This window comes from Scyliorhinus torazame, chromosome 2 (genome assembly GCF_047496885.1).
Source record: "Scyliorhinus torazame isolate Kashiwa2021f chromosome 2, sScyTor2.1, whole genome shotgun sequence".
In the NCBI taxonomy this organism is placed as follows: domain Eukaryota; kingdom Metazoa; phylum Chordata; class Chondrichthyes; order Carcharhiniformes; family Scyliorhinidae; genus Scyliorhinus; species Scyliorhinus torazame.
In genome coordinates, this window is record NC_092708.1 from 81,047,539 (window position 1) to 81,182,474 (window position 134,936).

Genomic DNA, 134,936 nt, shown 5'->3' on the forward strand with positions numbered 1-134,936 from the left:
CCATGGCTGCCTAATCCCCCCTCTGATAACCTTTCTTTTCTTTGGGATGAACCTCTGTACTGTGTCCTCAATTACTCCCAGAAACTCCTGCCATTGCTGTTCTACTGTCTTTCCCACTAGGCTCTGCTCCCAGTCGATTTTCGTCAGTTCCTCCCTCATGCCCCTGTAGTTACCTTTATTTAACTGTAACACCTTTACATCTGATTCTACCTTCTTTCATTCAAATTGGAGATTGAATTCTACCATATTATGATCACTGCCTCCTAAGTGTTCCCTTACTTTAAGATCTTTAATCAAGTCTGGCTCATTACATAACACTAGGTCCAGAATGGCCTGTCCCCTCGTGGGCTCCATCACAAGCTGTTCCAAAATGCCCTCCTGTAAACATTCAATGAATTCCCTTTCCTTGGGTCCATGGCAGCATTATTTACCCAGTCCACCTGCATATTGAAGTCCCCCATAACCACTGTGACCTTGCCTTTCTGACATGCACTTTCTATTTCGTGGTGCATTTTGTGCCCCTGGTCCTGACCACTGTTAGGAGGCCTGTACATAACTCCCATTATGTTTTTTTTGCCTTTGTGGTTCCTCAACTCTACCCACACAGACTCCACATCATCTGACCCTATGTCATTTAGTGCTATTGATTTAATTTCATTCCTAATTAACAAGGCAACCCCGCCCCCTCTGCCCACCTCTCTGTCTTTTCGATAGGTTGTGAATCCCTGAATGTTTAAATGCCAGTCCTGAACCCCCTGCAACCATGCCTCTGTGATGCCTACCACATCATACCTGCCAGTCACAATCTGGGCCACAAGCTCATCTACCTTGTTCCGTACACTGCGCGCATTTTAATATAGCACCTTTAATTCTCTATTGACCGTCCCTTTTTGTTTTCTTAGTGTGGTGGACCTTGGTTGACTGAGCCTTTCCATACACTGTGTCATATTTTGTGGGATGGGGACTATCGTAACCTCTCCTGAGTTTTGTCTTTTCGGCTTTTTTGTATTCCTAAGCAGCTACGCTTCCCACTGATTACTTCACCTCTTGGTTCCCTGACTTTCCCTTCCCCCCCAATCTCTAGTTTAAAGTCCTATTGACCACCCTATTTACTCTTTTCGCCAGAACACTGGTCCCAGCTCGGTTCAGGTGGAGACCATCCCAACGGTATAGGTCCCCCCTGTCCCAAAACTGATGCCAGTGTCCCATGAAAAGGAACCCCTCTTTCCCACACCACTCTTTCAGCCACGTGTTAACTTCCCTTATTCTTGCCTCCCTCTGCCAATTTGCATGTGGCTCGGGCAGTAATCCGGAGATTATGACCCTTGAGGACCTGTTTTTTAATTTGAATCCGAGCTCTTTATAATCTCTAAACAGGTCCTCTTTTCTAGACTTGCCTGTGTTGTTGGTACCGACATGGACCACAACAACTGGATCCACACCCTCCCTCTCCAGTATCCTTTCAAGCCGGTCAGAGATGTCCCGCATCCTAGCACCGGGCAGGCAACATACCATGCGGGACTCTTTATCCTGTTCACAAAGGATACTATCTCTCCCCCTGATAATAGAATCCCCTACAACTACAACTTGCCTATTTACTCCCTCCCCTTGAATGGCCTGCTGAACCATGGTGCCTTGGTCAGCTGACTCATCCTTCCTGCAGCCCTGTTCGCCATCCACACAGGGAGCAAGTGCCTCATACCTGTTGGACAGGGTCAAGGGCTGAGTCTCCGGAGTTCCTGACTGCTGGTTCCCTTTACCTGCCTGACATGCAGTCACACCCTGCTGTCCCTGGCCACTGGCAGGATTTAAACTACTTACTCTGACAGGTGTGACTGCCTCCTGAAACACAGTGTCCAGGTAAGTCTCCCCCTCCCAGATGTGCCTCAGTGTTTGAAGTTCAGACTCCAGCTTATCAACTCTGAGCCGGAGCTCTTCGAGCAGCCAACACTTACTGCAGATATGGTCGCTGCAGCTCCCAATGGGATCTGCCAGCTCCCACATCAAGCAGCTCAAGCACATCACCTGACCAGCCATCACTAATTAATTTGTTTAATTTAAGTTTACGAGTTTAGCTGTGTTGTTTTTTTAAATTTGGGGCAGATTTGCTATCAACCAATCAGATCACAGCTTCCCTCTGACGTCACTTTTGGGGAAAAAACCCTGTAAAACAGGAAGTTACCGTTAGGTTTTTATACTCACAGAGACTGCTTCTCCTCCTCCGAACGGCTCCCAAAATTAGGCCCGAAGAAAGAGAGAGAACAAAACAGTCGGGAAAAAGCACCTTCTCCCACTCTTCACCGAATTACCTCACTGCACCAAATTACCAAATTCTCACTCTGTCTGTGTCTCACTCACTCAGGCTGTGTCTCCTTGACCAGCGCAATGCTTACTAAGTACGCTTTCTGTCTGTCTTTTATACAGACTTTAGGATGACTCACACTAAAACTTCAAAGAGAAGAATACCTTTGTGGCCCTTAACAAGCCTCAGGTGACCGGACGGGATCCCTGGTCGTGCACTCAGAGCCTGCGCGGACCAGCTGGCAGAGGTATTCGCGGACATCTTTAACCTGTCCCTACTCCACTCCGAGGTCCCCACCTGCTTCAAGAAGACCACCATCATACCGGTACCAAAGAAGAATCAGGCAACGTGCCTCAATGACTACCGACCAGTGGCCCCGACTCCAGTCGTAATGAAGTGCTTCGAGAGGTTGATCATGAAGCGCATCACCTCCATACTCCCAGAACGCCTTGATCCACTGCAATTCGCATACCGCTGCAACCGGTCCACATCAGATACCATTTCCCTGGCCCTACACTCATCCCTAGAGCATCTCGAAAACAAGGACTCCTACATCAGACTCCTATTTATTGACTACAGCTCTGCCTTCAACACCATAATCCCAGCCAAGCTCATATCAAAGCTCCAAAACCTAGGACTTGGCTCCCCACTCTGCAACTGGATCCTCAATTTCTGACCAGCAGACCACAATCAGTAAGAATGAACAACAACACCTCCTCCACAATAGTCCTCAACACCGGCGCCCCGCAAGGCTGCGTACTTAGTCCCCTACTCTACTCCCTGTACACACACGACTGCGTGGCAAAACCTGGTTCCAACTCCATCTACAAGTTTGCTGACGATACGACCATAGTGGGCCGGATCTCGAATAACGACGAGTCCGAATACAGGAGAGAGATAGAGAATCTAGTGGAGTGGTGTAGTGACAACAATCTCTCCCTCAATGCCAGCAAAACTAAACAGCTGGTAATTGACTTCAGGAAGCAAAGTACTGTACACACCCCTGTCAGCATCAACGGGGCAGAGGTGGAGATGGTTAGCAGTTTCAAATTCCTAGGGGTGCACATCTCCAAAAATCTGTCCTGGTCCACCCACGTCGACGCTACCACCAAGAAAGCACAACAGCGCCTATACTTCCTCAGGAAACTAAGGAAATTTGGCATGTCCACATTAACCCTTACCAACTTTTACAGATGCACCATAGAAAGCATCCTATCGGGCTGCATCACAGCCTGGTATGGCAACTGCTCGGCCCAGGACCGCAAGAAACTTCAGAGAGTCGTGAACACCGCCCAGTCCATCACACGAACCTGCCTCCCATCCATTGACTCCATCTACACCTCCCGCTGCCTGGGGAAAGTGGGCAGCATAATCAAAGATCCCTCCCACCCGGCTTACTCACTCTTCCAACTTCTTCCATCGGGCAGGAGATACAGAAGTCTGAGAACACGCACGAACCGACTCAAAAACAGCTTCTTCCCCACTGTCACCAGACTCCTAAATGACCCTCTTATGGACTGACTTCATTAGCACTACACCCTGTATGCTTCATCCGATGCCAGTGCTTATGTAGTTACATTGTATATGTTGTGTTGCCCTATTATGTATTTTCTTTTATTCCCTTTTCTTCTCATGTACTTAATGATCTGTTGAGCTGCTTGCAGAAAAATACTTTTCACTGCACCTCGGTACACGTGACAATAAACAAATCCTTTGTGCCCCTTATCAGGCCTCAGGTGACTGCCAGATAACTGCCTCTCAGCAATTAGGGTGGGGCAGCTTCAGCCAATCAGACACTAATCTACATTGCACTTCTACCTGAAAAACAGCACAATTAGATTAACCACTTACCTTTCCTGGTTACCTCACTGCACCAAATTACCAAATTCTCACTCTGTCTGTGTCTCACTCACTCAGGCTGTGTCTCCTTGACCAGCGCAATGCTGAATTCCATCTGCACAATTTTGCTCATTCATCTCGTCTGTCAATATCGCCTTGCAATTTTATGTTTACTGAGGCACCATTTATAAAATAGAATGGGAGTCAGAGAATGGGATATTAGGAGTTACAACCAAACATTTTGTGAAAGAGCTGAGGTATAAAGGTTTTTTTTAATATCATAAAACCACAGAAGAGTTCAGTGCCATGGGAAGCTGCCCCACCCTTGCGGCTGTGCTAAGTCTTTGAAAAGCAATCCCAAACAATCCCATTGTTCCAGTCACTCTCCTCTATCCTTTCATTGCTCCTAAGAACACTTACATTATAGTAAGAGATGAACATATTAAACAATTCCACATGCAATCACTAGATGGAGTCAGGGTACTTCTTAATAAGTATAATTTTACAAGGTCACATTCTCGCAGCATATGTTATTGAAGAATTTTTACACTTCACAAACAACCCATACACTGAGCTTGCGGTCCTCTAACTCACTTGGATAGGATTTTCAACCTTGCTGCAAAATGGACTCAAAGTTGGCAATACGATTCCGGCATTTGCCAAGCTGTTAAGCAGGTGACCCAAACCATGAGCAGGATTTTCCTGCCCTGCAGCCATTTAACATTCCATGATGTATTAATTGCCTGGAGGCAGGATATAGAAACATAGAAAATAGGTGCAGGAATAGGCCATTCAGCCCTTCAAGCCTGCACACCACCATTCAATATGATCATGGCTGATAATGCAAACTCAGTATCCCACTCCTGCTTTCTCTCCATACCCCTTGATTTTTTTTTAGCCGTAAGGGCCACATCCAGCTCCCTCATGAATATATCCAACGAACTGGCCCCAACAAGTTTCTGTGGTCGTGAATTCCACAAGTTCTTCCTCATCTCAGTCCTGAATGGCTTACCCCTTATTCTTCGGCTGTAACCCCTAGTTCTGGACGTCCCCAACATCGGGAACATTCTTCTCGCCGCTCTAGTCCCATCAGGATTTAATATGTTTCTATGAAATCTCCTCTCAAGCCAAGTCAATCAAAACTTTCTTAATATTTCAGTCCTGCCACCCTGGGAATTAGTCTGGTGAACCTTAGCTGGACACCCTCAATAGCAAGAATGTCCATCCTCAAACTAGGAGACCAAAGCTGCGCACAATACTCAAGGTGTGGCCTCAACAAGGCCCTCTATAACTGCAGCAAGCCACCCCTGCTCCTATACCCAAATCCTCTTGTTATGAAGGCCAGTATGCCATTAGCTTTCCTCACTGCTTGCATGCCAACCTTCAGCGACTGTTCCACCATGACACCCAGGCCTCTTGCACTTCCACTTTTCCTCAACTGCAGCCATTCAGATAATAATCTGCCTTCCTGATTTTGCCATCAAAGTGGATAACCACATATTTACCCACATTTTATCGCATTTGCCAAGTATTTGCCCACTCAGCCAGCCTATCCAAGTCACCCTACATATCCCTGATTTGCCTTGTTAGCCATGGTTAAGCCACCTTCCCCGTCTTACTCTTGCCCCAGACAGGAATGTACAATTTTTGAAGTTCATCCATGTGTTCTTTAAATGTTTGTCATTGCCTATACACCATCAACCCTGTGACATTATACAAATGTACATACAGCATGTGAAGAGTTAATATTATGTTAAGCCTAGCCACTAGAGGGAGATAAGGAACAGTACTATAAATTGCACTGGCACTTAAGCTAAGGGGAGATTAGAATGGAGCTGACGAAGATAAGATTCATAGTGTATTGCAGAGTTAGTTAAGATATAATAGTTATAATTAATAGATAGAGATAGCGTAAGTGAGTATAGTTTAATTATTATATGTATGTTTGCTATTCAGAATAAGTGTAGAAATCAAATTTAGTAGTGTTAATAAAATTAGTTTAGTTCTTTAAGAGAGCTTCGTGTACCTTTGTGATCATTACACCTTCCATCCTGGAAATCCCTCACAAAGCTCACCACAAACCCCTTAAGTATCCTTTGCCAGCTTCTCCCCCTCACAGCACACATTGCCACCCAGCATAGTGTTGTCTATTTGGAGATACTACATGCAATTCCTTCGTCCAAATCAATAATGTATATTGTGAACAGCTGGGCTATCCTGCCATTCCTTTTTTAAAAAAATGTATTTTATTTCAAACCGATTCAAATGGTTACAAACATACACAATCTGGGGAACATACTCCCCAACACACAATTATACAGTTTGCACAAATTTTTCCCATTTTCACTCCCCTCCCCCCCGTGATGAACAACTCCTCAAACATGGTCACGAACATCCCCCACCTTGCCTCAAAGCCCTCCGCTGAACCCCTCAATTTGTATTTGATCTTTTGCAGATGGACAAAGCCGTATAAGTCTCCCAGCCACGCCGCCACCCCCAGTGGCGTTGCTGACAGCCATTCCAATAAGATCCTTCACCGGGCAACCAGAGTGGCGCAGGCCATGACTTCCTTCCATCAGCTCCGGCTTCTCCGATATCCCAAATATCGCCACAAAAGGGTCCGGCTCAACCTCATCCCTCACAATCCTCATTAGTGCCGCAATCACTTCCACCCAGAATCTCTCCAACTTCTTGCAACTCCAGAACATACCTGTATGGTTTACCCACAGTTCTCGCACTCGTCTGCCACTTCCTGGAAGAACCCACTCATTCTTGCCTGAGTCATATGTACCCAATGCACCACCTTGAATTGTATTAGGTTCATCCTTGCACACGGGAAGTCACATTTACTCTGCGTAGTGCCTCACTCCACACTCACCAGTTTATCTCCCCTCCCAGCTGCCACCGCCCCCCCCCCCCCCCCCCCCGCCATTTCTCCTTATTCTTCATCACCTGCTCACCTCCCTGCTCTCCCAGCCACCTGTATATGTCTCCGATCCTGCCCTCCCCTTCCACATCTGGAAGCAGCAGTCCCTCCAACAGGGCATACTTCAGCAACCTTGGGAACTGTAGCGCACAAAGACTCCATGAGACGAATATAGTGAAGTCGATGAGGCTTTATTAAGCGTGTCTGTTCCCCAGCAGCTCGATAGTAAACTGGCCTGCGGGGGAAGACACCGGCTTCTTATACTCCGCCTTCAGGGCGGAGCTTGAGGTCAACGGTCAACCAGGACCCGGGATCTGTCAGCCAATGACATTAGGGCTTCCAGTCCCACATGACCCCCAATACATACTACCACATTCACCCCTTGTCAAAAATGAACCCGGCGGGGTGATGCTTCGTATGGTGGTAAGGGTTTACAGGGCTGGTCCTGGGAGGATAGAACATTCACATGGTAGTACAGTATTGGACAGTTTCGTCCTGTTGCAACTATTTACAGAGGGTATAGGAAAAAAAACAAAATGTTCTTTGAACAGTCCATCTTTGTTTTACATCGACGCCACGAGTCGGTCGGGCGGTCTGGTCGTCCGTGTCGATCGCCTCGGCCCCGGCGGTGGTGGTGGTGCTTGTACCAGTGTTGTCGCCTCCAGGAGCCGTACGGTTTCAGCTGTCGGTGCAAAGGGGAGGGGGACTGATCCTCCTGGGAAGGGGGCGGTCGCGGGGTGCGGCGGTGGCAGGAAGGGGGGCGGTTGGGTTGATGGTGTCGGGGGGGTGTGCGTGGTGCCGGCGGGCGCCAGATCCCGCAGGGAGACCGTGTCCTGTCGGCCGTCGGGGTACTCCACGTAGGCGTACTGGGGGTTTGCGTGGAGGAGGTGAACCCTTTCGACCAACGGGTCCGCCTTATGTGCCCGCACATGCTTTCGGAGCAGGATGGGTCCTGGGGCCGCCAGCCAGGTCGGCAGCGACGTTCCAGAGGAGGACCTCCTAGGGAAGACAAGGAGACGCTCGTGAGGCGTTTGATTAGTGCTTGTACATAATAACGACCGGATGGAATGGAGAGCGTCCGGGAGGACCTCCTGCCACCGTGAAACTGGGAGATCCCTGGACCGTAGGGCCAGTAGGACGGCCTTCCAGACCGTGCCGTTCTCCCTTTCTACTTGCCCATTCCCCCGGGGGTTTTAGCTGGTCGTCCTGCTTGAGGCTATGCCCTTGCTGAGCAGGAACTGGCGCAGCTCGTCACTCATGAAGGAGGACCCCCTGTCGCTGTGGACGTATGCGGGGTAACCGAACAGTGTGAAGATGCTGTTCAGGGCTTTAATGACTGTGGCCGCGGTCATGTCGGAGCAGGGAATGGCAAAAGGGAAGCGGGAGTATTCGTCCACTACATTAAAAAAATATGCGTTGCGGTCGGTGGAGGGGAGGGGCCCTTTGAAATCGAGACTGAGGCGTTCAAAGGGGCGGGAAGCCTTAATCAGGTGCGCTCCATCTGGCCTGAAAAAATGCGGCTTGCATTCCGCGCAGATGTGGCAGTCCCTTGTGACTGTACGGACCTCTTCTAAAGAGTATGGGAGATTGCGGGACTTGATGAAGTGGTAAAACCGAGTGACCCCCAGGTGGCAGAGGTCCTCATGGAGGGTTTGGAGGCGGTCAATTTCTGCGTTGGCACATGTGCCGCGGGATAGGGCATCGGACGGCTCGTTCAGCTTTCCGGGCCGGTACAAGATCTCATAGTTGAAGGTGGAGAGCTCGATCCTCCACCTTAAGATCTTGTCATTTTTAATTTTGCCCCGCTGTGCATTATCGAACATGAAAGCTACCGACCGTTGGTCAGTGAGGAGAGTGAATCTCCTGCCGGCCAGGTAATGCCTCCAATGTCGCACAGCTTCCACTATGGCTTGGGCTTCCTTTTCCACTGAGGAGTGGTGGATTTCTGAGGCGTGGAGGGTTCGGGAGAAAAAGGCCACGGGTCTGCCCGCTTGGTTAAGGGTGGCCGCTAGAGCTACGTCGGAGGCGTCGCTCTCGACCTGGAAGGGGAGGGACTCGTCGATGGCGCGCATCGTGGCCTTTGCGATGTCCGCTTTGATGCGGCTGAAGGCCTGGCAAGCCTCTGTCGACAGAGGGAAAGTCGTGGTCTGTATTAGGGGGCGGGCCTTGTCTGCGTACTGGGGGACCCACTGGGCGTAGTACGAAAAGAACCCCAGGCAGCGTTTCAGGGCTTTTGGGCAGTGCGGGAGGGGAAATTCCATGAGTGCGCGCATACGTTCGGGGTCGGGGCCTATTATCCCATTGCGTACTATGTAGCCCAGAATGGCTAGCCGGTCGGTGCTAAAAACGCACTTGTCCTCGTTCAAGGCTTTGGCGGTCTGGAGGAATTTTTGGAGGTTGGCGTCGTGGTCCTGCTGATCGTGGCCGCAGATGGTTACATTGTCGAGATACGGGAACGTGGCCCGTAACCCATGTTGATCAACCATCCGGTCCATCTCCCGTTGGAAGACCGAGACCCCGTTTGTGACGCCAAAAGGGACCCGTAGGAAACGGTATAATCGCCCGTCTGCCTCGAAGGCTGTGTACTTGCGGTCACTTGGGCGGATGGGGAGCTGATGGTAGGCGGACTTGAGGTCCACGGTGGAGAAGACTTTATACTGGGCAATCCGATTGACCATGTCGGATATGCGGGGGAGAGGGTACGCGTCTAGTTGTGTGTACCTGTTGATGGTCTGGCTATAGTCAATGACCATCCTTTGTTTCTCCCCTGTCTTCACTGCTACCACCTGCGCTCTCCAGGGACTATTGCTGGCCTGGATTATGCCCTCCTTTAGTAGCCGCTGGACTTCGGACCGAATGAAGGTCCGGTCCTGGGCGCTGTACCGTCTACTCCTAGTGGCGACGGGTTTGCAATCTGGGGTGAGGTTCGCAAACAAGGACGGGGGTTGCACCTTGAGGGTAGCGAGGCCGCAGATAGTGAGTGGGGGTATGGGGCCGCCGAATTTAAACGTAAGGCTCTATAGATTACATTGGAAATCTAATCCCAGCAAGGTGGGGGCACAGAGTTGGGGAAAGACGTTAAGTTTGTAGTTTTTGAACTCCCTCCCCTGCACCGTTAGGGTAACTATGCAGAATCCCTGGATCTGTACGGAGTGGGATCCTGCAGCTAGGCAAATCTTTTGTGCGCTGGGATAGGTGGTCAAGGAACAGCGTCTTACCGTGTCGGGGTGTATAAAGCTTTCCGTGCTCCCGGAGTCGACTAGGCATGGCGTCTCGTGGCCGTTAATTAGGACCGTTGTCGTCGTCGTCTGGAGTGTCCGGGGCCGAGCCTGATCGAACGTAACCGAAGCGAGCCGTGGTTGTAGTAGTGGGGTGGGGTCCGTTGTTGCCGTCCATGATGGCGTCGAGGATGGACAAAATGGCCGCCCCCATACATCGCACGTGGCTGGGGGGTCACAAGATGGCGGCGGGGGTGGACAAAATGGCCGCCCCCATGCGTCGTACAGGTCGGGGGCGGTCCAAGATGGCTGCGCCCCTCCTCCCCTCGTGGTGGTCGGGACCCAAAATGGCGGTGTCTGCGGGTCGCACAACGGCGCCCCTCCTCCCCTCGTGGTGGTCGGGACCCAAAATGGCGGCGTCTGCGGGTCGCACATGGTGTGCTGGGGGGTCTGGGGAGCGCTTGGACTGCGAGCGCTAGGACCGCGCGGAGCACCCTCACCGGGGACAGCGGTGGTCGGGGCCCAAGTCGGCGGCGCCGGCGGGTCAGGCGTGGGGCCGCAAGCGCAAGGAGCGCGAGGAGCTCCCTCACCGGGGACAGCGGTGGTCGGGGTCCAAGTAGGTGGCGCCGGCGGGTCAGGCGTGGGGCGCGGGACGGGGGTGAGGGTGGCGTTAGGGACGTGAAAAACCCCCTCCTCTCCGTGGAGAGTGTTGGCCGGGACCCAAAGCGGTAGCGCCGGCGGCGGGTCGTACATGGGCTGCGGGGAGGGGGGTTGGGAAGCGTAGGCAGCGTGCAGGGCTCCCAGTTCTCCCGGGACCGCGGTGGTCGGGAACCAGAGCGGCTGCGCCTGCGGGTCGCACATGGCGTGCTGGGGGGGTTGGGACGCATAGACTGCTTGTAGGGCTCCCTGTGGCCCCGGGGCGGCGGCGACCTCGCGGGATCGGCACATCACCGCATAAAGGCCCTTTTTCCCGCAGCTTTTGCAGATGGCTGTGCGGGCCGGACAGCGCTGTCGGGGGTGTTTCGCCTGGCCGCAGAAATAACAGCGGGCGCCCCCGGTGCGACTCGGCGTTTGGACTGCGCAAGCCTGTGGGGTGTCCGGGGGGGGGGGGGGGTAGGGGGTTTGCCGCGACGGGTACGTACAGGGCCCAATGGCCTGCCGCGCGGTCGGGGCCGTAGGCGCGGGTCTTACGCGCGGCCACGTCTAGGGAGGCTGCTAGGGCCCGTGCCTCTGAGAGTCCTAGCGACTCTTTTTCTAGAAGTCTTTGGCGGATTTGGGAGGATTGCATACCTGCCACAAAAGCGTCGCGCATTAACATGTCCGTGTGTTCGTTTGCATTCACCGACGGGCAGCTGCAGGCTCGTCCCAAAATCAGCAGCGCGGCGTAGAACTCGTCCATCGATTCTCCGGGAGCTTGCCGTCTTGTCGCGAGCTGGTAGCGAGCGTAGATTTGGTTAACTGGGCGAACGTAGAGACTTCTGAGTGCTGCGAACGCCGTCTGGAAATCGTCGGTGTCTTCAATGAGGGTGAAAATCTCCGTGCTCACCCTCGAGTGCAGGACCTGCAGTTTTTTGTTCGTCTGAGACTCGGCCGGTGGTCGTTCTGATGTAGGCCTCGAAGCAAGTCTGCCAGTGTTTGAAGGCTGCTGCCGCATTCACTGCGTGGGGGCTGATCCTCAGGCATTCTGGAATGATCCTGAGCTCCATAGTCCTTTTTAGGCACGCTTAATAAATTGTAGCGCACAAAGACTCCATGAGACGAATATAGTGAAGTCGATGAGGCTTTATTAAGCGTGTCTGTTCCCCAGCAGCTCGATAGTAAACTGGCCTGCGGGGGAAGACACCGGCTTCTTATACTCCGCCTTCAGGGTGGAGCTTGAGGTCAACGGCCAACCAGGACCCGGGATCTGTCAGCCAATGACATTAGGGCTTCCAGTCCCACATGACCCCCAATACATACTACCACAGGAACTCTTTCCGAACCTTCCACGCGCAGTCGCTTACCTGCAAGTACACTTCCTCTTGGGAGCTCTACCCTCTCCTTCAGTTCCTCTGTACTGGCAGGTTCAGATCCCTCACCTTAACCAGCCCCACTTCTCTCGACTTCCTGTACATACCGTCTATCCCCCCCGGCTCGAATCTGCGGTTAACACCAACATCCCCTCTATCCTTTTTTTTTAATAAACATTTTATTGAGGTATTTCTTTGGCATTGTAACAGCAACAAAATCAACAATGTACATAACAAGGAAAATATAAACATAGTGCAAATTCCGCCTCCCTCTCCCACAGGTCCTATCATTGCTTACCCCCCCTAACCTACGCTAACCTAACCCCCCCTGCTGCTGACGTCTGCTGACGATTAATTCTCTGCGAAGAAGTCGATGAATGCTTGCCACCTCCGGGCGAACGCTAACAGAGACCCTCTCATGGCAAACCTAATTTTCTCCAGGCAGAGGAAGCCAGCCATGTCCGAAAGCCAGGTCTCCGATTTCGGGGGCTTTGAGTCCCTCCATGCTAGTGATATGCACCTCTGGGCTACCAGGGAAGCAAAGGCCAGAACATCCGCCTCTTTCTCCTCCCTGATTCCCGGACACCCCAAAATTCACCACCTCTGGACTCATTGCCACCCTCGTGTTTAATACCGTGGACATGGCGTTGGCAAACCCCGACCCCCTCAGTCTTGGACATGCCCAAAACATATGGACATGGTTCGCTGCAGCCCCCCCCCCCCCCCCCCCCCCCCCCGCACACTTCGCACACCCATCCTCCACCCCAAAGAATCTGTTCATCCGGGCCAGTATCAAGTGAATCCGGTGAACGACCTTAAATTGGATCAGGCTGAGCCTGGCACATGTCGCGGTCGCATTGACCCTTCCTAACGCGTCCGCCCAAAGGACCTCCTCTATCACTCCCCCCAGCTCCTCCTCCCACTTTTGCTTCAGCTCCTCGGTCTGAGTCTCCTCCGAACCCATAACCTCTTTATATATGTCTGAGACGCTCCCCTCTCCTATCCTGAGACCACCCTATCCTGATTCCCCCTTTGTGGCAGGAGTGGGAAGGTTGGTACCTGCTTCCGCAGAAAGTCCCGTACCTGTAAATATCGAAATTAATTTCCCTCCTGCCAATGCAAACTTCTCCTCCAGCGCCCTCATTACTCGGGAAGCTTCCTTCTATAAACAAGTCCCCCATCCTCTCAACCCCCGCTCTCTGCCAAATTCGGTACCCCCGTCCATCCTCCCTGGGACAAACCGGTGATTATCGCAGATTGGGGACCACACCGATGCCCCCTCTGCTCCCACATGTCTCCTCCACTGCCCCCAGACTCTCAGGGCTACCACCATCTGGTGGAGTACCGTGCCAGTGGGAACGGCAGAGGCACCATTACCAATGCCCCCAGACTTGTGCCCTTACAAGAAGCCGCCTCCAGCCTATCCAGAAACTGCCCCATGTCCCCTTCGTCACCCCCGCGCCTGCCCTGTACCCTAAACATCTCATTTATCCTCCCCAGCTCTGTCGCCACCTCCCCTGTCTCTGTCCTTATCCTCAATATTTCCCTGGACGCGGCCTGCCTCTGTAGTTGATGTGCTAACATTTTACTCCCCTTCTTCCCATACTTGTACTGGACCCCCCTTCCCCTACGCAGCTGTCCCACTGCCCTTCCCGGCATCAACCTATCACATTGCCCCTGCAACGTTTTCCTTCTCGCCAATCCCTCCGTGATGGGTGCCCTCGAATTCTCCCTATCTACTTCCACTATCTCGTTCATTAAGCGCTAATACTCCTCCCTCTTTTCCCTATCCTCATATGCCTTGAACAAGATAATCTCCCCTCGGACCATCGCCTGCAGTGCCTCCCCGTTCTATTTCAACTCTAGATAGTATTTAATCACTGACCACACCTTATCACAAAACCCACTACCTGCCAACAACCCCGAATTGAGCCTCCATCCCGGCCTCTGCTCCCGTCCCGATCTAAGCCGAATCTCCAGCCAATGGGGCGCATGGTCCGAAATTACTATCCCCGCGTACTCTGTGCCCTCCACCCATACCGACACCTCTTGGCTCATCACAAAAAAGTTGATTCTGGAGTATACCCTGTAAACATGTGAGAAAAAGGAATACTCCTTTCCCCCTGGGTTCTTAAAGAGCCACGGGTCCACCATACCCATACTTTCCATGAATCGTCCCAGCTCCTTTGCCATTCGTATCCTTCCCATTGACCTGGGGCCCGACCTATCCACCCTCGACTCTAGAACACAATTAAAATCTCCTCCCATGATCAACTGGTGTGTGGCCAAGTATGGGATCACTGCCAAACCCCACAAATTGTCCCAATTCAATGCATATACGTTCACCAACACCAGCGGCATCCCCTCTAATACCCTGCTGACCATCACATACCTCCCACCTGGATCCCTCGCTTCCTTTGCACTCACAAACCCCGTTTTCTTGCTCATCAGGATGGCCACCCTCCGCGACTTCAAGTCAAACCCCGGGTGGAATACCTGACCCACCCATCCCTTTCTCAACCGGACTGAGTCCTTCATGTGACGGTGCGTTTCCTGCAGAAAGACCACCTCTGCCTTTAAACTCTTGAGGTGCGCAAAGATCTGAGATCATTTCACTGGTCCATTGAATCCTCGCACATTCCATGTTATAAGCCTTACCGGGGGCTTACGCCTTCACTCTCTGCCATCCTCCCCTTTTGCCTCTACCCCTTCTGTTTTCACCCTGTACCGGGTCCATCCAAGATGGCCCCTTCTCTGCCCCTGACCACGCTTCTTCTCCAACCCTACAATGTCGCATCTCCCTCCCTTCCCTCCCACCCCCCTCGCCCTGACACCCCCCCCCCCACCACCTCAACCATCTCTCGAGGCCATCTCCCCCACCTCACTGTGCGTTCACCAACATTTCCTGCCAGCGTGGCAACTCCTGCCCAAAGGCTCATCCTACTGACCCACCCCCAGGCTCACCTCTTTGTTTTGTGTGGAAGGCTCCCTGCAGACCTACCCCTCCCCCACCCAAACACATCTCAGAGCACAGGTCGCCTCCCCTAAAGACAAACAAAAAAAAACACAGCCACAGGCAGCAGCAGGAGGGGGCGGGGGGGGGGGGGGGCAGCCATCCCCTTACAAACGTTTCACCCATGCTACCCATTGTCAACCCAACGGAAAAAATAAAAAAGAAATACCCTCCACCTAGGAAGAAAAGAAAAAAAACTCCCTCCTTCCAACCCCCACTCTACCCGTATCTTCCATTGTTCTAGAGTGCCGGCACCTCCGTCACCCAAACATGTGAATTTTCTCCCCAGTTTGTACTCCTTGATAAAGTCATTGGCCACTTCTGGGGTCTCCAAATAATATTCCCAGCTGTGGTAGTATGCATTAGGGGTCATGTGGGACTGTGGAGCCGTGATGTCATTGGCTGACAGATCCCGGGTCCTGGTTGGCCGTTGACCTCTAGCTCCGCCCTGAAGGCGGAGTATAAGCACCAGGAGTCCTCCCCCGCAGGCAGTCTACTACTGAACTGCGGGGGAACAGTCACGCTTAATGAAGCCTCATCGACTTCACTCTATTCGTCTCTCGGAGTCTTTGTGTGCTACAATTTATTAAGCGTGACTAAAGGACTATGGAGCTCAGGATCATCCGGAATGCCTGAGGATCAGCCCCCACGCAGTGAACGCAGCAGCAGCTTTCAAGCACTGGCAGACTTGTTTCGAGGCCTACCTCAGAACGGCCCCCGGCCGGGTCACAGAAGACCAAAAACTACAGGTCCTGCACTCGAGGTTAAGCATGGAGATTTTCTCCCTCATCGAAGACGCAGAGGATTTCCAGACGGCGTTCGCAGCACTAAAAAGTCTCTATGTTCGCCCAGTAAACCAGATCTACGCTCGCTATCAACTCGCAACGAGACGGCAAAGTCCCGGAGAATCGATAGATGAATTCTACGCCGCGCTACTAATTTTGGGACGGGCCTGCAGCTGCCCGCCGGTGAACGCAAATGAACACACGGACATGTTAATGCGCGATGCTTTTGTGGCAGGTATGAACTCCTCCCAAATCCGCCAAAGACTTTTAGAAAAAGAGTCGCTAGGACTCTCAGAGGCACGGGCCCTAGCAGCCTCCCTAGACGTGGCCGCGCGAAACACCCGCGCCTACGGCCCCGACCGCGCGGCAGCCCATTGGGCTCCGTCGCGACAAACCCACCACCCCCCCGGACACCCCACAGGCTTGCGCGGTTCAAACGCCAAGTCGCACCGGGGGAGCCCGCTGCTATTTCTGCGGCCAGGCGAAACACCCCCGGCAGCGCTGCCCGGCCCGCGCAGCGATCTGTAAGAGCTGCGGGAAAAAGGGCCATTTCGCGGCTGTGTGCCGGTCCCGGGAGATCGCCGCTGTCCCAGGAGAACAGGGAGCCCTGCACGCCGTTTACGCTCCCCAACCCCCCCAGCGCCCCATGTACGACCCGCAGGCGCAACCACTTTGGGTCCCGACCACCGCTCTCCCCGGAGAACAGGGAGCCCTGCACGCCTTTTACGCTCCCCAACCACCCCCACCCCGCCCCCCCCCCCCCCGCGCCCCATGTATGACCCGCCGGCGCGACCACTTTGGGTCCCGGCCACCGCTGTCCCCAGAGAAGAGGGAGTCCTGCGTGTTCCTAACGCTCCCCAACCCCCTCAGCGCCCCATGTGCGACCCGCAGGCGCCGCCATTTTGGGTCCCGGCCACCACGAGGGGAGGAGGGGCGCCGCCATCTTGGACCACCCCAGCCCTGTGCGATGCATGGGGGCGGCCATTTTGTCCACCCCGCCGCCATCTTGTGACCCCCCAGCCATGTGCGATGCATGGGGGCAGCCATCTTGTTCACCCCCGACGCCATCTTGGACGGCAACAACGGACCCCAGTGTCGACGGCTCCACGGGGTTCGAAGAAGACGCTCAACCATTACAACCACGTCTGGCTTCAATGACGCTGGACCAAGCACGGCCCCGGACGCTCCAGACGACGATGACAACGGTGCTGATAAACGGGCACGAGACACCATGCCTGGTCGACTCCGGGAGCACGGAGAGCTTTATCCACCCCGACACGGTAAGACGCTGTTCTTTGACCATCCGTCCCAGCGCACAAAAGATTTCCCTAGCTGCAGGATCCCACTCCGTACAGATCAAAGGCTTCTGCATAGTTACCCTAACGGTGCAAGGGAGGGAGTTCAAAAACTACAGGCTCTACGTCCTTCCCCAACTCTGCGCCCCCACATTACTGGGATTAGACTTCCAGTGCAATCTACAGAGCCTAACCTTCAAATTCGGCGGCCCAATACCCCCACTCACTATCTGCGGCCTCGCAACCCTCAAGGTTCAACCCCCATCCTTGTTTGCAAACCTCACCCCGGATTGCAAACCCGTCGCCACTAGGAGCAGACGGTACAGCGCCCAGGACCGGACCTTCATTCGGTCCGAAGTCCAGCGGCTACTGAAGGAAGGCATAATCCAGGCCAGCAATAGTCCCTGGAGAGCACAGGTGGTAGTAGTAAAGACAGGGGAGAAGCAAAGGATGGTCATAGACTATAGTCAGACCATCAACAGGTACACACAACTAGACGCGTACCCTCTCCCCCGCATATTCGACATGGTCAATCGGATTGCCCAATATAAGGTCTTCTCCACCGTGGACCTCAAGTCCGCCTACCATCAGCTCCCCATCCGCCCAAGTGACCGCAAGTACACAGCCTTCGAGGCAGACGGGCGATTATACCATTTCCTAAGGGTCCCATTTGGCGTCACAAACGGGGTCTCGGTCTTCCAACGAGAGATGGACCGAATGGTTGATCAACACGGGTTACGGGCCACGTTCCCGTATCTCGACAATGTAACCATCTGCGGCCACGATCAGCAGGACCACGACGCCAACCTCCAAAAATTCCTCCAGACCGCTAAAGCCTTGAACCTCACGTACAACGAGGACAAGTGCGTTTTTAGCACAAACCGGCTAGCCATCCTGGGCTACGTAGTGCGCAATGGGATAATAGGCCCCGACCCCGAACGTATGCGCGCTCTCATGGAATTTCCCTTCCCGCACTGCTCAAAAGCCCTAAAACGCTGCCTGGGGTTCTTTTCATACTACGCCCAGTGGGTCCCCCAGTATGCAGACAAGGCCCACCCCCTAATACAGACCACGACCTTCCCTCTGTCGACAGAGGCTTGCCAGGCCTTCAGCCGCATCAAAGCGGATATCGCAAAGGCTACGATGCGGGCCATCGACGAGTCCCTCCCCTTCCAGGTCGAGAGCGACGCCTCCGACGTAGCTCTAGCGGCCACCCTTAACCAAGCGGGCAGACCCGTGGCCTTTTTCTCCTGAACCCTCCACGCTTCAGAAATCCGCCACTCCTCAGTGGAAAAGGAAGCCCAAGCCATAGTGGAAGCGGTGCAACATTGGAGGCATTACCTGGCCGGCAGGAGATTCACTCTCCTCACGGACCAACGGTCGGTAGCCTTCATGTTCGATAATGCACAGCGGGGCAAAATCAAAAACGACAAGATCTTAAGGTGGAGGATCGAGCTCTCCACCTTCAACTACGAGATCTTGTATCGTCCCGGAAAGCTGAACGAGCCGTCCGATCCCGCGGCACATGTGCCAACGCACAAATTAACCGCCTCCAAACCCTCCACGAGGACCTCTGCCACCCGGGGGTCACTCGGTTCTACCACTTTATTAAGTCCCGCAACCTCCCATACTCTTTGGAGGAGGTCCGTACAGTCACAAGGAACTGCCACATCTGCGCAGAGTGCAGACCGCATTTTTTCAGGCCGGATGGTGCGCACCTGATTAAGGCTTCCCGCTCCTTTGAACGCCTTAGTCTGGATTTCAAAGGACCCCTTCCCTCCACCGACCGCAACACATACTTCCTTAATGTGGTGGACGAGTACTCCCGCTTCCCATTCGCCATCCCCTGCCCTGACATGACCGCGGCCACAGTCATTAAAGCCCTGAACACCATATTCACACTGTTCGGTTGCCCCGCATACGTCCACAGCGACAGGGGGTCCTCCTTCATGAGTGACAAGCTGCACCAGTTCCTGCTCAGCAACGGTATAGCCTCGAGCAGGACGACCAGCTACAACCCCCGGGGGAACGGGCAAGTAGAGAGGGAGAACGGCACGGTCTGGAAGACCGTCCTACTGGCCCTACGGTCCAGGGACCTCCCAGTTTCACGGTGGCAGGAGGTCCTCCCGGACGCCCTCCACTCCATCCGGTCACTACTGTGTACTAGCACTAACCAAACGCCTCATGAGCGCCTCCTTGTCTTCCCCAGGAAGTCCTCCTCTGGAACGTCGCTGCCGACCTGGCTGGCGGCCCCAGGACCCATCTTGCTCCGAAAACATGCGCGGGCGTACAAGTCGGACCCGTTGGTCGAAAGGGTTCACCTCCTTCACGCGAACCCGCAATACGCTTACGTGGAGTACCCCGACGGCCGACAGGACACGGTCTCCCTGCGAGATCTGGCGCCCGCCGGCAACACACACACCCCCCCGACACCAATCACCCCCTTCCTGCCACCGCCGCACCCCGCGACCGCCCCCTTCCCAGGAGGATCGGTCCTCCTCCCAGGCCCGACCAGGAGTGAAGCCCAAGCTGAAACCGTAAGGCTCCCGGAGACAACAACACCGGAACAAGCACCACCACCACCACCGGGGCCGAGGCGATAGACACGGACAACCAGACCGCCCGACTGACTCGTGGCGTCGATCTAACACTACAATATGTGGACTTTTAACGAGAACATTTTGTCTTTTTCTTCTGACGATTACTGTAAATAGTTCGAAACAAAAATAAAACCTTGTACATACTGTAATAACATGCGAAAGTTTTCCTCCCAGGACCAGCCTTGTAAACCCTTACCACCATGCGAAGCATCACCCCGCCGGGTTCATTTTTAACAAGGGGTGAATGTGGCAGTATGCATTAGGGGTCATGTGGGACTGTGAAGCCGTGATGTCATTGGCTGACAGATCCCGGGTCCTGGTTGGCCGTTGACCTCTAGCTCCGCCCTGAAGGCGGAGTATAAGAACCAGGAGTCCTCCCCCGCAGGCAGTCTACTACTGAACTGCGGGGGAACAGTCACGCTTAATAAAGCCTCATCGACTTCACTCTATTCGTCTCTCGGAGTCTTTGTGCGCTACACCGGCCCTCATAAGTCATCCATAGTTTTGCCCAAACCGTCGATACAGCACCGCGTTGGCCCTGTTTTTAAACCCGCACGCTGTTTTGCCAATTCAGTTCCAATGTCGTGGTATATTCGGACCTTGTTCCCCTCCCATTGTTCCACTTCTCCCTGGCCCACTGCAGGATCCTCTTTTTTTCCACAAACTTGTGGACTCTTACGATCGCCTCCCGTGGATGCTCCCCAGCTCTTGGTTTCTGCCTCAGCGATCTGTGCGCTTTGTCCACCTCAGGAACCTTGTCCAGCCTTTGCCACCAGCCCCACCAGCATCCTCGAGATGTAGCCCTTGACACTCGCACCTTCCATCCTTCAGGCAGGCCGACGATCCACAGGGTTCTGCCTTCTCGACCTGTTATCTTGTTCTTCCACCTTTGCTTTCAGCATCTTGCAAAGATCTCCTAAGAGCCCCACCTCTGCCTCCAATGCCACCAGACGATCACTGTGGTCCTACAGCACCCTCTCCATTTCTCGGATCTGCGACCCCTCTGCCTCCAAACACGTTTCAACCCTTTCCATTGAGCCCTTCAGGGGTGCCTTAGCCCCTTCGATGGCCTTCGAGCGATCCTCCTGCATCTCCTGCCTCTGCTGGCGGAACTCATCCTTGATGAAGGCCATCAACTGTTCCAGCTGGAGCCTTCCAACCTGTACTGACCCTTCTCTCTCCGCCATCTTTCCAATAGCTGCTGCGCCACAGGTCTCTCCCAACTTCTTGGCCAGGTCTTTCACCTTCTTCTGCCGGGTTTGGTAACCAGCAGACATGCCACACTTCTCCTCCAACATTCAGCTACACTTTTTGGTCAAAGTTACAACTGTTTTCAGGTAAAAAGAGCTCTTTTGTACACCTTCAAGCAGGAGCTGCCCTGTGTGCGACCACTCACACCATGGCCGCCATCGGAAGTCTCTTTTCTGCCATTCCTACTCTGACTAGGACGTGCCACTGGTAGCAATCCTGAGATTACTACCTTTGAGATCCTGCTTTTTAGTTTAATTCCTAACTCTCTAAATTCAGCTTGTAAGACCTCATCCCATTTTTTACCTATATTGTTGGTGCCTATATGCACCACAACAGCTAGCTGTTCACCCTCCCCCTCCATGACTTAACCTTAAGTTAACTTTACAACAATGTCAAGAAAGAATAAGAGAAAAGAAAATAGAAAACAAAAATAATCTGTCCCTCACTCGGGTGGAAGTACTACCTCAAAGAGTTGCCGGTCGACAGCACTCTCAGCAATGCCAGTGGCAGCAGTGATCAGGCCTGGGACTACAAGTCATCCCCAGATTCTAAATCCCAGAGTCCAAGTCGAGGTAAGTGCAGGAGATCTCACAGTGGGAAGGGGAGTTGAGGCCCGAGGGGGGTGGGGAGACAGTGGTGGAGTCCAGATGGAAATGCCAGTGGTGTTGAGGAAGGGAGTACCTGTGGGGACAAATATTGGACGGTGGGGGGGCGGGGGGGGGGGGGGGGGGGGGGCATCCAGTGTGAAAAGGGGACCCTTGTGGAAGTACACACCCCTTCATGCCCGAGCCTAGAGCAGAGTGACCTACCACCTTACACCAGTCCCTGAACTTCTCATGCTGGTCTCAAAATAAAGGGGCCTGCTGGGAAGCAGCCCAATCTGCCCACCGAAAGGCCTTAATTGGGGAGAGGGCGAGCAAGATTCTGTGTCAATTCCCAATTCAAGCCTCGTATAATTTTTTGCTGGTGAAATGCAGGCACCCAAAGGACACTCTGGAAAGAATTTTACCACCTTCGATGCTTCTTGGGAGAGAGCCATAAGTGTGACACATCAGTGGAGTCCATGTCCCACGTGCTTATGTGATCATCCAAGAGGTAGCCAATTTGGAGGCTTCCTAGAGAAGCCTGCTCCAATTAGGGATGGCTGCAAGTGGAGAGCTAAACAGACCACCCAAAGCTGTTGTTTTTTTTTATTAAAAAAAAATACTTTATCATAAAATTTATCATAAGCATTACAGAAACATTTCAAATTGTCTTGACTGTACATTTCCGGCAGAGTTACACATTGCCTTGACTTTCTTCCATTCAATTTTGATATTATTATACACATATCACTCTTTACATTACAATTCCTTCTTAAATATTTACATTGTCATGTTTGTTTTTGTACATTGGAGTGTTGGTGGCCCAGACCGAGGGGGGTTTACACTGTTACCCGCCCCTCGGTGTACATTTGCTGGAAAGACCTTACACAGTGGTCTTTCCCCATTGCGCCTTGGCGGCAGCTGCCCCAAGCTTGAGTGTGTCCCTCAGCACGTAGTCCTGGACCTTGGAATGTGCCAGTCTGCAACACTCGGTCGAGGACAATTCTTTGCACTGGAAGATCAGCAAGTTTCGGGCAGACCAAAGAGCGTCTTTCACCGAGTTGATGACCTTCCAGCAGCAGTTGATATTTGTCTCGGTGTGTGTCCCTGGAAACAGTCCATAGAGCACAGAGTCCTGTGTCACAGATCTGTTCGGGATAAACATTGACAAATACCACTGCATCTCTCTCCAGACCTTCTTTGCAAAGGCACATTCCACAAGGAGGTGTGTGACCGTCTCATTTCCCCCACAGCCACTCCGAGGGCAGCGTGCATTGGCACAGAGCCTTCGGGTGTGCATGAAGAATCTGACAGGGAGGGCCCTTCTCACCACCAGCCAAGCTAGGTCTTGGTGCTTGTTTGAAAGTTCTGGTGATGAGGCGTTCTGCCAGATGACTCTGGCAGTCTGCTCAGGGAACCATCCAACGTCCTCCACGGTCTCCTTTTCCCTGAGGGCCTCGAGGACATTACGTGCTGACCACTGCTTCATTGCCTTGTGGTCAAAGGTGTTTTTCTTCAAAAACTTTTCCACGAAGGACAGGTGGTACGGTACGGTCCAACTACTTGGAGCGTTCCGCGGCAATGAGGCCAGGCCCATCCTGCGTAACACCGGGGACAGGTAGAACCTCAGTATGTAGTGACACTTGGTGTTTGCATACTGGGGGTCCACACACAGCTTGATGCAGCTGGACACAAAGGTGGCCAACAGGATGAGGGAGGCGTTGGGTACGTTCCGCCCTCCCTTCTCCAGAGGTTTGTACATGGTGTCCCTTTGGACACGGTCCATTTTGGATCTCCAGATGAATTTGAAGATGGCTCGGGTGACTGCTGCAGCGTAGGGTCGGGTTATGGGCCAGACCTTCGCCACGTGCAGTAGCACCGAGAGTACCTCACACCTGATGACCACCCAAAGCTGTGGTTGGCCAGCATTCCCACCAGGGCAGGTGGGTGCTGCTGACGTAGGATGTGACTGCCAGGGCACTATGAGATAAGCCACATTTTAATTAGTTTTTAGAACTATGTAGTGACAGGAAGTGCATTAATTCTACATCTAGCTCCATATTAAAATCTTCTGGTATGTTGCTGCCAAACTTGTGACCCTAGAATCTTCAACTTTCCCTTTGTGGTGAATGTAAGCACCAGAATAAGTTGTCTGCAGAGTATTGTAATGTGATCCCTTTTCCATGTAGTGTACTGGAATCCTGGTGGGCTCTGCCTCTGGCTCCGCCCCCCCCGGACCAGACGGCCGCCTGGGGGCAGTGCTCAGTTGTTACAGCGATCTCAGGCAGGCAAGTTATTGTGTAATAAAGCCTATGTTCTCTCACTTTCATCGTCTAGCAGTGGATTAATGGTACATCAATTTATTACACAAAGACATCACTATGGAAGCCATTCTGAAGCCTGACAAATTGGAACTCGACGCACGAGCAGCAGAAGCTAAGGAAGTCTTCTCCCACTGGCTCCACTGTTTTGAGGCCTACCTCGACTCCACTGCAATGCCTCCCTCCGACGCCCTTAAGCTGCATCTCCTCCATGCCCGGGTGAGCCATCGAATCTCAGGTACGATTCAGGACGCAGCCACGTACGACGTGGCATTTGCGATTCTAAAGAGACAATTCGTGAAGCCCGTGAACGAAGTGTTCGTGCGGCACCTTCTCACGACCCACCGACAACGCGCCAGGGAATCGCTGGACGAGTACCTGGAGAACCTGACGCTACTCGCCAGAAACTGCAACGACAAGGATGTGAAAGCTGACGAGCACATGAAACTGATGATCCGGGACACCTATGTGGCTGGGGTCCGGTCTAACTACATCCGGCAGCGACTGCTGGAAAACGGGGCCACTGACCTACAGGACACGGTAAAGCTAGCCTCCTCGTTAGAGGTGGCTTACCAGAGCCTCAGCGCGTTCCCGGCAGACCCAGCGAACCCCTCGTGGGCACCGCAGTCGCGGCCTCCACCAGACCCGACTGCGTCCCAGGCTTGTGCCGCGCAGCTGCCCGTTCCGCCCGGGGGATCGCCTTGCTACTTCTGCAGTCAGGGCCAACACCCTCGGCAGCGTTGCCCAGCCCGCACTGCGACATGCAGCGATGGTGGCAAAAAGGGACATTTCGCCAGAATCTGTCTGGCCCGATCCAAAGCCCCGAAGTCGAAAGCGTACCAGGCCTGATCCACGGACTCACAGGCCCGCAGACCCCACAATGCGGCTGCGTGCCTGCTGGTACCGCCCCCTTCAGACGCGTCATCCGCTTCGTGCGGTTCGTGGGGGCCACCATCTTCAGCACCAACCGACACGTGCGACCGATGGGGTGGCCATCTTGGTCGCCGTCTCCGACCCAGCCCGACACGTTCGACTTGTGGGGGCCGCCATCTTACGACCCCAATATCTCCGACCACGCAGACTACCCGCAGCTCGGTGCAGTCACCCTCGACCAGTCGCAGCCAAAACACCTGAAGAACTCGATGATAGCCGTCCGGGTCAATAGGCGTGAGACCCCCTGTCTTTTCGACTCCGGGAGCACAGAGAGCTTCATCCACCCCAACACGGTAAGGCGCTGCTCCCTCCACATCTACCCCGCGTCCCAGACAATCTCCCTCGCCTCCGGATCCCATTCGGTACAGATCCGGGGGTTCTGTGTCGCAAACCTCGCGATACAGGGCGCTGAGTACGCCCATTTTAAACTGTATGTCCTCCCTCACCTCTGCGCACCCCTACTGCTTGGACTCGACTTCCAATGCAGTCACCGAAGCCTGACCCTAAAGTTCGGCAACACCTACCCCCCCTCACTGTATGTAGCCTCGCGACCCTTAAGGTCGCCCCCCCCCGCCCCCCCTTCACTTTTTGCGAACCTCACCCCCGTCTGTAAGCCCGTCGCCACCAGGAGCAGGCAGTACAGTTCGCAAGACATGGCTTTCATCAAGTCGGAGGTCCAGCGACTCTTGAGGGAGGGGGTCATCGAGGCCAGCAACATCCCCTTTGGAGCACAAGTGGTGGTTGTGAGGACTGGGGAAAAGAATCAGGTGGTTAAGGTCCACAGCCAGACCATTAACCGGTTCACCCCACAACTTGATGCGTACCCCCTCCCCCGCATAGCGGAGATGGTCAACCAGATCGCACAGTACCGGGTGTTCTCCATGGTCGATCTGAAGTCTGCCTACTGTCATGCGAGAGTGCCTTTAAGAAATTGATGTTTAAGCAATGTACCTTTAAGAAATGCAGTGATGTCAGATTGTGGGTGGAGGAAGGAAAAGAGCTGGTCTGGTGATTTCTGCAAATCCAAAGACTATAAATATATTGAATGTAACCTGTTGTGCTCCTATTTTTGAAGGGTTGAAGTCTTTTGGAGGTTTAAAAGAACAGTTTGCAGGATTGGGTAGTGCTGTATTATTTTTGGGGTTATCTTTGAAGTAAGGGGCCCGCAACGTGCCCTACTCCACCGAGGAGGTCAGGGCCATGACCAGGGATTGCCAAGTCTGTGCGGAGTGCAAGCCGCACTTCTACCGGCCAGACAAGGCCCACCTGGTAAAGGCCTCCCGGCCCTTTGAGCGCCTCAGCATCGACATCAAAGGGCCCCTCCCGTCCACCAACCGTAATATATACTTCCTGACGTCATCGACGAATACTCACGCTTCCCCTTCGCTATCCCATGTCCCGACATGACCTCAGCCACCATTATAAAGGCACTGTTCGGTTTCCCTGCATACGTCCACAGTGACCAGGGCACCGTCGTTCATGAGCGATGAGCTGGGTCAGTACCTGCTCAGTAAGGGCATCGCCTCGAGCAGGACTACAAGCTACAACCCGCAGGGAAACGGGCAGGTGGAGAGGGAGAACACGACGGTGTGGAAGGCCGTTCTTCTTGCCCTTCGGTCTAGAAGTCTCCCGATTCCCCGCTGGCAGGAGGTCCTCCCCGATGTGCTCCACTCCATTAGATCGCTCCTCTGCACAGCCACGAACGAGACCCCTCATGACCGTTTGTTTGTCTTCCCTAGGAAGTCCATCTCCGGGGTCTCGCTTCCATAGTGGCTGACAACTCCGGGACCTGTCCTTCTCCGGAAGCATGCGAGGAGCCATATGACTGACCCCTTGGTCGAGTGGGTCCAGCTGCTGCACGCCAACTCCCAATACGCCTACGTCACGCACCAAGACGGACGGCAAGATATGGTCTGCCTCCGGGACCTGGCCCCTGCTGGATCCCATGTATATTTAAATATGGCTGAAGGGTTTCGGCCAAGAACCAGGGCACTTAACCTCACAGACACTAAAATGATTGATTATTATTATACGGTATTGTGGCATTCGGAAGTGCATTTGAGGAATCAAATTCTTTAATTTTATCATCTATTCTCTTAAAATAGTAAATAATTGACCTTATTATCAATCGCTCCCTCACATAACTAAAAATTTGCTTCAAGTTAGTTGAAAATTCAAGATTCACAGCAAGATCACGGGCATATTAGATGTAGATACTTGGACGTTGGCACGTGTTTGATAATCGCTCCTGTTAAGCACCTTGGGGTGTTTTACTATGCTACATGCCCTATACAAATGCATGTTATAGTTGGCACTAACGGGCAATGAGGAGAATATTGTGGGATTTAGCAACAGTTTTGGAAAGTGTTAGGCATTTGTAGTATTGGAGTTTGTTCTGGGGTGTGGCAATACCGCAGAGGGAAAAGCTGATGTTTAGTGCGCTTTGTCTTACTGATTAATTGTAGTGCGTAACATGGAAGAATTTGGGTCCCCATTACGGGGGAACCACCAGTTCGCCCCAGGAAGAACAGGTGGAGGATTTTCAGGGTGGCACAGGGCAGGGATACGAAAGTTGGGGGACCTGTTTGTGGATGAGAAGTTTGCGGGCTTGGGTGAGCTGGAGGAGAAGTACGGGCTCCCCACGGGGAACACCTTCAGGTACTTACAGGTAAGGGCATTTGCCAGACGGCAGGTGGTGGAATTCCCGCGACTACTGCTACACACAGTACAGGACAGGGTGCTCTCGGAGGGGTGGGTGGGAGTGGGGAAGATCTCGGAAACTTACCAGGTGATGCAGGAGGAGGAGGAGGCCTTGGTGGTGGAGTTGAAAGGTAAGTGGGAGGAGGAGTTGGGAGAGGAGATCGAAGAGGAGACGTGGCAGATGCCCTAGGGAGGGTGAATTCTTCCTTTTTGTGCGCGAGGCTCAGCCTCATACAGTTTAAGGTGCTGCACAGGGCACACATGACCGGGACAAGGATGAGCCGGTTCTTTGGGGGTGAGGACAGGTGTGTTAGGTGCTCAGGGAGCCCAGCAAATCACACCTATATGTTCTGGGCATGACCAGCGCTGGAGGAATTTTGGAAGGGCGTAGCGAGGACGGTGTTGAGGGTGGTAGGATCTAGGGTCAGACCGGGCTGGGGGCTCGCAATATTTGGGGTGGCAGAGGAGCCGGGAGTGCAGGAGGCGAAAGAGGCCGGAATTCTGGCCTTTGCGTCCCTGGTAGCCCTGCGAAGGATTCTCCTTCAGTGGAAAGATGCGAGGCCCCCAAGCGTGGAATCCTGGATCAGCGATATGACAGGGTTCATTAAATTGGAGAGGGTGAAATTTGCCTTGAGAGGGTCGGTACAAGGGTTCTTTAGGCGGTGGCAACCGTTCTTAGACTTTCTGGCAGAACGATAGACATTGGTCAATGGCAGCAGCAGCTCGGGGGGGGTGGTTTACTTTATTTTTGTTTATGTTATTTACACTGGAAGGGTCTGAGGGGGTGTATACACCTGTTGTGTTAAGTCGGGGTGTTAATGTTAATTTATTATTTATGTACGGGGGGAAGGGGTTTGGGGGGGTTGCTTTTTTAGATTGTGTTTTGTACTTAACCCTGTTGGGTTCTTTTTTCTTTCTCATTTTGTTATTGATATTTTATGAAAACCTTTAATGAAAATTATTTTTTTTTTAAATGGAAGAATTTGGGTTTAGATTTGTTTGGGGTTGGTTTAGCACAGTGGGCTAAACAGCTGGCTTGTAATATAGAACAATGCCAGCTGCGCGGGTTCAATTCCCGTACCAGCCTATGTAAGACTGCTGTTCATCGACTACAGGAGGGAGCTAAATCACTTGGTTGCATGGTGTACCGAAAACAACCTCTCTAAATGTTGGAAAGACCAAGGAACTGATTATCGACTGTAGCATGACACGCACTCCCGTCTGCATCAATGGCTCCGAAGTGGAGATGGTCAATAGCTTTAAGTTCCTGGGGGGTCACCATCACCAACAGTCTGTCCTGGTCCACACATTTTGATGCAACAGTCAAGAAAGCCAACACGTCTCTACTTCCTGTGGAAGCTAAAGAAATTTGGCATGTCTGCATCGACTCTCACAAACTTCCACAGATGTGTGATAGAGAGTATCCTATCCGGCTGCATCACAACCTGGTATGGCAACTGCTCAGTCCAAGATCGCAAGAAACTGCAGACGGTGGTGAACTCAGCCCAACGCATCACAAAAACTTGCCACCCCCACCTTGATTCTGTATACACTTCTCGCTGCCTCAGGAAGGCAGACAGCATTATCAGAGACCCCTCCCACCCAGGCATTGCCTTCTTCCAGACCCTTCCATCAGGCAGAAAGTACAGAAGTCTGAAGACTCGCACATCCAGACATGGGAACGGCTTCTTCCCCACAGCTACAAGACTCCTCAACGACTCCCCCTCGGACTGATCTGTTCCCTGTGAGAACACTATTCACGACGCCCTATGCTGCTCTTGCTCATGTATTTGCTTTGTTTGGCCCCTAGTTCCGCACTGTAACCAATCACTGTTTTGTCGGTGTATCATTTGTCAATGTTCCCTGTTGATTATTCTTGTGTCTACTGTGTACGTACTGTGTACATTCCTCGGCCGCAGAAAAATACTTTTCACTGTACTTCGGTACATGTGACAATCAAATCAAACCAATCAAATCAAAGAATGTGGGGAGAAAGCAGGAGTATGGCATTGAGATAGGGGATTGGCCCTGATCATATCGAAAGGCGGAGAGAGCTCGTGGGGCTGAATCGCCTACTCCTGCTCTGATTTTCTCCATTCATTCACGCCGATTCTCCGGTTCCGCTGAGGTGAACGGAGTTTTGGATGAGTGCCAAATTCTCCGTTCCAGCTGGCAGTGGTGGCGGGGGAACTTGGATCAGAGAATCCTGGCCTATCACGTTTCTATCAAGTAAAAATGTCTGGTTCGAGATAAAGTTCATTTTTTATTTTATAAATCTCACTGTAGAAATCCTTGGAAAAGTTATAATTTGGTGATTGAAGAGTAACAGTGGTTTTAGCTGTTATAATTATTCTGTCAGACCCTGAAAAACTAATGTAATCTTTGTGGAATGTTAAATATCTGCATTCCACACTAAAAGAGTCCACAGCTTTATAAATTAATATAATTTTATTTGGTTTATGATATTTCAGCTTCTTTCCCAATCAAGTTATAAAATGTAAACCATTAAAGCCGGGTGGCATGGTAGCATGTGCCCCTTCAGAGGGTCGGTGCAGACTCAAGGGGCTGAATGGCCTCCTTCTGCACTGTGGCGATTCTGATTCTTGATTTGCTCTCTGTGAGAATTATTCAATGTGATTGGCTGCATGATTTGCATAATTGGTCGATTCACCCGATGAAGGAGCTGTGCTCCAAAAGCTAGTGATTCGAAACAAACCTGTTGGACTTTAACCTGGTGTTGTAAGACTTCTTACTGCACATAATTGTTGCTCCAGATCCTCTGTAGGTGGCACTAAGACTATAAAATTAGCATTGGCAAAGAAAAAGTCCACACCAGAAAGCGCTCACGGGGTCTTTGTAGATAGAGGCCTTCGAGATCAATTGGAAGAGCTTTGCCCCTGACCACAAAGTCTCCCATGATAACTGGGTGTAGGAGCTGTGACTATTTCATACACGCAGTCACTGCACAACCACCAGTTTCGTATCTTACAGCCCAGTTAGTCTCCCAAATGTAGTACACAACTTCTTAGTTTCAATTCACAACGTGCAGGACTTTGAAAGTGCTTCTCGGTGTGGCTCACAGTATTTACATATATTAGGGGATTTTCTAAAAACAGGAGTTTGGAACCACCACCCGTAATCTAATGCTATTTCAATCTGGTGACTGGTGATTAAATCATCGTCTCATAAACATCAGCTGTGCGTGAAGCACGTAGTTTTTTTATAAAGCATCAGCAAATGTTTCTGCAGCATCGAAATCGAAACAGGCACAAGCCGTGTGTGAAGTGACCGCTTTTCCTGTCAGCGCCACCGAACCCGCCCTGAAGCCACTGGCATTGTGTTTACCAGGAAGCCTCACAGCGACCCACTGCCCAGCCAAGACCACAAGTTTCGCAACCTCGCATTTTCCCAGGGCGTCCGTCTGCTTCGTACCGCATTCGTTAATCTTAGCCCTCACCACTCCAATGCAATGTTGAACTTTTGACCGTAGAAATGATCGCGAAATCTGCAGCGTCTGCAAAAAACCCAGCATCGCCTTTCTTAACCACTGCTGCCGTTCGTGCTCCAAACACCATGAAGCCTGCTGCTCTCTTAAAGGTACATTGACTTCACAGAATTTGTCTTTAGGACAAGGGGAAGGACAAGGGAAACCTTACAGCTGTTTACTCGAAAAAAGACGTTTCAAACCTTCTATGTCAATTTGAATTTAGTATTTTGTGTAAAGATTAGCAATCCACTGGTTCCAATTCAGAGATAGGTCTGTAAGGAAGGGAGACGAGGAAGTCTGAAGAATGGGTTAGAGTGATCGCTCTTAAACCATTTCAGTAATCTTTTAAAAAGTTTTGACTTTCCTTTTAATAGTCTCACTAAAATCTGACCTACTCTCTAGCCCCCCTCCCCCCAATGATAATGAGAAGAGCGAATTGTGAACAGCACTTTAAATGGGATTTGCTGATATTAGACAAAAAGACCGGTTGGTCAATGTTTGAAAAGAAATGTAAAGGATCCCAGCCTGATAGTTATTTGTTGATCTGCTGGTAACTCCGGTTCTTATGTTGTCGCTTTGATTTGAAACATTCCTTCTCTGATGAGTAAGGAATACATTGTTTAAGCAAATCATAATGTAACAGAAAAGGTGCTGCAGGTGAATTAAAGTTACACATTTATAAACAAAGCAGTTTCCTCTCCGATGTATTCCTTCGTAATCCATGTCATAGGGTTCTGAGTCATCCAGTAATCCTCATAACATGACTATCTGCTGCAACTTGAATATTATGCATAAATCTTGGTTATAAATTTGAATTTGCATGGTGGCACAGTGGTTAGCACTGTTGTCTCACAACACCAAGGACCCAGGTTCGATTCTGACCTTGAGTAACCGTCTGTGTGAAGTTTGCACATTCTCCCTGTGTCTGTGTGGGTTCCCTCCAGGTGCCCGGTTTACTCCCACAGTTCAAAGATGTGCAGGTTAGGTGGATTAGGTGAGGTTATGAGGATAAGGTGGGGCAGGCACCCTAGGTCGATGCAGACTCGGTGTGCCGAATGGCTGCTTTCTACACTAGGGATTCTATGAATTACCCACCCCGCCCGAGGTACACGTCTGAAAGCATTTGGTGAATGGTTTACATATTAACAGTGTGTGAAAACGGCAGAGAAACTTTAAAAGGAACCCCCCCCCCCCCCCCCCCCATTTTTTTTTGAGTGGGAAATGCAGAAAGGTAATTGTTTACAGACCTTATTAGAATTTGTCAGAGGAGGACTAACTGGAATAAAAACAGAAAAATGCCAGAAAATAAAAACAGAAAAATGCCAGAAAAAAACTCAGCAGGTTCGGCAAGATTCATGGAGAGATGAACTGGACACTTTGATGAATCCTAATGACTGGCGGAAAACAAAATACAAACCTTCAAAGGTCAAATAGCCAGAGTCACTGACTACTTATTGGAGTTCTTTTCACATAACTACATTTGTGCCACTTATAGAATTAAATCTGAAACCTCAAGCGAAAATAAATTATAATTCAATGATAGTTTAAAATGCTCTGTTTTAAAACACCAATGATATTTTTAGAACTCTGTTCTGCACATGCTTTCAATAAGGTGAGGATGTAAGGTTATGGTGTTCCATTTCAGTTTCAGATTTGTCATGCACTAATTGGATTGCAGAAACATGGAAAATAATCCCAATATATAGGTTTGAGAATTTAAAAAGACCCTTGTACTTATTTGTAAGATGAGTGTTCTCAGAGCCTTGTGTAGTCTTAAAGTGGCAACAAGGAAGTGTTTGTTTTCTGTAATCGGATCCCTTTTCCAGGAGATATACAGTAGTTATTGCTGTTGAAATGCCTGTTATTTGAAATTCTGAATTTGTACAGTATTATCTTGCATGAAAAGCTAAAATAAATAGGCAAATCCTTCCACGTACAACCCCTGTTTGTAGTTACCTGTTCTACCTGATCTTCCTTGGGGGCTGGTTTAGCACAGTGGGCTAAACAACTGGCTTGTAAAACAGAACATAAGCCAGCAGTGCGGGTTCAATTCCCGAATTGCCACAGGGTGGCACGGTAGCACAGTGGTTAACACAGTTGCTTCACAGCGCCAGGGTCCCAGGCTCGATTCCCTGCTGGGTCACTGTCTGTGCGGAGTCTGCACGTTCTCCCCGTGTCTGCGTGGATTTCCTCCCGGGTGCTCCGGTTTCCTCCCACAGTCCAAAGACATGCAGGTTAGGTGGATTGGCCATGATAAATTGCCGTTAGTGACTAAAAAGGTTTCATAGATTCGTAGAATTTACAGTGCAGAAGGAGGCCATTCGGCCCATCAAGTCTGCACCGGCTCTTGGAATGAGCACCCTACCCGAGGTCCACACCTCCACCCTATCTCTATACCCCAGTAACCCCACCCAACACCTTAGGTCGATGCAGACGGAGGGGTTATTAGGGGTAGGGTGGAAGTGAGGGCTTAAGTGGGTCGGTGCAGACTCGATGGGCCAAATGGCCTCCTTCTGCACTGTATGTTCTAACCGCTGCGCCACCATCTCTCCCTCCTCCCCCACACTCTAAACCTCCTCACCCTTCTCTTGAATCTAAGCCCCCTGGTCATTGACCTCTCCACTAAGGGGAAATGTTTCTTGTGTTTCTCCTTATGTGGCTTGGTGTCAGATTTTATTTACTAATGCTCCTGTGATCAACTTGGGAAATTTTTCTTAAGAGGTGGGATACACTGCACTTAACCCTGGCAGGGAGGATCCAAGTGGAGAAAATGAATATTCTGTTCTTGTTTATCTTTCAAGCTCCCCTGACCTTTATACCGAAGGCCTTTTTTCGGAAAGTGAACACTATCATTTCTGACTTTGTATGGGCGGGGAAGGTGCCTAGGGTGGGGAGGATCCTGCTGCAGAGGGGGGCTGACGTTGCCGGACTTGCTTCATTATTATTGGACAGCGAATGTGGACAAGGTGTGACGGTGTTGGTAAGGAGAAGAGGTAGAGTGGGTTAGGATGGAGGAGCAATTTTGTAAGTGGTCTAGTTTGAGGGCTATGGCAGTGTCCTTCAGACCCCGGGGCGTGACCAGCAGGTGGGTCACGGGAGGGTCGTGGAGCCGTCCTTCGCGGCGCTCTCGATCGTGAAAATCCCCGCGCAGCAGCCGGCTTTTAATAGCGGTGGCTGCAAACGGCCTTTAAAATGGCCGCGAACATGTAAAAGAAATTCGGCCGCAGCACGATCATCGGCACACATGCGCAAAACTATGCACATGCGCACTGATGATCGGGCGCGCATGTGCAGTGCGGCCGCTGTTTTTTTTAAACGCTGCAGCTTTTTGTTTTACAGGTTTGGGGTTTTTTAATTCATTTTATTTATTCATTTATTTTATTCATTTTATTTTAATTTTTTTTTTTTTACAAATTTGGGGGGGTTTTATTTAATAAAATTTTATGGAAAAAAATTCAGAACTTTGGACAGATGGAGACTCCATACTTTCCGACACCAGAAGGCTTCACCTTCATCCAACAGGTTCCATTGGAGGAGCGTGTACGAGGGCCAAAGGGACCCAAAACCATTTCCTCCATTTTTATCAGCAGCAAACCAGGTAAGAGAAAATGGTGGGTCGCGAAGGTCAGCCGGCGTGGGTTGCGAAGGTCGGCCATGTTGGGTCCAGAAGGTTGGCCGGTTGGTAAAAATGGGTCCCCGGAAAAAAGTTTGAAGAACGCTGGGCTATGGTGACGGCAGCGCTGCCAATGGCTCTGAGTAGGTATTCAAGGAGCCCAGTGGTGCAGTCAACAGTGAAGATATGGAATCAGTTGAGGAGGCATTTTAGGGTGGAAGGGATGTCAGTGCTCATGCCGCTGTGAGAGAATCATGGGTTTGAGCTGGGGGGATGGATAGTGTATACAGGATGTGGAGGGAAGTGGGACTGGTTAAGGTGAGGAATCTGTATTTGGAGGAAGGGTTCGCCAGTCTGGTAGAGCTGCCTAGAGGGAGCGAGTTCAGGTATCTGCAGGTTAGGGACTTTGCGCGAGAGATCTGGAGGGGGTTCCCTAGGTTGCTGGGATACACCCTGCTGGTGCAACTGCTGCTCCGGGATGTGGAAGGGGAGGGAAGAATTGGGGATATATACAAGTGGCTGGGGGAGCAGGGAGGCGAGCGGGTGGTGAAGATAAAGGAGAAATGGGAAGCGGAGTTGGGAGGGGAGATCAATTGAGGAGCATGGAGTGAGGCACTGCGTAGGGTAAATGGGACCTCCTCATGTGCAAGGATGAGCCTGATGCAGTTTAATGTGGTGCACAGGGTGTATGTGACTCGGGCGAGAATGAGTGAGTTCTTTCAGGGGGTAGCAGATGGGTGTGGGCAGGGGCCAGCGAATCATGCGCACATGTTTTGGGGTTGCGATAAATTGGGAAGATTCTGGGCGGGAGTGATCACGGTCTTAGCCAGGATACTGGAGGAGGTGGACCAGGACCCTTTGATGGCGATATTTGGGGTTTCAGAGAAGCCGGTGCTCATGGAGAGGAGGGAGGCCGATGTCTTGGCCTTTGCCTCTCTAATTGCACGGCGGCAAATTTTGCTGGAGTGGCGGTTAGCATCGCCACCGGGGGTAGCTGCTTGGTTGGGTGACCTGTACGACTTCCTACGATTAGAGAAGCAGATAAAGTATGAGTTAAGGGGCTCTTCAGGGGGGTTTGAGGAAAGATGGGGGACCTTTGTGACCGTGTTTGAGGGGCTGTTTGTCACTGGGGAGGTGAAAAAGAGGATAAATCTGTACAGACTGTATAGTTGATTGTAGGGAAGCATGTTGTTTGCTGTAACCTGTTTTGATAAATGTTTGTATCAAAATTTAAACTTGGGACATTTTGCCATGTTAAAGGTGCTATTTAAAAGCAAATTGTTGTTTTTGGTATTTCTGATTCTCTAATTTGCCTCACTTTCTGAGTGTGAAATTTCAATTTCAACAATGTTGGTACAGGCAGGATCCAAAACCTGACAGTTTATCAGTTTGTGTTCCACCTAGAGGTGTTCAAATTGGAAAAACACAGAATCACTGGAAAAACATCTGTTCAATGACATTTAAATAGAGCAGAACAGTGACTAGACACTTATGGCCTCTGATCATCTTTATTAGTGTCACAAGTAGGCTTACATTAATACTGCAATAAAGTTACTGTGAAAATCCCCAGTTGCCACATTCCGGCACCTGTTCAGGTACACATGGGGGAGAATTCAGAATGTCCAATTTACCTAACAGCAAGTCTTTTGGGACTTGCGGGAGGAAAGCGGAACACCCGGAGGGAACACACGCAGACACGGGGAGAACATGCAAACTCCACACCGCACAGACAGTGAGACAGTGACCCAAGCTGGGAATTGAACCTGTGATCCTGATGCTGTGAAGCAACAGTGCTGACCACTGTGCTACGGTGCCGCCCAGACTCTGGGGGCGGGATGGTAGCTGATCGGAGGTTCTGTAAAATTGTGTGGCATAGCAACGATGCTATTCCCAATGCCTACTCATCCCACTGCTATTTGGCAAGCAGCAGGGGAGGTGTAGATGGCCCGCTCACCTGCGAGCCAATTGAGGACCTTGAGTGACCAAATAATTGCCACTCAAAGGCCTCCTGCTGGCATTCGATTTTTGCCTGTGGCGGGGGTTGTAGGCACCAAGGACCAAATTCAATGGCCCCAGTGCGAGGCCCATCCAATGGCTGGAGCGATGTTGACAACGCTGCATGACCATTGCAGGAATCTCCCCACCCTGACCGGATTTAATGCCAATAAGGCATTTACCTCCGGTCGGATATCTGCCATTTGACTGGCTGTCAGATCTCTGAGAAGAGACTTCCCGATGGGGGCAGACGTCTCACCTCAAGCCAGTGGCTGAGGGCAGAGCTGGTCAAGTGAGGGCAGGCTCAACCCTGACATTTACACAGGGTGAGGATGTGGGCGACCCTGCCCCAAGGTAAAACCTGGCCTGGTATTGCTGAATTGGATTGTTAGATGACATTGTCTTTTCTTCGTGCACTTTTAAAGACTCCAAGATTTCCTGCTGCATTATTCATGGTGAATGTAAGAAGGAAAGCTGATTTATAACAAAAGGGTTGTTATGCCATGCAATGTATGCTATGTTATCAGTACCACTAATTTTACAATACATCAAATCCTCTTTTTTTAAATTCTATGGTATTTTGATATTCTTGCTTTGATGACCTGGGAATTGAATTTTGCATTTGTTCACTTTTCTGTGAAAATTATAAATCGGTGGTCTTGACTGTTCCTATTTTCACCAGTGAGTGGCCATTATTATTTTTTTACTATTTTCTTATAAATTTGGAGTACCCAATACATTTTTCCAATTAAGGGGCAATTTAGCATGGCCAATCCACCTACCCTGCACATATTTGGGTTGTGGGGGCGAAACACCTGAAAACAATGGGAGAATGTGCAAACTCCACACGGCCAGTGACCCCAGGGTTGGGATTGAACCTGGCGCTGTGAGGCATTGTGCTAACCACTACGCCACCGTGCTGCCCAATGAGTGGCCATTATTTTATAAATATATTATTTACCCATGCATTCAAATCATTTGCCAGTTTTGAAGCTGAGGATTATGCAGGATGTACCAAGTCAGAGGTTAGTACCTTGCAGAACTGAATAGAGGATGGAACTCATTGGGTTAGTAACTCTGACATGAATAGCACTAGGATTGGGCAGCAATAAGGTGGTGTCTCCTGGATTTTCACAGCAACATGTGGTAGAATATAGGTTTTGGTTCGCTCGTGAACTGTAAATTCTGAGAGGAGAAAAAACATAATGGTCAGATTTCAATTACGAGTGCTCTATCTCTTTTTCCTTTGATACTCTGAGAAAATACCAACCATTTCTAAAAATCTTAAAAACATACTGTGCATTCACAGTAATCAAATTCTATATAAATAAGCAGTGATAGTTATTTGGGTATACATTTTTCAATATTATAAAAATACTTTTGATCCTGAGCTACCTTTTTGGATTACGTATTCTCTCTGATATCTCCTCAAAACTCTTAGTCGAGCAAGATTTTCCCTCTTGAAATCTATGCTTTCGATTCATCATTATATTTTTTATTTCTAGATGTTCTTCCATTCTTTTCTTCCATAAAGATTCCATTTTCTTTTGACTACCACCAATGTTAAGCTGATGGTCTATATTTCTCTGGACATGTTCTGTCCTCCTTCTTAAATATACAGATTACATTAGTTATCTCTTAGTTCTCTCGCACTTCACTTTTTTCCAATGAATTATTAAATGAGTAATAATGCATCAGTTATCTTTTCCCTATTTTTTAAATATGTGGATGCATTCCATCGGTATCAGGGAGTTTGTCCGCTTTGAATTTATTTTGTTTGTTCAATACATCGCTTTTTAAAATTTTAAATAAACCTATCCATAGAACCCCTACAGTCCAGAAGGAGAATATTTGGCCAATCGAGTTTGCACTCTAGTTTCGAAAGAACACCCTATCTAGGCCTGCTCTCCCACCCTATTCCTGTAACCCCACATGTTGGTCATGGCCAATCCACCTAACCTGCACATCTTTGGACTGTGGGAGGAAACCGGAGCACCCGGAGGAAACCCACGCAGACACAGGGAGAACTTGCAAACTCTACACAGTCACCCAAGGCTGGAATTGAACCTGAGCCCCTGGTGCTGTGAGGCAACAGTGCTAACCAATGTACCACCATGCTGCCTATCATCACTCCGTATCAAATTTACTTGTTCTATCTCCCTGGTAAACACTGAAGTGAAACAATTATTTAATATTTCTGCCACCTCTCTATTGTTGTGGTATCATCCTTCCTATCCCTTAATGGTCGTATTCTCACCACCGTCGTCCTTTTTGGATTGATCTGTCTGTATAATATTTTACTTTTTTATGTGCAAGGCGCACACTCCCTTTCTGAACCTCTTTCCCTGGAGTGTAGCTTTATTCTGGATCAAATTGTCGAGAAACATCTCCACCCCCGCCCCCCCCCCCCCCCCTCCTCTTTCGTGTGTCGGAATCTGTCCAACTTGAACTCCAGCTCAATGACTCAGAGCTGCGGTGATTTAAGATGGAAATGACTCCTGCAGATATGTTTGCTTGAGACAGTCTCACTGCCCATTAACTCCTACATACTGCAGTCCAGGCACACAACCTCATAGAATCAGACAGTGCAGAAGGAGGCCATTCGTCCCATTGAATCTACTCTGACCCTCTGAAAGAACACGCTACCTAAGCCCATTCCCCCACTCTATCCATGTAACCCCATCTAACCTTTGGGCAATTTAGATAGCCTTTGGATACTAAGGGAAAATTTAGCATGGCCAATCCACCTAACCTGCACATCTTTGGACTGTGGGAGGAAACCGGAGCACCCGGAGGAAACCCACACCACCACTGAGAGAATGTGAAATCCCAGCACAGTCACCCAAGGTTGGAATGGAACCAGGGTCACTGGCGCTGTGAGACAGCAGTGCTAACCACTGTGCCACTCTACCACCAGATCTGCTTTGCCTTATCTTCGATTTATCTTATTTATTTAATTAATTAATTAATGTCTTTGTTCAACCATTATTTGTCATTATATGAAGTTATATAGTTAAACTATATATTCGATAACTTTCCTGGTGCTGGTTGAAACGACTTATAATTTAGAGAAGAAAAAGAAAATTACCAACTAGTCAGCCAGCTGCTTACCTAATGAATGTCTCTGGGCTACCGCTCCAAGGTCTCTCTGTTTTTTTGCTCCCTCTTTCAGACCATCCCTTGTTCCATAAAAAAACAGAACTCTTCCCTCATTGTGCCAAATTCCCCAAGATTTGCAAGTACTCTGGCATCGCAGTACTCCTTCAAGTACTCCTTCAAGTTGGGCTTTATGCTACTTAATTTATGCATAAGTCTGTATTTTTATTATCTGAAATTCCAAAAACCTGAGTCCGACCCTGCTGACGAGGGAACCAGTTCGAGCAAGCCACGTGTGCAACTGTCACCAGCAGGCAACTTGTTTACCACTGACTAAGACTGAAAGAAACTATTGGGTGGATTATCCAGCCCTGCCTGCTACCAGGATCATCCAGTCCTGCCAAAAGTCAATGGAACAGGTCCCACTGTGACAGGGTCAGGAAATCCTGGCCTACATGTTAGTGCTAAAGCTAAATTAAATGCTAAATGTAAACGTAACCAGATTTAAAAAATCCCCTTATTCATGCTGGAAGACTGATATATGTGCGGCTAGATTTTTATTATTATTTGTTACGTTTTGTACTGCAGAGAACAGAAGCCAACAGTCTAACCTTTATCTTAACAAATCATGTAGACTTGATGGTTCATGTTTGTTACTGCTGTGCTAATCCTTCATAATTTCCTGATTTGTGAATAATCTTTTAATCTTTATTCGTGTCACAAGTAGGCTTACATTAACACTGCAATGAAGTTACTGTGAAAATCCCCTAGTCGCCACATTCGGGCACCTGTTCTGTTACACTGAGGGAGAATTCAGAATGTCCAATTCATCTAACAAGCACGCCTTTTGTGACTTGTGGGAGGAAACTGGAGCACCCGGAGGAAATCCACGCAGACACCGAGAATGTACAGACTCCGCACAGACAGTGACCCAAACCGGGAATCAAACCCGGGTCCCTGACACTGTGAAGCGACAGTGCTAACTGTCGGTGCTACCATGCCACCCTAAACTCTGTTGCCTCTGTAAAATCTCAGACACTTTGACCAGTTTATAATTCAAACTTTTTACCTAGGTGCCCTTATGTGCGAGACATAGGACAAAACAGTTTGGTTTAACACAATTTTATTCACAATTCTCTCACTCTCACAAATATGACTCAGATTCACAGCTGAGCTCTAGGTTATCACTGAAGATCTGTTCTGATGTTCCTTCTTTTATACCGGTCTACGAGCACTGAGGCATAGATATATGTTCACACCTGGTCTGAGTTCTATTGTTCCAGCCAGACTTAAACTCATTAATGGGAATAAACATGTTACTCATGCTCAGCCAGGGTGATTCAATCAAGATCCATTGTCCTTTGAAACACTCATGTCTGATCAGCTGTTAGCCAGTGGGACTAGCTTAGAAAAAGAAACTGGGCGGCATGGATAAGCTGGGCCAAAGGGCCTGTTTCCATGCTGTAAACATCTATGACCCTATTATGGAGCCTTTTGTTTGTCCTGCTACAAAGTTGATCACCTGTGTTTGGAAGTTCATTGCATAGTTATAGCGCGTCTTGCTCTTTTCTGCAAACGTGAGTGGGAATGATAGATCCATATAGCAATAACGATAATGTGTTGATTTGAGTGCTCTTGCAGACTGCCAGTGTCAATTCAGCCAGGACCTCCCTCATGTGGCAGTTTCTGTTCCTGGCCTATGTGTCTTGCCAGCCTGTTTCCAGTACCACAACTCATGAACACAGATATGGCCTGAAGTAGAATATTTGCTTTTCCATTTGATCCTGAGGAAGAATTCCGGAGTTAACTGTGTGTTCATACCACTTGTCACCTTCTCCGTCCTCTTCACTGACCCTGTTTAACCTGCAGTGTGTGTCCAGCATATTCTGTTTGTGTTTTGGGTTTCCACCTCATGCAAAATTTTGCTTTTATTCTCAAAAAATTACCTTAACTGATGACATTTGTTCTTTTCACTCACATTTAACGTGATAATTTCCAAGGATTAAAATTAATGATAGAAGGAAGAAATGAGCCAGTTTTCAGAAAAATACTTCCTGAAATTTACACTTTGGACTGTTACAGTACGAATCTTCTGAACAATTAATGTGCCAAGTTGAACAAGGTTCAAGGATGTGATCCTGTTACGAAAACCTTGGGCTCTTTTCAACTGCCAGAATATTTAGTGCTTTTATGTGATTGATCTTTAAAGCAGAGAACCATGTTTCCGAACATTAAATCTTATGTTTATAAAACTGAAGGCTGTTAAAAATAATTTGGCAACAGTTTGTAGTGAGACGTCTCTTTATAGGCATAACATTCAAAGGTCTCGGACCCATATGATGTACAAGCTGATATGATTCAAAGAGGCATAAGTGTCTTTTGAGCCAGTTCAAAACTGAATCATACAGAATCATTACAATATAGAGGAAGCCCATTGTACAAGGTCTGTGAAAGAGCTGTGCACTTAATCCTTTCCCTGCCCCTTTCTTGTACCTTTCTAAACCTCCCCTTTTCAAATATTTATCCACATCCCTTTGAAAAGGCAGTACAGACTCTGCTTTTCAAAACCGAGATTGTAAAGGACAACTAGGGAATGTCTACAGGTGGGCTTTTGGACTAAAATTACAGACCTTGAGGAATAGTTAGAGACACTCCTCATTATATAGCAGAGGAGGGTTTCTATAGTACATAGTGCATGAGGAGCACCCAACTGCTAAAGAGAATTTTAGCAGAATTCGGAACGAAAGGAGTGACTGACTATCTGGGGGAATTGTGGTGTGAGAGGTTTTGCAAGATTCTGGGAGTCTAAAGCTGTCTGAAAGGTAGAGGCTATCTTAGCCACATACATGAATGTGACTCAGAAGAGTGAAGTCACAGATGCCATGAAGCGAGTGGTTACTCAAAGGGAGCTGAAGAGAAAATAAATATAGTAGTTATTATATATTCTATCATTATAGGGAATAAAAAGCTTTTTCTGCAGTTACAATGAGCAAAAAGATCTGGGGTGAAATTCTCCCCCAACGGCGCGATGTCCGCCGACTGGCGCCAAAGACAGCACCAATCAGACGGGCATCGCGCCGGCCCAAAGGTGCGGAATGCTCCGCATCTTTGGGGGCCGAGCCCCAACATTGAGGGGCTAGGCCGGCGCCGGAGGGATTTCCGCTCCGCCAGCTGGCGGAAATGCCGTTTGTTGCCCCGCCAGCTGGCGCGGAAATGCGGCGCATGCGTGGGAGCGTCAGCGGCCGCCGATAGTTTCCCGCGCATGCGCAGTGGGGAGAGTCTCTTCCGCCTCCGCCATGGTGGAGGCCGTGGCGGAGGCAGAAGGGAAAGAGTGCCCCCACGGCACAGGCCCGCCCGCGGATCGGTGGGCCCCGATCGCGGGCCAGGCCACCGTGGGGGCACCCCCCGGGGTCAGATCGCCCCGCGCCCCCCCCAGGACCCCGGAGCCCGCCCACGCCGCCTGGTCCCGCCGGTAAATACCAGCTTTGATTTACGCCGGCGGGACTTCGGCCCATCCGGGCCGGAGAATTGAGCGGGGGGTCCCGCCAACCGGCGCGGCCCGATTCCCGCCCAATCTCCCGTACCGGAGACTTCGGCGGGGGCGGGATTCACGGTGGCCAACGTCCATTCTCCGACCCGGCGGGGGGTCAGAGAATGACGCCCCTGTTCTTTCCTGGGTATAGGTGTAGGAGACATAATGGAGTGGTAGATTATTATGGGCAAGGAGAATGATCAGCTTCAAGTCTCCATATATTCAAATAATCTAATTAGACAAGAGGAAAGTGGACGCATTTCAACGGAATTTTGAAAAGTTTGATGTTTGGAAAAAAAACTTTCCCCCCACCCACCCACCCTCTGTCTGTGGATATGTCCCCGGAGCTGTGTCCCATCCCCTGGCTGTTCGGATGTTGGCTGCTGTGTGTGTCGTGTTGCCTCCTGCAGTGTTCAGGCACAGTGCCGATGCATAAAAGCATAATTGGGATTTTAGGCAATGTCTCCCACATGCTACATGGCCCGCCCACTTATGGGAATCCACTTGGGATGTGTGAACTACTCACTTAACCATGATTGCCAATTCCCTATTAGCAATAGCCTTCACCGTGCAGCCAGAGGCCTCGGCAGTCGGTGGGGGTTATAGGTGGTCATTTGGCCGACGGCAGGGACAATGATTGCCCCTGGAGCAGGTAAACAATCCAGAGTTTGGCAAGGTGGAGCTGCACGTGGTTGCCCTCCAAGCGTCCCATCACCCTCCTATGGCGGCCTACCCCTGCAGAGGGTCCCCCACCCCAGCTGAGGGTCCCTCGCCTCCCACCAAGCAGTGGGGTGACAATGCCAGAGCCTCCGTCCCTTTGCCTGTGAGCAAAGGTGGCTACTCACCTCCTCGACTCCCCAAAGAGGCCCACCTGCCAGCTTAACGTTTTTCAACCAGGACAGGTGTTCGATTTGGAGGTGGTTGAGCACTTTGGTGATAGTGACCACAATGCGATTACGTTTACTTTAGTGATGGAAAGGGATAGTTATATGCCGCAGGGCAAGAGTTATATCTGGGGGAAAGGCAATTATGATGCGATGAGGCAAGACTTAGGATGCATCGGATGGAGAGGAAAACTGCAGGGGATGGGCACAATGGAAATGTGGAGCTTGTTCAAGGAACAGCTATTGCGTGTCCTTGATAAGTATGTACCTGTCAGGCAGGGAGGAAGTGGTCGAGCAAGGGAACCGTGGTTTACTGAAGAAGGCGGCTTATGTAAAGATGAGACATGAAGGTTCAGTTAGGGCGCTCGAGAGTTACAAGTTAGCTAGGAAGGACCTAAGAAGAGCCAGGAAGGGACGTGAGAAGTCTTTGGCACGTAGGATCAAGGATAACACTAAAGCTCTATAGATATGTCAGGAATAAACAAATGACTAGGGTAAGAGTAGGGCCAGTCAAGGACAGTAGCGGGAAGTTGTGCGTGGAGTCCGAGGAGATAGGAGAGGTGCTAAATGACTATTTTTCGTCAGTGTTCACACAGGAAAAAGATAATGTTGTCAAGGAGAATACTGAGATTCCGGCTACTAGACTAGACGGGCTTGAGGTTCATAAGGAGGAGGTGTTAGCAATTCTGGAAAGTGTGAATATAGATAACTCCCCTGGGCCGGATGGGATTTATCCTAGGATTCTCTGGGAAGCTAGGGAGGAGATTGCTGAGCCTTTGGCTTTGATCTTTAAGTCATCTTTGTCAACAGGAATAGTGCCAGAAGACTGGAGGATAGCAAATGTTGTCCCCTTGTTCAAGAAGGGGAGTAGAGACAACCCGGTAACTATAGACCAGTGAGCCTTACTTCTGTTGTGGGCAAACTCTTGGAAAGGTTTATACGAGATAGGATGTATAATCATCTGGAAAGGAATAATTTGATTAGAGATAGTCAACACGGTTTTGTGAAGGGTAGGTCGTGCCTCACAAACCTTATTGAGTTCTTTGAGAAGGAGACCAAACAGGTGGATGAGGGTAAAGCAGTTGATGTGGTGTATATGGATTTCAGTAAAGCGTTTGATAAGGTTTCCCACGGTAGGCTACTGCAGAAAATACAGAGGCATGGGATTTGGGGTGATTTAGCAGTTTGGATCAGAAATTGGCTAGCTGGAAGAAGACAAAGGGTGGTGGTTGATGGGAAATGTTCAGATTGGAGCCCAGTTACTAGTGGTGTACCACAAGGATCTGTTTTGGGGCCACTGCTGTTTGTCACTTTTATAAATGACCTGGAGGAGGGCGTAGAAGGATGGGTGAGTAAATTTGCAGATGACACTAAAGTCGGTGGAGTTGTGGACGGATGTTACAAGTTACAGAGGGACATGGATAAGCTGCAGCGCTGGGCTGAGAGGTGGCAAATGGAGTTTAATGCAGAAAAGTGTGAGGTGATTCATTTTGGAAGGAATAACAGGAAGACAGGGTACTGGGCTAATGGTAAGATTCTTGGCAGTGTGAATGAGCAGAGAGATCTCGGTGTCCATGTACATAGATCCCTGAAAGTTGCTACCCAGGTTGAGAGGGTTGTTAAGAAGGCGTACGGTGTGTGAGCTTTTATTGGTAGAGGGATTACGTTTCGGAGCCATGAGGTCATGTTGCAGCTGTACAAAACTCTGGTGCGGCCGCATTTGGAGTATTGCGTGCAATTCTGGTCACCGCATTGTAGGAAGGATGTGAAGCATTGGAAAGGGTGCAGAGGAGATTTACCAGAATGTTGCCTGGTATGGAGGGAAGATCTTATGAGGAAAGGCTGATGGACTTGAGGCTGTTTTCGTTAGAGAGAAGAAGGTTAAGAGGTGACTTAATTGAGGCATACAAGATGATCAGAGGATTGGATAGGGTGGACAGTGAGAGCCTTTTCCTCGGATGGTGATGTCTAGCACGAGGAAACATCGCGTTAAATTGAGGGGAGATAGATATAAGACAGATGTCAGAGGTAGGTTCTTTACTCCGAGTAGCAAGGGCGTGGAACGCCCTGCCTGCAACAGTAGTGGACTCACCAACACTAAGGGCATTCAAATGGTCATTGGATAGACATATGGACGATAAGGGAATAGTGTAGATGGGCTTTAGAGTGGTTTCACAGGTCGGCGCAACATCGAGGGCCGAAGGGCCTGTACTGCGCTGTAATGTTCTAGTACTAATCAGCTGCAGCGCGAACCCCTCACTGGGGAGGCCGCTGAATGACAGGAGGCTGTTGGATAAAGGGTGGCTCTCGTTAATTGTATGGAAATAATGCTTAAGTGGTGATAATCCGTTTCTTGCCTCGCTATGGCGAGATCCCGATTCCGCTAACTGGAGCGGGGCGGTTGCATCGTAAAATGTTTGTTTGGCGCCTGGCACGGTTCTCATTTTTGGCCTCGCCCGCTATTCACCATCCTCGTTTCGCTTGAGTGAAGCCGGAGAATTGCGCCCTTAAGTCACTTTTTTGGTCCCTGGGGAGTTCCTCACCAATTTAGTCCACACTTGGGGCACGGTTCTCCGGCCTCATTGCACTCTCGCTCGAATGAAACGAGGCCAGTGAATAGCAGAAGAGGTGGAAAAAAAGGGGGAGTGGATGTGCACAGGTCCACCATGCCAACCCCTGGATCGTGTGTTCCAGTTCCTGGGGCAACCCTTGCCACTGACTGTCTGCCGCACCGACCGCCCATAGTCCCATTGACCAGAGGGCACTGGCCTTGCCGTTGAAGGCTATTACTAATATGGAATTGGCAATCATTGTTAAGCGCACACTTCACACATCCCAAGTGGATCCCCGTGGGTGGGCGTGCCATGTAGCATGTGGGGCTCATTGCCTCGTATCCCAATCACACCTTGATGCTGGAGATTTATAAATCTCCGACCTGGCGCGGGCTCTGAGAATCACAGCCAGAGTCTTTGGATTACTCATCTTCATACCCTTGTCTTCCAGTTGCTCAGTCTTTCGGCCAGCATTTATTGCCCAACCCTAGTTGTCCTTCAGAATGTGGTGATGTGCCGCCTTCTTGAACCGCTGCAATCCCTTAGGTGTAGGTACATCAACTGTGCAGTTAGGGAGGGAGTTCCAGAATATTGCCCAGCGATAGTGAAGGAGCAGCGATATATTTCCAAGTCAGTATGGTGAGTGACTTGGAGGGGAACCTCCAGGTGGTGAGGTACTCGGGTATCTGCTGCTGTTGTCCTTCTAGATGGTAGAGGGCGTGGGTTTGGAAGGTGCTGTCTCAGGAATCTTGGCGGATTACTGCAGTGCATCCTGTAGATGGTACACATGGCCACTGTTCATCTGTGGAGGGTTTGAATGCTTGCACAGCAGCTTAGGAAGAGGGAGGCAGCTAGGGTGATAGGGAAAGTCAAGGACGGAGATGGGAACCTGGTTGGTGATTCAGTAGGGGTGAGAAGGCGTTTAGGGATTTATACAGCAGGCTGTACAGGTCGGAACCCCCTACGGGGCCGGAGGGGATGAGGCACTTCTTGGAGGGGCTGAATTTCCCAAAGGTGGACGGGGAGCGGGTAGAAGGGCTGGGGCCCCCATTCGGGCTGGAAGAGATAGTGGAGGGCTTGAAGGCCATGCAGGCCGGTAAGGCCCCAGGCCTGGGTGGCACTGCCAAGATGTCAGGAGCGCTGCTTGGGTGCCAGGGTGGCACTACCAAGAATCCGGTCCAAGGGGGGCCATGCCCATTAAAGGAAGGTGGAAGGGAGTTGGGTGTGTGCAGGGCAGGTAAGTAGGTGCCTCTGGGAGGTTTGGGGAGGTGACAGGTGGGAGTCCTGGAGAGGGGTGGGTACTGTGAGGTGGCTTGGGGGGGCCTGAAGAGGAGGGCTCCCAGGGACCCCATAACCGAATGTCCTCATTTGGAGGTGGGGGGTGACATACCCCATACCCATGGGCAATGTGGGACCCACTAGCTCACTTAGAGATTGGGGCAACCTTACAAAATGGTGGCCCAATCTCTGAGTTCAGCTCCTCTGTGCTGAACAAAATTGGTTTGATGAGATGGGGCCTATAAAACCATGCCAGGGGATAACTTTCAGAATTTGTTGATGGTGCTGGAGACTTAATGTTCTCATATAATTTTCTCTAAATTGTTAGGTTACTTTCCTAATAATGGTTTTCAGTAATACCAAAGGCATTCCAAATGGAACATATACAGGTTTCTGAAAACAACAGGCAGAATTAACCATAGAGTATCCCTATGTCAGTAAGTATGGGAGCTTTAAGTTTAATACTTTACAAATGAAAATCATTTGGATATAAAGAATGGGAGAAAGGAACTTGGGAGACACATGTGATGGATCAGTCCCCTCTGCTAGTTTCAGAAATGGGCGATTAGACCATTAAACATAGGAGCAGAAGTAGGCCATTTGGCCCGTCAAGTTTGCTCTGCTATTCAATGAGGTCATGACTGATCTGATAATCCCCAACTCCACTTTCCTGCCTTAATCCCATAACCCTTGATTGTCTTTCTCAGCCTTGAAAATACTTTAGAGCCCTGTCTGTACAGCCCTTTGGTAAGAGTTCCACTGATCCACTACCCTCTCCAAGAGAAGAGATTTCTTCTCATCTTTGTTTTAAACGGGCGATCCCTTACTCTGATTATTCCCTCTGGTTCTAGACTCTCCCACACGTGAAAAAATCTCAGCATCTCGCCTGTCATGCCCCCTGAGAATCCTATATGTCTCATTAAGCTCACCTTTAAATCTTCTAAACTCCAATGAGTACAGGCCTAACGTACTCAAGCTCTACTCCATAAGCCAATCTCTCCAGACCTGGGATCAACCGAGTGAACCTTCTCTGGACTGCCAGTATATCTCTCCTCAGATAGGGGGACCAGAATTATCATAGAATTTACAGTGCAGAAGGAGGCCATTCGGCCCATCGAGTCTGCACCAGCTCTTGGAAAGAGCACCTACCCAAGGTCAACACCTCCACCCTATCCCCATAACCCAGTAACCCCACCCAACACTAAGGGCAATTTATCATGGTCAATCCACCTAACCTGCACATCTTTGGACTATAGGAGGAAACGGAGCACCCGGAGGAAACCCGCGCACACACGGGGAGGATGTGCAGACTCCGCACAGACAGTGACCCAAGCCGGAATCGAACCTGGGACCCTGGTGCTGTGAAGCAATTGTGCTATCCACAATGCTACCGTGCTGTCCACAAAATTGCTCAATGTATTCCAGGTGTGATCTAACTAGTGCCTTGTATTGTTTTAGCAAGACTTCCCCATTATACTCCATTCCCTTTGAAATAAAGGCCAACATTCCATTTGCCTTCCCTATTACTTGCTGAACTTGCACGCTAGCTTTTTGTGATTTATGCACAAGGACTCCCAAATCCCCTGGTGCTGCAGCTTTTTGCAGCCTTTCTCCATTTAAATAATAAAAATATTCAGCTCCTTTATTCTTTCCACCAAAGTGCATAATTTCACATTTTCTTATTATTTTCCATCTGCCGAATATTTGCCCACTCACTGAAGACAATTAATCCTATGTTTATTTTAAAAAGTGTTAAGTATTTATTCTTCACCAGCATGCCTTGCTGCAATTATACAGGGCTTTGGTGAGGCCAAACCTGGACTATTGTGTGCAGTTTTGATTTCCTTATCTGGGAAGGATGTTCTTGCTTTGAAGGGAGTACAGCGAATGTTTGCCAGACTGATTCCTGGGAAGGCAGGACTGACATATGAGGAGAGATTTAGAACAAAGAACAGGAACAGGCCCTTCAGCCCTCCAACCCTGAACCCTCAGCACTTCCTTGTGCCGTATCAATCCATACCCATCCTATGCATGTTTTTGACCAGATGCCTTTTGAACACCGTTAATGTATCTGCTTCCACAACCTCTCCTGGCAGCATGTTCCAGGCACTCGCCACCCTCTGTGTAAAAAGGCCTGTCTCGCACATCTCCTAAACTTTGCCCCACCGACCTTAAACCTATGCCCCCTGGTGACTGACCCCTTCACCTTGAGAAAGAGTACCTGCCCATCCACTCTATCCATGCCCCTTATAATCTTTTTAAAAAAATATATATATTTATTAAAGTTTTTTTAACACAATTTTTCACCCTTACAAACAATAACAAACCCCACCGTAACAAAATAACAAGAAATCGCACAGAGCAAGATATCTACATGGTAAAAACGATATGTTACATAGCTTTGTACACTGGCCCTCTCCCAGACGTGCCAGTTTCCCAAATCCCTCATGTTTTCTCTTGCTCATCCACCCTCCCAGGCAAGCCCTCATTTTACCCCCCCCCCAGGTTGCTGCTGCTGCTGACCGACCTTCCTCTAACGCTCCGCGAGATAGTCTAGGAACAGTTGCCACCGCCTGTAGAACCCCTGTGCAGACCCTCTCAAGGCAAACTTAATCAGCTTTATGAACCCAGCCATGTTGTTTATCCAGGCCTCCACGCTGGGGGGCTTCGCCTCCTTCCACATTAGCAAGATCCTTCGCCGGGCTACAAGGGACGCAAAGGCCAGAATGCCGGCCTCTTTCGCCTCCTGCACTCCCGGCTCGTCTACTACTCCAAATATTGCTAGCCCCCAGCTTGGCTTGACCCGGACTTTCACCACCTGAGCTATTGCTCCCGCCACTCCTCTCCAGAATCCCTCCAGTGCCGGGCATGACCAAAACATATGGACATGGTTCGCCGGGCTCCCTGAGCACCTTCCACATCTGTCCTCTACCCCAAAGAACCTACTCAATCTCGCCCCCGTCAAGTGCGCTCTGTGAACCACCTTAAATTGTATCAGGCTAAGCCTGGCACACGAGGAGGAATTAACCCTCCCGAGGGCATCAGCCCATAGCCCCTCCTCAATCTCCTCCCCCAGCTCCTCCTCCCATTTACCGTTCAGCTCCTCTACCAGCGCTTCCCCCTCTTCTTTCATCTCCTGGTATATTGCCGACACCTTGCCCTCCCCGACCCATACACCCGAGATCACCCTGTCTTGAATTTCTTGTGCCGGGAGCAACGGGAATTCACTTGTAGACTTCTATCAGGTCACCCCTCAACCTCCATCGTTCTATTGAAAACAGTGCGAGTCTATTCAGCCTCTCCGCATAGCTAACACCCTCCAGACCAGGCAACATCCTGGTAAACCTCCTTTGCACCCTCTCCAAAGCCTCCACATCCTCCTGGTAGAGTGACAGCCAGAATTGTGCGCAATAGTTGGTTAGAATTCTATTCGCTGGAGTTCAGAAGAATGAGGGGAGATCTCATAACCTATAAAATTCTAACAGGGCTAGACAGAATCAGGGGACACAGTCTGAGGATACGGGTAGACCATTTAGGATTGAGATGAGGAGAAATCTCTTCACCTAGAGCGTAGTCAGCCTGTGGAATTCACTACCACAGTTAATAGTTGAGGCTAAAACATTGTGTGTTTTTAAGGAGTTAGATAAAGCTCTTTCGGATTAAGGGATCAAAGGCTATGTGGGGGGGGGGGGGGGAGGCAGGATCAGGCTATTGAGTTGGATGATCAGCCAATCAATGATCATAATGAGTGGAAGAGCAGGCTCAAAAGGCCGAATGGCCTCCTTTCCACAATAACTGCAGTGCAGAAGGAGGCCATTCAGCCCATAGTCTGTAGCGACCCTCTGAAAGAGCACCCTACCTAGGATCACTCCCCTGCCCTATCCCCATAACCTCACCTAACCTGCACATCTTTGGACACCAAGGGGCAATTTTAGCATGGCCAATCCACTTGACCTGCACATCTTTGGACTGAGAGGAAACCGGAGCACCCGGAGGAACATTGTGCAGTCACAGGAAGATTGTGCAAACACCACAGTCAGCCAAGGCCAGAATCAAACCAGGGTCCCTGGCACTGAGGCAGAAGTGCTAGCCACTGTGTCAACCACCTGCTCCTATTTTCTATGTTTCTATTCCTTGTGCCCTTATTTATCAGCAGAACATTCCTGTGAAATAGAAACGAAAACTGGTAAAAGATTGGGCCCAAATTTTAACATTGTACCGTGAGTCCCAATGTCAGGTCCGAAAGCAGATCTCAAACACGTGAGTGAACTGCAGCAAGGTGCTGGAGGGACCACTATCCGATTAAGGATGATGAATGGTTCCTTCGAGCTGCTAGCCCAGAGGATCGGCAACTCTGCCAGCCTTGTCAGTGGCATCCATAGAGGTGGGCACTGTTGAGGATGCAAGGAGAAGGCGACATGTCTCCATAATGAGGAGCCCCAAAGGGCTGGTAAGAAAGTAATAGATGTACCTGGCTTGGCAGGCACGTCCTAGCAATCGGTCAGGGATCTCTGAGGCAGGGGCAGCTATTGCCAATAGGAGTCCCCTGTTCAGGCTATGGAGCCTCCAGAAAAGAAGCCTGTAAAATGCCAGTATCCTGGAAAATGGCTGGCAGTGAGCCAATCGGTTACCTTAATTGGCTGCCCACCTCCAGCCAACAGACAACAGAACCGCTGCCGTTCCTGCCGCTGCGAATATCCCCCGGTGGTGGGACCATGTTAGCATTCCCTCCGCACATCTTTTGCTGCCATTTTACCATCTATTGCCCCCCCCGCCATCCCCAAAATGTTAGTATTTGGCTGTGACTCATGATGGAGCACATAAGTAGTAGCAGCTCATCTCTGGGTCCTATTGAATGTCATGTTTGCTTCCGGCAGTAACGATGAAGAAAGATGGAATTGTGACAGCCACATGAGGACGATATCCAGAACTGTTCATCCAGAACTGGATGTTGAACTAACAGTCTGCCAGCTTAGATATAGTGGAGGGGTCTCGACTCTAATGAGGTGCCTGTGAGGTATATGTGGAAACCAATGCTATATTTTCTGATGTTGCTCAGGGACAATAATTCAATAAAAATTCTCAGAGGGCCACATTGACTTAAGATTGAAACATTAAAGTTTGACTAGTTAAATTGATAATTGATTCAGATGAATATTTAACAGAAAGTATGCTTGACCAATCTAACAGTTGTCAGCTATTTGCATTGCAGCGAGCAACATAGATTAGTAATCCAGAGATTAGCTTTTATCAAAGAACAAATTAAACAGACCAATTTTAAGTTAGCTTGCCTTGACCTCTTTAACACTGTTTGATCATCAAAACAAGAATTCTATTTTTGTCACACCAACATTTGCATTAATTTTAGAGCTTCAATTGATTGAATAAATATCACTCTACCTTACGACAAGGTCTTAAGGGAAGTATAACTTCTGTTTATCTTTTTCATGTTTAATATTTGCTCTTATGTTTGTGAGAAGCGTAGAATTTATATATAAATTTGCCAAGCACAGCTTGATCCTCTTGCCATGCAAGTGAGATTTAAATATTGGTGCCAACCATGATGGGTATCTTCACTAGAGCTGCTGCACTAATGATTGCACTGGTACTCCAGTGTATTCTAGTAGAAATGTTACTGACAGAACTTGGCTGGAAAATGTTTATTTAGTAAGTCTTGATGTTTCTTGCCACTGAAATATTTGGAAGATCTTATGATCTCTGATGGGAGCTGGAGGAGGACCCAAAGGTCTGCTTCCCAGCTCATAAGCTAGTGCACAATAATTAATCAGCACATCTTTGTAGATTTTGCTTGCCAATCATTTATATTTAAAGCTGCTTCTTAAATTGAGATGCACTGAAACATTTGTAATCAGCCTGACTTTCCACTTAATGGAAAACTCACAAGATAAACTTCTGGTGAACTTTGCACATGCTTCACAGGGCTTGGAAATCATGTGAAATCTACAGATGAAGAAAGGTAGCTTGGGTGCCAACAGCTGGCATGGATCTATAATCTTTAGTACGAACCTTGAAGTTCAATGGTGAGCAGAAATTATCTCTGCAAAGTGTACGTGTACAGACTAGTGGTGGAACGCATGACAAGTGCAGACTAACAGTGGCAAAGAGGTTCATACCAAAACAGATTTGATACTTTGCTGTATGTCGAAACATGCTTCAAGATTTTTTTTAAAAGCAGATTATCAAGTTACAAATTACATTGAGCATACAGCTCACAAATGAGGCCTTGCATATTGTAATAAGGAAATTTATTGCTTGCAAACATTTCAGAGTTCCTACAGAACATGTTTACTGAATATGCCCCTCAGTTTCAATTTTTTGTTTGTAGTTTGATGAGGAATTACCAAAAGAGGTTTGCGAAAAATACACTCTTGCCTCAAGTTCACTTGTAACCTGCAGACACACATTATTTTTCATAGTTTTACCATATTTAATGAAATCACACATCACACACAAATAGAAGTGCAAAATGAATTGTCAAGATGTCAAGAATTGCAAGCCTTCACTTTGTCACCTTCTCATACAAATTACACTGGTTATTTCTTGCGGAATGACTGAAAAATACTGTAGCAACACACTGGTTTGCCACAACATTTTATTTTCCGGCAGCAAATTGTGCCACCTACTGGAAACAACATGTTAAGGGAAAAACATGACTGAATCAAAGTTCACAATAATTGTTCACTATCTTAAATATTATAGAATTTACAGTGTGGAAGGAGGCCATTTGGCCCATTGAGTCTGCACCGGCCCTTACAAAGAGCACCCTACTGAAGCCCACGTACTACCCTATTCCCGTAACCCAGTAACCCCCACTTAACATTTTTCCGACACTTAAGGGCAATTTAGCATGGCCAATCCACCTAACCCGCACATCTTTGGACTGTGGGAGGAAACCGGAGCACCCGGAGGAAACCCATGCAGACACTGGGAGAACGTACAAACTCCGCACAGACAGTGACCCAAGCTAGGAATCGAACCTGGGATTCTGGAGCTGTGAAGCAACTGTGCTGACCATTAGACTACCGTGCTGCCCATAATATGAACTGAAAACCCAACTTATGTTTTAAATGGATACTCAATAGGCGGGATTCTTCGTTTGTAAGACTAAGTGTTGACGCCAGGGCAGGATTCGTGAACTTCTACAACAGGAAAACTGGTGCCACACCTGGACCCATTCAGCGACTGTTTTGAGGGGCTGGCACTAACATAACGTGGAACATGGTCATTCCCATGGAAAATAGTGTCGGATTCGCTGGGGTCAGGATTGACACCCGAGAGACTGACTAGCTGCAGCTGCATATCAGCACTCCACTCCCCGTACACACATCCCAGCCACAAGATGACACTGATTGCACTGGATCGTACCCATCCCGTTGATAGGTCAGCTGGGGCCAGAGGGCGCCGAGGAGGGTGGCGTGGGGGCATATGACCCATGGCCCTAAGTTCACAGTGGGCAGTCAGCAGTGTGCGCAGCTGCCTGGCAGGTTGCAGCAATGGTGTTCCATGCCCCTCCACCCAGACCCCTCAGTCCACCTGCTGGCCACCCAACGCGACTCCCCCCCCCCCCCCCCCTGTCCCTGGCAGGAGCTCCCTGGCCACTGGTACAACTGTCATTAAACTGTAGCGATCTTGGACACTTTCCGTACCTCCTGTCTTTCCCTCATCAGCCATGGCACCTGTTTCATGATTTTTAAAAGCACAAGTGAACCTCGGCACCGGAAATTCTCCCCCAGTGGAGGTGGCGAATCATAGAGGCCCCGGAGAATACCGGGTCAGGCCTGCTAATATGCCAAGGGTGTTTTCTGTGTGTGTGGAGTGGAACACATTGACACCGCTGTCGAGGCACTGGAGAATTGCAATTTCCCGTGAAACCGAAGCCAGTCACGTTCTCTGCATCAAAACCAATCACGGGCGAGATTCTCTGACCCCCCGCCGGGTCGAAGAATCGCTGGGAGCTGGCGTGAATCCTGCCCCCGCCAGTTGGCGAATTCTCCGGCACCGGATATTCTGTATTCGGCGGGGGCGGGAATCGCGCAGCGCCGGCTGGCAGCCCCCCCCCCCCCCCCCCCCCCCCCCCCCCCCCGCGCGATTCTCCAGCCCGGATGGGCGGAAGTCCCGCTGCTAGAATGCCTGTCCCGCCGGCGTGGATTAAACCACCTACCTTACCGGCGGGACAAGGCGGCGCGGGCGGGCTCCGGGGTCCTGGGGGGGGGGTGGCGCGGGACGATCTGGCCCCGGGGGGTGCCCCCACGGTGGCCTGGCCCGCGATCGGGGCCCATCGATCCGTGGGCGGACCTGTGCCGTGGGGGCACTCTTTTCCTTCCGCCTTCACCACAGTCTCCACCATGGCGGAGGCGGAAGAGACTCCCTCCACAGCGCATGCGCGGGGATGTCATTTCCGCGCCAGCTGGCGGGGCACCAAAGGCATTTTCCGCCAGCTGGCGGGGCGGAAATTAGTCCGGCGTGGGCCTAGCCCCTTAAGGTTGGGTGCTCGGCCCCCCCCAAATGCGGAGGATTCCGCACCTTTGGGGCGGCGCGATGCCTGACTGATTTGCGCCGTTTTGGGCGCCGGTCGGCGGACATTGCGCCGATACCGGAGAATTTCGCCCGCACGTTTCCCAATTTCAGCATCGGCTGACTGAGAATCCCGCCCCATGTTTTTTCTCCAATCCTTTATTCATTCATTACTCAATGATAGAAACGGTTACTTTGCACAAATTAGCTTGTCATTCAGATGGTTCAAACAAGCTACTCTTTTTTTTTCCACCCACCTATACAATGTTGAAAAGCATTTTTCCTCTGTCTTTTTTTCTGCTCCCTAACTCCTCCCCACCACATTCCTCATTAGAAAATTCATTAACTACATTAGAAGGAGCAATAATGGAGCAGGAGATAAAGGATGCAGTCGGGGAAGGTGGCAGGGCCGGATGGGTTTCCGGTGGAATATTATAAAAAATTTAAGGATAGGTTGGCACCCCTGATGGTGGGGATGTTTGAGGAGGCGAAAGGGAAGGGGTTGTTGCCGCAAACCTTGGGGCAGGCATCGATTTCCCTGTTACTAAAAAAAGATAAGGATCCGACGGAGTGTGGGTCGTATCGGCCCATATCACTTCTGAATGTGGACGTAAAAGTGTTGGCGAAGGTACTGGCGGGTAGGCTGGAGGAGTGCCTTCCGAAGGTAATAGGGGAGGATCAGACGGGGTTCGTGAGAGGGAAGCAGCTGTTTTCGAACATTAGGAGGGTTTTGAACGTTGTTATGGCACCGGCGGAAAGAAAGGAAACCGAGGTAGTTGTGGCATTGGACGCCGAGAAGGCGTTTGATCAGGTAGAATGGGGGTACCTGATGGCAGTGCTGGAGCGGTTTGGGATTGGACCAAGGTTGGTGAACTGGGTAAAGCTATTATATAAGGAACCGAAGGCGCGTGTCCGCACAAATAATATCAGTTCGAGATATTTCTCTCTCCACCGTGGGACGAGACAGGGATGTCCTATGTCCCCCTGCTGTTTGCACTTGCGATTGAGCCGCTGGCCATTGCATTGAGAAGTTCGGGAGCATGGAAAGGAATAGTGCGGGAGGGGGGGGGGGGGGTGGAGGGAGAGAGCACAGGGTGTCCTTGTATGCCGACCACTTGCTGCTATATGTGTCGGAGCCGAGTGTGTCGATAGGAGGAATATTGGAGCTACTGCGGGTATTTGGGTCTTTCTCTGGGTACAAGTTGAACCTGGACAAGAGTGAGTACTTTGTGGTGTCTCGGCCAGGGGTGGGGGGGGGGCTGCCATTCCGTAGAGCAGGGACTCATTTTAGGTATCTGGGGGTACAGGTTTCCCGGGAGTGGGGGAGGCTTTGCAGGTACAACATCACTAGTTTGGTGGGGAGAGTGAAAGCCGATCTGGCAAGGTGGGACGGCCTTCCTCTGTCACTGGCAGGTCGGGTACAGGCGGTCAAAATGAATGTGTTGCCGTGATTCCTATTTATTTTTCAATGCCAACCGATTTTCCTGCCAAAGTCTTTTTTCAGGGAGATTGAGGGAAGGATTACCTCATTCATATGGGGAGGGAAGGTGGCCAGAGTGAGAAAGGTGCTGCTACAGAGGGGAAGGCAGGCAGGGGGGTTGGGTCTCCCAAACTTGTTGTACTACTACTGGGCGGCAAATGTGGAGAAAGTGCGGAGCTGGGTCAGAGGGGTGGATTCTCAGTGGGTCAGAATGGAGGAGAGTTTGTGCAGGAGGTCGGGGCTGAAGGCACTTGCAACAGCGCCGCTCCCGATAGCTCCGGGGAAATATTCAGGAAGTCCGGTAATAATAGCTTCGTTGAAAATCTGGAGGCAGTTTCGACAACACTTCGGGTTGGGTTTAGGGTCAAGGGAAATGCCGATTCGGGGGAACCACAGATTTGAGCCAGGGAGGTGGGATGGAAGTTTTCGGAAATGGGAAGAGAAGGGGATTGATACGCTAAAAGATTTGTTTCTTCGGGGTCGGTTTGTAGGATTGAGGTAGCTGGAAGCGAAGTATGGGCTAGAGCAGGGAGAAGTGTTTAGGTACATGCAGGTTCGGGATTTTGCCAGGAAGGAGATAGAGCTTCCCAGAGGAACTGGCCTCCACATTGCTGGAGGAGGTGTTGACGACAAGGGGACTGGAGAAGGGGGCAGTGTCAGAGGTGTACGGAGCTATTCTGGAAGAGGATAAGGCACTACTGGAAGGGATCAAAGCAAAGTGGGAGGAAGAGCTGGGAGAGGTTATAGAGGAGGGGGTCTGGTGTGAGGTGCTCCGGAGAGTGAATGCCTCCACCTCATGTGTGAGGTTGGGGCTGATACAGCTGAAGGTGGTATATAGAGCGCACCTCACGAGGGCGAGGATGAGCCGATCTATGTTTTTGAAGGGGTAGAGGATGTGTGTGAGCGTTGCGGGGGGGGGGGCCCGCGAATCACGTTCATATGTTTTGGTCCTGTCCAAAGCTAGGGGAGTACTGGAAGGAGGTGTTTAGGGTAATTTCCAAGGTGGTGCATGTGAAACTGGACCCGGGTCCACAGGAGGCCATATTTGGGTGTCGGACCAGCCAGGATTGGAAACTGGAGCGGAGGCAGATAACATAGCCTTCGCCTCGTTGATCGCCCGAAGGTGGATCCTGCTGGGATGGAGAGCAGCCTCTCCACCCAGTGCCTGGCGTGGCGGGGGGACCTGTTGGAATACTTGACCCTTGAAGGTTAAGTTCGAACTGAGGGGAAGCTCGGAGGGGTTCTACAAGTCATGGGCACTATTTATTATGCACTTTCAAGAACTGGATAACATCGAACATTAGTTGGGGGGGTGGGTGGGGGGGAGGGGGGCTGTGTAGATTAAGGGTGACTATGGGTAATCCCTGATTCCTTTTTGTCATTTGTTTATGTAAACATGTGGGCTGAGGTTTGGGGGTTGGTGGGCGGATGGGATCGTTATTATTATGGGGATTGACATATCTTGCTGATTATTGTTTATTGTTGATGGATGTAAATGTGGGAGAAAATGTGAAAAAGGAGAATAAAAAATTAAAAAAAAAAAAAAGAAAATTCATTAATGTACGGAAGAAATATGAGCAAATCAGCCTTGTAGATTTTCGCATAATTTTCTGGGTCACCTGAATTCAACTTGTATAATGCATGCTTATTGGTATTTTGTTTCAACATGCATTCATATTAAATGTTCAAGTACAGGTACACTGTAGGATCTCTTATTTTATCTTCTAAAGAGAGTCAATAGTCCGGTTGATTGGAGGTGTCAAAAATACAACGTTATTGCTAATTATTCACTTGAATACACCTGAATAAGAACTGAATCAAAACTTAGAAACAAATATCAAACAATACATACAAGGGTCAAACACATGGCAAAAAAACATTAAACATAAAGAAATCACATTAAACACAAACAAACAGATAGATGATTCAAGAATTCAGGAAGGCATCAACTCGGGAACAAAACCTTGTCCACGAGATCTTGCTTTTAAGGCAATCCTTATTGATGGTCTAATCCTTCATTTACTCATTGGTTTCTATTTCTCAGCTGAGACCTCCTGATTTGTTCAAATAGATGTCTGTTACTTAGAGCAGTGTTTTTCAAACTTTTATTCTGGGGGCCCATTTTTGCCAACCTTCGGGATCCACGCCGGCCATCCTTTGCACCCCATGCTGACCGTCCTTCGCACACCACGCCGGCCGACCTTTGCGACCCTCGCTGGCCGACCTACGCGAACCATCATTTTCTTTTACCTTGTTTGCTGATGTAGCCATCTCAGATGGCCACCTGCAAAGGACCATGGGAATTATGGCCAACCCAGGATCCGATCGACTCAGAGCTTGTGTTATGTGTTTACAACACAGATAGCTAGACCCGACCGAAACCCCCGCTTGTTTGCATTCTAATTGCTCATTTCGCCAGAACAAAAGAAATGTACTCCAGTAACCAATACAGATACAGACTAATCGGCGCCACTCCCTTTACTCAGGGAGCCCAAACAGTCAAGGTCAATGACCGCTAAGGACACGTCCAGCCACCAAGGCACCTACCCTTTATTGGCCAAAATCGAAGGCAGTGATTGGAGCCTGTCGAATTATTGGGTCCAAGTTAAGGACCGCCCCAAAGAACGTGATTTCCGAGAGGGATAAGAAGAGACACAGCCATATGCTCCATCTCTCTTGGATCGGCCTATGCCAACCCAAGTGCAGCATAACGACCAGACAGACTAGTTCAAGACCAACGATCGCTACCAGACGGATGAGCCCAGCAGAAACAGACTTTCACCCAGCCATGCAAGATCCGGACAAAGGCCTTGGCCATCCGCATAGAGCCAGTTGCCCTGAAGTTAAGTATAGGTTATTGTAGTTGTTAGGTGTAGTTTAACTTGTCGTGGTTTGTGTTGCATGTCGAAGTAATCCTTGTGTGTAAATAACCCACCTTTGAACTTGAACTGACTAACTGGTTGTGTGGTCCATTGATCGATATCCGGCAAAGCCTTGTGGTGGTATCATTTGATACCTGGTGACTCTAAAGAGCATCATTATTAATTGGCAACATTATCGCTGACTCTGGTGGCGATTGGCAACACTGCTGACAAAATGGAGGAATCTCAATCGCGCCCAAAGCATGTGATGTTGACGTTCGGGCGGGGGGGGGGGGGGGGGCGGGCGTGACCTGCTCTCTGCCTCCCTTCAGGCAGGAAGAATACATAGAATTAAAAAAAAAATCTTCTGCGCCTCCAATTGCGCAAATTTACGGGCAACAGCCACAGCAGCCGGCTTTTGACCTTTTGTTGTATTACCAATTCTGGCCTCTTGTGCATTATTTCCTCTGCTCCACAATTGGCGGCTGTGCTGTCGGCTGCTATTGCCCTAAACTTTGGAAAACCTTCCTTAATCCACTCTGCCTCTTTAACTCTCACTCTCTCACTCTCTCACTCTCTCACACTCTCACACTCTCACACTCTCTCACTCTCACTTCCTTTAAGCCTCTCCTTATGTCGCGGCGCTCCCGATGAGCGGGCACACATGAGCAGTGCGGCTGCATTTTTTTATATGGTTGCGGCCTTTTTCAAGGCCGCTCGCAGCTGACGTTGTTAAAAGCCGGCTGTTGTTGCGTGCGAATTTGCGCAATCGGGAACACCACGACGGACGGCTCCACGACCCTCCTGTCACCCGGCCGTGACCCGCGGCAACGACTTTCAAAATGCCTGACCGAGAGGATGATTTATGAATTCAACATTGGCCATTACTTAAGATTGACTGGTATCCATCAGGAACAATTCAGTGTCTTCATGCACATCCTCATGAAAATAGGTTTCTCACGCCACTGCTGACCATACACCCTGCTGTAAACTAATTAGTTGATACATTCGTATTGCTAAATGCACTGAAATACAATAGCCTATTCATTATATGAAACATTCTTTGAAACAATGTCTGAATTTCTACAGACAAGACTTTAAAGTTTAATAGTTAATTCTTCATCTGAAACAATGACTATCTTTTCACAGTCATGGCATTTTGCAATATTCCACTTTTTAGCTATGCTATGCTAGCCCCCCCCCCCCCCCCCCCTCCCTGATTGTGGCAGCGCTGGACACAGTCTGCAGCTGCCACGCAAGGTCCCGGAAAACTGAGGACACGCGACCGACATCGTCGGGAAGTCGGCCCATTGGGGAAGGAGCATCGAGGGAAGGCCTCGGGTGACATCCTGAAGCCGCCCCAATGGCATGCGGCGTACTCAGCGATTATGTGTTTTTTTTTTTTGAGGGGGTGGAGCATCCGAAAAATGGCATCGCCTCTGATTTTGCCATAAAAACGGATTCTCTGGCCAATCGCCGAATGCAATTTCGCGGCAATCGGAGAATCCCACCCATGGTCTCCCAACTGGAGAATCTGGACCACATTTGGAGAACTGTGTACAGTATTGGTTACCTTATTTAAGGAAGGATGTAAATGCATTGGAAGCAATGCCTGGAATGAGTGGGTTTTCTTATATTAGTCAGGCTAGGCTTGTGTCTGCTAGAGTTTAGAAGGATAAGTGCCAATTTGATCCAAACTTAGAAGATCCTGAGGGGTCTTGAGCAGGGTTGATATGGTGAGGATGGGCAGCACGGTGGCACATTGATGCCTCACTGATGCATGATGAGGGAAGTCAAGGACAGCATAAAAGCTAAAGAAAAAGCATACAAAGTGGCGAGTATTAGTGGGAAGCCAGAGGATTGGGAAGCCTTTAAAAACCAGCAGAGGGCAATTAAAAAAGCAATTAAGCAGGGAGAAGATGAAGTATGAGTGCAAGCTAGCTAGTAATATAAAGGAAGATCGGAAGAGGTTTTTTTTTCAATATATAAAAGGTAAGAGAGGGGCAAAAATAGACATTAGACCACTGGAAAATGTGGCTGGAGACGTAATAATAAGAAACAAAGAAATGGCAGATCAGCTGAATAGTTACTTTGCATCAGACTTCACGGTGGAAGACACCAGTGGGATGCCAGAGCTCCAGGAGAACCAGGGGGCAGAGGTGAATGCAGTGACCATTACGAAGGAGAAGGTTCTGGGGAAACTGAAAGGTCTGAAGGTGGATAAAGCACCTGGACTGGATGGACTACACCCCAGGGTGTAAAAGAGATAGCTCAGGAGATTGTGGAGGCATTGGTGATGAGCTTTCAGGAATCACTGAAGGCAGGAAGGGCCCCAAAGAACTGGAAAGTGGCTAATGTAACACCCCTGTTTCAGAAGGGAGGGGAGCAGAAGATGGGAAATTGTAGGCCGGTTAGCCTGACTTCGACCATTGGTAAGAATTTAGAGTCCATTATTAAAGATGAGATTGCGGAGTACTTGGAAGTGCATGATAAAATAGGACTGAATCAGCATGGCTTCGTCAAGGGGAGGTCATGTCTGACAAATCTGACACGAGTTCTTTGAGGAAGTAACAAGAAAGTTAGACAAAGGAGAACCAGTTGGCGTGATTCATTTAGCTTTCCAGAAGGCCGTTGACAAGGTGCCACATAGGAGACTGTTAAATAAGTTAAGAGCCCATGGTGTTAAGGGTACGATCCTGGCATGGATAGAGGATTGGCTGACTGGCAGAAGGCAGAGAGTGGGGATAAAGGGGTCTTTTTCAGAATGGCATCCGGTGACTAGTGGTGTACCTCAGGGGTCGGTGCTGGGACCACAACCTTTCACAATATACATTAATGATCTGGAAGAAGGAACTGAAGGCACTGTTGCTAAGTTTGAAGATGATAGAAAGATTTGTAGAGGGGCAGGTAGTATTGAAGAAGCAGGTGGCTGCTGAAGGATTTGGACAGGCTAGGAGAATGCGCAAAGAAGTGGCAGATGGAATACAATGTGAAAAAGTGAGTTTATGCACTTTGGAAGCAGGAATAGAGTTACAAATTATTTTCTAAATGGGGAAATGCTTAGGAAATCAGAAGCATAAAGGGACTTGGAAGTCCGTGTTCACCATTCTCTTAAGGTTAACGTGCAGGTTAGTCAGCAGTTAGGAAGGCAAATGCAATGTTAGCATTCATGTCGAGAGGGCTAGAATACAAGACCAGTACTTCTTCTGAGGCTATATAAGGCTCTGGTCAGACCCTATTTGGAGTATTGTGAGCAGTTTTGGGCCCCTTATCTAAGGAGGGATTTGCTGGCCTTGGAAAGGTCCAGAGGAGGTTCACAAGAATGAACTCTGGATTGAAGGGCTTGTCGTATGAGGAACGGTTGAGGACTTTGGGTCTGTACTCGTTGGAGTTTAGAAGGATGAGGGGGATTTTATTGAAACTTACAGGATACTGCGAGGCCTGGATAGAGTGGACGTGGAGAGGATGTTTCCACTTGTAGGAAAAACTAGAAGCAGAGGACACCATCTCAGACAAACTCCTTTAGTACAGAAATGAGGAGGAATTTCTTCAGCCAGAGGGTGGTGAATCTGTGGAACTCTTTGCCGCAGAAGGCTGTGGAGGCCAAATCACAGTGTCTTTAAGATAGAGATAGATAGGTTTTTGATCAATAAGGGGATCGGGGTTATGGGGAGAAGGTAGGAGAATGGGGATGAGAAAAATATCAGCCATGATTGAATGGCAGAGCAGACTCGATGGGCCGAGTGGCCTAATTCTGCTCCTATGCCTTATGGTCTTATGGTCCCACAGCACCAGGGGCCCAAATTCAATTCCAGCCTTGGGTGACTGAGTGGAGTTTGCATGTTCTCCTCATGTTTTGTATTGGTTTTCTCCGTGTGCTCCAGTTCCCTCCCACAGTCTAAAGATGTGCAGATTAGGTGGATTGACCATGATAAATTTCCCTTAATGTCCAAAGATATGCAGGTCAGGTGAGGTTACGGGGACAGGATGGGGGAGGGGGCAGGGGGTAGCTAGGGTGCTTGTTCAGAGGATTTTATTATGGGCCAGGGTTTAATAACTCCAAAGTATATTATGGAGTCCACCTGACCTACAACCTTTATGTTGAATTTGGCTAAGATGAGCAGAAAAGCCTGCCTTTCAAGTGTTATTCAACGGACCGCTTAGGTGCTTTTAATCAAAAAAAAACAAGCTTTATTCTAAGAATTTAGTTAACATTTGTATAAACACACACAGCAAGACTTTTTATCAACTACAAACATAAAGACCCCCACATGTGCTCACTCAGAGGGTCGTGACTCTTTGAAATTCTCTTCCTGAAAAGGTTGTGGATGCAGAGTCTTTGGATATTATTAATGCAGAGATGGATAGCTTCCTGGTAAGCAAAGAGGTGATAGATTATTGGCAGTAGGCAGAGTGCAGATTTGAGATTTCTATCATATTAGCTATGATTAATGAATGGTGGAGCATGCTCGAGAGGCTGAATGGCCTACTCCTCCTCCTTGTCCATTTAGGACTTTATAAAAATGTCCAGTTTTCAGACAACTCTTTAGACAGCCTGTTTTGAGAGAGTGTACCGCTACTTGTAATTTTTTAATACACCCCATTCAGATGGTAAGTAACGACTATTTTTAATTCAGCACTATTTTACCAGCATGAAACCATGCAAAGTTGTTTTGCCTCGTGATAACCTTTGACCAGGCATGTTGCTTGGAATGAATATAGACATTTAATTCCCCGTGTACATTCTCCTTGAGTCTGCATGGGTCTCACCCCCACAACCCAAAGATGTGAAGGGCAGGTGGATTGGCCACGTTAAATTGCTCCTTAATTGGGGAAAAATGTATTAGGTGCTCTAAATATATGAAAAAAAAAAGATGAAGCCAGAGGCTGGATATTCTGTGGTGAGTTCCTGACTTCCTGATACCCAGAAGCCTCTCCTACCTATAAGGGTGGCACGGCAGCATACTGTCACTTCACAGCACCAGGGCCCCAGACTCCATTCCCGGCTTGGGTCACTATCTGTGCAGTCTGCACGTTCTCCCCGTGTCTGTGTGGGATTCCTCTTTCCTCTGGGCGCTCCTGTTCCCTCCCACAAGTTCTGAAAGATGTGCTGTTCGGTAATTTGGACATTCTGAATTCTCCTCCGTACACCCGAACAGGCGCCATAGTGTAGCGACTTGGGGATTTTCACAGTAACTTCACTGCAGTGTTAATGTAAGCCTACTTGTGAAACTAATAAAGATTGTTATAAGGCAGAAGTCAAGAATGTGATGGAATACCTTCCACTTGTCTGGATAGATAGAACTGCAATAACGCTCAAGAAACTTGACACCATCTAGGACAAAGCAGTCCCCATTCTCCACCTTAACTTTTCACTCCCTCCACCTGCCGCTTATCATGACTGCAGTATATATTGTCTATTGCAGGGTTTTTCAAAATCAAGGTCACGACCTGTGGGTGGTTGGTGAGTGAGGGCCAGGAGGGGTGGTGAGAGAAATATAAATTCCATGATTCAGGCTTCACCTCCGTTTGTGTGGAGATGCTCCAAATACTGCATTAATATCACCCATTCCCCATGCCCGGATCGTAAACATTTTACTTCAAAATCTAAGCACTACTCTCTCATTACTTTGTCCAAAAGAAGTAGTGGATTCATAGCCCCCTATTAGTACCCAAAAATAAAAAGCATAGCCTGTCTTTGCACTGAATGAATCTTCAGTTAGCTGTTAAAATCTGCATGTTTAACAATTATCTTTTGTCGAGTGTTGTGAGATGGCCATAACGAAAACATAAAAAAATGGAATATCGTGAATAAGTAATTAACTTGTACCAATAATGCAACTATTTGAAATTGAACTCATTGCTTATTCCAAGAGAATCTGCAGTTTTCTCTTTTTATCAGTCAATGATGATCGGTTGTGGAAAATCAGGTTTTGCTGTAAAATTGTTTCTTTGTATTTTGTAATTTCTTCATCATTAAAAATAAAAGCAATATTGTTTCCAAGCTATAAGATATTAGGTTAATTGCAAAGCCACGTGAAAGAATCCTAAGGGTAATATTGGCTGCTAATGAGCTCTTTATATGATTAAGTTTAAATAACACTGTCAAGAGAAAGCCATCATTAAATTAGCCTTTAAACAATTTATTTAGTTCAATTTTCATGGCTAAATTACAAATTATTAGTGTAGCCATCTATTATGGAAAAGGCCACTAAGTATTATTACTGTTTTTTTAAAATTGCAAATATGGCAAAATTGAATGGGTAACAACTGCTAAAAGTTCAGTGAATGAGTCAATACATGGAAGAGAAAGATTAGCGAACATTTCGCATATTATTCATTTATTAGGACCTGAAGTGTTATTCTGTCTTCCTTCAGGTACTAAAAAATCTAATACGTTGTCAACATTTTCTATTTTTTAAATTATGATTTATGTCATTGAAGGGTCTGTGAGATTGTTCTGCTCTTTTTCACCGACATTATAATTCCAATGATTTATTTCAAAAGACCTTTACTGTTTATATAAAAAAAAAAATTTTTTTTAAAAATCTTTTCCATTATTCTTTTGGGGAATGTGGACATCAGCATTTGTTGCCCATCCCTAGCTGCCCTTGAATTGAGTGGCTTTGAGAGGGCTGTTAAGAATCAACCACATTGCTGTGGATCTGGAACCACATGTAGGCCAGACCAGGTAAGGATGGCAGATTTCCTTCCCCAAAGGACATTCGTGAACCAGATGTTTTTAAAAAATAATAATTGACGATAGTTGTCATTGTCAGCATTGCTGAGACTAGTTTTATGTTCCAGGTTTATTAGTTGAATTAAAATTCTACCATCTGCCATAGTGGGATTATTAATCCAGTGACTCCACCAGCACATGTGTGGCCTATCATATTTTACTGGCTAAAACTGAGCTATACAGCCTAATCCCTTTTCCAGTTCTTGGTCCACTATTTTGTAAGTTACGACATTTTGAGGGCATATCTGTGTATTCCAAAAAATAATACAATCATAGTTTCTGCCTCTACCATTCTTTCAGGCAGAGACCCCCACCCCATCATTGTCCGAGTGAAAATATTCCTCCCAATACCCCTCTAATCCTTTTGCCAATTACATTAAATATATACCCCATGCTTATTTTATTCACCACGAAGGAAAATTGATCTTTCCTGTCCTCTCTATCAAGTGAACTCATAATTTTGTTGACCTCAAGAAAATCTCAACTCGGCCTCCTCTCCATAGAATCCCTACAGTGCAGAAGGGGGTTCATTCGGCCCCATCGAGTCTGCACCGACCCTCCAAAAGAGCACTCTACTTAGACCCACTGTCCGTCCCATCCCCGCAACGCTGTGCATTAATCATGGCCAATCCACCAAACCTGTACATTTTTGGAAGGTTCTAAAGAAAACAACTCCAGCCTAATCAATCTTTCCTCATAGCTAACAATCTACATTTCTGGCAGCATCCTCAGAAATATCTTCCATACTCTCACAAGTGCAATCATATTGTTACTGTCGTGCAAGGACCAGAAATAGATCAAAGTACTCTAGCTTCTGTCTAACTATAGTGCTCAAAGGAGTTGCTTTTGACTTTAGGGTGACTGACCAGTGGAGTGAGCCAGCCAGCCACATGTCTTGGTGGTGAAGACTCACCATGGTTTTGGGGGACTGACCTCAGTTATATCGATCCAATGAACTCCAGGGCATGGGCAGCACGGTGACACACTGGTTAATACTGCTGCCTCACAGCTCCAGGGACCCGGGTTCAATTCTGGCCTCGGGTGACTGTCTGTATGGAGTTTGCACAGTGTCTGCGTGGGTTTCCTCCGGGTGTTCCGATTTCTTCCCACAGTTCAAAGATGTATAGGTTAGGTGGATTGGCCATGCTAAATTGCTCTTTACTGTCCAAAAGGTTAGGTGGAGTTGTTTGGTTTCGGGGATAGGGTGGGGCGTGGGCTTAGGTGGGGTGCTCTTTCCAAGGGCCGGTGTAGTCTCGGATGGCCTCCTTCTGAACTGTAAATTCTATGAAACCAACATCCCGAATCACCTCACTGGATTAAAGTTATCTCACATCAGGTCACTTCAACTGGCAGCAAGGTATATGTAGGGCTCATTCCTACATAGGGGCATCCCAAAATAGCAACAAACAAAATCAATTTGGTGAGACCCGGAAGGGAACTCCTGCTTCCGCAAACCTGATAAAAATAATTTTGAATTTATCTTTGCTGTGCCTCTAATGGCTCCATAAAATGGAAATGATGTTCTCTGTATGACATGGTGACAAAAACTCTGTGACCGCGATCAAGAATCCCGCAGGTTGTGTTGCAGGGTTCGGGATATCTCCTCTGGGCAGTAGAGTGTGAGAGGGTAAAGATCCAGTTGTCATGGCCTACATGGGTACCAACGATATAGGTGGAACAAGGATGGAGGTTCTACTGAAGGAATAGGAACAGCTAGGAGCTAACTTAAAAAGCAGAACCAAAAAGATGATAATCTCTGGATTGCTACCTGGGCAGCATGGTAGCACAGTGGTTAGCACCGTTGCTTCACAGCTCCAGGGTCCCAGGTTCGATTCCCGGATTGGGTCATTGTCTGTGCAGAGTCTGCACATTCTCCCCGTGTGTGCGTGGGTTTCCTCCGGGTGCTCCGGTTTTGTCCCACAGTCCAAAGATGTGCAGGTTAGGTGGATTGGCCATGCTAAATTGCCCTTGGTGTCCAAAAATTGCCCTTAGTGTTGGGTGGGGTTACTGGGTTATGGTGGAGGTGTGGACTTTGGGTGGGGTGCTCTTTCCAAGAGCCAGTGCAGACTCGGTGGGCCGAATGGCCTCCTTCTGCACTGTAAATTCTATAATCTCTATGATCTATGAGCCATGAGCTAATTGGCATAGAGTCAATATGATTAAAGAGGTAAACGCCTGGCTCAAAGATTGATGTGGGAGAAATTTGTTTGAATTCATGGGACATTGGCACAAGTACTAGGGAAGGAGGGAGCTGTTCTGATTGAATCATGCTGGGACCAGAGTCCTGGCAAATCGCAAAACTATAGCTGTAGATAAGGCTTTAAAAAATAGGGTTGCCTTGTTAGTAAGAAATGAAATTTAACCGATAGCAAGAAGCGATATAGTGTCGGAAGGAACAGAATTGGTGTGGGTAGAGTTGAGGAATCGCAAAGGCAAAAAGACCTGATGGAAATTATGTACAGGCCCCCTAGCAGTAATCAGGATTTGGGATCACAGTATGGTACAATTCACCCTGCAGTTTGAGAGGGAGAAGCTGGAATCAGATGTCGTGGTAGTACAACTGAGTAAGAGTAACTACAAAAGCATGAGGGAGGAGGTGGTCAGAGTTGATTGGAAGGGGAGCCGAGCAGGGAATGGTGAACAGCAATGACTGGAGGCTTTGGGAGTTATTTGAAAAGCATAACAGAAATTCATCCCAACGAAGAGGAAACCTGCTAAGGAGAAGTCAAGGCAACGATGGCTCACAAGGAAAGTCAGGGACAGCATTAAAACAAAAGAAAAAGTATACAATGTGGTGAGGATTAGTGGGAAGCCAGAGGATTGCAAAGTCTTTAAAAACAAGCAGAGGACAACTAAAAAAGAAATAAGGCCGGGGGGGTTGGGGGGGGAAATGAAATGTGAGTGTAGGCTAGCTAGTAATATAAAAGAAGCTTGCAAGAGTTGTTATTTTGATTATATAAAAGGTAAGAGAGAAGCAAGAATGCATATTGGACCATTGGAAAATAGAGAACAAGGAAAGGGCAGAGGAACTGAGGAGATACTTTGCATCAGTCTTCATGGTGGATGACACCAGTGGCATACCAGAACGTCAAGAGAGCCAGGGGACAGAGGGCATCACTAAGGAGAAGGTTCTGGGGAAGCTGAAAGGTCTGAAGATGGATAAATCACCTGGACCAGATGGACTACACCCCAGGGTTCTGAAGGAGGTAACTAAGGAGATTGTGGAGTCAATGGCGCTGATCTTTCAGGAATCACTGGAGTCATGGAGGGTCCCAGAGGACTGGAAAGTGGCTAATTTAACACTACTGTTTAAGAAGGGACGGAGGCAGCAGATGGGAAATTTATAGACTGGTTAGCCTGACTTCGGTCATTGGTAAGATTTTGGAGTCCATTATTAAGGGTGAGATTGTGGAATACTTGGAAGTGCATGATATAATAGGACTGAGTCAGCACGGCTTCATCAACAGGAGGTCATGAATGACAAATGTGCCGTACAGGAGGCTGATAAATAAGATAAGATCCCATGGTGTTAGAGGCAAGGTACTGACATGGATAGAGGATTGGCTGACTGGCAGAAGGCAGACAGTGGGGATAAAAGGGTCTTTATCAAGATAGTAGCCGGTGACTATTGGTGTTCCGCAGGGGTCAGTGTTGGGACCACAACTGTTTACAATATACATTAACGATCTGGAAGAAGGAACTGAGGCCATTGTTGCTAAGTTTGCAGGTGATTTGTTTTCCTTTTTTAAATAAATTTTGAGTACCCAATTCTTTTTTTCCCCCAGTTAATGGGCAATTTAGCATGGCCAATTCACCTACCCTGCACATCTTTTTGGGTTGTGGGGGTGAGACCCACGCAGACACAGGAGAATGTCCAAACTCCACACAGACGGTTGTTGCCATTTATGATAATATTGCTCTATTTATGATATGATGTTATGTCCCAACAGCATCTCCAATACTGTGGGTGTTTCTATTTCTCTTACTGAACCACAAGGCTTTCCCGTATTTCGGTCAAATGACCACACAACCAATTAGTCAGTTCAAAAGATGGTTTATTTACACACAAGGGTTACTTCGACATGCAAGCACAATATACTACAAGGTGAACTATACCTATCAGCTACAATAACCTATTCTTAACTTCAGGGCGACCAGCAGATTGATAAGGCCTTTATCTTGATCACGTAGCTGGTTTGAAGAAGTGGCTATGTCTCTGCTGGGCTCATCCGCCAGGTAGCGATCGTTGGTCTTGACTTGGCTGTCTGGTCGTTATGCTGCAGTTGGGCTGGCACAGGCCGGATCCAAAAGAGGCAGAACACATGGCTGTGTCCGTTTTAATCCCTCTGGGATTTTGTGCTCTTTGGGGCGGTCCTTGATCTTGGACCCAATAGTTCGACAGGGCTCTGATCACTGCCTTCGAATCCGGCCAATAAAGGGGTGGGTGCCTTGGTGGCTGGGCGGGTCCTTAACAGTCATTGGCCTTGGCCGTTGGGCTCTCTCAGTAAAGGGGAGTGGCGCCGATCAGTCTGTCTCTGTATCGGTTTCTTGAGTGCAGTCCTATTGTTCTAGGGAAATGGGTCATTAGAAAGCAAACGAGCCGGGGTTTCGATCAGGTCGAGCTATCTGGTTTGCAAATTCACACAAGCTCTATCTGTTTGAGTCCTGGGTTGGCCACAATTCCCATTGTATGGAAAGTATGAGGTTATGCACTTTGGTGGGAAGAAGCAGTTTTGCGACCCGTTTCTAAGGAAGGATGTGCTGGCCTTGGAGGGGGTCCAGAGGAGGTTCACAAGAATGATCGCGAGAATGAATGAAGGACTTGTCAAATTAGGAGCGGTTGAGGACTCTGGGTTTGTACTCTATGGAGTTTAGAAGGATGAGGGGATCTCATTGAAACTTACAGAATACTGAGAGGCCCAGATCAAGTAAACATGGAGAAGATATTTACACTGGTAGGAGAGACTAGAACCCGAGGGTACAGCCTCAGATTGAAGGGACGATGCTTTAAAACTGAGATGTGGAGGAATTTGTTCAGCCAGAGGGAGGTGAATCTGTGGAACTCATTGACGCAGAAGGCTGTGAATGTCTTTAAGACAGAGATAGATAGGTTCTTGTTTAATAAGGGTTATGGTGAGAAGGCAGGAGAATGGGGATGAGAACCTTATCAGCCATGATTAAATGGTGGAGCAGACCTGATGGGCCTAATGGCCTAATTTTTCTCATATCTTGTGGTCTAAGGTACTTAACCTGACTTTCTTCATTATTCAGCCATCTATCATGTACTGTAGATGCCACCCCACAGTAACTGCAATGAAAACGAAAGAGGCTTCAGTCAGAAGGCCAACCACATTCTGCTGCCAAAACATCTGGGCGCGATTCTCCGACCCCCCGCCGGGTCGGAGAATCGGCAGGGGCTGGTGTGAATCTCGCCCCGCCGTGTCCCGAATTCTCCACCACCAGAGAATCGGCGGGGGTGGGAATCGCGCTGCGCCAGTCGGCGGGCTCCCCCCCCCCCCCCCCCCGGCGATTCTCCGGCCCGCGATGGGCCGAAGTCCCGCCAGCCAGCATGGATTGAACCACCTACCTTACTGGCGGGGGCAGATGGCGCGGGCGGGCTCTGGGGTCCTGAGGGGGGGGGGCGCGGGGTGATCTGGCCCCGGGGGGTGCCCCCACGGTGGCCTGGCCCGCGATCAGGGTCCACCGATCCGCGGGCGGGCCTGTGCCGTGGGGGGCACTCTTTTTCTTCCGCCTTCGCCATGGTCTCCACTATGGCGGAGGCGGAAGAGACCCCCTCCCCTGCGCATGTGCGGGGATGCCGCGAGTGCCCGCTGACGCTCCCATGCATGCGTCGCCGGTGAAGTCCTTTCGGCGCCGGCTGGCATGGCGCCAAAGGCCTTTCCAGCCGGCGGGGCGGTGAGGTGTTTGGTTGGTTGTGGTACAAAGCAGTGACCGGATGGAGTGGAGGACATCCGGGAGGACTTCCTGTCAGCGGGAGACTGGGAGATTCCTGGACCGTAGGGCCAGTAGGACGGTCTTCCCGACCGTTCCGTTCTCCCTCTCTACCTGTCCGTTACCCCGGGGGTTGTAACTGTTCGTCCTGCTCGAGGCGATGCGCTTGGTGAGCAAGAATTGACACAGTTCGTCGCTCATAAAGGAGGACCCCCTATCACTGTGTATGTAAGCGGGGAACCCGAACAGTGCAAAGATGCTATGGAGGGCTTTGATGATGGTGGTCGCGGTCATGTCGGGGCAGGGGATGGCGAATGGGAACCGGGAGTACTCGTCAATCACGTTCAGGAAGTACATGTTGCAGTTGGTGGAGGGGAGGGGGTCTTTGAAGTCCATGCTGAGGCGTTCAAAGGGACGGGAAGCCTTTATCAGGTGCGCTTTCTCTGGTCAGTAGAAGTGCGGTTTGCACTCCGCGCAGATTGGCAGTCCCTGGTGGCAGTCCTGACCTCCTCGATGGAGTAGGGCAGGTTGCAGGTCTTGACAAAATGGAAAAAGCGAGTGACCCCCGGGTGGCAGAGGTCCTCGTGGAGGGCTCGGAGGTGGTCCACTTTTGTGCGGTGGCACATGTGCCGCGGGACACGGCGTCAGGAGGCTCGTTTAGCTTCCCGGGACGCTACAAGATATCGTAGTTGTAGGTGGAGAGTTTGATCCTCCATCGCAAGATCTTGTCGTTTTTTATCTTGCCCCGCCGTGCATTATTAAACATGAAAGCAACCGACCGTTGGTCAGTGAGGAAAGTGAATCTCCTGCCGGCCAGGTAATGCCTCCAATGTTGCACAGCTTCTACTATGGCCCGGGCCTCCTTTTCGACTGAGGAGTGGCGGATTTCGGAAGCATGGAGGGTACGAGAGAAGAAGGCAACGGGTCTGCCCGCTTGGTTGAGGATGGCTCAGCGGCCGGTGCTAAACATGCATTTATCCTTGTTGTATGTAAGGTTAAGGATTTTAGCGGTCTGGAGAAATTTTCGGAGTTTGGTGTCGTGGTCCTGCTGGTCATGGCCGCAGATGGTGACTTTATCGAGATACGGGAATGTTGCCCGTAAACCGCACCGGTCAACCATTCGGTCCATCTCTCGCTGGAAGACCGAGACCCCGTTGGTGACACCAAAGTGAACCCTTAAGAAGTGATAGAGCCGTCGGTCAGTAGCAACCTGGGGTGGAAAGGGGGGACTGCCTGGGATGGTGGATGAGCAAGAGATAACCTCAAGGGTTGGGGAAACTGGCACGTACGGGAGAGGGCCAGTGTACAAAGCTGTGTAAATATATCATTTTGCCATGTATATATCTTGCTCTGCACAATTTCTCGTTATTTTGTTACGGGGGGGGTTATTGTTTGTAAGGGAGAAACATTGTGTTAAAAAACTTTCATAAATATATTTTTTTTGAAAAGAAGCGATAGAGCCGCCTATCTGCCTCGAAGGCAGTGTATTTGCGGTCACTAGTACGGATGGGGAGCTGGTGGTAGGCGGACTTGAGATCCACCGTGGAGAAGACCTTATAATCCGCAATCCTGTTTACCAGGTCAGATATACGGGGGAGAGGGTACGCGTCCAGCTGCATAAACCTGCTGATGGTCTGACTGTAGTCGATGACCATCCTATGCTTCTCCCCGGTCTTTACCACCACTACTTGAGCTCTCCAGCGGCTGTTGCTGGCTTCAATGACCCCTTCCCTCAATAGCCTTTGGACCTCTGACCTAAAAGATCTGGTCCTGGGCACTGTAGCGTCTGCTCCTGGTGGCAACAGGTTTGCAATCCGGGGTGAGGTTCGCAAACCGGGAAGGCGGGTCGCAAGGCCGCAGACAGTAAGGGGGGTGCGGTTATAGGGCAGCAGAATTTGAAGGTCAGACTTTGAAGGTTACACTGGAAGTCTAAACCCAGGAGTGTAGCCGCGCAGAGGTGGGGAAGGACGTAGAAACGGAAATTTTTGAACTCCCTTCCCTGGACTGTAAGGTTTGCTACACAAAACCCCTTTATCTCCACTGAGTGGGAACCGGAAGCCAGGGAGATTTTTTGATTGACGGGGTGGATGAGGAGAGAACAGTGCCTTACCATGTCAGGGTGTATGAAGCTCTGCGTGCTCCCAGAGTCGATTAGGCAGGACGCCTCGTGCCCGTTGATGAATACGGTCGTCGTAGCAGTTGCGAGTGTTCGAGGCCGAGACTGATCCAGAGTCGCTGAGGTTAATCGCAGCAGTTGAGAGTTCTCTTCGGGCAGTGCGTGGTCAGCCGAACTGGGGTCCTGGGGTTCATCGAAGGTGGCGGCTCCCATTGGTCGCTCATGGCTGGGGGTGCACAAAATGGCGGCGCCCATCCCTCCAACGTGGCGTCCGCAGAACAAGATGGCGGCGCCCGGGGTCCGCACGTGGCCCTGGAATATGAAGATGGCGGCAACCGCTGGCCGCACGGGGCCCGTGGAGAAGTTTGTGGTTGTGGTCCGCATTCGCCGCCAGAGACCGCGGCAACTGCACGGGCCTGGCATACTCTCTCGAAATGGCCCTTTTTGCTGCATCCCTTGCAGGTGGATGCGCGGGCCAGGCAGCGCTGGCGGGGGTGCTTGGCCTGCCCGCAAAAGTAGCAGCGGGGCCCCTCGGGGTTGCCAGGCTGCCTTGCAGCGCAGGCCTGTGGGTGTATGGGGGAAGTCTCTGGGTCGGCCGCTGCGGGGATCCACGCTGCCCAAGGGGCTGCTGCACTGTCGGGAACGTAAGCGCGGGCGTTCCTGGAGGCCACGCCCAGGGAGCCTGCAAGGGCCCGTGCCTCCCTGAGACCCAGGGTGTCCTCTTCTAACAGACGCTGGCGGATTTGTGAAGGTAGCATATCTGCCACGAAAGCGTCCCGGACTAAGAGTTCCGTGTGTTTGCTTGCCGAAACCTGCGGGCAGCTGCAGCTTCTTCCCAACACCAGGAGTGCACGGTAGAATTCCTCCAGAGATTCCCCAGGGGTTTGTCGCCTTGTTGCAAACAGGTTCCGGGCGGAGACCTGGTTTACCGGGTGAATATAGTGTGCTTTTAGCAGCTCTATTGCTGCATCGAAGTCTTTTGCTTCCTCGATGAGGGTGTAAATCTCTGGGCTCATCCGAGTGCAGGACGTGCAGTTTCTGCTCTCCCGTGGGTGCGTTTTCGGCCATCCCGAGATACCCTTTAAAGCACGCCAGCCAGTGCTTAAAGATTGCCGCTGAGTTCGCCGCTTGGGGGCTAAGTTGCAGACATTCCGTCTTGATTCGGAGCTCCACCCTTTCTTCTTAAAAATCTAGCTTATTAAATTGATGCACGGTCAATGACCACTAAAGCGAGGTTGTAGTCCAACTGAAGGCTTTAATAAGCTAGATGTTTCCCCAGCAACTCAGGTACAGAATGAAGGTTGCTGGGGCGGCACGGGTTCTTGTACCCCGCCTAGCAGGGCAGAGCTATCATACATTCTAACCAATAGAAAGCATACAGTTTCCACCAATTTAGCCTATCAGGTACCGTAATACCTACAATACTACATTGACTATATTGTTCTGATCTGCTTTGTGTTGAAGCTGTCTGTATCCTTTTTATAGTAAATAACTGCTACCTGTATCCTTTTTATAATAAATAACTGCTGGGACTTCATAAACCTCAGTTAACAGAAACACAAAGTGCTTCACGCACATTGACACAGTGAACCTTTAATTAATGGGAGGTGATTAAAAAAAGCTCCAACAGTTAAGCCAAATAAAACTAAGATTACTTTGGGAGACACGCTGGATGAAGGCCAAAATGCCATCCTTCTATTTCAACCTTCCACTAATCTACAGTTAAAGCCAACAGCTGACTTACTCTTCAGGCTGAAACTATTGTTTCCAATGATGCTGTCAACTAGGTAAGAATTGCATGTTGAAAAAGTTGAGTGGTGGGGCCCATAGGTTATTTGGGATTCATTCGAGGTATTACTTAGGAATTCAGATAGGTCAATTTGTATGTCCGCTGTTGTTCCGATTGTTGCTCTTTTGCCCCTAAGCCAGAAGGTTGTGGATTACAGTTCCACTCCAACACATCTGGCTGACATGACAGTGCTAAGCTGTTGGGAGTCTGCCTTTTGGATGAAATGTTAACCCAAGGTCCTGCCTTCCCCTTCAACTCCCCAATGGCACTACTTCAAAGAAAAATAGGGGAGTTATCCATGCTATGTTATCCCTCAATTAACATCACAGAAAATACTGATTATCTGATCATGATAGGACGGTAGACAGCTGCTTCACAGCTCCAGGGTCCCAGGTTCGGTTCCCGGCTTGGGTCACTGTCTGTGCAGAGTCTGCACATTCTCCCCGTGGCTTCGTGGATTTCCTCCGGGTGCTCCGGTTTCCTTCCACAGTCCAAAGATGTGCAGGGTAGGTGGATTGGCCATGCTAAATTGCCCTTAGTGTCCAAAAAGGTGGGGTGGGATCACTGGATCACGATATAGGGTGGAGGTGTGGGTTTGGGTAGGGTGCTCTTTCCAAGGGCCGGTGCAGACGCGATGGGCCGAATGGCCTCCTTCTGCACTGTACATTCTATGATCATATTGCTGTTTGTGGGAGCTTGTTTCATACCCTCCAACAGAGACAGCGCTTCAAAAAGTACTTCACTGGCTTGGAAAGCATGCCGGGATGTTTGGGGGTCATGAAAGGTGCTATATCAATTATTTTGATAAAACATATAGGTTATGCAAATTGAATCAAAGAATTAAAAAGCTACAGGATCTGATAGTGATGCTTTCAAAAAGGTTGTAATGATATTGAGATCCCATCAAGGTTTGGAATTGCAGTTCAGGCAATGCTGTTTGTCATCGACTGCAGTCAGAGGCAGGAAGGGAGGGAGGTGGATGCCTCCAGGGGCCGATGGAGGGCATCCAACTCGTGACTTCAACCCTCCATTCTCATGCGTGAATGGTCAAGTGATCATGCAGTTCGTCTGCTATGCTGCCACGACGATGATCACTCTATAAAATGTTACGGGTGGTGGAGATGAGCAGAAACATGTCCGCATGTGAATTCTTGCACATGACTCTCATCAACCTGATCAAAGAACAATGTCTCCATACAGATTTGTGTATGAATGAATGGAATTCACATCCATCTCTGGTCATCCAGGATATCTTTCTTCCTGTAAAAGGTGCGGTGGGGAGTCCAGGAAAAAGGCTTGGCACTGGCAGGCTGGCTTTGAGATGGAGGGAAACCTATAACAGACATGCTCACTTAAAGTATCACTTTGATTCGTTCACGATGTAGGCTGCAGGAAACCCTGCCTTGGTAGTGGTTCTCATCCTGAGGAGGAGAAGGGGGGTCCACTGCCATTTTGCACAGCCATGAGGAGCAACTGCCTGAGCAGCTAGAGGCAGCAGTGTTTCTATAAAGTCCGGAGGCTGCTGAACATGGACCAGTGCAACAGTGATCAATGGCCCGACCATGGGTGCATCGTTGGCAATGTCTTATCTAGAAATGAGTGAAAGGTAATGCTGGATATACCCTCAAAAGTCTCGAGATGTGGTTGCTCACATCTGCAAACTCCTCCAGTCCAATCTGCAACTGCAAAGACTCTGGAGAAGTCATCCAGAGCTCCATGGCCTTCATTAAGTGAATGTCTGTCCATGTGCCATTTAAATGTGGCACCAAAATTATGTCCACATGTTTTGGGCATGTCTGAAGCTAAAGGGGTTCTGGCAGGGGTGTGCAGATGTAATGTCCGAGGTGTTGGGTGTAAAGGTGCCCCCGTGACCAGAGATAGCGATATTTGGGGTGTCGCAAGATCCTGGAGTCCAGGGACAAGAGAGGCCGATGTTTTGACCTTTGCCACCCTGATAGCCTGGAGACGGATGTTACTTGGATGCAGGGACTCGGAGCCGCCAAAAGCGGGCGTGTGGGTTGTCATGATATTCAAACACACACATCATGATGGACACACTAACAGGCAAATCAGAGTACACAACACCACAACCAATCACAGACAAGAACACCAACCACATAAAAAGCACGAGCACGACACCTGGAGGTCAGTAGGTCTGGGGAGAAGGAAGCATGAAAGAGCTGTTGAAACACCACAAGCAGGGAGCCCCCCACGTGCAGAGTGCAAAGACCAAGTTGTAAATAGTGAGTTTAAATAAACAAGCGTTGTACCATATGCAACTGTGTTGGCTCTTCTGTGTGTTAGAACACCCAACACCACATGGTACAGGAGTGGATCGATACCTGCCTACCAACCTGCCATTCTGGACATGGACCACACCGGCAAACCGCAGCCGATGCAAGTCACGGGGAACCTAGGCACCAACTGGAAGCTCTACAGGCAGCGATTTGACCTGTACATCCGTGCCACCGAAAAACAGAATGTCTCGGATGATTCGAAGATTGCAATGCTCCTCTTCTACGCAGGCCCCCACCCAAATGATGTCTTTAATTCACTGGTGTTCGAGGAAGGCGAAAACCAGGCCAAATATGACACGGTCATCCTCAAAATGGACCAGCACTTTCAAACTGAAGTAAACGAAACTTTCGAAAGATACATCTTTCAGCAACGCCTGCAAGGTAAGGAGGAGCTTTTTCAACCCTTTTTGACGCACCTCCGGATTCTGGCGCAGTCCTGCGGTTACGGCACCACCACAGAGTCCATGATCAGGGACCAGATTGTTTTTGGCGTTGCCTCCAGTGGCCTACGCCAGCAGCTTCTTAAAATAAAGAGCCTCACCTTAGCGTCTGCTGTGGAAGCCTGTGTCCTCCATGAGAATGCTGCCTGCCGTTTTGCCCGATTTCAGGCGTCCGAGTTGGCACGGAGGGGGTCCCCAGCCGTCGAATCGGCAAGCCAGGCCGCCCACGACGTTGAACGCATCCAGGCCGTCGATTTCTTCCCGCCCCACGGCCCGGACGACAGCGGCCGCTTCCCGCGCTTTTCGCGGTCTCCCGCGCAGGTGCGCGCCAAGAATAACGGCCACAACGAGGGACGCACTGCGCAGGCGCGCCCACCGCAAGATCGCACTGCGCATGCGCAGTGGCGCAACGAACGCCGTGACGTCATGACGTGCAGCAAGTGTGGAGGTCTACACTTAAAAGGGCAATGTCCTGCAAAATACCAACAGTGCAACAGATGTGCCATGATAGGCCACTACGCAGCCCGCTGTCGTGCGGCTCAACCCATGGATCCGGCGCATCCTCGACAACCTCGCACACGAGTCAGGACCGTCCAGCCCACGCATCAAGACTTCCAGTTAAGTGATGCAGATGACCAGGATGACTTCAGAGTTGCCGTCATTGATGTCAACAAGGTCAATGCCATCAATCCAGACGATGAGTGGTGTGCCACCCTGACGGTCAACCGATCGCGCGTCGCCTTCCGTCTGGACACCGGCGCATCCGCCAACCTGATTGCTTACTCTGCAGTCCAGGCCATGAAGGTCAAACCACTCATCACACCATCCCGGCTTAAGATGGTTGACTATAACGGGAACGTTATCCCGTCCGTAGGATCTTGCCAGCTACAGGTGACTCACAAGAGGTACACGGCCACACTCCCCTTCGAAGTTGTGGGCTCATCAAAGGACTCGTTACTGGGCGCACAAGCGTGTAAGGTCCTTCACCTGGTACAGCGCATCATGTCTCTCTCTCCAGATGAGATATCCGACTTCCCGGATGCTGAGTTCCACGCGAATCTCCATTCCCTCCTCGCTCACAACCAGGAGGTTTTTGAAGGCATGGGGACATTGCCACACACGTACAAGATTCGACTCAGACCGGACGCCATCCCTGTCGTTCACGCACCTCGCAGGGTTCCTGCGCCTCTCAAAGACCGCCTCAAGGCACAACTGCAGATTCTTCAGGACCAAGGGGTCCTATCCAAGGTCACGGAGCCCACGCCATGGGTCAGCTCCATGGTCTGTGTAAAGAAGCCCTCTGGCGAGCTCCGTATATGTATAGATCCAAAAGATCTGAACAACAACATCATGCGGGAACACTATCCCATCCCGAAACGAGAAGACCTCACCAGCGAGATGGCGCGAGCCAACATATTCACTAAATTGGATGCGTCCAAAGGATTCTGGCAGATCCAACTGGACCCGGCCAGCCGAAGACTATGCACATTCAACACCCCTTTTGGCAGATTCTGCTACAACCGGATGCCATTCGGCATCATTTCGGCATCTGAAGTATTCCACCGCATTATGGAGCAGATGATGGAAGGCATCGAAGGGGTACGTGTATATGTGGACGATATCATCATTTGGTCCACCACTCCGCAGGAACACATGCATCGTCTTCGACGTGTCTTCACCCGCATACGGCAAAATGGCCTGCGTCTCAACCGTGCGAAGTGTGCTTTCGGCCAGACGGAGCTGAAATTCCTCGGGGACCACATCTCAAGGTCCGGGGTCCGTCCCGATGCAGACAAGGTTAGCGCCATCACAGCCATGCCACGACCGGCTGACAAGAAGGCTGTCTTAAGATTCCTGGGCATGGTCAACTTCCTTGGGAAGTTCATTCCCAACCTGGCTTCTCATACAACAAACATGCGCCATCTCGTAAAAAAATCGACGGAATTCAACTGGCACCAGTCGCATCAGCAGGAATGGGAGGAGCTCAAGCACAAACTGGTCACGGCACCAGTGCTGGCCTTCTTTGACGCGACTCGCCCTACAAAGATCTCAACAGACGCCAGCCAATCTGGTATTGGAGCGGTACTCCTGCAAAAAGACAGCACGTCATCATGGGCCCCGGTTGCGTATGCCTCACGAGCCATGACCCCTACCGAACAGCGCTACGCGCAAATCGAAAAAGAATGCCTGGGCTTGTTAACTGGACTGGACAAGTTCCACGACTATGTGTATGGCCTGCCACGATTCACGGTCGAAACTGACCACCGCCCCCTGGTCAACATCATTAACAAAGACCTGAACGACATGACTCCTCGCCTCCAGCGCATCTTACTCAAACTCAGGAGGTACGATTTTGAACTGATCTACACTCCGGGGAAGGAACTCATAGTGGCGGACACTCTTTCCCGAGCAGTGAGCACACCACCAGATGCGGAGGGGTTCGTGCGTCAAATTGAGGCACACGTGACTCTGACAGCAGCAAATATGCCAGCTGATGATCCTTGTCTGGCCCACATACGCGCAGAGACGGCGACTGACCCTCTGCTGCAGCGAGTGATGCGCCACATGACGGAAGGGTGGCTAAAGGGGCAGTGCCCCCAGTTTTACAATGTGCGAGATGATCTCACCAATATAGACGGGGTCCTTATGAAATCGCATAGGATCGTCATTCCACACAGTGTGCGCCAGATGATTCTTCGTCAACTACACGAAGGCCACTTGGGTGTCGAAAAATGCAGACGAAGGGCCCGGGCGGCGGTATATTGGCCGGGTATTAATGAAGACATAGCCAACATGGTGCTCAACTGCACAACCTGTCAGAGGTTTCAGCCGGCGCAACCTCCGGAAACACTTCTACCACACGAGATGGTGACGTCCCCCTGGGCGAAGGTGGGTGTTGACCTATTTCACGCGCTCGGCAGAGATTACATTGTTATTATAGACTACTTCTCAAACTACCCGGAAGTCATGCCTCTCCATGATCTGACGTCGTCTGCAGTCATTGGGGCCTGCAAGGAAACGTTTGCTCGCCATGGCATTCCAAGGACTGTCATGTCAGACAATGGACCTTGTTTTGCCAGCCGTGAATGGTCGTCCTTTGCCGCAGCATATGGTTTCACTCATGTGACATCCAGCCCTCTGCATCCACAATCGAACGGGAAGGCTGAAAAGGGTGTCCACATCGCAAAGCGGCTCCTGTGCAAGGCGGCTGATGCCGGATCGGACTTTAACCTTGCCTTGCTGGCCTATCGATCGGCCCCGTTATCCACGGGCCTCTCGCCAGCGCAGCTACTAATGGGTCGCTCCCTCAGGACGACGGTACCTTCCGTCCTGGCACCGACAACAGACCATGAGGCGGTTCTTCGGGACATGCAACTGCAGCGTGATCGCCAGAAAGGTCGGTACGACACACGAGCGACGGACCTGCCCCCCCTGTCCTCCGGAGACAAAGTACGCGTCCATCAACCGTATGGTGGCTGGTCAGCACCGGCCGAAGTCCTCCGACAAGTGGCTCCCCGCTCGTTCCTGGTTCGCATGCCGGATGGTTCCGTGCGTCGCCGCAATCGGCGCGCCCTTCGCCGACTTCCACGTTCACAGCCACACAACACGCCAGATCCTCAACAGGCTTCCGAGGATGACTTTGTGGAGCTGCCGCACATCACGCCCTTTCCATCGCCACCCATGGCCATGCCTGCACAGCAGCCGGTGGTTCTTGATCCACCTTTAAGGCGGTCAACCCGAATTCGTCGCAAACCCATTAGAATGGACTTATAATACAGTTCATATGTTTAATAAGTTGGACAATTTTACATGATAACCTGTTGTTGTTTATCGTTCCAGATGTCGTCTGACTGGACAACTGTTCAAAATTTTTTTTCTTCTTCTCTCGTTCGCATTTCTGTTATGTTATGGTACAACTGGATTCATGTGACGCACTCGACATCGCCCCATGTACATAGTTCCGTCATAGACACATGCTGCACACGACACACACACACTCTTAGATGCACTCACGTCACGATCATATTTATTACCACGTAGGCACATATCTTTGTAAAAAGGGGGGATGTCATGATATTCAAACACACACATCATGATGGACACACTAACAGGCAAATCAGAGTACACAACACCACAACCAATCACAGACAAGAACACCAACCACATAAAAAGCACGAGCACGACACCTGGAGGTCAGTAGGTCTGGGGAGAAGGAAGCATGAAAGAGCTGTTGAAACACCACAAGCAGGGAGCCCCCCACGTGCAGAGTGCAAAGACCAAGTTGTAAATAGTGAGTTTAAATAAACAAGCGTTGTACCATATGCAACTGTGTTGGCTCTTCTGTGTGTTAGAACACCCAACACCACATGGGTGAGTGACCTGGCAGAATTCCTGAGGTTGGAGAAAGTCAAGTTCATCCTGAGTGGGTCAGTTGATGTGTTCGCTCGAGGTGGAAGCCATTCATTCACTTCTTCAAAGAGGATTGAGGAGTCAGCAAAAGGGGAGGGGGGTAAGGGGGTTAAAATGGGAAAGACAGGATGGGAGGAGGGATGAGAGTAGGGAGCAGGGGGCAGTTGGTGTTGGTTATTTTTAATGTTGTATAATTTCGCTTCTGCTTCGGTCTGTTTGTTATGAAAATGCCTGCATCTATTTTTTAAAAATACACATGGCACCAAGACCATTTAACCACATGAGGTAATGGCGGGCTAGGCAACTTCCTGCCCGCATCATAAAAATTCAACAAGCTCCTTGTGGGTGCGTAACTCAGAAGTGGAGATCACAGGTGTTCACCCAGACCAACGCACAGCAGGAATCATTCCGACAATCCAACCCGCCACTGGACCTAGCCTCCAGTTTGGAAAATTCAAGCCAGAATCTGGAGTATAAAATATCACTCCTACCCCTGGCAAACCCACTACTTTACCCACCTCCGCCATTGCCTCTTGTGGGGAATTTTAATCTCCACATATCAGTAGGCTTGTGTTTGATGGGATCTTAAAATATTAAAAATCTGAACCCCAAACACTCCAACCTACCACTGGCAGTTTTAATGAAAGCAAGGCAAGGAGCTGGAAATCAGCTCGCTGAAAGGAGTTGGGCTATCAATTTAAATATTATAAAGGGACCATGTGCCTCCTGATTTGCCACCATTTTAAATGTAACCATGGCCGACTAACCAGGCCTCAGGAAACCTGATCTGGATCCAGGAGAAAGAGCCTTTTCCATTTATCTGGTTCACCAACTCGTTCCTGTGACCCTTGGATTGGATTGGATTGGATTTGTTTATTGTCACGTGTACCGAGGTGCAGTGAAAAGTATTTTTCTGCGAGCAGCTCAACAGATCATTAAGTACATGAGAAGAAAAGGGAATAAAAGAAAATACATAATAGGGTAACCCAACTGTGGTGTTGGGTGCTCTGGTGCACAGATGAGCCAACACAGTTGTATGTGGTACAACTCTATTTTATTATAACTCTTATAATACAGTTCGTTCTGGATACTCTGCACGTGCTGTCTCCCTGAGTGTGTTTGGTAACAGATGTGTCCTGGTTCTCCTCTGCAGCTAATACTGACCACCGGGGGTCGTGTCTGTGCTTTTATATCTTTCTGTCATTGGTTGTGGTGTTGTGTGTTCTGATTTGTCTGTTGGTGTGTCTATCATGATGTGTGTGTTTGAATATCATGACATCCCCCCTTTTTACAAAGATATGTGCCTACGTGGTAAGAAATATAATTGTGTCGTGAGTGCATCGAAGAGTGTGTGTGTTATGTACAGCGTGTGTATATGACGTAACTATTTACATGGGGCGATGTCGGGTGCGTCACACTAACAAGGTTGTACCATAACAAAACTTGGATGCGAGAGAAAAAAAAACAAAACTTGAACATTGGTCTGGTCAGACGATATCTGGAACAATAAACAACAACAGGTTATAATACAGAAGTGTTTGACTTTTTGAACGTATGAACAGCGTTATAAGTCCAGTCTAATGGGTGACCGCCTCAAGAATGGGCTGGTCCTCAAGCCGGTTCAGCTGTGGAGATTTGGGGTCACACTGGTTCACCTTGGACTGTTGGAGGTGATGCTGTTGCCGAAGTCTCTACTTTACCATTTGTTGTACTTCGTGCAGTGCTTGGTTTTTTCATTCGTGCAAATATAACATTCAACATCTTTGTTAGTGGTGCCTTGGCTGTGGTTTGGTTCTGGTGGCGATGGAAGGGGCATGATCCGTGGCATCTCCACGAAGTCATCCTTGGGAACCAGTGGAGGATCCGGCGTGTGCGTACGGTTCAGTTGCGAGCGTGGAAGGCGGCGCAAAGCTCGCTGATTGCGCCTACGCACCAATCCATCCGCCCTGCATGCCAGGAACAAGGTGGAGTCTTTTTCTTTTTATGTTTGTGGTGGACGGCATCTTGTAGCCGATGGGTCGTTGCCATCGAAGTAGCACCATCACTAATATCATGCAAGGCGATGACTGTGCCAGATGTGGAAGTTGGCCGAGACCGTGTACGCTGGTTCCGGCCACCTGCTGTGCCGGAAGGGCGACTCCGCAGAGAAACGTCGAAGCATCTCGCCTTGGAGAGCGAATTGTTGCTCGCATCAACGTCTGGCGATGGCGCGAATTGGTGTGTCCATCTTGGACCGCCGGTGCTGGTTGCCACTGCCGACCCAGTGGGACTGCCACGCGATCCATTCCCTGTCGCCGTGGCATCCGCCGTCACCCTGAGCGTGCCATCACCGAGGCCGCGACACCGCCCGTCCGGAGCAAGGTCTGGCGTGCGCGAATCAGAGTCGGCGCTTGGCTGCTCCCCATCTGGAGTCCGGTCTGCCTTCCGTCGATGCCCCCCCGTCCGGAGTCCCAACAGGTTCACTGGAGGCAGCCGAGATTCCCTGAAGCTGCACTTCTGGAGTCGGAACATGCAGGAATGCACCAACCAGTGGAGAGGGTCGAGCCATCGAGGGTGGAAGCGGTGCGCTGCCACCGCAGTCGTCAGTGGTCCCACCGTGATCGTCGAGTGCCTCGGTACGCACTAGGCGAGGTCTGTCACCTTGCACCTTTTGCATGGGAAGTGGGATGCTGTCGTCACTCGTCTCTCATCCTCATTAGCAGCTTGCTGTTCACTAGGGTTGGGTAAATTGTCAGAGTTTTCATCTGGTGGTGCACACCATGTCGGTGGACTGTCATTGTCTTGCCGTTGTCCTTCATTTGGGCTTTTCTTCTTTGGAATTTTAAATCTTCCCCCAGACATTGCAGAACCTTGTTTATTACCCCCAAATTCTCCCCTAGGTATGGTCTTGAATATAGGATCCAATGTTTCTATCGACATTGTACTATTTTCCAAAGAACATTCCGTTTCACTTTTCTTCTCAGGTGCCTCATATGTATCTTTGTCTAACGTACATGCCTTCATGGTCTCTGGGTCTGATTTTGCTGGGACTGGCATGGTCACAGTCTCTCTTTTACTGTTCTCAATTGCCCACATTATACTCCCCATACATAACTGCTTAATCACTGGGGTTAGTGTGGTACAATGGATAATCGGGTCGACCTTATCTGCATCTTCACCATTGTCATGATATTCAAACACACACATCATGATGGACACACTAACAGGCAAATCAGAGTACACAACACCACAACCAATCACAGACAAGAACACCAACCACATAAAAAGCACGAGCACGACACCTGGTGGTCAGTAGGTCTGGGGAGAAGGGAACAAGAAAGAGCTGTTGAAACACCACAAGCAGGGAGCCCCCCACGTGCAGAGTGCAAAGACCAAACTGTAAATAGTGAGTTTAAATAAAGAAGCGTTGTACCATATGCAACTGTGTTGGCTCATCTGTGTGTCAGAACACCCAACACCACATGGTACAGGAGTGGATCGATTCCTGCCTACTAACCTGCCATTCTGGACATGGACCACACCGGCAAACTGCAGCCGATGCAAGTCACGGGGAACCTAGGCACCAACTGGAAGCTCTACAGGCAGCGATTTGACCTGTACATCCGTGCCACCGAAAAACAGAATGTCTCGGATGATTCGAAGATTGCAATGCTCCTCTTCTACGCAGGCCCGCACCCAACCGATGTCTTTAACTCACTGGTGTTCGAAGAAGGCGAAAACCAGGCCAAATATGACACGGTCATCCTCAAACTGGACCAGCACTTTCAAGTTGAAGTAAACGAAAGTTTTGAAAGATACATCTTTCAGCAACGCCTGCAAGGTAAGGAGGAGCTTTTTCAACCCTTTTTGACGCACCTCCGGATTCTAGCGCAGTCCTGCGGTTACGGCACCACTACAGAATCCATGATCAGGGACCAGATTGTTTTTGGCGTTGCCTCTAGTGGCCTACGCCAGCAGCTTCTTAAAATGAAAAGCCTCACCTTAGCGTCTGCTGTGGAAGCCTGTGTCCTCCATGAAAATGCTACCTGCCGTTTTGCCCGATTTCAGGCGTCCGAGTTGGCACGGAGGGGGTCCCCAGCCGTCGAATCGGCAAGCCAGGCCGCCCACGACGTCGAACGCATCCAGGCCGTCGATTTCTTCCCGCCCCACGGCCCGGACGACAGCGGCCGCTTCCCGCGCTTTTCGCGGTCTCCCGTGCAGGTGCGCGCCAAAAATAACGGCCACAACGAGGGACGCACTGCGCAGGCGCGCCCACCGCAAGATCGCACTGCGCATGCGCAGTGGCGCAACGAACGCCGTGACGTCATGACGTGCAGCAATTGTGGAGGTCTACACTTAAAAGGGCAATGTCCTGCAAAAAACCGACAGTGCAACAGATGTGCCATGATGGGCCACTACGCAGCCCGCTGTCGTGCGGCTCAACCCATGGATCCGGCGCATCCTCGACAACCTCGCACACGAGTCAGGACCGTCCAGCCCACGCATCAAGACTTCCAGTTAAGTGATGCAGATGACCAGGATGCCTTCCGAGTTGCCGTCATTGATGTCAACAAGGTCAATGCCATCAATCCAGACGATGAGTGGTGTGCCACCCTGACGGTCAACCGATCGCGCGTCGCCTTCCGTCTGGACACCGGCGCATCCGCCAACCTGATTGCTTACTCTGCAGTCCAGGCCATGAAGGTCAAACCACCCATCACACCATCCCGGCTTAAGATGGTTGACTATAACGGGAACGTTATCCCGTCCATAGGATCTTGCCAGCTACAGGTGACTCACAAGAGGTACATGGCCACACTCCCCTTCGAAGTTGTGGGCTCATCAAAGGACTCGTTACTGGGCGCACAAGCGTGTAAGGTCCTTCACCTGGTACAGCGCATTATGTCTCTCTCTCCAGATGAGATATCCGACTTCCCGGATGCTGAGTTCCACGCGAATCTCCATTCCCTCCTCGCTCACAACCAGGAGGTTTTTGAAGGCATGGGGACATTGCCACACACGTACAAGATTCGACTCAGACCGGACGCCATCCCTGTCGTTCACGCACCTCGCAGGGTTCCTGCGCCTCTCAAAGACCGCCTCAAGGCACAACTGCAGATTCTTCAGGACCAAGGGGTCCTATCCAAGGTCACGGAGCCCACGCCATGGGTCAGCTCCATGGTCTGTGTAAAGAAGCCCTCTGGCGAGCTCCGTATATGTATAGATCCAAAAGATCTGAACAACAACATCATGCGGGAACACTATCCCATCCCGAAACGAGAAGACCTCACCAGCGAGATGGCGCGAGCCAACATATTCACTAAATTGGATGCGTCCAAAGGATTCTGGCAGATCCAACTGGACCCGGCCAGCCGAAGACTATGCACATTCAACACCCCTTTTGGCAGATTCTGCTACAACCGGATGCCTTTCGGCATCTGAAGTATTCCACCGCATTATGGAGCAGATGATGGAAGGCATCGAAGGGGTACGTGTATATGTGGACGATATCATCATTTGGTCCACCACTCCGCAGGAACACATGCATCGTCTTCGACGTGTCTTTACCCGCATACGGCAAAATGGCCTGCGTCTCAACCGTGCGAAGTGTGCTTTCGGCCAGACGGAGCTGAAATTCCTCGGGGACCACATCTCAAGGTCCGGGGTCCGTCCCGATGCAGACAAGGTTAGCGCCATCACAGCCATGCCACGACCGGCTGACAAGAAGGCTGTCTTAAGATTCCTGGGCATGGTCAACTTCCTTGGGAAGTTCATTCCCAACCTGGCTTCTCATACAACAAACATGCGCCATCTCGTAAAAAAATCGACGGAATTCAACTGGCACCAATCGCATCAGCGGGAATGGGAGGAGCTCAAGCACAAACTGGTCACGGCACCAGTGCTGGCCGCCTTTGACACGACTCGCCCTACAAAGATCTCAACAGACGCCAGCCAATCTGGTATTGGAGCGGTACTCCTGCAAAAAGACAGCACGTCATCATGGGCCCCGGTTGCGTATGCCTCACGAGCCATGACCCCTACCGAACAGCGCTACGCGCAAATCGAAAAAGAATGCCTGGGCTTGTTAACTGGACTGGACAAGTTCCACGACTATGTGTATGGCCTGCCACGATTCACAGTCGAAACTGACCACCGCCCCCTGGTCAACATCATTAACAAAGACCTGAACGACATGACTCCTCGCCTCCAGCGCATCTTACTTAAACTCAGGAGGTACGATTTTGAACTGATCTACACTCCGGGGAAGGAACTCATCGTGGCGGACACTCTTTCCCGAGCAGTGAGCACACCACCAGATGCAGAGGGGTTCGTGCGTCAAATTGAGGCACACGTGACTCTGACAGCAGCAAATCTGCCAGCTGATGATCCTAGTCTGGCCCACATACGCGCAGAGACGGCGACTGACCCTCTGCTGCAGCGAGTGATGCGCCACATGACGGAAGGGTGGCTAAAAGGGCAGTGCCCCCAGTTTTATAATGTGCGAGATGATCTCACCAATATAGACGGGGTCCTTATGAAATCGCATAGGATCGTTATTCCACACAGTGTGCGCCAGATGATTCTTCGTCAACTACACGAAGGCCACTTGGGCGTCGAAAAATGCAGACTAAGGGCCCGGGAGGCGGTATATTGGCCGGGTATTAATGAAGACATAGCCAACATGGTGCTCAACTGCACAACCTGTCAGAGGTTTCAGCCGGCGCAACCTCCGGAAACACTTCTACCACACGAGATGGTGACGTCCCCCTGGGCGAAGGTGGGTGTTGACCTATTTCACGCGCTCGGCAGAGATTACATTGTTATTATAGACTACTTCTCAAACTACCCGGAAGTCATGCCTCTCCATGATCTGACGTCGTCCGCAGTCATTGGGGCCTGCAAGGAAACGTTTGCTCGCCATGGCATTCCAAGGACTGTCATGTCAGACAATGGACCTTGTTTTGCCAGCCGTGAATGGTCGTCCTTTGCCGCAGCATATGGTTTCACTCATGTGACATCCAGCCCTCTGCATCCACAATCGAACGGGAAGGCTGAAAAGGGTGTCCACATCGCAAAGCGGCTCCTGTGCAAGGCGGCTGATGCCGGATCGGACTTTAACCTTGCCTTGCTGGCCTATCGATCGGCCCCGTTATCCACTGGCCTCTCGCCAGCGCAGCTACTAATGGGTCGCTCCCTCAGGACGACGGTACCTTCCGTCCTGGCACCGACAACAGACCATGAGGCGGTTCTTCGGAACATGCAACTGCAGCGTGATCGCCAGAAAGGTCGGTACGACACATGAGCGACGGACCTGCCCCCCCTGTCCTCCGGAGACGAAGTACGCGTCCATCAACCGTATGGTGGCTGGTCAGCACCGGCCGAAGTCCTCCAAGTGGCTCCCCGCTCGTTCCTGGTTCGCATGCCGGATGGTTCCGTGCGTCGCCGCAATCGGCGCGCCCTTCGCCGACTTCCACGCTCACAGCCACACAGCACGCCAGATCCTCAACAGGCTTCCGAGGATGACTTTGTGGAGCTGCCGCACATCACGCCCTTTCCATCGCCACCCATGGCCATGCCTGCACAGCAGCCGGTGGTTCTTGATCCACCCTTGAGGCGGTCAACCCGAATTCGTCGCAAACCCATTAGAATGGACTTATAATACAGTTCATATGTTTAATAAGTTGCACAATTTTACATGATAACCTGTTGTTGTTTATCGTTCCAGATGTCGTCTGACTGGACAACTGTTCAAGTTTTTTTTTCTTCTTCTCTCGTTCGCATTTCTGTTATGTTATGGTACAACTGGATTCATGTGACGCACTCGACATCGCCCCATGTACATAGTTCCGTCATAGACACATGCTGCACACGGCACACACACACTCTTAGATGCACTCACGTCACGATCATATTTAATACCACGTAGGCACATATCTTTGTAAAAAGGGGGGATGTCATGATATTCAAACACACACATCATGATGGACACACTAACAGGCAAATCAGAGTACACAACACCACAACCAATCACAGACAAGAACACCAGCCACATAAAAAGCACGAGCACGACACCTGGTGGTCAGTAGGTCTGGGGAGAAGGGAACAAGAAAGAGCTGTTGAAACACCACAAGCAGGGAGCCCCCCACGTGCAGAGTGCAAAGACCAAACTGTAAATAGTGAGTTTAAATAAAGAAGCGTTGTACCATATGCAACTGTGTTGGCTCATCTGTGTGTCAGAACACCCAACACCACAACCATTAGTGGAAAGCACACTTGGTTCACTTGAAACTGCTGTGGGTTTTAAATTCGTTATCTGGCTACTCGATGTCGGTGTCCTCAGGATTCTTGCTCCAATGTTCTGCTCAATAATCAGTGGAGCGTGTATAGGTTCAATGCAATTAATGTTCCCCTCAAGGTTTGAAGAGTCATTACTGACTAACTGCTGGTCTCCGAAGTTGGGATTTTGCGGTGTTGTGTTGAAGGGAGACATTTGTCCCTGCTGTAGATATGATTCAGGTTGTCTTATTTCCATTACCTGAGGATCAATGTCTTGTCCATTTTTTCGATCCGTACTAAAACACTGGCAATTCTCAGTCTGCTCCTTGCAAGTTAAACATTCAATTAATTTCGTTAGCAAATCCTCAGCATCCTTCTGTGGCCGTGCAGCATTATTAATCTCTGTTCGGCTATAATGATCCTGAAGGTCAGCGCATAAACCTTTTTTCTTCGGGCTTGGACGAGGCGATTCCTTTGGCTTGTCTTCAGTTGGGCTTGAACAGTCTTCAGCGCTGTGCCCTTCATTGTAGCATGAGAGACCGTCATGTTCATGCTGCTGTGTAGTGGAGCATGGTAGGCTGTTATAGCCTTCTTGCTGTTCACGTGAGCATGGCAGACTTGCATCGTCTGCCGCTGGTTGGTCAGGAGAGGTTGCTAGACCCTCATGGTCTTGTTCCTGCAAGGACTGCGCTCTGGAGTCTTGCGTTCCTTCCATCGTGGAGTCCGTCCACGAGCTCTCTGTGGAGGCTTGTGACACTGGAGTCACTTCTTGTCCGTGCAAGGACTGCGCTCTGGAGTCTTGCATTTCTGCAATTGTGGAGTCTGTCCACGAGCTTGCTGTGGAAGCTTGTGACACTGGAGTCACTTCTGGTTCATGCGAGGACTGCACTCTGGAGTCTTGCATGTCTTCTTTCATAGAGTCGGGAACGTTGAGCGGGACGTGGACCACGCTCTGTGTGGCAGCAGGGCACTCTCCGTGTGCTTGCACCGCTCCCTGTCTGTTAATGTCAGGCTGCAGCATCATCCGGTACTGATAAGTTGGAACGTCATATCTGCTGGATTGAAGATCCTCAAATCCGAAAAATGAATCCGCATCTGCGTCGGATTCAATGTGGGGGCCGCCAATGTGCAACACGAAAGGTTCGTCCGAGTCATAGTCATATAGGACCACGGAGCTATCATTGGGCTCGCGAGGTCCGGAAACACTGTAAAGATCGTCATCGAAGTATTCAAGGTCGGACTCATCGGCTTGTGCGTAGGTAACTGCTTGTCGGAGGGTTCTTCGGAGGTCAAATTCATCTCCTGGGTCAATTTGCGGCACTGTGCTGTCATTCCAGGTGAGGGAAGGTTGTTTTACAGCTTTAACAGATTTTTGTTTTTTTGATTTGGGACGTTTCCCTTTTAAATTGGATTTGGGACATTTCCCTTTTAAATTGGTGCAGTCTGGGGCCTCTGACATCCTGACGCTCGGTATGTAGCACGTAGGAAGCGACTGCGCATGCTCAGATCGCTGTTCCTTTACCGATGGCCGTTTTCTTGACTGCGCATGCGCAGCATCTCGCGCATGCGCAAATGAAACTTCCGGTTCTGCGCACTGCTCGCGCAACTGTGCTAGCGTTATACCTTTAGCAAGATGGCCGCCGACCTCGACCCAGCCTTCTCTCAGGCCCGGGATTTTGGCTTCTGGGAATTCGGGCTCCGGGATCCCAGCCACGAGGTGAGTACTGCAGCTTTTCTTACCTTTATTTGCCGATTGGATTGCGTTTTCTTCACAGTACTTGGAGAATTTGTCCAGGACTGCCTGGTAATCGTACCTTTGCTGCCTCCTGAAGAACCTGAACCTTGTGAATATTTCTCTTGCCCTTGCACCGGCGATGGTGAGGAGAAATTCAATTTTTTCCCTATCATCCAGGTCTTGGAGTTCAGCTGCCACCAGGAACAATTCGAACATTTGCCGGAATCGCCGCCAGTTTTCGCGGAGATCGCCGTAGCACTGGAGCGGCTGCGGAACCGGGAGCTCTATCATTTTGCCTGGGCACTGCTGGTTGTCTGTGTACACTGAGGTATGCCGGCAGGTATCGATCCACTCCTGTACCATGTGGTGTTGGGTGCTCTGGTGCACAGATGAGCCAACACAGTTGTATGTGGTACAACTCTATTTTATTATAACTCTTATAATACAGTTCGTTCTGGATACTCTGCACGTGCTGTCTCCCTGAGTGTGTTTGGTAACAGATGTGTCCTGGTTCTCCTCTGCAGCTAATACTGACCACCGGGGGTCGTGTCTGTGCTTTTATATCTTTCTGTCATTGGTTGTGGTGTTGTGTGTTCTGATTTGTCTGTTGGTGTGTCTATCATGATGTGTGTGTTTGAATATCATGACACCAACATATACAATGTAACTACAAAAGCACTGGCATCAGATGAAGCATACAGGGTGTAGTGTTAATTAAATCAGTCCATAAGAGGGTCATTTAGGAGTCTGGTGACAGTGGGGAAGAAGCTGTTTTTGAGTCTGTTCGTGCGTGTTCTCAGACTTCTGTATCTCCTGCCAAATGGAAGAAGTTGGAAGAGTGAGTAAGCCGGGTGGGAGGGATCTTTGATTATACTGCCCGCTTTCCCCAGGCAGCGGGAGGTGTAGATGGAGTCAATGGATGAGAGGCAGGTTCGTGTGATGGACTGGGCGGTGTTCACGACTCTCTGAAGTTTCTTGCGGTCCTGGGCCGAGCAGTTGCCATACCAGGCTGTGATGCAGCCTGATAGGATGCTTTCTGTGGTGCATCTGTAAAAGTTGGTAAGAGTCAATGTGGACATGCCGAATTTCCTTAGTTTCCTGAGGAAGTATAGGCGCTGTTGTGCTTTCTTGGTGGTAGCGTCGACGTGGGTGGACCAGGACATATTTTTGGAGATGTGCACCCCTAGGAATTTGAAACTGCTAACCATCTCCACCTCGGCCCTGTTGATGCTGACAGGGGTGTGTGACAGGGGTAATTCCTGAAGTCAATTACCAGCTCTTTAGTTTTGCTGGCATTGAGGGAGAGATTGTTGTCGCTACACCACTCCACTAGGTTCTCTATCTCCCTCCTGTATTCGGACTCATCGTTATCCGAGATCCGGCCCACTATGGTCGTATCGTCAGCAAACTTGTAGATGGAGTTGGAACCAGGTTTTGCCACGCAGTCGTGTGTGTACAGGGAGTAGAGTAGGGGGCTAAGTACGCAGCCTTGCGGGGCGTCGGTGTTGAGGACTATTGTGGAGGAGGTGTTGTTGTTCATTCTTACTGATTGTGGTCTGTTGGTCAGAAAATTGAGGATCCAGTTGCAGAGTGGGGAGCCAAGTCCTAGGTTTTGGAGCTTTGATATGAGCTTGGCTGGGATTATGGTGTTGAAGGCGGAGCTGTCGTCAATAAATAGGAGGCTGATGTAGGAGTCCTTGTTTTCTAGATGCTCTAGGGATGAGTGTAGGGCCAGGGAAATGGTGTCTGATGTGGACCGGTTGCAGCGGTATGCGAATTGCAGTGGATCAAGGTGTTCTGGGAGTATGGAGGTGATGTGCTTCATGATCAACCTCTCGAAGCACTTCATTACGACTGAAGTCAGGGCCACTGGGTCGGTAGTCATTGAGGCACGTTGCCTGGTTCTTCTTTGGTACCGGTATGATGGTGGTCTTCTTGAAGCAGGTGGGGACCTCTGAGTGGAGTAGGGACAGGTTAATGATGTCCGTGAATACCTCTGCCAGCTGGTCTGCGCAGGCTCTGAGTGCACGACCAGGGATCCCATCTGGGCCTGTCACCTTCCGAGGGTTCACTTTCAGGAAGGCCAATCTGACTTCGGAAGCTGTGATGGTGGGTATGGGCTGCTGGGGCACTCGCCAGCGGATTGTTGGTTACCTGCTCGAACCGAGCATAGAATGCATTGAGTTCATTGGGGAGGGGTGCGCTGCTGCCAGAGATACTGTTCGGCTTCGCTTTGTAGCCCGTTATGTTGTTTAGCCCTTGCCACAACTGCCGAGAGTCTGTCTGTGACTCTAGCTTGGTTTGATATTCTCTCTTGGCATTCCGGATGGCTTTGCGGAGGTCGTACCTGGATTTCTTGTATAGGTCAGGGTCGTCTGCCTTGAACGCCTCAGATATGTCCTTCAGTAGGAGTCAATCTCGCGATTGAGCCATGGTTCCGGTTGGGGAACACACGTACTGCTTTCTTTGGCACGCAGTCGTCCACACATTTGCTGATGGTCTGTGACGGTGGTGGCATACTCATTGAAGTTGGTCGCTGAGTTCTTAAATATGGACCAGTCCACTGTCTCTAAGCAGTCACGTAAGAGCTCTTCTGATCTCTTCCATGAGACCTTTGATATCCACCTTCCCTGCAGCCCCCCCACCCCCAAGCCTTTCAAATTTCTTTGACCTACGTTCCAATCTGTCTCTGATCTCCCCGAACTCTGGCCTCCTAACATTTCCTCACTCCATATCCTAATCCCCAAACATTCCTGCCCCGGATTCAGATCTTTCTCCCTACCAGCCCAGCCTCCCTGGCTCTGCCCCAATTTTCACCTGTCCTCTATAGCCTTCCGAATCTTTCTTCCCCAGCTCCGGATTCTGATCGCCCAGTCCGGCTTCCGATCCTCCTCCTTACTAGCCTTCCTGATCACCCCAGTGCACACTGTTGCTAAAGGCCTACCTGCCCGGCAGCCAGCCAGTTTATCAATCTGGCTGGGTGCAGGCAAGAAATGGAGTGAAAAACTATGGTAAGTGGGTCCTTCCAAAGGATAAACCTGTTGTTCTGGTTTTCCCAACGTCAAACTAGCATCCCCTCTCCCTGCTCTCTCCTGCTCTCTCCTCCCCCCTGGGTTGATATCCAGCCCATTGTTTCTGCCTTTATCACTAACCCTGCAAGTAGGCCGAATTTTCCGGCCGGTTGAAAGGTGGAAGGATTCTCTAGTGCTGCCGGCAGCTAATCCCGCCGACGGGTTTCCCATTGAAAAGCACGGCTGGGAGGCCAGAGAATGCCGCCCCATGACACTCTGTTTTCTGTCAAAAATCTTTTACAATTAATCCTCTAGCTGCCATGGAGGTGGCTTTGGATGGCCCATCTTGCCAGTGGGCCAAATAAGACCCTGAAAAGAGTAGAATCCCTCATGCTGCCGCATGGGCTTTAACAATTGGCAGAAGAGATCCAAGCGGAGCAACAAGCATGGTAAGTTTCCCCACGCAGGCTGATGGCAGGTGGGAGGGGAAGAGGGACTCTGGGCATATTGGCAGTCCCTCTTTCCCTTCCTAAGGCACGATCAATTGGACAAAGACGATAGTTGAATCCAACTGAGGCTTTATTGCTATCAGATGTGTGGCCTCCCACAGCAGCTGGCGAAATGGCTGCTGGCTGGAGGACACGCATATTTATACCCCGCCTCCTGGGCGGAGCCAGCAGGCAGGGAATACCGGCGAACCTGCAGTACAGGTCCTACCGTACATCACCTAATACATGTGCGTGGTTTACCACATTCGCCCCCTGTTAAAAATTGCGTCCGGCGGGAGTGGTGGATAACTATATACAACAATGAGTTAATATTTACAAGATTTGAGCAAACAAATGTCCTTTGATGTCCGGTGGACCGATGCAGTAGTGTCGGCGATGTTGGTGCTGATCTGGTCGATGGTGACTCCGGGAGAGTGCCGAAATCCTCTTCATCGTCGGGCGTGGGCAGGAGGAGGATGGATGGTCCTGGGGGGGTGCTGTTGGGAGCAACAGGGGAGGGGAGGGTGGCGCCGGGGGCTGTGGGGGTGGAACCTGCTGGTGCCAGGTCCCTGAGGGAGATAGTATCCTGGCGGCCGCCAGGGAACGCCACGTAGGCGTACTGGGGGTTTGCGTGGAGCAAGTGCACCCTCTCCACCAACGGGTCCGCCTTGTGGAGTCGGACGTGCTTACGATGAAACCCGGTTTCCGGAGCTGCGAGCCAAGTCGGGAGCGACACCCCGGATGTGGACTTCCTGGGGAAGGCAGAAAGACGTTTTAGTTGCTGTGATATGAAGAGTCTAAAATTCTGTTCCTTTTTCACCAACACACATTTATTTCATTCCAACAGACTTTGCACAAAACTCTAACTACACATCACCTGACAGGCCACCTGAAGCCCCTTTACATATCAGTGTCAATTAATGGATACTTAACATAAATGAGACAACTAATTGCAATGTCTCTTAACCCATTACTTAACAATGGGGTGTATTGTTAGTGGCAGTGCAGAGTAATGAGCGAATGGAGTGGAATGCATCAGGGAGGACCTCCTGCCAGCGGGAGGCCGGGAGGTTCCTGGACCGTAGGGCCAGGTGGACGGCCCTCCATACCATCCCATTCTCCCTTTCTACCTTTCCGTTTCCCCGGGGGTTATAGCTTGCCGTTCTGCTGGGGGCGATACACCCGCTGAGCAGGAACTGGCGTAGCTCATCACTCATGAATGAGGATCCCCTCTCACTGTGGATGTAGGCGGGGAAACTGAACCGAGCAAAGATTGTGCCGAGGGCTTTAATGACGGGGCATGGGATGGCAAAGGGGAATCTGGTGTATTCGTCGATCACACTGAGAAAATATGTGTGACGGTCGGTGGAGGGGAGGGGGCCTTTGAAGTCCAGGCTGAGGCGTTCAAAGGGGCGGGAGGCCTTCACCAAGTGAGCGCGGTCCGGCCGGTAGAAGTGTGGCTTGCACTCTGCATAGACCTGGCAGTCTTTGGTGATTGTCCTTACTTCCTCGATGGAGTAGGGCAGATTTTGTGCCTTAATGAAGTGGTACAACCGTGTGACTCCTGGGTGACAAAGGCTGTCGTGCAGGGCCCGGAGTCGGTCTACCTGTGCGCTGGCACATGTACCTCGGGATAGGGTGTCTGGGGGCTCTTTGAGTTTGCCAGGGCGATAAATAATCTTCTAATTGTAGGTGGAGAGCTCAATCCTCCACCAAGGTTTTATCGTTCTTGATCTTGCCCCGCTGTATGTTGTTGAACATGAAGGCTACCGACCGTTGGTCAGTGAGGAGAGTGAATCTCCTGCCGGCCAGGTAATGCCTCCAATGCTGCACAGCTTCCACGATAGCTTGGGCCTCCTTATCGACGGATGTGTGCCGAATTTCAGAGGCATGGAGGGTGTGGGAAACGAATGCCACGGACCTGCGTGCCTGATTGACGATGGCGGCAAGGGCGACGTCTGATGCATCGCTTTCTACTTGGAAGGGCAGTGTCTCATCTACAGCGTGCATTGTGGCCTTGGCAATATCAGCTCTGATCCGGGCGAAGGCCTGTTGGGCCTCGGCCGTCAGGGGAAACTGGGTGGGCTGTATGAGTGGGCGGGCATTGTCCGCATAGTTTGGGACCCACTGAGCGTAGTACGAAAAGAACCCCAGGCAGCGTTTGAGGGCCTTGGGGCAGAGGGGGAGGGGGAGCTCCATGAGGGGGCACATGCGGTCGGGATCGGGCCCCAGAACTCCGTTCTGGACCACATAGCCGAGGATGGCTAAGCGGTTTGTGCTGAACACGCACTTCTCCTAGTTGTAAGTGAGCTTTTGGAGAGTAGCGGTGTGGAGACATTTAGCAAGATTGGCGTCGTGGTCCTACTGATCATGGCCGCAGATGGTGACGTTGTCTAGGTACGGAAAGGTGGCCCGCAACCCGTACCGGTTGACCATTCGGTCCATCTCCCTTTGGAAGACAGACCCCGTTTGTGACGCTGAAGGGGGCCCTAAGGAAGTGGTATAGGAAGCCGTCTGCCTCGAAGGCGGTGTATGTATGGTCCGATTTTACGGATGGGGAGCTGGTGGTAGGCGGATTTCGGGTCTACCGTTGAGAAGACCCGGTACTGTGCAATCTGGTTAACCATGTCAGATATGCGTGGGAGGGGGTACGCGTCGAGCTGCGTGTACCTGTTGATGGTCTGGCTGTAGTCCACAACCATTCGGTGTTTCTCCCCAGTTTTAACTACTACCACTTGAGCTCTCCAGGGGATGTTGCTGGCCTGGATGATGCCTTCCCGAAGCAGCCGCTGGACTTCAGACTTGATTGAAGGTCTTGTCCTGGGTGCTGTACCGTCTGCTCCTGGTGGCGACGGGTTTGCAATCTGGAGTTAGATTGACAAAGAGGGAAGGTGGGTCGACCTTTAGGGTCGCGAGGCCGCACACAGTAAGGGGTGGTTAGAGCCCGCCAAATTTCAGAGTTAGGCTCTGGTGGTTAAACTGGAAGTCCAGGTCGTGGATTAGTGCAGCACAGATGTTAGGGAGGACGTAGAGGCGGAAGCCTCTTAATTCTACGCCTTGGACTGTGAGCGAGACCGTACAGTACCCCCGGATCGCTACGCAATGGGATCCGGAACCTAGGGAGATTTCTTGGTTGGCGGGGTGTATCGTGAGGGAGCAGCGCCTTACCGTATGCGGGTGTACGAAGCTTTCGGTGTTCCCGGAGTCCAGCAGGCAGGAGGTTACATGTCCGTCGACTTTCACGCTGGTGGATGCGTTGGTCAGGTTATGCGGACGAGACTAGTCGATTGACATGGAGGCGAGTCTTGGTTGGTCGTCGGATAATGGGGCGGCTGGTAAGGGAGAGATGCCGGCCTCTGATTGGCTAGCAGCTCTCTGAGGTGGGACTTCCTGGGCGAAATTCTCCATTATCGGCGGAAAGTCCGCCGATCGGCGCAAAAAACGGCGCAAATCCCACTTGCGTCACGTCATAAAAATGGGCCGATAGTCTGCGGCCTGAAATGGGCTAGCAGCGACGTAACGGGATCCGCGCTTGCGCAGTGGTTCACGCCGTGCAGCGTCATACGCGCTGCACGGCGTGACGGCTCATAAGGCCGCGCAGCTCCCCCCCACCCGACCGGAACAGCCGACCGCAACACCTGACTTGATGGCTGGCCGTCGCTCAGCCCCGAGGTTCGAGTCACGCGATGTGGAGGCGCTCCTGGACGCGGTGGAGCAGAGGAGGGACGCCATGTATCCCGGGCACGGCCGCAGAGTTGCCCCACGCCACAGCCGGCGTCTGTGGAGGGAAGTGGCAGAGGCCGTCACCGCTGTGGCCCTGACACCACGGACAGGCACCCAGCGCCACAAGAAGGTGAACGGCCTCGTCCGAGCAGGCAGGGTGAGCCTCCCCATATTCCCCCCCCCCCCTCCCCCATATACCCCCCCTCCCCCATATTCCCCCCCTCCCCCATATTCCCCCCCCTCCCCCATATTCCCCCCCTCCCCCATATTCCCCCCCCCTCCCCCATATCCCCCCTCCCCCATATCCCCCCTCCCCCATATTCCCCCCCTCCCCCATATTCCCCCCCTCCCCCATATTCCCCCCCCCTCCCCCATATTCCCCCCCCTCCCCCATATTCCCCCCCCTCCCCCATATTCCCCCCCCCCTCCCCCATATTCCCCCCCCCTCCCCCATATTCCCCCCCCATCCCCCATATCCCCCTCCTCCCCCCTCCCCCCCCCCCCCATATCCCCAAGTGAATCCAGCCCTAACCTTAACCTCTGCAATGCACGCGCAACCGATGGCGTGCATTCATATACCTGCCTAACACTGTTGCCTTTTACCCCTGCCACCACCCCCCCCCCCCACAGGAGAAGCGCGCACACAACAATAGGGAGCATGTGAGGACTGGAGGAGGGCCCGCTGATGAGAGGCCACTGACCGTACACGAGGAAAGGGCCCTGGAACTGGCTGGCGGACCTGAGGACCGGGAGGTTGCTGATGCAGAGGTCGGGGGCCCACGAGCAAGTGAGCCATCAACAGCCCGTCCCCATATCCCCCCCTCCCCTATATCCCCCACCCCCGTATCACCTGATCACTGCCTGATGTCTAACCATGCATGCTTCATTGTGTATCGCAGGACCAAACGTCCAGGCACCCATCCCCGCAGATGCACACCGCCCGCAGGATGCCCCTCGGAGACCACAGGAGACGGAGAGACCCGCACCCTCCAGCATGCGACGCCCGCAGGATGCCCCTCGCACACCACGGGAGACGGAGAGACCCGCACCCTCCAGCATGCGACGCCCGCAGGATGCCCCTCGCGCACCACGGGAGACGGAGAGACCCGGACCCTCCAGCATGCGACGCCCGCAGGATGCCCCTCTGAGACCACAGGAGACGGAGAGACCCGCACCCTCCAGCATGCGACGCCCGCAGGATGCCCCTCGCACACCACGGGAGACGGAGAGACCCGGACCCTCCAGCATGCGACGCCCGCAGGATGCCCCTCGGAGACCACAGGAGACGGAGAGACCGGCACCCTCCAGCATGCGACGCCCGCAGGATGCCCCTCGGAGACCATAGGAGACGGAGAGACCTGGAGCAAAAGGGAGACGACACCCCCGTCACGTGCGGGAGCGACCACCCAGCGATGAGGGGGGCAGCCACAGGCCCCCGTCACATCCGAGCCAGGACACCACTACCCAGGACACCACTACCCAGGACACCCCTACCCAGGACACCCCTACCCGGGACAGCACTACCCAGGACACCCCTACCCGGGAAGACGAAATACCGGACAGTGACTCAGAGTGGATGGGTGGAGACGAACCCCCACCCCAAAGTGCCATGGAGTCAGAGTGGGACGAAGAGCACGACACAACGCCACTGCTGTCACCAACACCCTCCACCATCGCAGAAACACTCACCACGGTTGGGCACTTTAGTGATGAGGCGTCTGGTGCGCACAACACAGCCGTCCCGGTACAGCAGGTGGAGGTAGGAGCAGCAGAGGGACCGGGTGGTCGGAGGGCAGCCCAGGCCAAGCGAACATCTGCCGCCCAGATGGATCCCGGGTTCCTGCAGTTACCACACCCACACATAGATCCGATGCAACCACCGACCCCGGAGACGAGCGAATAGGGTGACGGGTGGCTTGCGGCGGCTGCGGTCGCAGGTGGAGGAGTCCACCCGCGTCCAGGAGCTGGGAGTGGTCCCGGTCATGCGTGCCACCCAGGCTGACACCGCACGGGTGGCGTCCGCGGTGGAGGCAATGGGTGCGACGGTGTCAGACATGGGGAACGGTTTGCGAGGCCTGGGGCCTTCCGTGCAGGCGGCGTCTGTGGCCCAGGAAATGGCTGCCCTCTCACAGGAGGCCATGAGCCAGTGCCAGCGCCAGATGGCAGAGGCGCTCAACGCCATAGCCCAGACTCAGCAGGCCATGGCCCAGTCTCAGCAGGTCATCGCTGAGGGCATCGGCGCCAGTGGCCATGTGCGAGCCGGCGTCGCACTGTCACAGACAGGGTTTGACAACCCCCTGGGCTCCATGGCTGCAAACCTGCAGACCCCTGTCGATACCAGCACGGGCCTCCAGGACTGGCAGCGCCAGATGTCGGGGGCGCGTCGGATGGCCAGCCCGTTCGCATCCCCCACCCATGTCGAGGCCTGGGGGCCATCGGGCACCCCGAGGGAGGAGGAGGTGGTGTGGTCCGTCCCGGCTCCCTCTGTAGGGGAGGTCCCGGTACACCGCGACACCTCGGACTCCCCCCCCCCCCCCCCCCCCCCCTTCCGTCCCAGGTGCATCGGGTGGGCAACGGGCAGGACTGGCTGGCAGCTCGCCATCCCAGTCTCCCGGGCCGCAGCCTGGCCCATCTAGGCCAGGACGCCCCAGGAAACGGCCGCCAAAGGGATCCAGTGTCAGAGGGCAGGAATCACAGGAGTCCACCTCCAGTTCTGCTGTACCGTCTGGGGAACCACGTAGACGTAGTCAAAGGGCCCGTAAGGCCTAACAATTAGACACTGAGTAAGTTGGCACGGGTGCAGGGCACAGATGAGTTTTGGGGGCTAGGGCACGTGCATGAACTCCTTTGGTTATTAAAGTCAATGTTACACCTACCGAAGCTGCCTTTGTGCTCTGTCCAAAGTGTGCGGGCGTGTCATGTACGTTGAGCGCAAGTGTGTGTGTGTGACGGGTGGTCTTACCTCAGCCCCAGGTGAGTCTGCCCCCTTCCCCCTGGGCCGCCATCAACATCCCCCGGGCAGAGGACGGGACCGTGCGCTGCAGTGTCACAGCCGCATGCAGGGATGGTCCGGGTGGATGGTGGTACTGTGGCCATGGGTCAGACATAGTCCAACGATGTAGAGCCAGGAGCTCATCGGAGGCGGGTTGTCATCATCCTCCATGGCCTGCGATAGACATGCGTCCACCCGCAACTGGGTGAGCCCGGCCCGTTGTGCCGCCGGTGGATCGGCAATTGGGGGGGGGGGGGGGGGGGTGGTGTGCATGCGGGTGGGGTGTGTGGGGTTGGGGAGGGGGGTGAGGGTGCTGGGTGGGTGGATGGGTGGGGGGTGTGGGTGGTCGGCTGTTGCCATGGTGTGCGGTTTGTGGCCATACTACCCGATTCCCACGCCCATCTAGTCAGTGAAGCGGGCGTCTATCAGTCTGTCCCGTGCCCGCTGGGCCAGCTGGTAACGGTGGACAGCCACCCGCCTGTGTCTACCCCGTCTGCCCTGACCATTGCCCCCATCCCCCTCATCTGGGGAGGACTGCGCCTCTTCCTGCTGCTCCTCCACTCCGCCCTCCTCTGCCTGCGCCACATTGCCCCTCTGCTGGGCTATGTTGTGCAGGACGCAGCACACCACAATGATGCGGCCGACCCTATCTGACCGATACTGGAGGGCGCCCCCAGAGAGGTCCAGGCACCTGAAACGCATCTTCAGCACGCCAAAGCACCTCTCGATCACTCCCCTTGTCGCTACATGGGCATCATTGTAGCGGTTCTCCGCCTCATTGCGTGGCCTCCATATAGGCGTCATCAGCCACGCCCAGCAACCAGCCCCTCAGCCGGGGATGGCGTCCCTCGTACATGCCGGGGATGGATGACCGCGACAACACGAATGAGTCGTGTACACTGCCTGGGTGACGGGCGCAGACGTGCAGGATCATCATGCGGTGGTCGCAGACCACCTGTACGTTCATCGAATAGGTCCCCTTCCTATTAGCGAACACGGCCCTGTTATCTGCAGGTGGCCGCACCGCGACGTGCATCCCATCGATCGCGCCCTGGACCATGGGGAAACCCGGCAACGGCAGAGAAGCCCACGGCCCGGGCATCTTGACATTTAAGGGGCATCTTGACAAATACATGAATACGGGGAAGCGGATGTAGCGGTGCGCCATGGCATAAAGGGCATCTGTCACTGCCCGGATGCACCGATGTCTGCGATATGCCGGACAGGTCCCCACTCGGTGCCTGGAATGACCCCGTTGCATAAAAGTTCAGGGCCACCGTAACCTTGACGGACACGGGGAGAGGGTGTTCCCCGCCAGTGCCACGCGGTGACAGGTGTGCCAGCAGGTGGCAGATGTGTGCCACGGTTTCCCGGCTCATCCGGAGTCTCCTCCTGCATTCCCGGTCCGTGAGGTCCTGGTATGACTGCCGGGGCCGGTACACACGGGGCGCCCTCGGGTGCCTCCGTTGCCGTGGGGCCGCGACGTCCTCCTCCCCCTCCTCGTCCTGTCGGTCAGGTGTCCCTCCAGCCTGGGCGGCTGCCGTCTGCCCCTCTGCGGCAGCCTGCGCCGCCTCTCTGGCACGCTCTTCCTCCTCCTCCTCCTCCTCCTCCTCATCCAGGGCAACATAGACATGAGCGGCTGCCACCACGGCGGCCAACATCGCTGGATGGTCTGAAAACATGACGGCCTGGTGGGGGGGGAGGGGAACGACGACATGTCGTCATTGCCCATATCCCCTCCTCCCCCCAGCCAGGTGGCATGGACCGCATGGGTCCAACTGTTGGAGGCTGGCACCTGGCCAGGTGGACCAACTAATTTGCCCTCCCATCACCCACCCCGGCACGGACCCCCTCCCCAACCCCCAACCTCCACCCCAGCACGGACCCCCCCCCCCCCCGCCCCAACCTCCACCCCGGCACGGACTCCACCCCCCAACCTCCACCCCGGCACGGACCCCCTCCCCAACCCCCAACCTCCACCCCAGCACGGACCCCCCCCCCCCCAACCTCCACCCCAGCACGGACCCCCCCCCCCCCCAACACGGACCCCACCCCCCAACCTCCACCCCCCAACCTCCACCCCGGCACGGACCCCCTCCCCAACCCCCAACCTCCACCCCAGCACGGACCCCCCCCCCCCAACCTCCACCCCGGCACGGACCCCCTCCCCAAACCCCAACCTCCACCCCAGCACGGACCCCCCACAACCCCCAACCTCCACCCCGGCACGGACTCCACCCCCCAACCTCCACCCCGGCACGGACCCCCTCCCCAACCCCCAACCTCCACCCCAGCACGGACCCCCCCCCCCCCCCAACCTCCACCCCGGCACGGACCCCACCCCCCAACCTCCACCTCCCAACCTCCACCCCGGCACGGACCCCCTCCCCAACCCCCAACCTCCACCCCGGCACGGACCCCCTCCCCAACCCCCAACCTCCACCCCAGCACGGACCCCCCCCCCCCCCCAACCTCCACCCCGGCACGGACCCCACCCCCCAACCTCCACCCCACAACCTCCACCCCGGCATGGACCTCCTCCCCAACCCCCAACCTCCCCCCCAGCACGGACCCCCCCCAACCCCCAACCTCCACCCCAGCACAGAACCCCCTCCCCCAACCTCCACCCCAGCACGGACCCCCCCCCCCAACCTCCACCCCAGCACGGACCCCCCCCCCCCAACCTCCACCCCAGCACGGACCCCCCCCCCCAACCTCCACCCCAGCACGGACCCCCCCCCAACCTCCACCCCAGCACGGACCCCCCCCCCCCCAACCTCCACCCCAGCACGGACCCAACCCCCAACCTCCACCCCAGCACGGACCCCCCCCCCCAACCTCCACCCCAGCACGGACCCCAACCCCCAACCTCCACCCCATCACGGACCCCCCCCGACCCCCAACCTCCACCCCAGCACGGACCCCCTCCCGGCACTCCCCCGGAGCCCAGCCTACTCTAACCCCCCCCCCCCCCCCCCCCGCCGCACGCACACACACACACACACACACACACACACACACACACACACACACACACAAGCCGAGACACACCTCTCCTCACGCAATCAGTCTGCGGCAACGCCATTTCCTGCCCAGAGCCAACCCCCCAGGCCGTCACTCACCTCCTCGCTGGTCGGCGTGAGCCTGGAGCACCGGGTCACGCCGATGAAAAGGAGGTTTAATTCACGTCGACGTGAACGGTCATCATGTCGACGGGACTTCGGCCCATCCGGAAGGGAGACTATCGGCAGGCCGAAAATCGGCTGCCTTGCGCAGACCCGTGACATTATCCGCGGCAGTGGCCCCATTAACGCCCCGCCGACTTTTCTCCCTTCGGAGACTTCGGTGGGGGCGGGATTCACGGCGGCCAACGGCCATTCTCCGACCCGGCGGGGGGTCGGAGAATGACGCCCCCTTTCTCTGATCAGCGGACGTCCTACTCCCTGTCCATTACTAGTTGTGGGGCAACCATTCGTCTCCTGGATGGGTTTCTCCTGATTTCTTTTCACCAGCAGGACAAGGACCACAGAACCCCATGAAATCTAGCCCCTATAATTTACATTTGTATTGACGCAAAATGCTTTTTAATGTTTTGTGAACCCATAACCCCAAGTCGTTTTGCTTTCCCACAGCAGTGAGGCAGCTGGGGTGACGGCGGCATTGTGGTAATGTCACTGGGCTAGCAATGGAGAGAGAGGCCCAGATGAGAACTCTGGGGACAAATCCCACCATGGCAGCTTGTGGTATTTGAATTAATAAATGAATCTGGAACTGTAAAATAGTCCCCGTAATGGTAACATGAAGCCACCATCGATTGGTGTAAAAGCCCATCTGGTTCACTAATGTCCTTTACATTTTCTATAGGAAAGGAAATCTGCCACTCTTACCTGCTGTGGCCTATATGGGCCTCCAGACCCACAGCAGTGTGGTTGACTTTTAACTGCATTCTGAAATGGCTCAACAAGCCACTCAGTACAATTAGAGATAGGTAATTACGTGTTGCCAATGGTGCCCGCATCCTACAAAAGAATAAGGACAAGCCTGTTTCATATTAAGGTGTAATTATTGTTTTTTTTAACTAAAATGCATAATTTCACATTCGCTGACATTGATTTCCATCTGTCACTTATTAGCTCATTCCTCTGAGTTATCAACTTCCTGTTTCAATTTGCTTTGATTTTCAAAGGAATTAACTATTCAAACAAATGACCAGTCTCCTCTTCGATTAAGAGTGGGGCAAAATGTGTATTTAGCACTGTGTAGCCAGTGCAGTACCAGTTGTCATATCCTCACCCAATCCCAAGTGACCTTACTCCTTCCCTCATTTTATTTCATCTTGACATAACCAAAATCTGTTTTTATTGTCCTTCACTTCTCTTATCTTTTCAACTCCGTATTTTTCTCTGCTATGTTGAAGCCATTTGTTTCAGTGCAGACGTGTCATTTTGGCGTTGAATCTCTTAATTCTCTGTCATGGCCTTAAATATCGTATTTTTGAAGAAGACCAGAAACGTTCTCTGACATGTGGGTTTAAAACATTACCTGTAAATCAAGAACACAAAAGAATAATAGGTTTACCAGCAGCAGAATAAGGAGCTTTCAGTAAATTGTACCAAATCTCTCCTCTTTTATAACCTAAATATCTTATATATGTATCATATAAAACAAGATTTAGCAGAACCAATAGAAATCTACCTTTCCATCCTAATTCTCAGAAAAGAATACCAACCGCACCATTTGAAGCATTTCGATTTCCCACCTCAGGCTTTGATTCCTCTGCGTGAGATTGCTCATTTGTGCCTTTTTGTGGGCAGTTTAGTGTCATAGTCATACACACTGAATGGGATGTATTAGGATTTAACCGATCCAGTTCACACAGATCCTTATGGTCAGCAGAGAGATGCTTTTAGCACCTCAGTTTTGGAGGAATTCTAAAACCCATCCCTGAGTTGTCAGTGTGTTAAACGCTGCCATGAAAAATTCCTAATAAATGGCTACTTCTATTCAAACATATTTTTCTGTATCAACATTTGCATGAAACCTCATGTAAAATGTCATTATTATCTTTTTGACTGCTTCACCTTTCCATGTCATTTACCAAGTTCCGAATACATATTTATTATATCTGCCATATTGCCAACATAAACAATACTAGAAGATTAGATCCTTAATTGAGAGCGTTGTTTCAAATTCCAGTCTCTGCTGTTATTGATACTCACACTTCATGTCAGGGAGTTGACTTTGATTTCTTACCTAGGATATTTATAAGGGATGAATTCCAATGCAGCTATGAGGGCTTTCATTCCTGAATTGTTGGAGCATGTTTTTCTGACACATCAATCATCTAAAGGAATTGATAGTATTTTTTAGTGAGCTGTTTAAAGGTCTCAATAAAGGAAAATAGCATAAACCATGAACAGGATTGGGTGTTTGATGATTACAGTTTCTAATGTATGACAACCTCTTTTACTCTATCCCATTTCATAAAAAGGTACTGATAATTGACCAGGATTTCACAGGCTTATGAGAGATGGGCTGGGAATGAATACTCTGGGATCTAAACTATATGGACAATTAACATCTTTTCTTCCAGTAGCACCAGTAGCATTTTATCTGTGGCAAGTGGACCCTCCACTGTGTGGGAAGATTGGTGAACCCTGGCAGCTTCCCTGTGGGCTCAGGATGTGGGGTCCATTGAATGGTCTAATGGGCAACTGCCTCCTGCCCTCACCAGCACCCATTTTCCTCAGCGAAGCCTACCTGACCAACCCTGGTGACCCCAGACCCCACTTACTGGTTGCAAAGGCAGTCTGCTCCCAGGGCATCCACTCTTCTGGGTGCTGCCCCTATAGTGGGCACCACTCCTGTTGCTGCTGCTGAACTGCATGCCCTCTGATTGGCTGGCAGGACTTGGGGCAGGTGCCTGTCCTTAAGGAACAGGAGTCCTGACGGGAATTATTCAGTGGCTCGTCAGCTGAAAAATGCGGCTGGGGAGTTTCCGAAATTGCCGAGGGGTGTTGCCCCCATCTTTTGGATCCGTCATCTGTCTCAGCTGTGCTGACAATATTCCACCCATAGTTTGGGAATCCTGACTTCACCGCAAGTGCTCTTATTCCAATGACTTGCATTAATAGACTCCCAAAATTGCACAGAATGCTGGTTCAGGCGAGAAAAGCTGTGCCTGATTAAACAGCACACAGAATGCTGGCAAGAGTCACACAGCAAGCTGGGTGGGGGGGCCTAAACATGCCGGCAAAGATGTGGTTCTGAAATCGGGGTGCCCTTTCCTGCTCCCAAAGTTACGTATAAGGCCCCGTCACCCCACCTCACCACCACAGAGATACCCAAGCATTGGGGCATCATTCCCACCCCCCACCCCCGTTCTGTCTTTGGAGCTCTCCCCTCTTTCCCACCCCCGTGCTGCTGTCATCGAGGTTCTCTCCTGTCCACCCCCCACTACACATAAAGGACCCCTCCTCCATGGAGGTGGATTCAGTGCCTCAGTCCTGTTTCAAAGCAAGTGTATATTGTTCAAACTGACAGCCACACGCATTTGTTTCAATATTGTCATGTTTGATTATCTTCTGTATGAATATAATAGAAACCTCAATTTCAATTGCAAACAATACAATCCATGAAAGCAGAAACAGGAAGTGAGTCAGACCATATGGTTTGAAAATAAAATTCAATGTTTGAATAATTGTTGATTTCTTGAACTCTATCTTGGAAAGCTTATAAAAATCACATGGTGTAGAATCAAACTTTCTTATGTCAATGTGATGGAGTTCTTTCATGATAAGAAGGTAATCTTGATTCTTATTCCAATAATACCTCATTGTTCTACCACACATGACAGAATCATAATACAAAAACATATTTAATACTATCATATGGCTAATAATTCTATACATATGGAACCATAGAAATACATAAGAATTTGCATATAGTGGGCGGCACGGTAGCGCAGTGATTAGCTCTGCTGCCTCACGGCACCGAGAACCCAGGTTCGATCCCAGCCCCGAGTCACTGTCCGGGAGTTTGCACATTCTCCCCGTGTCTGCGTGGATCTCACCCTCACAACCCAAAAGATGTGCAAGGTAAGTGGATTGACCACGCTAAATTGCCCCTTAATTGGAAAAAAAGAATTAGGCACTTTATATTCAAAAAAAAAAGAATGTGCATCCAGCAATCTGCTGAGCTCAACATTGTAAGTAGATGGGTGTTGGGGGTGGGGGAAGGAAGCTGCTATGAGAACATCTCCCTTAAATGGGTGAATTCCTTTCCTTTGCCATTACGTTCCAGAACCACCACCTGCTGCATGTGGCAGGAAACTTCGAGGTTCTGGGCGTTGTTTCCAATACCATGTTCAAGTGGCAAAAAGAAACAAATTCCAAATTAGATAGTGGGAGGTAGTGAAAGGGTGTTACCTAAATTTCTCCTTCATTTTCACCAGGATCCTACCCAATCATCTGTGCTCAATTGTTAATTTTGGTTTTCCTACGAGGTGCTTCTCCAATGGTTACAGTGTGGGGGAGGGGGGTGGTGGTGGGAGGCTGCTAGATTTCTACTGAGGACACTTGGGAACGCAATGGTGGAGCACCTCATGGGAGCCATGACCCTACAATCCTACAGAGCCCCGCTGCAGATAACATTATCTCAGTATTGACTGGGGAAGTCTTGCCCAGCTGGTTGGCATCTGTGCTGGTTCAGAGGCTGTTAGGGAAACAGGTGCACTATCACCTTGAGATAGACTCATGACAGTGACACAGACTGGGTGCTCATACTTCTCTGTGGGAGAACAGGAATGATATGATGCCCAGGTCCTGGATACGATGCTGTGGCAGCACTGATCATTATTGTCACAGACAGGCAGCATGGTAGCATTGTGGATAGCACAATTGCTTCACAGCTCCAGGGTCCCAGGTTCGATTCCCGGTTTGGGTCACTGTGCGGAGTCTGCACGTTCTCCCCGTGTGTGCGTGGGTTTCCTCCGGGTGCTCCGGTTTCCTCCCACAGTCCAAAAATGTGCAGGTTAGGTGGATTGGCCATGCTAAATTGCCCATAGTGTACAAAATTGCCCTTAGTGTTGGGTGGGTTACTGGGTTATGGGGTTAGGGTGGAGTGTGGACCTTGGGTGGGATGCTCTTTCTAAGAGCCGGTGCAGACTCGATGGGCCGAATGGCCTCCTTCTGCACTGTAGATTCTACGATATTTCTCTGCAATTGGGAGGCAATGACTGAAGAGGAGTCATACGGACTAGAAACATTAACTCTGCTTCTCTCTCCACAGATGCTGTCAGACCTGCGTTTTTCCAGCATTTTGTTTTTATTTCAGATTTCCAATATTCGCAGTATTTTTGTTTTTATCATCATGGAATAGTTAACTTCCTCCTCCTGGTGATCTCCTTGATGGGGGAACCATCCTCCATTACATTTGCTTTCTATCTTTATTCTTCTAAAGATAAATCAGCTCACAGCAGCAATGTGGACCTTCCTTTAAATGGCCTCACTGACACCCTATTCCAACCAGCTCGCACAAATTGGAGAGCTGCCAATTAATGGTGCAAAGTGGGCAGGCAGTTTGTCACATGTATTGAAATGAGGCAGGGTACAATTTTGCTTTGCCTCTTGCTTCCACCATCAGTCGCTCACCAATTGTACAGCAGTAGTGACAATAGGTTTCTTAGCAGTGGTCCACAATTAACCCATTAGACCTAAAGGCTGACAAGTCCCCATGATCGGATGGCCTGTATTCTATAAAAGAAGTATCTGAGGAGATAGTAGATGAATTGGTTATAATCTTCCAAAATTGCTTAGGTTCTGGAAGGGTGCAATTGGACGGAAAATAGCAAATGTAACTCTTTTATTCAAGCAAGGAAGGAAACCGAAAGCAGGAAATTGCAGTTCAGTTAGCCTAACATCTATCATCGGACAATTTCTAGAATCCTTTAATGAGAAGGCTATAGCAGGAAACTTACAAACTGCAGAGTCAAAATGGCTTTGTGAAAGGGAAATCATGTTTAATTTATTGGAGATGTTTGAGGAAGTAACAAGCAAGGTGGATAAAGGGGAACCTATAGATGTGGTGTACTTAGATTTCCAAAAGGTACAATATCAAAGGTTACTATACAAGATGAGAGATCATGGTGTAGGGGTAACATATTAGCATGGATACAGGATTGTATAGCTAACAGGAAGCAGAGTATATGGATAAGTGAATGGCTTTTGGATCTGAGCATGACCTCTTAACCCTCAAGTTTTGTAGGTTGCCTGCAGATATAATTGTGGGAAAATTCCAAAAGGAAATTGGTTGAGCATTTGAAGGGAAGGCAGTTGTAGTGGTATGTGGAAAGAGTTGGGCAGTGGAACTAGCTAAATTGTTCCTGCAGTGAGTCAACATGGAGTCAGTGGGACAAATGGCTTCCTTCCACGACCGTTCTTGAGACGACTCTCTGGCTGCGTTATGCCCGGCACAAATACCACTGTCAGGAGAATTCCGGGAGAGGCCCAAAACAGGATTTGCGCCCGGTGCAAAGCAGTTTCCGATGCTTCCGACTGCAATGGTCATGTTTTTTTTTAAAGTAAGTCTGTTTTGCAGGTCCAGGGGGTTCTTTGCAGCCAGAAGGTGAAATGAACAAAGGAATGTGCTTTTCAGTCTGGGCTAATGAACTATGATTTGACTGGGAAAGTCCCTGGGGAGTTAATGAGCTGCGCAGTCTGCAGAGATAATTTGTTTTCCATCTTGGGGAGATGAAGTAATTGCTGGGGGAAGCCAGGGAATGAAGAGAGACAGTTTGAAAGCTGTGGAAAGAGGCAGTTTCTGGAGAAAGCTGTGGAGAGAGGCAATTTTTGGAAAAAGCTGTGGAGAGAGGCAATTTTTGGAAAAAGCTGTGGAGAGAGGCAGTTTTGTGGAGAAACTTTGGAGAGAGGAATTGAATTCTGAGATGCCTGATGCTGAGCCCACAATTCTCCCACAGTAAGATGGATTGAGATCTGTATGTTTCTTTTCTTGCTGTTTAATGTGAAATTGAGTAGTTGTGTTTAAGCGTAATTGTCAGCTCTTACTTTTGGGTGTGAAGTTTAAAGGTTTAATATTGTATCCATAATAAAGTTTTGTTTTAAAAATAACCAAATCCTAATTCTTCATGCATTCTCTCCTGGGGCTAATCATTCTTCCCACACAGCCTTACAAATAAATTAAAATATTTTGGTTTCGGCCCAGTATCCTAGCCACTGTTGGGGTCTTGTCTGGGATCGTAATCGTCCCACATCACACTTGCGGCATGAATCATCCCTGGCTCCAAAAGAATTGATAAGTTTGGGGGATAGTGACCTGGATCGCACCGATTGACCCAGCAGGAATCACACCTCGTTTCCCACTGGCGACCACACTTGGAATTTTTTTAAAAAATTAAGTATATCCAATTCTTTTTTTCAATTAAGGGGCAAATTAGCATGTCCAATTCACCTACCCTGCACATCTTTGGGTTGTGGGGGTGAGGCCCATGCAGGCACGGGGAGAATGTGCAAACACCACACGGACAGTGACCGGAGCTGGAATCGAATCCGGGTCCTCGGCACCATGAGGCAGCAGTGCTAACCACTGCACCAACATGCCACCCCCACGCTTGGAAATCTTTTGGCAGAATTGTGCCCTCTATGTTTCTACAGTGAGGAAACCCAAAATTCAGAGACAGTTCCCAAATTTTCTATTCTGGACCACATTCACAGAGCCAGGAGCTCTCCCGGTTCAGCCAGCCTGCTGGTTGGACTTTTGGTTTGCAGGGGGGAGAAGCAAGATACGGGAAGTTGGAGCAAGTGACCACAATGAGCACAGAAGATGCCATTTACAGAAGCGGGCTGGGTGCAAGGCCTGCCTCAGTATTCTAGCACTGTGTTTAAATTAGGGGAATAATTCCTTCATATCCCACCCTCACCCCCACACACTCCCTATGCCCCATCCATACAATTTTGCCAACCCATACTCCCTTTACCCACCCCCATGACCACTCATACACCCTCTGCTAGATCATTTCCCTCAATCCACGCCCCATGGCCCCACATTCAGTATCCCAACTTAGTACCAACTCATGCCACCTTCTACATCCCATCCACCACCTTTTGTCCTTATCCCTTCCATGTCAACTCATCTAGTATTCTTTGGCAGCTTGACAGTTCCCAGACTACATGATAATTAATTGACAGCTGCTTGACAGCTTGACCGTTCTTATGAATTTGTGTGTAAAAGTCAATAATTATGTTTATTTCTAATGATTTCAAAAGGTGCCTTATTATAGAATTTACAGTGCAGAAGGAGGCCATTCGGCCAATCGAGTCTGCACCGGCTCTTGGAAAGAGCACCCTACCCAAGCCCACACCCCCACCCTATCCCCATGACCCAGTAACCGCACCCAACACTAAGGGCAATTTTGGACACTAAGGGCAATTTAGCGTGGCCAATCCACCTAACCTGCACATCTTTGGACTGTGGGAGGAAACCAGAGCACCCGGAGGAAACCCACGCACACACGGGAAGAACGTGCAGACTCCGCACGGACAGTGACCCAAGCCGGGAATCAGACCTGGGACCCTGGAGCTGTGAAGCAATTGTGCTAACCACTATGCAGCCCTATCTACCCCAAAGGGAACATTACCTCTCCCACAGGCTGCCGTACCTCTCCCAAAGGGTGCCCTGCTTCTCCAAAAGGTGTCTTGGGGTCCTATCCAAACGGGTACCTTCCCTCTTCAAAGGGATACCCTTGTTATCCAAAGATCACGAAGTTCAGCCAACCTCTTACCTGGTCTTGATCTATGCAGTCTGGGATTCGCACAGCTCCAGTTCAAAAATACCACTTCAGTGGAGGCTGCTGGTAATTTAAGTGGCCAGCTGCCTCATGTACCGCGCATGATTAAACCCTGGCCTGATTCCAGTTCTGCCCCAGGGGTGGGGCTGAGACATTTTGTCCATTTTCAGGTTATGCCGAGACATCTTAAAATTTAAGCCAGGCCATGCAGGACTGAAAACGGGGAGCATTTATTCACACATGGGTCGGTAGAAATCTAGAATTTACGTTGTCCAAAAGCTTTTGTCAGGTAAGGGTATCAGGAGGTTCTGGAGCAAGTGGAAGTTTGAAATACAGATCAGCCATGAACAAATTGAATGGCAGAACAGGCCCAAGAAGCCAAATATCACTCTTTATCCAACCACAATTTCAATCTGTTCTTATTTATATAGTGAATCCTCAGATAGTCTCCATCACCTGCATACAGTTAAATACAATTAACATATGATTAACAATCGGGCAGAGGGGATTATAACTCTGTCACCTAGCGGGAGCAAAGCAACCTTCTTTGCCTCTGGACTTGCCTGACTGCTACCCTTACACTAGAGATCATTCCCTTGGATCCCTTGTGGCCCCTTGATGATCAAAATATCACTCCCGTCTTTCATTCTTTGTTGTTGCTGTCAGGTTTGAATGAGAATCCATCCTACTGAATTGAAATGCTGCTTAGCCATTTAAAGCTGACTCGTCACTAGGCCTCTCTCCTGACTGGCTGCTAGCTAGCCGATTATACCCAGGAACAAATATCATCCTCGGGCTGTCTGAAATTACAAGAATTCCATCAGTCATTGCAAAAATAGTTCATTTTAAAATGGGCATAACAAATTGCAAACAGGCCTGATAAGATACCCATAATATTATGAGGGACTCCAGACGGTTTCCAGTTTGAAAAAATTCACATGGTTATTTAAGATGAGTTTTTTGTGTACAGGCGCAATGTTGTCTCTTTCTTTCACTGTCACCTGACATTCCACTGTCAGGGTTTGTGTTGCTCTCTGAACCACTTAATTGAGCTTATAGCCATGAGGGCCTATCCCGCAGAGGGTGCATTACAGGCATGGAGTTTGTGATTTTGCAGGCCATTAACATTTTCCAGGATGCACTACTTGAGTGTAAAGCTCCCTGTGGGGTGGTGGAATGTAACTTATTGTCTAAATCTAACAACTGCAAGCAAAAAATAAAAACCATTGAAGATGAATTGTGATGAGCTGTCTCACACTTCATAATAATATGCAAATTTCATTCTAGGCACAAGAAGAGCTCCCGAGGAAGAAGGCTGGTCAATCCGCCCTGGACACATTCATCAGGACGTTGATCATTCTCTGCACAGCAATAGCGGTTGTTCTGTCAGTGATTTCCGTGTGCTCTAGGCACTGGCTGGTTGCAGACCGGAAGCTATTTGGACTTTGGTATTTTTGTACTTTGGAGCATGACCGCAAGCCTCAATGTACAACAGATTTCAGTGGTGCTGAAGTTGATGGGTTATACACCGCTCTTGTTTTTGTCAGGATCATCGCCACTTTTGCTGTGGTGCTGGCAATGTTTGGTCTGGAGATGCTCATCACCTCTCAGATATGTGTGGATGCCTATTCCAGGCGCAAGTGGGCGTATGGCTCAGGGCTGATTCTCCTGGCTTTCTTCATGACATCTGTTGTTGTGCTGGTCTTTGCCATTGTGCTGTGGAACTTTATTACCCTCACAGGCATCAGTTTAACATACTGGAGCGAGCTCATTGCAGCTTTTCTTTTTTTCCTCAATAGTATTAGTGGTCTTCACATGTGCAGCATGACAACCTCAGATAATTCAGTAGACCAGGCTTGATGCTTTTTCTTCCACTAGCTCTTCATTTATGTAAAATAATTTGGTCTTGGAGACTGTATATGTGAAGTGTGGGTATTCTAAGGATCTCAAACCTCTAATGGGTATTGTTATCATTGGCAGTTATTAGAATCTCAGTGAAAATGCCCTCTACTTTGTAATGCAGTTTTATGTTCTATTTTTCAATAGGTTTAAAACGATCAACGATTCTGATGCAGAATTGGAAAACATCATAGTACCTAATTATGTGTGCTATTTTGTACTGGTGGCGGGGTTAAGGAATAACTTCACCTGTCGTTTAGAATCTCACTGACATTAATTTCTGGAAACATTGCAGTGTTTTTATAAAAGTAACCATTTGGCTGCTTGTACCCAAACCTAGATGATCCACTATAATGGTGTGGCAGAGGGGAGGCGAAACATTACTGTCTTCATATTCACAAAATTCAAAAGTGCCTTGGCTTAAGAATAAGAGCGGCACAGTTCAGTTTTGTTAATGTGATCAGTTCTGAATTAAATGGCAACTGGCTTACGACACTGGATTTTACCCCTTTGGGATTTGGATTTAAATGTGACAAAGGCTTCTGGGTGAAAGTCTCCCATGCTTTTACTGCAAACACTCTGATTAATGTGTAAACTCTTGAAGCGATTTTGGTGGGAATAGGCTCAGATCATAAAACTGTCTGGTAGTCAGCATTGAATTGGCTGAAGACTTGGGCCAAATGGCCTCCTTCCGCATTGTAATTTCTATGAAGTTTGATTATTGATTGATATGAGAATTTGATGAATGAATATTGAAGCAATGCAGGTGCTCATCCAAGATTGTGTTGAGGCATATTGTTGGAACAGAACAGAGGGAACTCTGCTCTGCATCTCACCTGACATGCAATGCTTGATACTGATGCTGAACAGGGGCATTTTATCATATTGTGCTGTCAGTGGGGAATGATTCCTGGTGGACATTCAGATATGCATTGCTCTATATGGTTGGGAAATCGAGGTGGACGACCAGTATCTGAGTTTTTCAAGCGTTCTGACACAGGAAGAGCAGTGAAGATGCATAAAATTATTCCTATGACGCCCACTCTAAGGGGCAAAAAAAATGATGGTTGCAATAATGTGAGGAAGAAATAATGCTACGGGAGGAATTCTGCAGCAATTTTCTTGGCCCTCCGTCGTCAATGGTGATTTACATTCCTCACCTGCGCCACTGTCGGAGAATTGCAATGGGGGTCGACTTTTTGGTGGGACAGGAAAATCCTGCTGACAGGAAGGACTGGAGCATTCCGTCCAAATGCTTTTAATTAATTGGAATTCATCAGTGTAGTTTATGGCCAAGACGATGCAAATTTAGCAGGAATGCTGATAACTATAAACTGAACTGCTATTGTACAGTTTGTAATTTGATTTCTCCCCATCACCTCCTGGAAATTCTTGATTTGATGAGACATATTTGATGAGAGGCTGCTGCGTGAAGAAAGCAAAAACAATAAGTTTTAATAAGCAGCACAGCTGGCAACAGACACAAAGTGACATTTATTAGTTCATGCAATAACTAAGAACTAAACAAATTCACATGGAAAGGCCATCGTGACAATTTTCAGTTTTTTATACAAGAAAAATAATTGTTTAAAAAGCAAGTGATCGCATTCAAGACTTGCAATATAATATTGTACTTAAATAAGCAGCTTCTGAATCAAATTAAACCTCTTTGAGGCAGTTATTGTGTTAATGTGATTTTTAAGGAGGGTAAAGTGGAATAGGCACATTATTCTCATGCAATATAATTATTTCAAATGATAAGCATTTATGAAATTTTCATGTTAGATAACTTGCTTGTTTTATATTGCTGTTACTTTTGCAAAGCAATGGAAGTGCCATTTAAGAAAAATTTTACTTTATCCAGACAACTGGACAGTATTATCCATTTTAAAATCAGAAACAGATCTAACCCATCAAATGCACTGAGGAAGGCCTTAAAATATTTTAATAATGCTGTGCACCAAGACCTTTGTTGTCAATGGTTCCGTGCAAAATTAATATTTCTGTAGTCTCTCAATGAAATTATAGCTGTACCTTTCCTGACCAAACTTATTCCATTTTTGCTTGGATTTAAACTAAATTAACAGATATACTGAATTATTTCTATTGTACTTAAAACCATTCACAAAATGATTCAAGTTATTATATTGATTTGTGTTGGTGGAAGTGAATTTCCATTATTGTGAAACCCAATCTATATTGTTTTCATTTTTTTTCTTTTCTGAAATGTAAGTTTTTTAATGTAAAAAAACCAAAAAAAAAACAACTTAATTTAGATGCGCTGTGCACTTTTCAGATACTATTAGTTCAGTTTCTGCCTGATCAAACTTGCATAATGACAAAATTTGGCTTCCAATGCTTATTATAATGGGCTATTTGATGCTGCATATTCAAACTTAAACATATGCCACAGTCCTGAAAACGGGTTGTCAAATTCGCCATATTGTTTTGTTCTGTTTGTAATTGCAAATTAAAAATGTCTTCCATATGACATACCAGTGTGGTTGTATAATTACTTTTCAATCAAACAGATGTCAGATTATAGATAAAATCCCAATGGTTTGCTTTAGGGCCTCATTTCATTGGGCCTTAATTTCCTAATGCAAGTCATCTAAAGGCATCTACCTTTGGTTAGACTTGCACATTTAAGTTTTACATTTTTTTCTGTCGCAAGTTGCTGAAAATACAAACTGATAACATTGTAGCAAGAAAAAGAAGCATCTGGAATCTGAGTGATTTCCTCAATCTGATTGAAAGATTGTGACATGAACAGTGCAAAGACAGAGAAGGAAATATAGAGTGGGTGCCTGTAACATCGAATCATCGAATCAAGTACAGAAAGAGAAGTAAAGAGAGGAAAATATTGCATTAAGAGTGGGGGAAGAGATAGAAAGGAAGCGTAAAAACAAAATATTTAAAAAAATTTCCAACAACAATTGAAACCTGAAGAAACCTCCATTTACAATGGTAGTAGTTAATTTCCAACATAAAAATGGGTGTTTGCCAATAATTAATATTTATCATATTGTTAAAAGGGTACTTGAACAAAGAACATTACAGCACAGAAAGAGGCCCTTTGCCCGACTGCGCCGATCCAGATATATTCTAGGCTGCTGTGAGGCAAGGGAGGAGATTGGAGGGGCTCTAACGCAAATTTTCAAATCCTATCTGGGCTCAGGAGAGGTGTCAGAGGCCTGGAGGACGGCTAATGTGGTGCCATTATTCAAGAAGGGAAGTAGTGATAAACCAGGTAATTACAGGCCAGTGAGTCTAGCATTAATGGTAGGGAAATTATTGGAAAAAAACCTGAGGGACAGAATTAATCTCTGGAGAGGCAAGGATTAAAAAGAATAGTCAGCTTAGCTTTGTCAGGGGGAGATAAAGTCTAACAAATTTGTTTGAATGTTTCCAGGAGGTGACCAAGAGTGTGGATGAGGGCAGTGCAGTTGAAGTAGTCTACATGGCCTGGAAGCAGAAGTTAAAAGATTGGTAGAGTGCCAAGGAAACTTAAAGGGGAAAGTCAAGGACCAAGAAAACCGGTCCCGATGACAGAATTTTCAGATTGTGGGTCTGCCAGAAGGTATCGAGGGCAGAGATCCGATTGGTTACGATGCCCAAATGCTGGGCAACCTAGTCGGGAGAGACAGCCACGGGCTGCCTGCCTGGTTGAGGGTGGCAGCAAGGGCGACGTCCGATGCGTCGCTTTCTACTTGGAAAGGAAGTGTTTTGTCTACAGCGTGCGTTCCAGCTTTGGCAATATCAGCTCTGATCCGGACGAAAGCCTGCTGGGCCTCAGCTGTCAGGGGGAAATGAGTGGACTGTATGAGTGGGCGAGCCTTGTCCGTATAGTTTGGGACCCACTGCCTGCGCGTAATATGAGAAGAACCCCAGGCAACGTTTGAGGGCCTTGGGGCAGTGGAAGAGGGGGTGCTCCATGAGGGGGTGCATGCAGTCGGGATCGGGCCCCAGAACCCCGTTCTGGACCACGTAGCCGAGGATGGCTAAACGGTTTGTGCGGAGCACACACTTCTCCTTGTTATACGTGAGGTTGAGGAGAGTGGCGGTGCGGAGAAATTTAGCGAGGTTAGCGTCGTGGCCCTGTTGATCATGGCCGCAGATGGTCACATTGTCTAGGCAGAGGAAGTCTTTTATTTGCCAATCTAGCCCCTCAAACACGGTCACAAACATCCGTCTTCTTTCCTCAACCCCCCCCCCCCGAAGAGCCCCTTAACTCATATTTTATCTTTTCTAATCGCAGGAAGTCGTACAGGTCACCCGACCAAGCCGCTACTACCGGTGGCGATGCCGACCGCCACTCCAGCAAAATTTGCCACCGTGCAATCAGAGAGGCGAAGGCCAAGACATCGGCCTTCCTCCTCTCCATGAGCTCCGGCTTCTCTGAATCCACAAATGGCGCCACCAAAGGGTTCGGGTCCACCTCCACCTCTACTATCCTGGCTAAGACCGCAAACACTCCCATCCAGTGTGGTGAATGTATAACTATTGATAATTCACCAGTGCACTGTATTATGTTATGTTGTGTTATTAACTCTGTGGGCTCCACCTATGGGCCATTGTGTGGCTTCACCCACAGGTGATATGTTGGGGCATGCACAGGCTCCGCCCATGGCTCCACCCCTTTAGAGGAAATATAAGAGCAGCTGACGTGCGGGGCTGCCTTCAGTATTGTACCGGTCACAGGCAGGCTCAGTTATAAGCTGATTAAAACCACGGTTTACTTCTCCACGTGTCTTCAAGTGAATTGATGGTTGCATCAATTTAATCAGCTTAAAATACTACTATGGAATCAGCTCTCAAACCTGACAGACTCGATCCACAGGCTGCGGCGGCGAAAGACATTTTTTCACATTGGCTTCGACGCTTCAAGGCCCGACCTCGCCGCGTCGTCTACGCCATCTGTTACTGATGAACAGAAGCTGAGCCTCCTCCACGCACGGGTGAGCCATCGCATTTCTGTCCAGCTTGACAAAGCCGCTTCCTATACAGAGGCCCTCGCACTACTCGAACGCGGCCTGTGAACGAGGTCTACGCGCGACACGTCTTCACCACTCGCCGCCAGCGCCCCGGGAAGTCGCTAGATGATTACCTACGCGACCTCAAAGCCCTCGCGCGCAACTGTAACTACCAGGGCGTTACGGCCACTCAGCACATGGAGCTCGCCGTCTGGGACGTTTATGTGGCGGGGGTCCGATCGAACTATGTGAGACAGTGCCTGCTCGAAAAAGGTGCCCAAAACATGGACGACACGGTAAAACTGGCTACTCTCTGGACGTCGCTTTTCAGAGTCTTACTGCGTTCCCGGCTGACCACGCAACCCCCTCGTGGCCCCCCGACCAGAGACTACCCCAGGCCTGTGCTGCGCGGCCGCCCGCCCATCATGGGGGGCTACCCTGCTATTTTTGCGGCCAGTCGCAACACCCCCGACAGCACTGCCCGGCCCGCAACACTAACTGCAGCAGCTGCGGGCGAAAAGGACATTTCGCCAAGGTCTGCCTGGCCAGGTCTAAGAACTCGAACTCACAGGCCAGATCCACAGACTCACAGGCCTGCAGACCCCACAAGGTGGCAGCGTGTCTGCCGCCTCCGCCTCCGCATAACATGTGCGACTCATGGGGACCGCCATCTTGGCCATCCTCCCCCACGCGGCCGGCCACGTGTGATCCATGGGGGCCGCCATCTGCTACGCCGCTCGACGCGTACGACCTACACGGGCAGCCATCGCGGGGCCGCCCCAGAACCTCCGATCACGCCGCCGACTACCCACACCTCAGCGCGGTCACCCTGGACCAGTCGCGACCTAAGCACCTCCGGAGCTCCATGATGGCCGTCCGGGTTGACGGGTACGAGACACCTTGCCTTTTCGACTCCGGGAGCACAGAGAGTTTCATTCACCCGGACATGGTAAGACGCTGCTTGCTCCCAATATTCGCGATGCAACAAGCCATCTCCCTCGCCTCTGGGTCGCACTCGGTTCAAATCCAAGGGTGCACTACTGCAACCCTAGCGATACAGGGCGCTGAGTACACTAATTTTCAACTGGATGTGCTTCCAGACGTCTGCGCCCCTCTCCTTTTGGGACTCGACTTCCAGTGCAACCTCAGGAGCCTAACTCTTAAGTTCGGGGGGGCCCCTGCCCCTGCTCACCATATGCAGCCACGCAACCCTAAAAACCGACCCCCCCCCCCGCCCCTCTTCGCAAACCTCACCGCCGATTGCAAGCCAGTTGCCACCAGAAGCAGGCGGTATAGCATGCAAGATAGGACGTTCATTAGGTCCGAGGTCCAGCGTCTCTTGTGGGAGGGGGTCATAGACGCCAGCAATAGGCCCTGGAGAGCTCAGGTAGTGGTCGTCAAGACTGGGGAAAAGTTCCGGATGGTGGTTGATTATAGCCAGACCATTAACCGATTTACGCAACTCGATGCGTACCCCCTTCCCCAGATTGCAGACATTGTAAATCAGATTGTGCACCACCGCGTGTTCTCCATGGTGGATCTGAAGTCTGCATACCACCAGCTCCCAATCCGCCCGGAAGACCGCCACTGCACGACGTTTGAGGCAGACGGCCGCCTTTTCCATTTCTTCCGGGTCCCCTTTGGCGTCACGAACGGGATTTTGGTGTTCCAACGAGCGATGGACCGAATGGTGGACCAGTACGGCTGCGGGTCAAGTTTCCGTACTTGGACAATGTCACCATCTGCGGCCATGATCAGCAGGACCACGCCGCCAACCTCCACGGATTTCGCCAAACCGTCCAAAAACTCAACCTCACCTACAACAAGGAGAAATACGTTTCCGCACAACCAGGCTAGCCATCCTCGGCTACGTCGTGGAAAACGGGGTCCTAGGGCCCGACCCTGACCATATGCGCCCCCTCCTACAACTCCCTCTCCCTCACTGTCCCAAGGCCCTGAAGAGGTGCTTAGGATTTTTCTCCTATTACGCCCAGTCCCCCAGTATGCGGACAAAGCCCGCCCATTATTTAAGGCCACTCTCTTTCCACTGGCAGCCGAGGTCCGCCAGGCCTTCAACTGCATCAAGGCGGACATCGCCAAAGCCGCGATGCGTGCGGTGGACGAGTCCGTCCCCTTCCAGGTGGAGAGCGACGCCTCAGAGGTCGCTCTTCGCCGCCACCCTCAACCAAGCAGGCAGACCGGTAGCGTTCTTTTCACGCACCCTCACCACCTCTGAAATTTAACACTCCTTGGTCGAAAAAAGAAGCCCAAGCCATCGTGGAAGCCGTGGGGCACTGGAGGCACAAACTTGCTGTTGGAGGTTTACCCTTGTCACCGACCAACGATCAGTTGCCTTCATGTTTGACGATACGCAACAGGGCAAGATCAAGAATGATAAGATCTTGAGGTGGAGGATCGAACTCTCCACCCAAAACTACGATATAGTATATCATCCTGGGAAGCTCAACGAGCCCCCAGATGCCCTGTCCAGCGGCACATGCGCCAGCGCGCAAGATGACCGACTACGGGCTATCCACGATGACCGCTGCCACCCGGGGGTCACCCGGCTCGCCCATTACATCAAGGCCCGCAACCTGCCCTACTCCACCGAGGAGGTCAGAGCTATAACCAGAGACTGCCAAATCTGTGCGGAGTGTAAACCGCACTTCTATCGACTGGATAAGGGCCACCTGGTAAAGGCAGACCGGCCCTTTGAATGCCTCAGTATCGATTTCAAAGGGCCCCTCCCCTCCAATAACCGCAACACGTACTTCCTTAACATCATAGATGAGTTCTCCCGCTTCCCGTTTGCCATCCCCTGCCCTGATAAGATCACCCCCACTGTCATTAAAGCCCTGCATAGTGTTTGGTTTCCCCAGTTATGTCCACAGCGACAGGAGCTCGTTGTTCATGAGCGACGAACTGCGTCAGTACCTGCTCAGTAAGGGCATCGCCTCGAGCAGGACTACCAATTATAACACAAGGGGAAACGGGCAGGTGGAGAGGGAGGACGCGACGGTCTGGAAGACCGTCCTACTGACCCTACGGTCAAGGAATCACCCAGTTTCTCACTGGCAGAAGGTCCTCCCCGATGCGCTCCATGCTATTAGGTCCCTCCTTTGCATGGCCACAAACCAGACTCCTCATGACTGCTTGTTTGTTTTCCCGAGGGGAGCTACCTCAGGGGCCTCGCTTCCGCCCTGACTGATGACACCGGGTCCAGTCCTCCTCCGAAAACATGTTCAGAGCCATAACAATGACCCCCTGGTAGAGAGGGTCCAGCTCCTGCACTCCAACCCACACTATGCATACGTCGAACACCCCGATGGCCGGCAAGATACCGTCTCCCTCTGGGACCTGGCGCCCATCATCACTCCCACTACTGCATCCCCCACACTATGTCCCGTCCAACCTCCCATGTTCAGCGCCCCCACCCCTATATGGTTCCCGCGCTCCCTCCCACCCGCCGCACCGGTCCACAGGAATGAAGCTCCGGAAGAGCCGCTCCCGGAGTCCACGCCTGTGCCTGCTCCGGACCCACTTCCACAGCCACCCGAAGCGGCTGCAACAACAGTGCTTCGGCGGTCGCAACGTACGATCCGGGCACCAGACCGACTGAATCTGTAAACGCGTCACCACCGCCAGACTTCATTTTTTAAACAGGGAGTGAATGTGGTGAATGTATAATTACTGATAGTTCACCAGTGCACTGTGTTATGTTATTAACCCTGTGGGCTCTACCTATGGGCCATTGTGTGGCTTCACCCACAGGGGATATGTTGGGGCATGTACGGGCTCCGCCCATGGCTCCATCCCCTTTACAGGAAGTATAAGAGCTGCTGACCTGCGGGGCCACCTTCAATATTGTACCGGTCGCAGGCAGGCACAGTTCTCAGCTGATTAAAACCAAGGTTTACTTCTCCACCTGTCTTCGAGTGAATTGATGGTCGCATCATCCAGAATCTTCCCAATTTTTCACAACCCCAAAACATATGCGCATGATTCGCTGGCCCTCGCCCACACCTCTCACTCACCTGCTACCCCCTGAAAGAACCCACTCATTCTCGCCCGAGTCATGTGCACCCTGTTCACCACCTTAAACTGGATTAGGCTCATCCTTGCACAAGAAGAGGTCCCGTTTATCCTACGCAGTGCCTCACACCATACTCCCCAATTGGTCTCACCCCTCTCAGCTCCGCTTCCCATTTCTCCTTGATCTTCACCACCCGTTCGCCTTTGCCCCTCCAGCCACCTGTACATGTCCCCAATTTTTCCCTCCCCTTCCACATCCGGAAGCAGCAGTTGCTCCAGCAGGGTGTATCCCCGCAACCTAGGGAACCCCCTCCAGTCCTTTTGCTCAAAGTACGTAACCTGCAGACACCTGAACTCACTCTCCCTCGGCAGCTCTACCCTCTCCCTTAGCTCTTCCGGACTGGCGAGCCCTTCCTCCAAATACAGATCCCTCACCTTGACCAGCCCCACTTCCCTCCACCTCCTGTATACACTATTCATCCCCCCCCGGCTCAAACCCATGATTCTCGCACAGCGGCGTTAGCAGCGACATCCCTTCCACCCTAAAATGCCTCCTCAACTGATTCCATATCTTCGCTGTGGACTGCACCACCGGGCTCCTTGAATACCTACCTGGAGCCATTGGCAATGCTGCTGTCACCATTGCTAATGCCCTCAAACTTCCACCAGGTAAGTATGATTGATCCCGTAGGAGTGGGGGGACAAAAGCCCCCCACCATGATAGTCACCTGGAATGTAAGGGGACTTAACAGGCCAGTGAAACGATCCAGAGCCTTTGCCCACTTAAGAAGTTTGAAAGCCGACATAGTCATCCTGCAGGAGACAAACTTGAGGGAGAAGGACCGATTGCGGGTAAGAAAGGGCTGGGTGGGACAAACATACTACTCGTGTTATGGGACGAGGACTAGGGGAGTTGCCACACTGATTAGCAAGAGGACAAGGTTTACAGCGACAGTGATGGTTAAATGTGTACGCGGCCAACTGGGATTACACAGACTTCATAAAAAAGACCATGCAGAAATCTCCGGCATTGACACACACCGACTGATCATGGAGGGGCAACTTCAACTGTTCACAGGACCCACTGACGGACCGGTCGAATCCCAGATTGGATAAAAGACAGGCATGACTAGGGAACTGAGAGCATTCATGGAGCTGATGGGGGCGATGGACCTATGGTGGTTCCTACACCCCGGTGAGAAGGAATTCTCATTCTTTTTGGCTGTGCAAAAAGCATACTCAAGGATAGGCTTCTTTGCAGTGGGAAAAGTGGTGCTTCCGGGAATAGTAAGGGCGGAGTACTCCACGATAGTTATCTCTGACCATGCTCTACATTACATGGACATGAGGTTGGAGACAGGCCACGCCCAACGCCCCACGTGGAGTTTGGACACGGAGCTTTTGCCCGATAAGGCCTTCTTTCAGAAAACATCACAGGCCATAGGCGTTACTAATAACCAGAACTGGAAAGTCTCGCCTTCCACATTCTGGGAGGCACTGAAGGCAGTGATTATGGGAGAGATTATAGCCTACATGGTGCGTAGAGACAGGGAAGAGAGGAAGGCCAGGCAACAACTGATCAATTCCATTCTGGAGGCCAACAGAAAGTACTCTGAGGCCCCGACTGTAGAGCGTCTGATGGAGAGGAAATAGCTGCAAAGGGTCTTTAACCTGCTATCCACCAGGAAAGCAGTGCACCAACTCTGCCAGACACGAGAAACCTGCTATGAACACAGAGAAAAGGCTGGCTACCTACTGGCTCACCAGCTGAGAAAGCAGACAGCCACGAGGGAAATAGCACAACTGAAGAATAGCAGAGGTAGACTGGTAACCGAGCAAAAAGAGGTCAACCGAGCGTTCAAGACCTTCTACCGAGGATTTACACCTCCGAGCCCCCCGACGGGGACGAGGAGATGAAATGGTTCCTCGAATAACTGGACATGACATGGGGAACGATAGGCGGGGAGAACTGGAAACACCAATAGGACTGGGAGAGATCATTGAGAGCATCAGCTCCATGCAGGTGGGGTAGGCGCTGGGATGCGATGGGTTCCTGGCATACTTCTATAAAATAATTTGCACCAGCCCTGAACTCACATCTACGGGACATGTTCGCAGACTCGTTAGCGAAGGGCACCCTGCTTCCAACGCTAACACAGGCCACAATATTGCTGATACCAAAAAAAGACAAATGGAAAGCCGACAGAATGCGGATTATACAGCCCCATTTTGCTGCTCAACGTGGACGCAAAAATACTCGCGAATGTCCTGGCCAAGAGACTGGAGAACTGCGTACTGGAGGTGGTTGCAGAGGACCAGATGGGCTTTGTCAAGAGTAGGCAGCTAACTGCGAACATCAGGCGGCTGCTGAATGTAATAATGACCTTATCCAGGGAGAGAACACCAGAGGCCATCATCTCCCTGGTCGCAGAAAAGGCCTTCGACAGAGTTGAATGGAAATATCTCTGAGGTACTGGAGTGGTTTGGGCTATGGACTGGGTTCACCTCATGGGTGAAACTCCTGTACAACATGCCCAAGGCGAACGTTCAGACCAACACTGAGTACTTCCAGCTGCACAGAGGCACCAGGCAGGATGCCCGCTGCCCCGCTCCTATTCACCCTGGCAATTGATCCCCTGGCGATTGCACTGTGAGACAGGAAAAGCTGGGTGGGACTACCATTCAAACCAGCCCAAAACAAATTCCGCTCCCTGGGGACCCAGATAGCCCATGACTGGTCACGGATCCAAAAGTTGAATCTGACCCGTCCAACGGAGGAAGTTAAAAAGGACCTACAGAGATGGGATGCACTCCTGCTGTCCCTTGCGGGGAGGGTGCAGACGATCAAGATGAACATACTGCCGAGGTTCCTCTTCCTGTGTAGACCCATACCGATCTTCATCCCCAAGGCCTTTTTCCACAAGATAGACAAAATGATCATGGCGTTTGTGTGTGTGTGGGGAGGGGGAGCGGGGGGGGGGGGGAGGGGTGGTAAGCCCCAGGATCTCTAAGTCGACACTGCAAAGGAGGAAAAATATGGGCAGTCTGGCCCTGCCGAATCTACAATATTCCCACGCCGACAGAGTGAGGGGATGGATATGAGAACCCAACACGGAATGGGTAGGCTGGAGAAGTCCTCCTACAAGGGAGCGACCCTCCGGGCCCTTTCAGCGGCAGCGCTCCCATTCCCCCCGACAAAGTACATGAGGGAGAGGCGGAGTTTGTGGAGATGGATGAAAGTGCGGCGCGGTAGCACAGTGGTTAACAGTGTTGCCTCACAGCGCCAGGGACCCGGGTTCGATTCCCGGCTTGGGTCACTGTCTGTGTGGAGTCTGCATGTTCTCCCTGTGTCTGTGTGGGTTTCATCCAGTGCTCCGGTTTCCTCCCACAAGTCCCGAAAGACGTGTTTGTTAGGTGAATTGGACATTCTGAATTCTCCCTCTCTGTACCTGAACAGGCGCCGGAATGTGGCGACTCGTGGATTTTCACAGTACCTTCATTGCAGTGTTAATGTAAGTCTACTTGTGACAATAAAGATTATTATTATGAAGTATAGAGGCAGGGCTGTCAGTGGCAGCCATGAGCGGTCACACAAAAAGTGGCTCTCGTCTAGAAACCTTGATTGAGACCCTTAAACCCCAACAAACAAGCACTGAAAGAACAAAAAATCCCCTAAATCAACCCCCCATCAACAGCAAAGCTGGCCAAAATGCCGAAGAACCAGCAATCCAGCGGAAAAACTTCCAGAGTGGAGGAGGGGGAAAGCTCAGCTCAGAGCAGGGGAGCCTGCTTGGTGGCAAAGAACCGACGACGGACAGTCCAACAGACTCTCCAATGCAGACCCAGAGGCTGATGGAGAAAACGATGGGTTTCATCACCTGGATTTGGATTTTGTTTATTGTCACGTGTACCAAGGTACAGTGAAAAACATTTTTCTGCGAGTATCTCAACAGATCACTAAGTACATGAAAAGAAAAGAAAAGGAAATATCTCTGAGCTCCAGAAGCTTAGAGAGGCGATGAATGAAAACCTCACGGTGGCCGTGGGGGCGGCACTTGAAGCAACGACGGCCCGCATGAAGAGTGCCGTGAGCAAAATGGAGCGGAAGCTTGAGGCTCAAGAGGCAATGACACGGGACCTCAAGAACGGTGACACAGACCAGGTGGGTCGGATCACAGTCCTCGAAGCTGAGGTGGCAAGACTGGTCAAGACACAAAGGGCTGAAGGAGGAAATCGATGACCAGGAGAACCGATCACGTCAGCAAAATGTGTGCATCATGGGGCATGGAGGAGAAGAATGCTGCAGGAAGCTGGTTGGTGAGGAGGACTTTACTAAGCCCCTGGAGGTAGACCGTGCCCACAGGTCACTTCAGCAGTGGCCCTAGGCGGAGGAACTACCACGGGCAATGATTGTGAGGCTCCACCGGTACCAGGATCAGGAGCAGATCCTGAGGGGGGCAACAAGCACTGTACAAAAGCAAGGTACGGTTTGGCATGCTCTACACTGCCAAACTTTGGGTCACCTTTCAGGGCAAGGAGTACTACTTTGATCGGAGGAGGCCAAAACGTTTGTGCAGAAACCCAACCTGGGAAATAACAGTGGAGGGCAATTAATGAAACACGGGCCTTAGAGATCCAATACGGGCAGGGGCGAACACACATGGGGGGGAGGAGGGGGGTGCATGTGCGGGGGGAGAGAAGTATGCGTGGTTATTTGGGGAATCTGACAATTAAGGGGAGCCTCAACACTAGCGAATAGGCTGGTGTACAGAGGTATAGCGAAGGAGGAGGCCGTGGTGCTGATAGGAGGGAAGGGGAAAAACAGGAGTTCAGTGGAAACAGAAAAAGTAAGAGGGGAGGAAATTAGGTAGGGGGGGTAGAAAGCGGGCTGAAGACAGGGAGGAGGGAAGGACAGGGAGAGAGGATCACAATGGTAGGGGAGGGGGAGAGGGGGGCAGGGAGCAGGTGGGGGAAGGGTAGAAGGCTGACTACACCAGGTCACACATTTTTAAAAAATTCTTTCATCGGATGAGGGTGTCGCTGGCCGGACCAGCATCTGTTGCCCATCCCCGAGGACATTTAAGAGTCAACCACATTGCTGTTGATCTGGAGTCACATATAGGCCAGACCAGGTAAGAACATTAGGGAACCAGATGGGTTTTATGACAAGCGACAATGGTTTCATGGTCATCATTGGACTTTTAGTTCCAGATTTTTATTGAATTCAAATTTCACCATCTACCATGGTGGGATTCGAACCGGAGTCCCCATAGCCTGACTCTAGGTTTCTGGCTTACTAGTCCAGTGACAATACCACTATGCCACTGCCTCCCACATGACGATGATGAAGAAAAGGAAGCAGACAGCGGCCATCTTTAATGGCCCGAGAGTGAGGGCAGGCACAAGCGAACAGAGCCGGGTGCACATGGTGAGTATGGCTGACCCCACAGGAGTGGGATGGCAGAGTACCCCATCAGAATAGCTACATGGAACGTGAGAGGCCGCAACGGGCCGGTGAAAAGAGTCTCAAAAGCCTGAGGGTGGACGTAGCCTTTCTACAGGAGATGCATCTGAGAGGGACATTCATCAATGTTCTTATCTATGCCAGGCCACTAGATGTAGCTACGAGCGAGCATTTTAATTTTTTTCTGGCCCGGATGGGTAATTCTTGCAACAACACCTCTCGGGCTGGGGGTAACACTACCACTTGGTAACCCCAGAGTTTGTCTCCATGCTCACAATTGAGTTTGTCCTTACGAGTAATGTATAGCCTTCATTGGTCAGATTTATTGTGGTGCCACCTGGTTAAGATCACGGGCGGGATTGTCTGTCCCGCCGCACCAATTTTCTGGTGCAGCGCGACCCCGCCGGCAGGAAGATTCTCCGTCCCGCCAGCCGGCCAATGGGGTTTCCCCATGCCGTCAGGAAATCCCCGGGCGTGGCTGTACTGCCGGCACAACAGAGAATCCCGCCAGCGGAGAATCCAGCCCCATCTGTTTCACTTTGGACAGGACTGGCTCCTGTTGTGTCCAATTCTTTATGATGTCGGTCAAAACTGGCAGTACATCCAAAACGCGCACTGCTTAAGATGATTTCCGAACCGCTCTGTTGTTTAGAATGTTTACATGTTAAAATTATAAATGCTTCAATAAAATGTTCTCAAAAAAAAAAAGATTTCTTGAGGTACTAGCGGAGGTACCAGGTTCTTTGGAAGTGGGAACCTACTCAATGCATTAGCATTTGAAGTCTGTGTATCTAGCCTATGCTGAAAGATGTAGTCATAGGTCGCCAGCAACAAGGCCCACCATTGTACTCTGGCAGAGGCAATTGGTGGTGTTGGCTTACCTTCACCAAGGAGCCCCAACAAGGGTGTGTGATCTGTTATTATTGTGAAACGCTTATTAAGTCCATAAGACATAGGAGCAGAATTAGGCCATTCGGCCCATTGAGTTTGCTCTGCCATTCAGTCACGGCTGATATGTTGCTCATCCCCATTCTCCTGCCTTCTTGCCATTATATTATTTCTTATGTCCGAATAATGCTCGTAGTCTTCCAGTTGAAGCAAATGCTTTATTGAGTAAGTTTGTTCTCTCTCCAGAGCGTTAACTAGATGTTACATGAACATGATTGATTAAGAAGTACACCTGTGCTGAGCTTTCTGTCTATGTCTTGTCGCTAGCTGCTGTTCCTGTGAAGAGAGTGATCCTGGCTTCCTTCTGCCTATTTATACATCTCTAGTGCTCCCTCTAGTGATTACTTAGTTGTAGTGAACTTACATTAACCCCTTGTGTACATGCAGATATGCAGATCACTACAGCCATAACCCCTGATCCCCTTATTAATCAAGAACATATCTATCTCTGTCTTAAATCAGTCATTGATTTGTCCTCCACAGCCTTCTGCGGCAAAGAGTTCCACAGATTCACCACCCTCTGGCTGAAGGAATTCCTCCACATCTCAGTTCTAAGGGATCATCCCTTCAGTTTGAGGCTGTGCCCTTGGGTTCTAGTTTTTCCCACTCGCGAAACATCCTCTCCATGTTCACTCTATCGAGGCCTCTCAGCATCCTGTAAGTTTCAATAAAATTCCCCCTCATCCTTCTAAACTCCAATGAGTACAGACCCAGAGTCCTCAACCGTTCATCATACTACAAGCTCTTCATTCCGGTCCAGGTGCCTTTCAAATATGCCGC

The 134,936-nt window shown here is 50.4% G+C and overlaps 1 protein-coding gene across 3 annotated transcripts; it reads left to right on the forward strand.

Annotated features, from left to right (window-relative positions):
* The first annotated feature begins 30,550 nt into the window (after window positions 1-30,550).
* On the forward strand, window positions 30,551-121,232 carry tmem37 (transmembrane protein 37). 3 transcript variants are annotated; one of them, XM_072473169.1, is made up of 2 exons: window positions 30,551-31,373; window positions 118,128-121,232. In XM_072473169.1, exons 1-2 carry the CDS (start codon window positions 31,269-31,271, stop codon window positions 118,698-118,700), a joined length of 678 nt encoding a protein of 225 aa, XP_072329270.1. In that variant the 5' UTR covers window positions 30,551-31,268; the 3' UTR covers window positions 118,701-121,232. The 3 variants fall into 3 exon arrangements, with proteins under 3 accessions (XP_072329270.1, XP_072329272.1, XP_072329271.1); XM_072473171.1 differs by lacking the exon at window positions 30,551-31,373 and adding an exon at window positions 54,235-54,254; XM_072473170.1 differs by lacking the exon at window positions 30,551-31,373 and adding an exon at window positions 114,284-114,617.
* Window positions 121,233-134,936: the final 13,704 nt, after the last annotated feature.

Bases quoted from the DNA above. Each gene is read 5' to 3' on its own strand.
- tmem37 (XM_072473169.1), top strand. From the start codon at position 31,269: ATGATCGCGAAATCTGCAGCGTCTGCAAAAAACCCAGCATCGCCTTTC. The intron at 31,374-118,127 runs GTACATTGACTT...ATTTCATTCTAG, and splicing joins AGCCTGCTGCTCTCTTAAAG to GCACAAGAAGAGCTCCCGAG.